Here is a 138,740-nt window from a genome sequence, read left to right as displayed (position 1 = left end):
TCTGGACAGCTAGCTGTTATACTTGGCTCAGGCTCGCCTTAAAAAAAGGAATTTATAGACTGTACTGCAGAATGTCCCAACTCTTCCAGGCCAAGGTAAATGTGACTTGGGTGGTGGTGAGGTGTAAAGTGCCCTAAGAGAAAGGGTTAACGAGATATTGCAAACACTTGGGTTTGATGAGGCCGCGAGTCGCCCTGATTCGTGGCCGGCAGGGTACCTGAGCTGAAACGTGTTGCGGGGAGCGGACTTCCATGAACCCCGACTCCTGGGAGCTGTGCGGCCATCTCTCGCCGTGGGGGTGCTGTGGGGTGGTTGGGGGGAAGAGCTTTGATGAAGCCACTCACTTTCGTCAGCCACAAGCATTCATTCATTCAGATTTCTCTTTCATTTGCGAATTGGAGAGAAAATGAATTGGAGGCTGATTTTTTTTTTCTGGCCTGTTTCCCCAGAGCTCCAGGAAATTAAGAAACATGCCATTGCTTTTAGCAAACAAGTTAAACAAACTACTACCAGATACCACACCAAAGGCCTAGGATCTCGGGGAGACCCTGCTCTCAGTGACCCGGCCCCCCGTCGCAGACGCCACGGGAGGTGGAGGACAGAGAGCCAGAGAATGCAGAGAAGCCTCAGGTGACGCGGACGGGGTGAGTGACCCCTTCTTCCTGCGCCTCTTCTCCCACCAAGCTTCTCACAGCTCGGACGTTTGTGGCCCACTGGCCACTGCGAGTGGGGAACCGAATGGGTTTCTGACGACATGGCTCGAGGCCTCAGGCCCGGTCGCGGAGGAGGGAGGGGAAGCGGGTGGGTGCCTGGGTGCTGTGGCTGGCCCCCACAGTCCCCTAAGCCCAGCGGGCCTTTCCTTGGAAGCTGGTCCCCAAGGTGGCACTGGGCAGGCTGCTCCGGCCCCCCACCTAAATCCACAGGTTCCGGCGGGCTGCGGGCCTTCGTGGTTTATTGAGAAGGGTGTGAAATGGAGCTCAACTGTCCTCCTCGACACAAGTGTCATGGGGGCGGGAGGAGGGAGCATGGCGGACAGTCCTTCTGCAGTGAGTTCTCCTTAGAGTGGACAAGGTGGGCTGGCAGCTACCATGGGCCGCGGCTGGCGGCTGGCGGGGCTGGGCACCTTCAGAGGGCGATGCTGGCGTTTAAGATGCGCGTGTGCTGGGCCACGCTAACCAGTCTCCGATGGCCGTTCTGGGCCAAAGGGAGGACGCGCCGAAAGCCGCGAGCCTGGGGCTTGGCACCCAAGGGGAGGATGCGCCGAAAGCCGCGAGCCTGGGGCTTGGCGCCAAGCGAGCGTGGGACGATGTGGGCCTTCAATGACCAGGTGACCATGCCGGCGATGCCGCTGCTGCTGAGGCAGGATGGTAGGACTCCGGGGTCCCGGCTGCGGCCCAGCCAAACCGTTGACCACCAGTGTGACCGCGGGGAGTCCCTGCCTCCCTCAGGACTCAGACGGTTGGCCCGTAAACCATCCCATCGGCGGGTGCATTGGAGGGCGACAAGAAGTGCAGAGCATGGTCCTCGGTCCTGGGCAACCGACACCCTACCCTCTGCGGTCCCCCGGGTGCAGCCTTCTTCCCTCTCTTTCTCTAATTCTTATACCAAATACATTCCCGTTATGGAGAACTACGAAGCGGAAAAGCAGGCCAGGGAGCCCAGGGTGCGGGCTCCCATCCAGTCACCGAGCCTCGCTGGCTTTCAGCACATAGAGTTTGCACGTGTTTTGTAAGATTCGTGTCTAAGTATGCATGGTTTGGGGGCTATTATAAACGGCGCCTTAACATATTTCAATTTCCGATTGTTCATTGCTAGTACATAGAAGTACAATTAAGTTTTATATACAAACCTTGTATTCCGTGAGCTTATTAAACTCGCTCTTTAGTTCTAGTAGCTTCTTAATCGATTCTGTGGCGTTTTCTACGTAGATGATCACGTGACCTGTGACTAGGGACAGACTAGTTTCTTCCTTTCCGGTGTGCATGTCAGCCTCCGCCCCCTGACTTTACAGTACGGAACAGGACTGACAGTGTTATGGCTTTGCTCTCAAGTTCAGGGGTAAAGCAGTTGGGCTTTTACCATGTGTGTGACGTCGGTCGTCGGGTTTTCGTAGATACACCCTTTATCAGGTTCGCTGCCTGTATATTCTTTCTTTCCTCAGTTTTTACCATGGATATATATCGATAAAATGTTTTTCCTGCATCTCTCGTGATGGTCATTTGGTTTTTCTTTAGTCAGCTGATATTGTGAAGCACGTTGATTGAGTTTTGAATGTTGAACCAACCTTGAATTCCTGGGACAGGCCCTATTTGTCTGTGATGAGTTATGCTTTCCCTGTATCGTTGGACTTGAGTCTGCTGTGTTCAGAATTTGATCTCGATACATAAGGTTATTGGTCTGTACTTTTTTTTGCCATGTCTTTGCCTGATTTTGGTATCAGGGTGGTGGTGGTCTCATCACATGGGTTGGGAAGTGTTCCTTCCTCTTTCGTATTCCAGGAGAATATGTATAAAATGGTATTATTTCTTTTGTAAGTATTTGGTAGAATTCACCACTAAAGTTATTTGAGCCTGGAAGCTTTTTTTTTTTTTTTTTTTTTAAGTTTTTAACTATACATTTAATTTCTTCAATAAATAAAGGATTATTCGGGTTATTTTTTTTCTTGAGTGACCTTTGGTAGTTTGTGTCTTTCAAGGAATTTCTCTCGTTCATCTAAATCATCAGATTTGGGGGCATAGAGTTGATTGTCATGTGACCTCAGTATCTTTTTATCTTCATAATATAAAGTCCAGTCTTTCATTCCCGATATTGATAATTCGTGTCATTCTCTTTTTCTACTGGTTAGCCTGCTTAGAGGGTTATTGGCTTTTTTTTTTTCCCCTCAAAGAAGCATCTTTGGGTTTCATTTATTTTCTCTATTATTTTTCTGTCCTCAATTTCAGCAATCTCTGCTCTTATTTTAATATCTCTAACTTTCTGTTTATGATTCTATTTTATCTTTGCTATTGGCTTACTATTTATATCTCTCTTGAAATTTTTAGTGGTTGCCCTAGATTTCACAATATTAATATTTAATTTAAAATTTTAACTTCAAGTAATATGATACTGCTTTATGTCTTGTCTAAGAAACTTATACCAATACGCTAATGCTTCTTCCCTCCAATGCTTCATGCCCTTGGAGTCGTCTATTTTATTTTTGCATAAGCTCTGTAAGCATACAATAGCTTGCTACCACTTTTTGAAAGTCAATTATCTTTTAAGCAGGAGTTAGCAAACTTTTTTTTTTTTTTTGGTAGAATCAGATAGAAAACACACGAGGTTCTGCAGGCCATGTGGTTATTTGTCTCAGCTTCTCGTCCCTGTCATCCTAGTGTGAAAGCAGCCGCAGACAATATCTAAACGAGTTTCGTACATTCAATACAACTTTATTTACAAAATGAGGACTTTATTTACAATACGGCCCACAGGCCGGAAGTAAATTTGGGTTGGAAGGTTTTTTGCATTCGGCACTCGATAAATGTCACGGCCGCTGTCCTCGGCTTGCCCAGCATCTGACGAGAAGTCTGACGTGATTCTCATCCTCGATCCTCTGTACGTTACGTGTCTATCTCCCTTCGGCCCGCCTTCGATTTCCTTTCTGCCTTTGGTTTCCAGCAATTGGGATGCATATTTATTTTTGTTTAACTTATCCTGGTTGGTGTTCTCTGAGTTTCTTAGATCTGAGGTTTGATCTCTGTCATTGGTTTTGAAAAATGTTCTGTGTATAATTTCGATTATTTGATCATTTATTTTAAGTGTTGCCGTTGGTTTCGGGACCCAGGATGTGGTTTGTCCTGGTGAATATTTCTTGCCTGTGTGGGTGGAGTTTATTATAAATGTCAACTAAATAATTATTTCTTTATTTTTTCTGCTTCATTCATTCTTTTCCTTCTGAGATTTTGATTACACCTCTGATACATTTGTCATCATCCCACAAATGTTGGATGCTCTGCTTTTTTCTAAAGCTCCTTTTCCTCTTTGAGTTTCAGTTTGAGTAATTTCTATTGACCTGTCTTCAAGTTTGTACTCACCTGTGTTAAGTTCACTAACGAGTCTGTCCAAATCATTCTTACTCTTTGTTACTGTGGTTTTTATTTCCAGCATTTTAATTTGACTTTTTCTTATAGTTTCTATTCCTCTGCTGAAACTACCCATGCGACAATTCGTGGTATCATTTCCACTAGACTCAAACGTTTTAATCACCGTTGTTTTAAATTCCTGCCCGATGATGCCAGCATCTGCACCATAGCCGAGTCTGATTCTGCTGATTCTTTTGTCTCTTGACGGTGCGTTGCCTTTTCTCATTTTTTCGAACGACGCATTTTTTTCTTGAAAGCCAGACATCTTGGGTGGGGCAGTAGAGACGGAGGCAGACAGGTTTCGTTTCCGCTAGACCTTTCGTGGGGGCCGGGGCGTTGCGTCACTCTGCTCAGGAGTCCAGCCGGGGCGGGGTGTCGTTGCTGCAGTTAACCGCAGTGCGCCCCGGGTTTCGAAGTCCCCTCGTGTCGGTTTGTGCTCGGGTTGGGATTCGGTTTGCTAGAGGGCTTTCCTCAGTGCCCGTTCCGCTTGGGCTTTAAGTCTTCCTCTGCGCTTTGCCGAGGGGAGGGTCTCTCTCCATGCCCCTGCCTCTGCCAGCCGTCGAGGCCGTCGCCTGTCACTCCCTGCTGTTTCGCCTGGTGGCAGGGGGCGGCGAGTGGCACATGCTGTTCCGAACGTGCCTCGGTCTCCGCCAGGCTCTGCGTGACCCTGTGCAGCCTCCAGATGCAGCTCTGGGCTCAGGACGTCGTCCCGCCCGGCCCGCCCCGCTCCAAGAGCAGAGCTGGGTTTCGTCGTCTTTCGCTCTTGTTGCTTCAATGCTTTTCGCCAGTGTCCTTAGGGCCCTTCTCCTGGAAGTTTTAGGGACACAGGGGAGGAGGACCTAGGTAGGGCTGCGTGTTTTTTCTGGGGCGGCTGCTGTCCCCCCCTCCAAGTCCGCGTTGGGAGGGAGCGTTCTTGGAATTCTCGCCCTGCCCTGCCCTGTTTTACGGGGAGCGCCAGCTCGGCGCGGAAACAGACCCGTGTGTGGGACCCCCAGGAGTCCTCGGTTGTCCCCCCGCCCACACTCAGTCTTCAGCGATTCGTCAAGTATTTTAGCTTATTTTTTCCCTGCCAGTGTACAGTGGCGCCTTCCCGGAGAGAGGAAGGTCTCCGGTCCCATCCCTCCTCAGAGGCACCTGTCTTTTCTTAGATGTCAGGCTAGTTGGTTGCCTAGCAACCTCCTCTCTCCACTGGATTAAGGAAAAGTTGCAAAATTTCGAATCATCTGGCTCGTTTGTTTTTTGTCGTCGCCGTCGTAGCCAGGGGGGTGACGATGCATTTTCCAGCTTTCGACATCCGGCGCTGTCTGGCTTCTTTTAAAAATAAGAATTTCCAGTAAAAATGGTTCCTTTAAATAATAAGTTAATACGAAGCAAAGGAGAGTGCCGGTGGTCGGTGACGGTGACAGTGGGGACAGGCGGGGGTGGGGCCCGGAGAGACGCCGGACTCGGGGCGAGAGCTCCGGAGCCGCGTTCCGCCTCGCGCTCTCTGTGTGACCTTGGGACAAGGACTTGGCTGTGCCGAGTCTCAGCGTCCGTTTTGTCTTTCGTGCCGTGGAGATCAAGGGTGATCTACTGCCGAGGATTAAAAGCTGATGTACGAAAAGCACTTGGCATGGGGCTCGGCCCGTGGCGAGTGCTCGGTGAATGGCGGTTATTAATTTTCGTAGCTCTGAGGCCGTCTCTGCGGCGTGGAGGCAGCGCCAGCTGTACGCAGGAGAGAAACGAGGCTTTTTTTTTTCTGGATGATTCCCTAGGTGCCTGGACTCCGGCCGTGTGTGTGCGTGTGTGCGCGCGTGCACACTCCGATGCGCTTCTCTGAAGCGGCTTCTGCCATGGCTCCCTCCGCGGAAGCGAATCCGAGGGCAAAAGAAAATGCAGGTTGGGACATTTTCTTAAGGAGCGCAAGTGAGGGTGGAAGGCTTCAGCCCAGCACTGGGCATAGGGAAGCAGTCAGTCAACAAACGCTGGTGAAAACAGAAGCAGCGAGTCTGCAGGTGGCGAGAGGCCGGGGCGCAAGCCCCACCTGGTCTCCCCTTTGTCAGCCGTGTGTCCGGTTGGCCTTGGCCAAGACCCTTGTCTTCCCTGAACCCAAATTCCTCATCAGCAGGATGGCGGAGATCTTCGCCGCCCTCACTCACCTCCTGTGATGGCTGCGAAGTTGAAACGAGACAATGTCTGTGACCATCCGAAAGCTCTACACACACATGAGGCATTCATGTTAAAAACAATCGCTCGAATCCGTTCTGAAAGGTTGAAGGATGTGTGGAAAGTGGACCTTGGGGCCTTCTCAATTATGGCCTCAGCAGTCGTTAAGGGAAAGTCAGGCAGCCAGCGATCAATTCTTTGGGAAATTGTTTTCCCAAGGAGGCACTTGGGTTTTGCGGCTGCCCGACATGCCTCTTAACAAGTTCCCTCTGAGTGGAGAAACATCGGCAGCTGTCGAGGCCCCGGTTTGTCTGGCTGATTTACACGACTCGGTGAAGCGGCGTCTCCAGCCCGCCCTTTGCTCCGGCGTTGAGGCGAGTCGCCTGGAACCCTCGTGGGAGTCGGGAGGAGATCCTGCATGGGAACGTGCTCGCGAATCTCTCCCGGATGCTCCGGATGCTCCGTGCATCACAGCAGAGGGGAGAAGGCTCCGTGATGCTCTGTGACTCTCGGCGGTGGCCGCCCCCGCCCGGCTCAACCCAGGTCCCGCCGCGCGGGCTTTCTAACTGGACCCTTGCCCCAGTGAACCTTCAGCCCCCTGACCCCCACCGCGATCCCCTCCTCGCCCCGTGCCCCCGCAGCCATCCTTCTCTTTCCTGAGAAGGAGAATGGGCGGGAAAGAAGGTTTCATGGTTAAGGTGCTGGCTCTGGAGCCCCTCTGCCTGGGTTCGAATCCCAGCTGCAGCGCAGACTAGCTGTGTGACCCTGGGCACCCTATAAAACCTGACCTGCCTCAGTGTCTCCATTTATAAATTTAGGTGGTTTATCAGTCAAGGTTATACCAGAGAAACAGAACCAGTAGAAGATACACATACACATATATGCGTGTAAGTGTGCATGCATGCACGTATGTATACACACGCACACATGCACATGGGGAATGGGCCGACAGGGCTGGGGGTCTGGCAGGCCAGGCCAACAGGCTGAGGCCGCTGCCCACAGGCAGGGTTTCTTCTTCTTTGGGGAGACTTAGGTTTTGCCTTTCAACTGATTGGGTGAGGTCCCCCATATTATCGAGGGGCAGCTCCTTTACCTAGCCACCTGTCGTAGCCGGCCCATCTACAGAGTACCCCCACAGCAGCACCTCGGTGAGCGTGCTTGACGGGGTTCCTGGGTGCGAGAGCCCAGCCAGGGGACGCCGGGCTGTCACGGACGGGGAAGAACTGGCGGGGCATGTCGGCGCAGTTTTACGTGGGGCGTGTCCGGGGCGAGGCCCGGCACCGAGCACACGCTCCGCTGTGCACGGTCACTCCCTTGCCTGACATCGTGAGTGCTCAGTAAACGTCAGCTCCTACGGCGTCTTAAAAACGTCCTCCGAGGCGCGTGTACCGAGCTTCTGCCGTGCGGCGGGCATCGGCAGGCTGGGATGCGATGGCGTGTGTGCTGGTCGGGGTCTGCGGTGACAAGTAATCACTCCTCCATTCTTATTTTCATTCGCATGAGCGATTGTGTCGGGTCTCACGCCTGAACATTGACGCAAGGACTTCTCAAACTGTAATTTATCACAGGTGAAGGCTTTATCTCTGTCTTGGTGCTCACAAAATTGGGGTTCTAATTTCCACCCCGGACCAGTTCCCTGAGGAGCAGGGCCAGCCTTGCCTAACCTTTCTCTAGGAGTTTCATCTCCTGGAAAACAGAGTTAATATCTATCCTGCTCACAGTGACGCAGGGATTAGTCACTGTTTTTCAGAGTGCTAATCGCATACCTTCGCCCGCAGAAGACAATTCCACCAGCGGCCCCCAAATTATATCTGATAGAATAGTTCCTGATGGGCAGTATTTATCATCATCGCTTACATCGTGAGGCCCCAAACCAATACTTCTGAGGTCGCCCTTAATTCATAAATCCAAGGAGCTGTCATAGTCACTGTGTCCAGCGGGGTTCAGAGCAGAGGGCCACTTTGAAGAACAATCCCCACCCACTCCGAGCCGGCCTTCCTCGGAGGCTGGGCAGGCAGTCACGATGGAAATTATAAGGTCACAATGGGATGCGGCTTTATCCCTTTCAATTTCAGGCCGTGATTAATCTCTTCTGATATTTGTTATTTGAAAGAATAATCTAAACCTGGGCCCAGACAGAATCAACTCTCTCGAAAGAGGAAATCTATGCTCACAGGGGAGAAATGGCATCGACGCTTGGGGGTGGCGGGGGGCTCCGAGGTGACCGAAGATATGGAGAGGCCCGGTCCCTAATTTACGGGTCAGAAACGGAAAACTCTGTCTTCTCGAGGGTTAGTGATTCACGGCCCCATTGGGTTCTGATTCCATCGGAAACATGTCCAGCGCAAGAGCTGCCGAAACAGTGGGTTTTTGCAGCCCGGGAGACCCCACGCGGCTCCCACGCTGGCTAAGACCAGGTGTGCCGCCGGCGGTGAGCTCGTGCGGTTTCTCGACCTGGGCTTTTCTGCCCTTCTGAGCTGTGACTAGTCCATGAGAAAGGCCCTGCCAAAGGCAGGCTGCTTCGTCTGGACGGTGCTCAGGGGCTGGGCTGCTCGGCCACGTGCTGCTGACGTGCGGGGCTGGGTCGCCCGGCGCTGCGGGGCCGTCCCATATGTCATCGCTGGCCTCGACCCGTTAGGTGCCCCTGGCGGCCCCTCCCGCCCCAGTCGTGACAACGGGAACGTCTCCAGACACGGCCACAGGGCTTCGAGTGAGGCCGAAGTCGCCCCGATGCCAATGCGTGGCGCCGTGCCGGCCCGCGAGCTCTTTCGGTGCGGCCCCTTGGTGTCCCGTCGAGGTGGCGGGAGGTTCGAAGCCGCAGCACCGCTTAGCAAGACCGCGTGGTGGGGGAGGGGGAGGTGTCGACTCGGGGAGCATCTTTCTGCCTTGGGCACATGCCCACCTGGGTAGCTTTGCTGCCAGTCATTGCGGCCTGCCTCCCAGGTGCCCCTCTGAATTTGTACCATGCAGACCAGGGCAGGTGCCTGCGATCGGTCTCCTGGGCCGTCCGCGGCTTGGAAGTGTCACTGCCTACGCGGGCTATAATTGCCGGCTCGCGCCCTCAGCCGTGGGCATGCAGGGGAAGGCCGGCTGAGGTGGTGCTCATTTTAAGAGGAGGGGGACAGGACACTCGTAGTTGGCCTTTATTAATACACAGCCTCTGGGTCCTTGTCGGTGGCCGTTGGCCGGGCTACCCGAGCTTTCCAGGAGGGAGGGAGTGGGGCCCCCATGCCCCGGGGAGCATTCGAAGGGTGTGAACTTGAACTTGTTATAAGCCCTTTGTAAGCTCAGGGAAGTCTCATCTGGAGGCTTTGCTCCCCATCATCTCAAACAAATTAAAACACACCTACACTTCACTTCGACTATAATTTATTTGCAGTAAAAATATTTGAAAGGTGTTTAATGGTTTTGCTTCTTAAATCATCTGGCGGGGGTTAATTCGTCAAAGCCGCAATTACCCGTGATTTCCCCGCCGCCGATGGCCTCCTCCTCGCTAAGGCTTCCTCGAACGTGGCGCAGTTCTCACGACGGCGCCCTGAACACTGCGTCCCGCAAGCGGCGAGAAGGCCCCAGTGCCGCAGGCGCCTAACGAAGCATTTATCAATTTTAATTGTGCTGCTTTCGTGTTCAGTCGCGAAGCTGATCCTTCTCCCGTGCGTTGCAGGCCCTTGCTCGGCCCCAGGAAGGGCCGACTTAAGACTTCGAGGAGCGGCCTGGTCCCCACCCGAAGGTGCCACAGGCCCCCGAGCCACCACGTTGCCGCAGAGGGTTCTCCTGGCTGCCGGGCTCACGCCCAGTCTTTACCTTCTGAGTTTTCATGGCGGTGAAAATTAAGCCGAAACATCTGGAGACCCACGTGTGCGATTCGCGGGCGTCCGGCACGGGCGTTCGCTCCTTATTTCTTGATTAATTTATTGGACGTCAGCTTTCTGATCCGCCCGACGCTTTAATCACAGGGCAGCTGCCCACCAGCTGGGCGGCTGACTTTGCTCTATTGCAGCAAATGAAGCATAATTGCGGGGATGCGAACCAGTCGGATAAACAGCGAGAAATTAGGAGTAATTGGGCGGCATTTCCTGTCGAGAGGGTCACACGGAGCCCAACGTGGGATTAGCTGGTGTTTTATTTTCTTTCTTACAAAAAAAAAAAAAAAAAGGACCTCCCATTTATTAAGAGGCGAGAGCTATGCTTGGGTCCCTCTCAGGGCAGACTGGGCGGGGACAATGGGGTCCCCCCTCCCAGCGACGGGGGGCGTGTCTCCTCCAAGCTCGGGTCACATTGAAACATGCCGGAAGCGACGTGAACATGAAGGGTGTGCCTGCGCAGCCTCAGGGCTGACGCGAGTGAAACCTGGTGATCAACAGCGCGGTTCGCGCGTGGATTGCTGGGCGAGAAGGAGGCTTGGGGTGCTCAGCCGGCCGTGGCGTGGGGGGAGGACAGCGCGGGCTCAGGGCTGATCTGGAGCTTTGGGCGACGGAGCGAGGCCGGGTTTCCATCAGCGCCTGCCGGGGGCTGGGATTACACCTGCCCACTCCAGACCCCAGGTGGGGGGCAGCCGTTTATAACGGAATTTGGCCGCCGTTGAATTTTAAGCTGGGGATCCGCCGGTTGCTTCCAGGGCAGGCTCCAGAGGCCAGCGTCTGTCGTCAATGGCTTTGACCCAGGGACTAAAGAAATCCACGCCCCAGTCGCTCTGTCCGAGCTTGTGTTTGTGCGAGGGATTCGGAAGGGAAATTTTCATTCGTCGAAGCCACGGCGCGTAGCTCCTCTCCCTGGACGAACTTTCTGGACGTTGGTTTTCTGATACTGACCACTGTTCATGTTTACTGGGTGCTCACGACACCCAGGGGCACCCTAAGTGCTGCTCGCGCCTCGTTTACGTGAAAACGCGGAATGGGAAGTTGGGCTCCGTTCTCAGGCCCCCGAGGTCACCCTCACCGCGTGTAGCTCTCAAGCTGGTTCACACTGAGAGAAGCCGCGAATGTGGAACGCACCAGGTTTCAGACGTAGGGCCAAAAAAAGAGAAGAAAAAGAAACAAAGGATGTGAATTATTTAGCTAATAACTTTCTATGCCGATTACGTGCTGGAATGACCCCATTTTCGACATACTAGACTCCATAGAATATATCATTAAATCGTATCTTTTTTTTTTTACCTCGCACTTTAGTTTTTACTGTGAAATCTGCCTGCTAGCAAGCTAAACGTCACAGACGTGGCTGGCGTCACGTCTCCGTGGCACGGCGCTGGTCTAGAGGAAGAGAAGAGTCACAGAGAGGTTCGGGCACGTGCCCAAAGTCACACAGCACGCCAGCGTCAGGGCCTTCCAGATGCTGCCGGCGCGACCCCTCAGTGGGCACTCGTCCGTGAGTCTGTCCTGCTGGGTCAGCTCATCGTCGTGGGCCCTGCAGCCCGCAGGCGCCGGCTGAGCTCAGAACCCCTGTCCTCAGGCGTCCTGGCTGGGTCACCAGCGGGCTCGGGCTGGATGATCGTTGTGTTTTTTTTTCCCCAGGGAATGACATCCTCGGCCTCGTACTCTGGCATGTAGTGGTGCAATGTGGGGAGGGGGGTCGGTCTCTCGTAACGCTTATTTAACGACGTTTAATTAGGAATCCCGCCACATTTTAGCCTCCAGTCAGTCTCGGGGGCCGTCTGCTGCAAAGATTTTTGGAAACGCCAGACTTTATTCTTTGCAGTCGATGCACCTGGGTGGGTCGACGCCCTGGGTGGGGGTGATGTCGTCGGTCCCCCTCGCTCGAGCAAGAGGCGGAGGGGACGGGGCGAGGACGGCCGGGCGTCTGGACGCCCCCTCCTGGGCACGAGTGTGGCCAGGTTCTTCATTCGGGTGTTCGTCTTACAGGCCCTACCGAGCGTCCCCCTTGCTGTGCCCCACGATGGGGCCCTGGGGACACCTGGCTTCACCTGCGCCCCTGTCGACCTGGCTCCCTAAACCGATGCGTGCCCCGAAGGTGAAGTGGCCGGTGGCAAGTTTCAGTGTCCAGTGCTCGTGGACCCGCCCCCACCTGTCCCCCGGGCCACCTCAGGCAGGCCTGTGCTTTCTCGTTGTCTGGTCCGTTCCCGCTCGGCGGGCAGGATCCCTCCAGGAATGGGGCGTTTCTGAGAACGGGGCTCCCTTCCAATGCTACTGTCGGGGTCCTCGGTGAAAAAGGAAGGAAGACCCACCCTGCCCTGCCCTCCCGGAAGGAGCGGGGAACTCCTCGCCGGCACAGGGCGGCAGAGGGGTGCTGGCGCTGCACCCCCCGCCTCTGCACCCCCTCTTCGGGCATTTAATCAGTGTAGTCGATTAGTTGAACCACACCGCCGAATAGTCGAGGACCCTGGCTGGCGGCCCGCCACTGTCATTTCCGGCGGGGGGGCGTGAGGCCAGCCTGCCCATCCTGCTGAGTCTCAGAGCCCTCGTTTGCAAAATGAGACTCACCGTCTGTGCCCCGGCTCCGTCCCCGAGTGCGGAGAGGTCCCAGCAGTGTGTGAGAAGGCGGTGCACGGGACGGCGGCGTGTAAACGCGGCCGTCACCGCAGTTGCCCTGCGCGGTGTGTGCACCGCGTCTCCCCAGCTAGATGCGCCCGTCTCACCCGCACAGCCAGGGTGGTGTTGGACATGTGGCTGCTGCTCCGTAAATGTTTACTGAATGGAATCAAATTTCAGATCGGTTCCAGATCACCCGAAAAAGCGTGGCCGGCTGCAGCACAGAGGTTTTTGGGCAGGTGGGGGCAGAGCGAGGGCGGCTCCACCGCGGGGGGTGGGGGGGGTGTCTTCGGAAGGAACGAATCTGTGAATGAACGAAACCTGGCGGTGTCCGCTTTTGACAGACAGGCGCCGTGAAGTCAGCCGCCTCCGCACAGAAGCGACTCCTCCTCTGTCCGCGCCAGGCCTGGCCGCCGCTCGGATTTCTATTAAGTAGTCAAGCACGGTATAGAATTGCCCCCACAAAGAAAAAAGATTGTTCCTGGATTAATTGATCTCCCTTTTACACAGGGAAAGACATAAAAGGGAGCACAAGATAAGAAAAGAAAACGAAATTAATCTTACACTCTCTACGGCTGCTTGTTAATTTCAAGGTTTGCTGCATCCGGGTGTCTGTCCTCCAGCTCGGCATCTCGATTGCTCGGTACTTAAATGAAACATCTTATTAATCATTTCCTGGGAATGCGGTGCGGCCCAAAAGGAAAAAAAAAAAAAGGAAAAAAGAAAAAGAAAGAAAAAGGCGTCGAGGAGCCACGATGCGTTTGTTTGTAAAGTGATGCATACCTTATCATCAGCTATAGCCAATACATCAAAACGATAAGCCAAATTTGTATACTATCTCGCACCGTGATCGATAAATCACAGGAACACTAAGCTGCCAGATCAATTCTGTCCTGACGCCAGCCTCCCCTCGGAGGAGCAATTCGAGAATAAACGTGGAGGTAATTGGGGAATAAAACTGAGAAGTTTCACGGGAGAAGCTGAACTCTGCTCATCGGAAAGCTGATGTGTATTTAATTAATCTCAAAGTGGGCGGGGCTGCAACTCGGCGGCTTTGACAGCAGGCAGAGCGGCTGGGCCCCGGGCCAGAACGGACGGCCGATGGGCCTCGACCTGCCAAGCCCGCATCCTCACCTTTTCCAAAACGTCCATTAACCCCACAGGACAATCCATCCAGCCCCTCATCCCTCCGAGACAACGTAAATACCATGCTTAACCCATCTGCACCGGCGTCGAGCTTTCTGGACAGTCCTCGCCACTGAAAAACACATCAGCCCCTGGAGGTACCGTCCAGAAATCAATCCACAGACCAGCGAGCATCAACACCTGTGTCTGCCCGGGCCGACTGGTCTCTCTTAATAAATTTGGGCTGGAAATGAGCTGTTTCTATCCACTCTGTCATCCGGAGACCTTAGTACGTAGTGTGTCTCTGGCGAGTGCTGTTACTACAACCTGTTTCTAGAATCGCTATTACGATAATGTTGCAGAAACAGGCCCCTCCCCAAAGCCATCAGCCAGGGCCTGAGTCTGGGGCTCAGCCTTTAATCTCCATCTGAAGTTGTTGGCAGAGGCGAGGAGTTTTTTTATTTCAGCCCGGAGACGGGGCGCTTACATTTTTTCAAGTAGTAAGCTATTTCCCCCAAAAGCTGAAGTCCTGCGGCCACTCGTCGAGAAGCCCGGCCTGGGAGGCCATCGCAGGTGGCTGTAGGTGCTGGTGCCGCTAACCGTGTGCTGACGAGGGGGGCGGTCCCCGAGAACCACAGGGGCCCCCTAAGGACCCCGCAGGGGCCAGTGCAAAGTGAAGGAGTGTCGAGTCGGGGAGAGCAGCCGCCTACGGGGAGAATTGACCGCCTCGTCCTCCGGAAGGAAACCAGCTCGCTGCCCGCCCACGAAGCCCCCTGCCCCGTGTCCCCTAACACGCCTGCCCGCCTGGCTCTCCCCCCACGCCCCGCTCCTGTGCGGGGACCGCGGCGGCCCTCGCGCTCACCTCTCTTCCGAGGTCCAGATCCGCTCACCGGGCTTCCTGTTGGACAGTCCCCCCTGCCCTCGTCCGAGGGACATCGCCTGTCTGTATTTTAAAACCTTGCTCTGGGCGTCGCTTCTGCGGACCCCTCCCCTCCCCCTCCCCCCAGGCACAGAGGCGGCCCACCTTCCCGCAGACGTGTCTGGCGCCGAACTTACTACGCAGATTTGGTTCCGATTCCAGGAGGAGACACATGCGCCCCACGGCCTGCTCCTGCTCATTTGAATTTCCCCGCAAGGGCTCGACACACAGTAGGTCTGCACGAATACCTACTAAATGGATACACATGTATTCAAATCCAGGAGATGAGGAGAAGGAACAGCAGGAGGAAAAGGTAAACTGAGGGCCAAGAAACCGCTTCCAGCCCAGTCAGCCCCGATCTACTGCGCGGCAGACAGTGAAACCTAATGACGACCGACCCCCAAAAGGGGGCTCGCGGAGACGCTCAGCACACAGAGATCCCCTTGGGAACGCGTTAATAGTCACCGTCGTCATCATGGCGCCTATGGACGGAGCGTCTTAGTTTCCGCGGAACTCCGCATCAAGGGCTTTACACGCCTTAGCTCGTTTTGACCCCCTGGGACCTCCTGGAGCAGGTTGCACCTGATTCTCCCCGGAGGCGAAGCGGAGGACGGTCAGAGGGCCTCTGCTGGCTCCGGCTCCGCACAGCCGAGGTGCCCGAGCGGGGTGCTCGGATCCTGCCTCCGTGCACGGCACGTCCCAAAGCGGCCGTGTGACGCGCGGGCCTGCCCAGTGCCCATGGCGCAAAGGGCACGTTCTGTGTTTTCGCCCAAATGCAGAACATTTTCCACCCACCAGCGTCTTCCATTCAGGCTCTGGGACGGTCAATAACACAAGTCGGCCAGAGAGAGGTCGGCTCGGGGGCGGACGGAGAAACTTCGCCTCCGAGGGAAGCTAATGGGCCAGGTCTGGGGGTAGGGGCCGCCTTGACCTTGTCCGGCTGAGCCCCGAGCGTTCATCAGCATTGCCGGGCAGGTCTGCGTGTGCCCACGAAGCATAGATATTCGCTCTCTATTGAAGGCCTCCGGGGCCATGGCAAACGGCAGCCGGGGACGTGCCGAGTCCACCTGCCCGCGAAGCAGCAGAAAGCACACAGAAAAGCGGCCCCTTGAACCCGCTCTTCCCCACGGGGTCAGACGCGATGTCGCGGTCGTTGTGTCTAAAAAAGCAGTAGATGTGAAAATTGGATTTGGTCGGGACTGGGTTTTCGCTGCAAATGGGTGGTTTTTTAATAAAATGCCTCATAGCAACCGATCTGTGAAAAGCTGCTACTTAAAAGGAAGTTTATGTGATCTGGGAGGATGGCTCGCGCAGACAGGGCAGTCTGTGGCCGCTCATCTGTCGCCGTCTGCAGATAAGCCGGGACTCGTGGGGGCGGGGGCTTCCAGAAGGTGCTGTCCTCGGACCGCGTACGTGATCGGGAAATGCATCATCGGCTTGCGCTGTGAACTCAGGGTGGTGGGATGGGAGACACGGGGCAGACGTCCTCCAAGGGCTGGGGCCTGGGAGTTGTCCATGTAGACGGGGGCTGCAGAGCTTGCGCTGGGGGCTCGTGGGGCAGTCTTCCAGGCAACCCACCTGGCCTAGCCGTGCAGGTGAGCACGCCCGGCTATGGCCTTCGGCGAACGCCTTCTCTTCTCTTTCTTTTAAAACAGCTTTATTGAGCTATAATCCACATACCATGCAACCCACCCATTTAAAGTGTAGACTTTGGTGGTTTCTAATACCTTCACAGGTGAGCGCAACTGTCACCGCAGTCCATCGCGGAGCATTTTTGTCACCTGGAAAAGAAACCTGGTACCCCAGCTATCACCCACCTCTCTCCTCGCCCCTCCACAGCCCTGGGCGGCGTCTGATCTGCTTGCGGCCTCCAACCCTGGAGCGCCCGGCTTCTTTCGCTCGGCTTCGCGCCCCTGAAATCCGTCCAGGCTGTGTATCAGTTCTTCGTTCCCTTTCGTGCCTGGCCCTTTCTGATCTTCGGATTCTTCATGAGCCAAACGGGTGAGACGCTCTCGCCACACGGCGATGCGGGGGGGCGGGGGGGGGTGCTGTTTGCGCTCCCTGCCGGCATCTCGCCAGAGGGAAGCGCGTCATAAGCCTCTGAGCATCGGCGAGGGGCCCAGCGGGGGCTTCGTAAGGCATTCATCCCTGTGCTTTCCCAACCCCCCACCCCAACCCCCCCACCCCCGCCTCGCTGCCGAACGTCATGGTGATGGTCGAAGCTGGTGCGTTTCATCCATCAAAATAAAATGACTCTTTTCCTTCCCCCTGCGGACTCCTGGTTCCCCATGAGATGTATCAATTTGCATTTGTCTCGATAAGAAGTAACACAATTTGCTCTGTTTATCGGGCCAGACCTCATGCTCGAGTTTTATTTTCAACACTCACATCCGCCCCGTGAGGCGAGGGGGTCACGACTCTCCTTTGATAGCTGAGGATGCCTAGGCTCAGGGAGGGTGAATGAAGTGTCCCCGGCCTCCTGTAGAGACTTTAATTCTTACGTAAATTTTTTGGGGTTCACGAAATGGGGTTTGCCTGAACTTGATTTTTTCCAACACATACGTTGTCCCTCATTTATTGGCAAATTCTGGGGTGGGCTTAAGGGGACCTGGGGAAGCTTCGCGGCTGGTCTCCAAGCCCTACACCTACCCTGCACCCAGCCACTCGGGTCCCTGGGAGGCGGAGAATCAACAGACGGGCCAGCAAGATGGCATGACACTGGGCGTGTGGCCGGGGCGCACGCTTGGGGGCTCAATGGGAAGGAGGGGGGCTCGAACATGGGCCCCCAAAGTAACGCCTGAGTGGTGCCTCAAAGCACAAAGCGAAGTTGCGGGGGCAGCTGGGGGCCCTCGGTACCGCCTTTGATGAACTGTGCTTAGGGGAGGTGGGTATGGGGGGCATGGGGGCGGGGGATTAACCCTCCTACGATCTGCCGGCTGCAATTCTGCCGTGGCAGGAGGTTTCGCTGGGAAGATCTATCCGGCCTCAGCAGAGCAGTGACATGTTGGGCACGTCCACAGTCGCCTCTCAAAGCCATGCAGCTTTGGGGGTTTCGAGCTGAGGTTTTGCTTAGCGGGCTGGGAGAAATGCCCCCCGGGACCCCACTTGTATGATGCGGGAAGCAGGCAGGGCCCGGGGAGAGGAAGGAGCAAAGGGGGGGGGGGCGGCCATCACCGTCATGCCTGCTGCGAGGGCAAAGGGCTCCTTTGTCGTGGCTCCATCTTTCCTCTCACCCGTCACCACGACCCTGTGACATGCATCATGGTCCCTGTTTGCCTAGAAAGGAATTTGGGGGCCCAAGAAGTGGAGGGACTTTCCCGAGGTCAATGGGTAATCAGGGGCGAATCCAGGACTTGAACTCGGCACTTGGAACTCCAAGGGCTTGGTCAGGACTAAAGTAGGAGCTAGTGGTGCCCCCTAGGTACCCGGTCCCCCGGGAGCCCCGAGGTGGGAGGGAGCAGGAACTGCACAGTCTCGCCGCACAGCTGGGCTGGAGGATGCTTTGTGCCAGGCTATGGAATCGCAGAGAAGGCACCCAAACCTGCTGGGCAGCAGGGGAGGCTCTTTGGAAGGGGGATATTGCGGCTGGGTTTTGATGGATGCGCAGGAGTCCCTGAGGTCGGGAAAGGGGGAAGCTCATTCTGGGAAAGGCGGCTCGGAGCTGGGACCAGGGCTTGTGCGCCCAGGGGCAGCAGGACCTGCAGAGGGGCTGGCGTGCAGGACGTGGGCTAGCGGAGGGGGCAGCGGACGTTTGCCTGCGTCATGCCACCTGGCTCTCTTCCAGCCCCGCCATGTCGGGGCGGGTGCAGGTAGCCTTCCTGGGGTGAGACTCTGCGAGGGTTCAGGGAACTGAAAATTACTTGGAAGATTTTTCGTGCTTACTGCCCACACCCCATTTTGGAATCTAAAAATGGGTCCTCCAAGGAGCGAGGGCCAAGCCACAGCAGAGAAGGATTCTGCGGGTGAAACTGCGTAACTGCCCCCGTCCATCATTATCTAATTAGGGGAGGGGTGGGGAGAGCCCCGAGGCTTTGAAGTAGCGGCAGAGAACACTGCACCCGCCCCGCCGGGCCCTGCCGGCGGTCTGATTACAGGGCAGCGTGCTCCCTCTGAGCGCGAGGTTTCTCAGTGGGCAGTGGGCGGGACGGGGGGGCGCGTGGACTGGCTTCAGCATCCGAACCCCCGGGACCGACATATCCACCACACAGGCCCGAGGCCCCGACGTGGCGAGCACGTCCTCCCGGTGGCGACGGCGGAGTCCGGAGTTTCGCCGCCAACGGGGGTGCGCGCGCTGCACCTCTCAGAAGGAGCCCGTCGTCCTGCTCTGCCCTGGCCTCTCGGCTTGGGTTGGGAAGGGGCGTTTTCCCTTTCCGGATAAAAGTGAAGTTTCTTCTGGAATAGATATTCAGACCAGCTCGCTCTGCGGTTGGTCAGAAGGGAGGAAAGAGGAGTGAGTGGCGGGTCATCGCTCTAGCACCGTCGTCCGGCCCCACGAGGCACCTGACGGCAGAGGCGGAGCTCCGTGCGGGCAGATTTTTGAGAAGCGACGGGTAGCAGCACCCCCCAAATACGGCCCCGACGTGGTCCCCGGAAACGCCACTTTGGGGAGCTACTACTTATGCAAATCCTCACCGGCCACCCGTCCCGTGCCAAGCACCCTGCCAGGACCAGTGGCGCATGAGGCAAGGCGCTGCGGGTCCCGATCTGGCCGTCACGGGAGCGTCGTCTGCGGGCAAAGCTGCAGACCGGTAACGGCAAACCGGAACAAACTCCACGGAACGAAGAAGGAAGCAGGCGAGGGAGACGACGCTCGGAGGGGGGCGGGGGGACAGCCGAGCTGACCACGGGTGCTCGGAGGGGGGCGGGGGGACAGCCGAGCTGACCATGGGTGCTCGGAGGCCGCCCTGCCGGGCGGCGGGAAGGCGGTCCAGACAGCAGGGCGCACGTGCTGAGGCTACAGCGGCGTTTACGAAACCGACTTCAGGTCCATCTGGCCGGAGGGATCGGCACGGGGCAGGGGACGTGGGAAGAACTTCGCCTTTCACCACGGACCCCGTGAGCACCTGGCCTCCGGGCCCCTGCGGCCGGCATCTGCACTGACCTCCTCTCTCCCCTCCCGGGGCGTGGGGCGGGGGAGGCGGGTCGATTTCTCCTGCAGTTTCTAAGCCTTTGCGGCTTAAGTTTGTGTGTGCTGCAGTCACCGAAGAGGCTGGAGAGTCTTTAGTTTGAAATGTAGGATGATTTCTTCAGGAAAAATGATCAGATTCTTCAAGACCTCTTGTTCCGGGAGGAGAGGCGGTGTTTTGTCATTGTGGCATTGTATCATAGCGACGGCTAAAACCATCTGAGTGCTTGCCAGCGTAACAACGGGAAGACAAAGTGCCATGACTCAGTTTTGGGTCGTGAAAGATCAGGAAAGCGAGACAACACTCACCCTCCCCCCCACCCCCTGAATAATCCTGGGTACGGGGGGTAGAAAGACCGGCAGGGCCGCGTGAGACCCCCCTGGTCCCGACCACGTCCGCCCAGCCCTTGAGCCTGGGGTCTTCGCCATCTCATTCTCCTGCTCGGCACATTGACCAGTCTAACAGACGGGGGATGCTCCGTGAGCGAGTTTACCCCCGAGGCTCCGAGCCAGCCCCTCGCCAAGCTCGCTCTCTCCGCAGGAATCCTCAGGGCTGTCGCCCGCTACGGGGCACTACGATCACGCCGCAGAGGGCTCCGGTGGGTCGTGCTTCTCACACTCGTCTAAGTACGAATCCTTAGTTTCGAGGTCCACTTTCAGAGCTGGGGATTTCGTGGCAATCAGTCTGAGGTACACTGCTTCGATCTGACATTATCCCGTTATCGCTGTTGTCGTCAAGAACAACTTTAGAAAGTGACAGTGAACAACCTTCTATTCATCTACTCAATCACTTTGTCAACCAGCGATCTGTCCATTCATCAATCCATTCATCCATCCAACCGTCCGTTCATTTAACCATTTGCTTATCCATCTGTCCATCGACGAGCTACCCACCCATCCAGTCAGCCATCCGCCCACCACGCATCCGTCTGCCCACCTACCCGTTATCCACCCATTCGCTCACCCACGCAGTCATTCACTAATCTCTCCGCCCGTCACCCATCCAGCCACCCACCCACCCATCATCATCCGTCCACCCACCCGTCCTTCATTCGCACATCCAAGCAAGCAGCATCTGGCTGACTGACGTCTACCACGTGGGGCTTTCCAGACTCCGAGCATAATGCTAGACGTCGGCAGGTCTAAGACATCTTGAGGGAGCTCCTAATGCAAGACCAACTCCTGTGTCCAAATCGCCAGACTTCCGGGTCGACGGCGATGCTCGTCCTCGGGGGAGCGAGGTGCTAGGAGCTCAGGATGCAGACTGCGTCCCTCCTCGGGCGAATCCTCGAGGGCTCCGTGGGGGAGGCAGCATTTTTTTCTGGGTACGGGGTTCGGACATGGAGAGACAGAAGCTGGGAACAGGGCTCCTGGCGGGTGAGACCAGTGTGAACAGAGGGCTGGAGCCGGGACGCAGGTGGGCGGTGACTGAGGGGCCGCCGCCCCCGCGCCCCCTTCCTCAGGTCTCGGCTCGGCTGCCGCGGGCGCCTTGTGACCGGCGAGGGCGTTTCTGGGGGGGCCTGGTTCTTCGGTCGCGCGCCCTTCCTGTGGCGGTGGCTTCAGGACGAGCAGTTCCGTTTAGAATCAGAGGCTGACACAGATCTGTGGTCACGGCGCCCACCTTTAGCTGCCCTGGGGGTGGGAAGGGACCCCTGCCCCGCTAATGCACCTCTCGCCTGGGCCCCAGGTGCTGACTTTCCAGGACATTCTGCCACAAGTGGCAAGATCCCCGTGTGCGTGGCCAGGAGGAGATGAGCTCCTCGGCGCCCTGCGGAGAAGTCGCACGCCTGCCCGATGGTGCGACCGGCTCAGCACTCGGCAGGCGGGCAGCGGGCACGCGGCAGGAGCTGGGCCTGAGCCTCGGGTGCAGCGGTTGACCAGACAGACGGCCAGGCACGGTTTCCCGGAGGACACATCGTCACGTGGGAGGACAGAAAATGAGCCACCAAACGACTCCGTGAGATGGCCGCACATGGTGGCAAATCCTCGAGGGACATAGCGAAGGGTAATTTCAGATGGAGTGGTCAGGGAAGGCGTCCCGAGGAGGTGACATTTGAGCCAAGACGTGAATGACGGGAAGGAGCCCGCCAAAGGAGGCGCTAGCAGAAGGAGAAACCGGGGCGAAGCCCCGAGGTGGATGGGAGCCGAGGCGCTTGGAGGAAGGAAATGTCGGGGACGCTAGCCGCCCGTGGGCCAGGCGGGGAGCGGCACAGAGGCCCCAGGTAGCTGGGCCGTGGCCAAGCCGCACGGAGCCTGCCGGCGGTGGGCGGGCATTTCGATCGTTTCAAGTGCAGAGAGACAGACGCTCTGGGAGGGTTTGAGTGGGTCACTCTGTTCCGGTGCGAAGCCCTTTGAGAGTGGGTGTGGGATGAGGGTGGACGCCCGGGGCGGTGAGGGGCGGGCGCCGTCTTGCAGGGACCAGGTAGCTCCGCGGCGCGTGGCGGGGGTGGGGCTGTCAGGGGGCCGGAGGGAGCCGGACGGCGTGGCTCTGCCGTGGAGGTGGAGGCAGCCGTGGGAGAAAGGAGAATGAGGGCCACTCCGCACCGGGCCGGCGGAGGGCGGGGGGAGCTAGGTCAGGGGGCAGGGGAGGCCGGGGGTTCTGTGGTGGCCATGTCGAAGGAGCGATCCGTTTCAGATGTCAGGGAGGGAGCTGCACGTGTGAGTCTGGATTGAGCGGGGGCGTTTGGGACAGGAGAAAACAGGAACCAGGGCGAAGAGAAGCAGAACCAACTGAGTCAGGGGACGGCAGGCTGGAGGGGAGCGTGTTCAGCGTTGATCTCCTGGGTCAAGCCACGCCTGAAGCTGGACCTCCCGGGACTCTGGTTATGGGAGCCAGTCAGCCCCTGTTCCCTTTGTTGTTCCTGCATCGCTTTGAATCGGGCTGCTGCTGTTTGCGATGGAAGGAGCGTGGACCCCACACAGGAGATAGTCTCAGCCTTTCGGCCTGGCTAAGCTGCCTCGGGGGTAGTGGGCGAAGAGGGAGGTAGAAAGAATGGCCCTTTGGATGTCAGGCAGACCCAGGAAGCATCCCCGCGCCTCCGGCTGCCCGTGAGCCTTGGACGAGAGGACCGGCCTCTCTGGCCCTCCGCGTCCTCGCATGGGAGGGTTGCCGAGGACGGGGCGAAAGGCGCCGTGTCTGGCCGGCGGCTGGTGCTTAATGCGTGCCAGCGTTCCAGCCCTTCCCCCGCTCCCCACGCGCACGCACACTGCTCAGGAGCTCAGGTTGGCAGTTATTCATGCCTCTGATTAATTAAACGATCGGGAAACAAATTAATTATCACTTAACGAGAGCCGTTGGGGCGACGCAGTCTTTGAGAACACGAGGCCTGGCGGGAAATGAACAGAAGGGACTCCGGGCAGCGAGGCGGGTGGAGGCACCAAAGGAGAAAGTCGTCCGGGTCCTTCTCGTCTGGAAAATGCGCCTTTTCTGCACGTGCAGCATGTGGCTCTCTGCAGATACATGCTGGCTTACGGTTTGGGCGGCGCATCGTATGTCACAGTGCCTTCAAATGGCAGCCGGGCAACCACTCCGGCCTCACCTACGTGGAGTTTATCCAAGGTGCGAGGGAAAGAGGGAGAAACCGGACTTGGGTCACGGCCGTCACTCCGGTTAGATCGCTTCTGTCACTGTCCTCTGTGGAACCGCCCCCCCACCCCAGCGGTCGGCTCTGGACGGCAACGTCCCCGGCACCCCCCAGCTGTCAGCTCTGGACAGCAGGCTGAATTCAGCACCACTGGCTGCAGCATAACCCATGACCTTGGCTCTAGCAAGGGGGGCAGGGCAGGGGGAGTTGTGCTTGAAATGTAAAACTGACCAAGTTTTTCACCCCATTAAGTGTCCTCTGCTGCTTCGAGGAAACGTCCCCCGCCTCAGGCCAGGAGGCTGTGATTTCAGCCCCCGCCCCCGCCTCGCAACCTCCTTGGCCTCTGCATCACCTTTGGCCACAGGACAGGCAGCTCCGGTTCCTTCTGGGGGAGGAGAACTCCGCCCACTCCGCAGTTCGCCTCCTGCTGGGTCAGCTTGTTTTCAGAAGACACCACCATGTTTAAGGCTTTTTCACCTCCAGACCTGCCCATACCGCGTGCAGGAGAAATGCTGATTTGTCAGGGACTTGTCTGGTCAACCGGAACCTTCCTCAAGGCGGGGAAAGGCAACTCCCACCATGGCTCATACTGGACGGCTTTTTCCAAAGCGGTCGAACAGCACGGGGGCCGGTGGGGAGGGGGCTTCCAGGTCCGCCTGCGCGTTCCCTGCCTCACTGCTGTGTTATAAATGGCCCCCTCCCCCCCCTTAGCATCGAATCCCCCCGATCAGGCCTCCCGCACTATCAGAGGGCGGCTGAGCCAACCTCGGTTCCCTAAGTCGCTGTGACAGCCCAGGCCACGTGTCTCCACGAAGCGGGGCAGCTCCATTCCCCCCACGGAATGTTTTAAGCGTGTGTACGGCGATGGCTGCCACCTGCCACCCCACCGCCGTAGCCATGAGGTAACATCAAGTGTGTGGAATTGGGGGAACAAGAGAAGTAGGGGGGGCAGAAAAAATTGGAAGAAATGATGAATAAATATTTCACCAATTTGGTGAATGCTATAAATCCCCAGATCCAAGAAGCTCAATTTGCCACAAACAGTGTAAACACATGCACAAAACCCCACACCAACATATGCCAAATCAAATTACTGAGAAATGGTACAGAGAAAAATGTAAATATCCAGGGAAATATGACACATTATGTCCAGAGGAACAAGAAATCCACAAAAACATGTATTTAAGCCAGAGAATGATGCTGGAATGATACCTTTACAGATTTGAAAGAAAAAAATCTGTCAAATATAGGAGAACAACATTGTCCAGTGGAATTCCGTACCCAGCAAAATTATCACTAAAATGATGGAAAAATATTTTTTGGCCCAAAAAAAAAAAAAGCTAGTAAACTTCATCAGTAACATATCTGCACTAAAGAAGTCTTAAAGGAAGTTCTTAGAGCCAGTTAGAAACTTAGATCTACAAAAAGCAACGAATGGCAAATATGTGAGCCAATATAAAAGATATTTATTTCTCATTTAAAAATTATTTTAAAAGATAATCGACTGTTTAAAACATAAACAATAACAATGTGTAGTGGGCTTTAGAATACGTAAAAGTAAAATTCCATGACCACACAGGCACAAAGGATGAGATGGGGAAGGGAAAGCCTGTTGCCATAAGTTTATTGCGTTATATGTGAGCGATGTAATAGTATTTGAAGGAAGACTGAGATAAGTTAAAGATGCAAATTTACAAAAGTGAAATAAAAAGGCCTAGCTTATGATCCAGCAGTGCAAATAAAATGGAATCATTAAACTATGTACATTGGCAACTGTATCAATAATACCATTAAATTAACAGTAAATGCAAGTGGTCAAAGTATACCAATTGAAAGGTGATGAGATTAGATGAAAAAGCATGACTCGACCGCTGTCTTCGAGAAAGCTGCTTTAAGTATGCAGACAGACAGGTTAAGTAAAGAAGATACACTAGCCACAGAAGAGAGAAGAAGGTAAGCCGCGTTAAGCGGCTGTATTAAGTAGAGTTCGGGGCAGGAACTATTGTCAGAGCCAAAATGAAACATTCTATAATGATAAAGGACTCAACTCTCAAGAAGTCACGACAGTCCTACATTGAGACACGTCAGTGACAGCGATCCAAAACACTTGAAAAAAATACTCCAACTGGAAGGAGAATAGACAAATTCAAAATTACAGTCGGGAGCGCCAACATCCCTGCATTGGCAGCAGTGGAAAGGAAGTCGGTGAGGGTGTAGGAGCCTGAACGGAGACCCCAGACCAGCGTGGTCCGGCCGACGCTTTTAGCTGGGCGCTGGTGGGAACATCCCACCCAACAGCCGAATCCCCCCTTTTAAAAATCCCTGTGCAGTCGTCACCAAGGCGGGTCACAGCTCAGGAACGGAAGCTAAAACCGTGGACGTGGTCAGGCGTTGGCGAGTGTGCCCAACGAGTGTTCCACTCATCCGGCCATTTCTTACGACATTAAACGTCCGCGTACGCTGAGACCCAGCCATCCCAGCGTGCGGCAGACTCGGTGCCGGCCCAGGTGGCCCCTGTGAGTCCCCTGCGCACGTAAACGGCCAATGCAAATGAAGGACATGCCACCTAGTGGCTGAGCCCCTCCCCTTGCGGGAGGCCTTGAGGGGGTCTCGGGGGTCAGGCACGGGACGGAGGAGGGTCCCCTGAAGCTTTCCTGTCGTTGTTGGCGGGGCTACTTTTCTTTCTCAGACGAGGAGGGCTTCTTGAAGCCTCTTGCTCTCTTCCTCAGCGGGAAGAAGTGACCACAGTTGGTATTAACCTTAGGTAGGCGTCGAAAGTCGGGGGAGATGGGCTGCATCGCTTTGCGAGCACGTCCGGCAGCGGCGAGGGGTCACACACAGCTGACGAGGCCCCGCTGCCCGCAGCTGCGCCAGCAAGGCACCCAGCAGATGGCCGGCTCCAAGGCGCCGGAACACATAGTCGGCGTCCGCCTCTGCAGGTGGACTGGCCCCTGCCGCCCGAGCGGGGCCGGCCACGGAGTGTCCAGGGCCTAATCCAAAACGAAATTGTGGAGCTGCTTGTTTACAACAATACAAAGGATTCAAGGCAGTGACTGCAGAAACTGAGCACAGACCCCGCTGGTGAGGGGCTCTGCATGGCTGCCCGGGCCCCACACCCTGACCCTGAGCCCCCCACCCGACACCAGAAGGAAGCCGCCAGCCCTCAGGGGTCTCTGCCTCTTGTGACATGCCTCCATTTCTGGGTGGAATTTGCACGAGGGGTCACCTGGGCACGGGCCCTCGCGGGGCCCCGCTCATCTCGCCAAACCCAGCCGGGTCCGGCTCCGCTGGCTCTTGGGGACGGGGTGGGTGGGGACATGTTCCGGATTGTCCTGCAACTTCTCTTCCTATTTGTCTGTTCCCCACCTTCACGCGGAATTTGCAGTCTTGACACACCGTCTTCCCTGTGACCAAACCCTCCCCCAAAACAAGAGGCTTCCTTCAGATCGATTCCGGCCCGCAGCCCTGGCTGCTGGGTTTCAGCGCGGCCTTTCATGTCCCCAAGAGCCAGTCCACACTCCCTTTTCAAAGCGCATGGGGTGGCCGCACGACTTCTCAGCTGGGCAGGCAATTAGTCGAGACAGACTTTTCTTCTCCGGCCTCCTGGCCTCCGAGGGCTTTGAGCTTCCCTTCCTCCAGGGAGGCCGTCTCTGTCTCTCGGCCTGGGGACGGCGCCAGGGCCCGCGAACAAAGGCCCAGCCGGCCTCCGCTGTGCGTTCATCCAGCCTTGCTCAGCCTCTGTGGCGTCCACTGTGAGCTCCTCTGTGCGCCGGGTCCTGGGGCGGGAAGGCGGGAACGGAGGGGGCGGGAAGCTGCCTCTGGAGTCCCAGAGTCTCGGGTTCAAATCCCCGCTCTGCCGCTTGCCAGCTTTGTGACTGGGCGAGCTCCTGGGCGTCTCCCATCCTCAGTTTCCCCAGCGCCTACCTCGTGGGGCTGTGGAGGGGATGCAGGGGGACAGGGCAGGGGTGGAGCAGGCGTCTCCCCACAAAGGACTTGGTAACTGTGAGCCGGGCCGGCAAGTTATGACTGATCCTTCCAGACCTGATGCCTCCTGCGTGGAGGTCCATTCACAGCGGGCCCCACACTCCGTGTTCAGACCAGACCCCCGGAGGCTCGGCCCAGCTCGCTCTCCTCGGCCGCTCACATGAGGGCTGCCCCCGCCTCGATGAGGGACACGCCATTCCTCCTGACTCTGGGTTTGGTCACCTTCGGTCCTCAAAGTTCCCTTTCTTGGGGAAGTCTCCCCCAGCCCCTGCGCCCGCTGGCCCCCCGTACTTCTCTGTGCTGGCACTGTAAGTGATGTACACACACACACACATGCACACACACACACGCACACACATGCGCACACACACGTACGCACATGCACAGACACATACACACGTACACACACGTACGCACAGCACACACACGTACACACATGCACACACACGTACACACATGCACACACACGCACACACACGCGCACACACGCACACGTACACACACGTACGCACATGCACACACGTACACACATGCGCACACACGCACACATATGCGCACACGCACACGTACACACACGTACACACATGCACACACATACACACATGCGCACACACGTACACACACACATACGCACATGCACACACACGTACACACATGCGCACACACGCACGCACATGCACACACACATACGCACATGCACACACACGTACACACATGCACACACGCACACGTACGCACACGTATGCACATGCACACACACGTACACACATGCACACGCACGCACGCACATGCACACACAGACACACACACAGCATTTCACAAAGCGTTTGTGTGGCTATTTGGTTACCGTTCGTCCCGCCCCCGCCCCCCCGCCTTGCAGGCGTCTCTGAGAGGACAGGTGCGTGCCCATCTGTTCACCGTGGGGTCCTTGGTGCATGTGGCCGGGCATAAAGGCGGTGCTTAGAGATCTTCGTTACATGAATAAATGAGTTTTGGGATGAGAGAGAGAGAGACAGAGGCAGAGAGGACTTGAGGGCAGGTGTGCTTTGGGTGTAGGTAGTGGGTGTGGGGGGCAGGGGGTTGGCAGTGGGCTCCAGGTGTTGCTGGCCTCAGGCTACCTGGCCCTGCAGCCAGGTGAGGAGCCTGGTCTTTCTCTTCACCCCTCTGAGGCAGGAGGCGTGGATTTGCATTGTGGGCGGATCAGCCAGCAGCCGTGTGCGGAGTGGATTTATAGCCTGGCTTCTTCCTTCACATCCCAGACTCTTTTTCTTCTTCTTCTTCTTTTTTTTTTTAAATAGGATTCTGCTTGTTAGGGACACAGCCAGGGGCTGATCGTTTCTTCTTAACTCACTCTGTGACCTTGGGCAAGTCCCGCTTGCTCTGCCGGGAGGAGGGACAGAGCTCGGGCTGCTCCTGTCCCTAGCCGCGGTCTCGGTCCCGTCCGCTCCTCCCTCAGCCGCCCGCCTGCCACCCTCCCCTGCCTCTGATGGCCTCCGGGCGTGGTCCTCACTCCGTGGTTCTTCGTTCCATCCCTACGACTTCTCCAGGAGGGGCGAGTGGTCAGGACGCACATGCCTCGCAACCAAGCTTCTGTCTCCGGTGACCCCTCTTACCCGGCTGGCGAAAAATGACCCGGGTCTCCTCATGGGCCCCGGATGAGGGCGCCACGTGACAGCCTCTCGGTTGCCATCGACCCCCTTTTCCCACCCACCCCTATTTTCTCTCGCTCTCCGCCCTTCTCGGTGGGCGCCCTGGAGGAGGTGGTGGTCGCCCAGGAATCCGCAGAGCCAGCCCTTACGCCCGACAGGTGCCCACCCTCCCCACCCCCGGTGAAATAACACGGGCAGAAAAGCTCCCGGCCACTGCCAAAAACAGCGTTCCCTCCAGATTCATAAAGTTCGCCTCTCTCTCATTCTGCCACCCAGGAGGGGCCTTTGCTGCACTTGAAGAAACCACCTACGCGGCTTTTTTTTTTTTTTTTTTTTTTTTTGATTTGTTTCTCTGAAACACAGATGAAGGTTTTGGCTAGAAGTCCTGGAGGACTGGGCTGTGTGGGAGAGGAGAGTAAATTTAGCCGCGGTTTATTGCCTTAAGGAAAACATACTTGGGTCATGAAGTATGCCCCCTCGAAGTCTCCCTCGACATCCTGTAAAGAAAGGGGAACGTTTCAGAGAAGTTGGCCGAGCCCCCAAATACCTAGCCTCCAGAGCAGAGCTGTTTTGAAAGATTAATATAGAGCCGGAGACAGTCGGTCACTGTAATTGTACTTACCCCGCTTGTCCCTCTGCCCACGGGCCGCATGAAAGCTGCATCCGGTGTGCGCCCAGGGCCCGTGAGACCGCAGGCTGCCAGCGCTGGGCTTCGGGGAGCCCTCTGCGCAGCCCCCGGGGCCGGCGAGCCTCAGCCGAGCCCTCCCTTACCGCCCCCTGAGCAGGGAGGAAGGGCCAGGCGCCGCGTTGGGTGTTTCCGGTCATTTTTCAAATGAGATTAAGGACGGTTTCCAAAACCCACCTACCTGTCGCGCCGCCTCCCCACCCCATGACCCCACGCAGGCTGATCGCGGTCACCCCGCCTGCCCGGTTGTATCCCTTTAACCAGAGAAAAGTTACAGGGAAGAGACGTCTGGGGGCCTGGGGGCCGCCGCCCCCCTCAGACGCGGAACTCCCCCACAGACGCTCTCTGCCTTGCTGTCCGCCCGTTAAAATGGTCTAAATTGTGGGTCGTGGCCCCAGGCAGTGTAGACGAGACTCTTGCTCTACGGCCACATAGTAACCTCCCAGAAAGGGCGGGGTGGCCACGGCTGAAGCACAGAAGTGTCACCCTGAGGCGGCCCTGTGGGTTTCATAGTGGCATCAGGACGCTCTGCTGCTAACTGTTGCCGCGGGGGTCCCGTGGAGGTGCCGCTTCTGCGCACTTGGCTGGCCTCCTGAAACAGGCCCCGAACTCCAACCGGGGCTCCTTCGGGACCGCGGCTTGGGTGTCGTGCCGGCCGCCTGGACGGCTGACGTCTCTGCCACTCTGCCGCCCATAGGGGGAAGACAGAGGCCCAGCTAAACGGCATTCGAAAAGGCGCCGCTCCACAGAGGATGACGCGCCAGGATTTCGTGTGGGAGTGGAGCCGGGATCAGAACTGTAAATGTTATGAAAACACAGAGTTCTTCGTCTGGGGGTGGGCGGCGGAGCAGAAAACCTGCTCGCGGGGAAGCCGGCTCTGCACGGGGCCCGGCCGCTCCCCGACTCCGGCGCCGGCTCACCAACCCGCCCGGGCGGGACGTTGATTAACTTCACCTGCAGCTGCCCCTCGGCGTCCAAGGGCAGCTTCTGAGCCGGACCCGGGGTGCGCTCACCGCACGACCTGTGCAGAGGGACAGTGCCGTGTCCCCTCTGGGGCGCCCTAGAGATGAATCACCCGAAGGCAGCTGGAGGAGGCAGACAAAGGACAAAGAAGAGACAATAGCTCTAACTTCCAGGGAGCAGTCTTTTTTTTTTTTTTTTTTTTGAAATGTAATTATGATCTAATCATACAAATACCAACATCTGGAATTCTGCGGCGTGAGACTCCGTCTGCTACGCTGGGAAATGGCATGCTAATTGGGCAAAATTTCTTTCCCGTTCACAGGCAGATCGCTCGGCGTTTTGGGGGGAGCCGGTGCAGGCAGAGAGCAGATCTGTCAGTTGAATTGTCATCCGAGAAGCCCCAAGGGTTCAGGCCACCTGTCAGGCCCCTGCCCTCACCTGCAGAAAACACTCCCAGAACACACTTGTCTTGAAAAGCACCACGACAAAAGCCGGGCACGACCAAACGTTTGTATCTGTCGTTTGCATTTCTCTCCCGGCCTAAAAAAATACGACTCTAGACCAGGAGTTGGAAGATTTGACTTTATATTCCCTTCTGAGATTAAGGTCCAGGGAGGAGGACGCTCTGCCCACCGGGAGGCCGAAAGGGCTGTGGTGGCCTGGCCTCGCTGTCACTAGCGCCGGCTCCTTCCGGAAAGTCTCTGTGTGTTTGAGGCCTTTGTTTTTGTTTGTTTTTTTAAACATTTTTCAGGTCTTCACATAGGTGGGGGAAATGCATTTCCTCCTTTCGTCCTCCCAGATCTGAGCTTTGGAAAAACCAAAGTCTGTTTGTTTTCCAGAGCCGATGAGCCAAGAAGAGCCAAACTCAAAAAAGAGTCTGACGATACCTTGCGGCCTCCTCGACATTTCGGGGGCAACGTCTGGGTTGCTTGTTTTCCACAAGTGTCAGAAAGCAGAGACCCTCTCCTGGGGGAAGGAAAAAGAGGCTTCCACGTCCTCCAAGGAGTGATCATCCCTCGAGGTTATTAGTTTTTAACTTTCGATAGTTCTTGTTACCTAAGCTTGTATATTTATTCTACCTCAAAGGCCCTAAGACAGAGAAGGCGGCTCAAAAGGGTTTTGCAAACACTTAAAAAAAAAAAAAAAAAAAAGTGCAGTTTCAGGACTCGTGACTCGACCGTGCTGTGCCCTGCCCAGGAGAGCAGTGGAACCAAGCGGCTCACAGATTTAATGACCCGATGTTCACGGAGGCAGAATTCAGTTAGATGTTCGGTTTAAAGCCGCTGGTCAAAACGTGAGAGTCGTTTAAGCCCTAAAAATAATCAATCACTACGGTCGGAGATCAGGGCGTCTGTAAATCCGCAGACTCTTATGCTTTGGGGAGAGCAAGTCTTAATTTTCTTGTATATAATGTAAGCACGATGGAAGTCACAAACAGAGGCTGTGACTTCCCGCCCCCCCCCCCCCCGCCGCCCCCGAGGCCGGCAACCGTGGATTGCAGACCTAGAGCAGTTTGCTGCCAAGCAGGGGTGCTGGGGACAGCGTGGAGGGGCCAGGTGGCGGGACCGGGCTGTCCCTGGGGTCGGGCATGCGCTCTTCCCTTTCTTCTCGCTTGACCGCCGTCCTCATCGAGAGCGAGGAGGGGCCCGCCGCCTGGCTCCCGGCGAGCTCACATGCACACGGTGCGGGAGCCGCTCCGTTTTCCGTTTTCCAGCGGGGAGGGGAATGTTGACACTGTGTGATCGTTCTATTTATTTAATACGTTTCCCTTGGAATGTCTACGTGTGGCCACGGTCCTGCCTGGTGGCCCTTGATTTACGGTAGTTATAAACATTCCAAAGTAGACATGTCAGTTAAACGATACAATAACATTATACAGTTGCAGTTCTGTTATAAGTGTGCCGACGGTTCCAAAAGACCCGTTTTCTGTGCCCCTGCCCCCACCTCGCTCCTTCCTGCTGCCCACGCAGTGATGACTTTGGAGGCCGCCGGCTCCGTGGAAAGTGGGCGGAAGATCTGAGGGGTAGTCACGGTGTCCCCCCTCCACCCCGCCCTCCGGAAAGGATTTCTAAGAAGCCTCAGTCGCGGCGTCCAGGAGGAACAGGCGCCTCTGGAGAACGCACTCGAACTTCCCCTTCGCCAAAAATCACGTTTATTCCCATAACCAGTGCGTTCCCAGGGGAGACGCTCGTCAGAGGGGGCAGCCGGCCGAGTCTCCGAGGTGACCTGTCTCAGCCCATCGCGGCCTCTCCTCCTCTTCTGCCCAACAGGCAGGAGGGTTTGTTTTCCCCGAAAGACACTGGAAGGGGCGGGAGGAAGACAGCGCTCTCCATGGATGCTGCAACTGGGAGCCTTAACGTTTGCTCGGAAAGCCCACCTGCTATCTTCCCCAGAGAAACTGCAGAGAGAGGGAGAGAGAGATTCCTTGCACGTCCGTTCACAGAGCACCAGAGTCACCACACGCTGCTAGATCCGCCTCATTTCTCACTCGCCAATGTGTGTAAATCTGACACCTGGTAGTCGAGGTAGAACGTGCTCCTAAAGCGTTTTCATTCTCTCTCCTCGAGCAGAGCTCAGCAAACCGGAGCCCAGAAGAACCCTCCGGAGCACTCGCTCTCCTCTCTCATCGTCTGCCCCCCGGCCGCCAACCTCTCTCACTTGGACGAAGGCAGTGGGTTCCTAACCGGTTTCCCCCAAACCCACTCATTCGTCTCCCCTTTCCCCAGTCTTTCTGCCATCCTGTCATCCATCCCGCCACCCCATTATCCGGCCTACCACCCGCCCATCCATCATCCATCTAGTCATCGTGCATTTATCCATCCACCATTCGTCAATCTGTCCATCCGTCATCCATCCATCCATCGATTTTCCAGAAGAATGGAGACTTCTTCCTCAGAGACGTGGGCTTCTCGGGTCAGGCCGGGGACCAGGCACAGTGTCCCTACGCAGTCGTGGCACCCACGGGGAGGAGGGGAGGGTGGTGCCTGCAGGTCCCAGGGGGCGGAGTCGCTGTGCTGCAGACCGCTGGAGAGGAGTAGAAACGTTTGGGGAGAGAAGGCCTGAGGAGGCCGAGAAGGAAGGGCGGGCAGCCGGACGCCAGAGCCACACACCCTGCTGCCGCCCGTGCTGGCCCGGTGACTGCTGGTCACCGCCGAGGCACCCGTGGGTGTCCCGGAGTCACGCAGGCACATTCCGTACCCGTGGCAATGATTTCCCTTTTTGCCTCTGCTGCCAGGAAGCAGGGAAATGAACTGGGACATCTGGTCTCCCACCATTTCCCGAAGCCTGGGTGTCTGGGAGACTTTCTGAGCCCTCCCCCTGCACGCTGGTCTTGACTTTTCTCTTCCTAGGTGACAGCCTTTCCATTTTATGTATCGTTTACTGTAAACCACCGCAAATCCTTTTTGGAAGCAGGCAGGGTATAAATCATAAATAGACAATTTAAAAAAACTCAATAGGGCAGTTTCTCTGTAGGGCTCCTAGCAATTGCTTCTGCTGACATTTCCCTCGTCACCCTGGTGGAGGGGACAGGTGAGAGCCGCTGGGGAGGGGCTTAACCCTCGGGGTGCTGTGTCTGGGGGCTCAGCCGTGGGTGGGGGGACCAGAATGAGCCCGGGTCGGGCGACGGTCACAGTTCAGAGGCTGAGCTGCACAGAGAGTGGGGTGACGCGTGTGTTGGAACCGCCTCCCCCTCCGGGGGTTCCACTCTGTGCCCCCACATCGCTGTTCGACACGCACACCCGGGCCGGCTCTCCCTCGTTTTTGCCAGGCCGTGAACTCCAGGAGAAAGAATCCCGACGCCATGGCCGACGTGTCGGGGAGCTCCCAGGGCCTGGTCGCCTCTCGTGGGGCCCCCGAGCCGAGTGACGCATTTCAGTCCCGGCCACAGAGCTGCACGAGCAGGCTGTGCGGGCAGGCGGGGCCCGCGCCGGGGTTAGCACGCACCAGGCCATGTGACTCCGGGTGAACTTCCAGCCTCTCCGAGCCTCGGCGTCCTCGTCTGTAAAGTGGGTCTGACAACAGGACCCATTTCAGAGGGTCGCAGGATGATGAATTAAGTTATTGAACTATATCTGAAGTGCTCAGAATGGAGCCTGGCGCGTTGCGAAAACCCAGCCTTTGTGGTGGTTCTGTGCGTTTGTGGAAGACACGCACACGTGCACACACGCGCGCGCACGCACACACGCACACGCACACGCACACCTTGTTCTAGATCATTTTTACAGTTTTTCTCTCTTGTCCCTGTCCTCACCCAAGAAACTCATTGTCCCGTGGGGCCCCCTTACGAATGCCTGGAGCACGCGGGGGTGGGCGTGAGTGTGCAAATGCCCCACTCCCCGACTCCGGAGGGAAAAACCCCCTGAGGTGGGGCCCCCCGTTCCCAGAGCCTGCTGCAGGAGGGGGTTCTGCCCACCTCCACAGGATAGGCGCCTCGCTTGACCTGCCCGCCCTCCCAACCCCCAGGCTTGCTTCTTCGGTCCCCTTCGGGCCTCTCCTGTAAGTGCCCCCTAACGAGTCATTCTGCTGTGGTCCTCCTCTCAGGGCGTGTGCCTGGGGCCCGGCCCTTCTGAATACAGCGTTCTGTGACCTCCCGCCTTCCCCTGACCAGCTGCGATAACCCTGGCCCCGCCCCGTTCCTGCGGCACTGCGCTGTGTCGAGGTGTCTCCGTTGGTTTAACCGGCCTTCTCCGGGACAGTCCCGCACTGCTGTGGATGACGCCGCAGCGGACACCCCTGTTTGTGGGCTTTGGGGAGCATCCGCGACAATTCCTTCAGAACTGATTCTTGGAATTGGAAGGGCTGGGTCAAAGAGTGTGTGCCTTAAAAAGATGGTTTTTGCATTTTAAGAGGTATTTGAGATGACTCTTAACGGTGCACGGTAACCTTCATCAGTAGAGAGCGACCCCGCTAGATTATTTTTACCTGGAATCCTGTTTGAGGAAATGGATATGAGAATGGGAGGCCCTGGGCGGCGCACGGCGCGCTCGGCACCTGCCGGCCGTCTCGGGTGGCCGTGCGTGGTCTTTGCTCCCTGCTCGCGCTGCAGCCCCCGCTGGTTCCCGCCTGGTGGGGGCAGGGGGTCGGGTCCTCACCACCTTTTACTCTGAACGTTTCGGAGTTTCTCCATCGGCACATACATGACCCCTCTGTCCCGAGTCCGTAGGCTTGCTTGGCCGCGCTCTGTGGGCGGACGTGAGTCCCTCCGCTCGGGTCTGCTGGGGTTTGGAGCCGTATGTCCTAGCGGCTGAGACCATGAGCTTCTGGAATCAGGCAACCTGGGTTGGGGTCCGGACTTTACCATTTACCGGCTGTGGGGCCTTGAACAAGTTACGTGACCTCTCCGAACCTCAGGCGTAATGCCCACGTGTCCCAGAGTTGCTTGGGGTGGGCAGGGATGAGGTCTGGGTGCTGGCGGCTCTCACCGCCTCGCAGAATGTACACGGAGCCATGAGCTGGGCGGCGCCCTGAGCGCTTTGGGCCTTAGGTGCTCGTCCTAAGGCCAAGGGAAGGCATTGGGGTGCCGGGGGGCTGGCGCCCGTGTCTTTTCCCCTCTGGCATTGTAAACTCTGCAGAGAAGAGCTTGGTTTGCATTGAACCCCCCATGCCTGGCAGGTGTGCGAGAAGCGTCTAGTGGACAAACGGCAGATGGCAAGTGGCCGGAGACCCTGGGGACAAACGCCCCGTGTGACAGCATCTTTCTGGAGAGAGCGGCGAGGAGGCTCGGACTCACCTCAGTAACACTGGGGGAGGGGTAAAGCGGAGGCCCCCGCGGGACAGGGAAGGGCGACTCCGTTTTGCAGAAAGGTGGCGGGTGAGACCGTTAGGACAGAGAGAGGGCAGGTGCCCGGGCCGCCGGCGGGTCGGTGCAGCAGTGCGAGGGGACCGTCGCTGGGAAGGGGGTGGACCGAGACGGAATTGGCTGGCCCTGGGCTGAGAGGCGGGAGGTAAACGCTGCTGTCACGGGAAGGCCCCACGTCGCCGAGTCCGCCCTGCGCCCCGGCCGCACCCTCATGCGCCGTCGCAGCCGTCCCGAGCGTTCGGCTGGCCCTCCGCCGGCGTCGCTCTCCCCTGGGCACGGTGCCCGTTCTCGAAGGGGCCTGGTTGTGCTTTAAACGCGTCCCTCTGGTTCGGCACAGAGACCCCGGCTGTGGCGGTGAGGGGGTCCCGCACCGGGCTCTCGGCTTCGTCTCGTCCCAGCCGTGTGGACTCGAGCGAGCCTCAGGGCCTCGCCCTCCGCAGCCGTGGCCCCTGCCTGCGCGTGCTGGGGGGGTTCTGTCTCCCCGGCCCAGAAGCCGGTCGTGCTCCCCACGGCGTCCCCAGCACCTGGCTCAGGAGCGGCCCCTGCTGGAGGTTTGCCGCGCGAACGAGGCGCGGTGCTGGGCGTGCGGCAGACTCTTGGCCAGAGCCCGGCGGTGACGATGTCCGGACAGCCAACCTGATGGTTCCATCCCAGCTCTGCCCAGTCTCCCTTCTCCCCTCCCTCCCGCCTTCTGTCTCAAGTTGCCTCTCGAGTGCCTCAATGTGGACCTTTAAAATTGTTTTCCGAAAAGCGTCTTTGGAAGCGGGTCCTTCGACGCCGGGGAACGTGGTGCGGGCGGCTTTCTCTTACGGTCTGTGACCCACACGCGTGGCTTATCTCCCCCGCCATCCACCAAGTCCGGCAAAGCAGAGACACTCGGCTTTGCCTCCGTTCCTCAGCGGTGCCCGGACTCAGAAACCCGTGCCGATGAATGGATGATGGGCGGACGGAGAAGCGGCGGACGGGTGAAGAGACGGAAGCGTGCGCGGTCAACGGACGGGCAAGCCGGAGAGTGGAGGGCGAGCGCCGGCCTTTTCCGCGGCTCAGAGGATCTGGGAGAAGGCGTGCCGTGCGGCCCGCATTTTCTAAAGCACACTCAATGGATAAGGGCTTCTGCCCCGCGTTCATAGATGTTACCAAATACAAAAAGGCTGAGGGGTGCTTCCTGCAGCGGGAATCGTTTGGAAAATACTGATGTTGAGCAGGTTAAACACGTTTCTTTCTGGAGGGACTTCTCAGAGCCTTTGCTGTGCAGTGCGCTTTGCAGACGCCCCGAAGGAGTGAGGAGTAGGTCGTTGTCTCCGCCCTGTGGACTGTAGTCTCTGCTTCCAGGACCATGCGAGAGAGAAAGAGAGAGAGAGAGAGAGAGAGAGAGAGAGAGAGACACGGAGGGAGGGAGGGAGGAGCCCCACGCTGGCCAGGCGCCGGCTGCTCACTGAGCCCGGGTCTGGCGCTGACCCAGGAAAGACAGCCTTGCTCTTGTCCCGAGACCCAGTGTCCCCCAGGAGCGGGGGATGTTGTCACTGTTGCTGTCAGTCGACAGTTACCTGCCTCTGTCCCGGGCCAGCAAAGCACAGGCCATGGTTCCCCCCAGAAGGTGCCCCTCGAGGGTTAATCCATAAGGTCACTTGAAAATGAAGCCATTATTCCCTTCTTGAAAGTTAATGCATTTTTTCCAGGAGTGTGTGAGTGGAAATTTCAAGTATTGCACATTCTTCATTTAGCTGGGTCATGTCCTGAGCAGCTGCAGAAAAACGAGCGTTTGAACAGCAAGAGGGGCCCCCGATGGGGGAGAGGGGGCGACGGGGTGACCGGCTCTCCCGGGAGGTGTCGCCACCTGCAGTCAGAGGCGGGGGCCGCCTTCTCCCCTAAGCTTGTGGTGGGAAACGATGAGAGCCCATGGGACACACTGAGGGGACTGGGGGCATTCGGTGAAGGACACAGGCCACGTCATGGTTCCCAGGGGCAGGGGCACCCTGGAGCAGGTCTGGGGGTCACAGAGCCCCCCACTCAGCTCCTCCCCGCTCGCTGGCTGCCCCGGCTCACTCTGCAGCCGACCTCTGGCTTCCCCAGGGCCCAAGTCTGCATGTCCTCAGTTTGAGATGGACCAGAGGGGCCGCGCCTTAATTCCAAATGTCCCCTCGGGCTGCTCATTTACTCCTGGTGCAATCGACTGAGCTCTGCCAGGCCCTCTCCTGTGGATGGGATGTGGACTGGTTCTCAGAGACTGGAGGACTGAGCCAGGCGGCATCCCCCAAAATAGGTCTACCTCGGCCCTGACATCGGGTCTTCCAACATCTTTACGTCTCTGCCTACAACCTAGGACATTCTTTTTCATTTCGAAGAGGAGGTTAGCAAACGATGGCCTACTGGCCAAGTGTGGCCTGCATTTACTTGTATAAACTGTTATAAATAAAGTTTTATTGGCACACCATCACACCCGTTCGCCGACATATTGTCCAATGATAGAGATGAGTAGTTGCAACAGAGACCTTCTGGCCTGCAAAGCTGAAAATATTTACCGCCTGGCTCTCTGCAGAGGGAGTTTGCCCACTCCTGTTTTAGACAACTATTGCGTGAAGTCCGCTTAGCTCACAGGAGTCCTCGGTGACCGTCGGGCATGACGATGATGATGGTGACTGTGCTTACCCCAGAAGACCTTCGTTCATTTAGCGAACCCTGACTGAGTGCCTCAGCCTACGGGGCGCAGGGGTCAAACAGTGAGCCGGACAAGGTCCCTGCTCTCACAGAGCTCTCCATGTTGAGATGGTAGAAAGTCTCTTCTTCCAAAAAGTGACCAGAGCACTCAGCCCTGGGCGTTTCCTGCCCGGTGGTATGGGGTTCAGATTCGGGGCTGCGGGTGGTGGACTGGGGGTACACGCTAAAGGAGAAACAGGATCCCCGGCTCAGGACGCCAGGACAGACTCGACGGAAATGCCCAGGTTCCAAAACAGCCAAGGACAACTGGCACAGGGAAGGGTGGGCAAGGGATGAGGTTGACCAGGTGGAGTAATTACTCCGGCTGCTGGAATAATTAATCCCAGAAGTCTGCCTGGAGGAGGTGGATTTTGCAGGGAGAAGGGAGGGGAGTCATCCCTACAGCATATCCAAGGGCATAGCCAAGAGAGACTGGCTTCGATTCTCAGCCTACCTCCATCACAGCCCTCTGCAGAAGGACGGCTGATTCCCCTTCTACACTGACCAGATGCCGCTGGGCATGCGACCGCCCAGAATAAAGAGCCCTCGTCCTGACCTTCTTTACAGCTGGATGTCACCGCGTGGCAGGTGTGGCCGTTGTAACGCGAGTGGGAGAGGCACACCCCGTTTCCACGTCACGCTCCCTCTCTTCCTCCCCACTTTCTGGGATGCAGAAGTAATGGCAGGAGCAGGAGCAGCCCTTCTGCACCTCGGAATGGCACGCGCGGGAGACGCGGAGAAGCGGGGTGCGATGGACCTCGGTCTCTGATGGCCCTGCAGCGGCCCCGCGCGCTGGACTGCGACCCTGGACCTTCGCGGGAGAGAGAAGTGAGTCTCTGTGTTGTTTAGGCCACTCTCATTCTGGGTCTTATTCTGAGTTACGGCAGCCAAACCTACAATGTAAGACACCCCCAAGGCCCTCCAAATGAACACACGGTCGAAATAAACACTACAGCGGTGCCGTGTGCACGGAGCTCCGAAGTGCCGGGGCCCCGTCGCCACTCTGCCCGGCTCCGTCCTCCGCGAGTCCAGACGGCTCCCCGCCTCCTCGCACGAGCCCCGTTCCCACACACGGCCGCCAGCTCCCTGTCCATCACCGGGTCCCAGCATGCGCCCGGGACAAAGGAAGGACCGAAGGGCGAAACGGGGGTGCTCAGCCAGCGAAGGCCGGTGGGGACTCCTAGTCCTCAGCAGCCCCCTGACCTTTGTCCCGGCCTCCGCCCACCCCCGCCCCGTGGGTGGGGGCGGCCGCCAAGAATCCAGGGTCAGCTGTGCAGAGGGGCCTCTGGGAACAGAAAGCTGTCAGGGACTGCAGACGGGCCTGCCACGATGTCGGAATAGAGATTCGAGTGCCCGGTTCATCTGGCCTCCGCCGGGTGGGGCTGCTGCTCTCGGTGACCTCAGCCTTCCCCTGCTCAGCCCCGTTCCCATAAAATCACAGGAGCGCCCGCCAAGGCCCCTCGGAATGCAATCAGCCGTAATGACTTAATAGCCTGAAGTTTGGGAGGCTTCTCTCGAAGCCCAGAATCTTCGCCCCCAGAAGCCCCATGAATCTGGACGAGCCTGTGCTGTGTGACCGTACCGACCGCTGCGCAGTCCCGCCCGGGGGGACTTCTCTCCGGGGGCCTCGCGGTCTCACGGATGGTGTCGTGTGTGCCCCAGGCACAGGTCACTGAGACACGGCCCAGTGCAAAGTGCACAGGGCCCGGCCGCGGCCACGCATGCCACACACACCGAGAGGCGTCAGAGACGGCGCCCGCTGGGTGCCAGAGATGGTCGGAGACGAAGGCCTGTGATCGGGGAGAAAATTTAATATGCAATACTTCACGTTGGATTAAGTGTACCGCACAGCTGGAAAGCAAGGCCCTGGACAGAAAACAAATGTTCCAGCATCTTCGTGGGTGACCTCCAAGTTTCCACCGGCTCCTAATCCCTCTGTCATAACTCAAGCTCGTTGGCCGGGGGGATGATGGCTTGGCCGGGGGAACCTCATGATCTATCAGCGGTTCTTCCAAGGCAGCCAGTGGTCCCCCTGCAGGACCCCAGCACGCTGGCTGACATGTTTCCCTAGCAGGCTGGGAGCCCACGTTTCCATGTGGCTGGGCAGAAAACCACGTCTGAGCTCATCTTCCCGAGAGCCCGTCCAGGGCACGCGGCGGGGGCGAGGGCAGGCCGGGGCCGCGGCGGGGCCGGCGTGCTGAGGCCGCTGCTTCCAGCGGAGCTGTCCTCGGCCGGAGGGGTCCGCTAAGGGACTCTGACATCCACCCCGCTGTCCGTCGGTCCCCTACTCGTCCGTCCGTCCTTCCTTCCTTCCCACCTTCCTTCCTTCCCACCTTCCTTCCTTCCCTCCTTCCTTCCCTCCTTCCTTCCTTCCTTCCCTCCTTCCTTCCTTCCCACCTTCCTTCCTTCCCTCCTTCCTTCCTTCCCTCCTTCCTTCCTTCCCTCCTTCCTTCCTTCCTTCTCACCTTCCTTCCTTCCTTCCCTCCTTCCTTCCTTCCTTCTCACCTTCCTTCCTTCCTTCCCTCCTTCCTTCCTTCCGTCCTTCCTTCCTTCCCTCCTTCCTTCCTTCCCTCCTTCCTTCCTTCCTTCCCTCCTTCTCACCTTCCTTCCTTCCTTCCTTCTCACCTTCCTTCCTTCCTTCCCTCCTTCCTTCCTTCCCTCCTTCCTTCCTTCCTTCCCTCCTTCCTTCCTTCCCTCCTTCCTTCCTTCCTTCCTTCCTTCCCTCCTTCCTTCCTTCCCTCCTTCCTTCCCTCCTTCCTTCCTTCCCTCCTTCCTATCCTTCCTGTCCCTCCTTCCCTTCCCTCCTTCCTTCCTTCCCTCCTTCCTTCCTTCCTTCCTTCCTTCCCTCCTTCCTTCCTTCCTTCTCACCTTCCTTCCTTCCTTCCCTCCTTCCTTCCTTCCCTCCTTCCTTCCTTCCTTCCTTCCTTCCTTCCTTCCCTCCTTCCTTCCTTCCCTCCTTCCTTCCTTCCTTCCCTCCTTCCTTCCTTCCCTCCTTCCTTCCTTCCCACCTTCCTTCCTTCCTTCCCTCCTTCCTTCCTTCCTTCTCACCTTCCTTCCTTCCTTCCTTCCTTCCTTCCTTCCTTCCCTCCTTCCTTCCTTCCTTCCCTCCTTCCTTCCTTCCTTCCTTCCCACCTTCCTTCCTTCCCACCTTCCTTCCCTCCTTCCTTCCTTCCCACCTTCCTTCCTTCCTTCCTTCCCACCTTCCTTCCTTCCCACCTTCCTTCCTTCCCACCTTCCTTCCTTCCTTCCCACCTTCCTTCCTTCGTTCCCTCCTTCCTTCCCACCTTCCTTCCTTCCTTCCTTCCTTCCCACCTTCCTTCCTTCTTACCCTTCCTCCTTCCTTCCCTCCTTTCTTCCTATTTCTCTCTTACCTGTTATCTCTCTTCCTCTTATCTATCTCTCTTCCTGGAATAACAGCCCTATGAGGTCGTGACCCTTATTTCTCTTGCATATTCGTTTCCTGGGACTGCCATAACAAATCACCGCAAACCGGGTGGCTTAAAATAACAGTTCTGGAGGACAGAGTTCAGAATCGAGGTGCCAGTAGGTCCCAGCCCCCTCCGAAGGCTCCGGGGAAGGCTCTCGCCTTCCGCCTTCCGGCTCCTGGTGGCCCTGGATGGTCCCCGGCCGTGGCCGCCCCCCAGTCTCTGCTCCATCTCCACTACATGGCCTTCTCGGTCCCCTTTCTTCGTAGGGACACTTATCACTGGGTTTGGGGATCACCTGGGTAATTCAGAACAATCCCAAGGTTCTTAGTTATGTCTGTAAAGACCCCGTTTTCAAATAAGGTCATGATCACAGGTTTGGGGGGACACGTCTTTTGGGGACCATCATTCTACTCACCGCTTCCTGTTCGCTGATGTCGTTAACCCTTGGGCCTCCAGCAATTCCAGGTATATCTGGGAGCACTCAGTGAGTGTTCGTTGAATGAATGAATGAACAAACGAACGAACTCTCCCATTCGTTTAGTGAGCTCAGGTCAGAATCGCCTGGGGGGCTGCTGGGCCCCACCCGCAGCAGGGTCTGGAGTGAGACCCGAGAGTTCGCGTCGCTGGTGAGTTTCCTGGCGACGAGGCTGTCGCCACCGCCTCTGCGGGGGGCCGCGCCTGGGCACCCCCACTTCCCGTCACCTGTTCTTCCGTTCCCCCATCAGCGGGACCTCGGTTGTAAGCGAGGTTTCATTTTTCCCTCAGGGAGCTCAGAAGCCTCCAGCATGTCCCAGCTGCCCCTAGCTCTTCCTTGTCGAGGAGGAGGAATGATCTGATTTCCTAATTCTTCCCCAAAGAGCCTGGTACCTTCTGTCCTCCCTCGGATAACTGCAGTGAAAACAGCTCTCTGGGGGAGGCAGGACAAGACCGAAAGCAGAGCCTCGGCCAGCGGGCAGGGTGCAGACAGGCGAGCGAGGTCGGGCTGTCCTGGTCCTCTCAGATCACAGTTCTGGGGTCCACACTTGGGGACGTTAGAGCCCAAGGCTGGTCCAAGGCAGAATTTCTGGGTTCTGAAGCATGTGCTCCACAGGGGAAAATGTACGGGACGGGACTATTTAAGAAGTGTCACCGCTAAGACGGTGTTGTAGCCTGGTGCCCTGGGGTCTCCCCCTGAGCACGGGGTCCTCACCAGGCGTGTGGACGCGGGTGTCTTCCCTTTTTCTCCTCCTCTCCCTCCTTCCCTCCTCCCTCCCTCCTTCCTCCCTCCCTCCTCCCTCCCTTCCTCCCTCCCTCCCTCCCTCCTTCCCTTCCTTCTCCCTCCCTTCCTTCCTTCCTTCCTTCCTTCCTTCCTTCCTTCCTTCTCCCTCCCTCCCTCCCTCCCTTCCTTCCTTCTCCCTCCCTCCCTCCCTTCCTTCCTTCCTTCTCCCTCCCTCCCTTCCTTCCTCCCTCCTTCCCCCCCTCCCTCCGTCCCTCCCCCCCTCCCTTGCTGCCACGCAGCTCTCCCACTCTAAGCGTGTGACCTGCGGTTTTTAGTGCACTCACACATCTGTGCAACCACAGCTGCAGTCAATCTTAGAACGTTTTTATGACCTTAGAGGGAAGCCCCCGTCCCGCGACTCCCCCCTCCCAGCCCTAGAGGAGCACGAACCTCCTTTTCGGGTCTGGGCCCCCCCCCCCCGCCCCATGCTGGACTTCCCCGCAGAGCGAAGCGGTCACTCTTTGGGTTTTGCGATCAGCTTGTTGCACTTGGCATAACGTTTCCGAGGTTCATTCGTGCCGTACCGCGGCTTTGTTCCTTTTTCTACGGCTGGATAATTCACATTCCATTTTCCGGATAAGCCGCATTTTGTTCATCCCTTCGTCAGCTGGTGGAAACCGTCACGAACGATGCCACTGTAGACATCCGCACACACGTGTCCGTGTGGACGTGCGCGCTCACGTCACCGGGGACGGGGCTCGCCAGGGCATGCGGAGCTCTGCGTTCGATCAGCTGAGCAGCTGCTGGAACCATTTTTCCAAAGCGGCTGAACCATTTTGCGTTCCCGGCAGCAGTGTGCGAAGGTCCCTATTTCCCCGCGGTCTTGCCAACGCTAATTACTGGACGCTTTGATCCCGGCCGTCCCGTTGGGCGTGAAGTGCTCTCTCTTGGCGGTTTTATTTGCATCTCCCTGATGCCCATGGATGTCGAACAGCTTTGCATGTGCTTATGGGCCGTTTGCACGTATTTCCCGTGGAGAAATATCTGTTCTGATCCCTGCTCATTTTTAAATGGGGCTGTTTTCTATGACGGGGCTGTACGCATTCTTCGTTTATTATGGAAACTGCACTCTTATCAGATTTATGATTTTGAATATCTTCTCCCGTTCTGTGCTCCGTCTCTTCCCTTTCCCGATGGTGCCCTTTGAGGCGCAAGTTTTTAATCATGCAGAAGTCCAATTTACCCTTAATTTTCGTTGCCATGCAGACTTTTGGTATCGGACCTAAGGGCATTCGCCAAGCCACGGCCATGAAAACGCCCTGCGTGTCCTTCGAAGAGCTCCGTGCGTGTGACGTTCATCCATTCCGTGCGTGGAGCCGGCGTTCGTTCCTCGTTGGTGACAGGCGGCGTTCCGTCGTGGGGATGTACCCTAATTCGTTGGCAGGCATTCAGGGTTGTTCCTAGATGTGGCAGTTACGAGGAAGGCTGCAGGAGCACCCCCACTCATGAGCAAGTTTTTTTTTTTGGCGAATGTGAGTTTTCATGTCTCGGATAAGCGTCTGCGAGTGGGCGGGAGTTTTGCCAGCCAGAGAGCGCGCCAAAGGAGGACCATGCCGTTTCAGGCAGAGGCATGAAGCTCTCTCAGGTACTCTGACTGTTGTCAATCTTTGGGGATAAACTCACATCAACCGAAGTCGCAGGAGACTGATGTACAGCCTGCACCCTGTCCCACACCTGTGTATCCATTTGAAGGGACAGTTGTGACTCTTGACCAGATTGGGATCCTGGGGTCTGATCCCGCCCCTTGTGACTTTAGGGAACAAGCTCTGGGCTTTATTTCGGACAATTACACATCTATCTGCAAATAACGTTGGTGTCGTGTTGCAAGTTTGCTTGGCACTTCCGCCTGTGATCCTGCAGAGTCCTCTCGGGTACCCTGGGGGTGTGTTTGTATTAACGCTCATCTTGCTTTAAACTATAGCTACTTTCTCCAAGAGTCAATACTGTCAGGTCGAACCGCAGGAAACTGTCAATATTTGCCTTTTTCGATCCATGTAAATGGCAGTTTCCCGTGGTTCAGGCGGTGGTGGCCACCACTTCCAGCCAGAGCTCCGAGCCCAGAGTCGGGACTGCCGGCGAATTGGCGTCATCCTCCTCGTGAGCGTAAGAGAGGCTAAGTGTCTCACTCGAGGTCACACGGCAGCCGCTCCAGGACCCAGCACTGGAGCCCCACGGGCTCTTAGGGGGCCTGGGTAGCACTGGACGGACATCATCTGTCCATCTCTGCGGCCTGCTGCCCCCCTGGCCAGGCTCCCCCCCCCCCCTTCCTGCCCTGTGGTCTCAGCAGCTCCTTGGCTGGTCTCGGCCTCTCTGGCTGCATCTGCATCTCGCAGGCTCGCGAGGTCCCCACTCCTCCTTGGACACCCCCGGCACTCGAGCCACATTGGTTTTTCTCTACGATGACATGCGGTTTCTCGTCTTTAAAATGGGATGGAGGTGATAACCATACAGATTGTACCCGTATGCCAATCCCCTCCATTCGGCAAACGCCAGCCAAGCGCCTCTTACGGGCAGACACCGGGGTGCAGCGAGGGGCGAGCCAGGGACGCCCCCGCCCTCCTGGAGCGGACGAGTGCGTGCCGCGGGCGGGCAGCAGACGCCACCGTCCACGTCGGCGCTGGGGCGTGTGCAGGAGCGCGGGGCGAGGGGCAGGGAGGGAGACGCCGGCTGGGGAAGCCTCTCTGGGGTGGGAGCAGAACGTAAAGCCGGGAGACGAGCGTCCTGGGGGACGTGGCAGCAAGAGCAAAGGCCCCGGGGTGCGCGCGCGCGACATGTTCGCGGACGGCTGGAGGGAGGGGGGCACGGGGGGCACGAGGCCTGAGGGGTGACGTGCGCACGGCCCACGCGAGGGGGCCCTCGGCCCCGCGGAGGCACCTGTGCTCTGCTGGCCTTCGGGGCTGGACGTCACCCCCATGGCGACAGGGAGGCTCCCTGGGTGGACGTCCCGCCAGGGTCCCCCGTCGGTCTGACTGTTCGCTCCTTCGCTCGCTGGGCCGCCCTCCGCGCTTCGGCCCCAGACCCTGCCCTGCGGGGGTTCCATGTCCCCCTGGCACTTCCTGCCCCCCGTCTTCTCTCCCTGCTCAGCTGAAGGAAGCCAGACCACACCTGGCATTTGGGTCGCACGTGTGGGCCCAGGGCAGCGGGGTCACGACAGATGGCTCTGTAGGACCCGGCTTCCTGTCTGGGAGGCCCCGGGCCACACAATGCCCCATTGTTCCCCAGCCACTTCCAGAAGCTTCCTCAGGACGTGGAGGCCCAGGCCGGAGGTGCCAGCTATTTTGGGTGACGGGTGAAGACCTGGATTTGCTCGCCGCGAGCTTTTTTCTCAGGAGGAAGGTCAATGGGCCCAGCCTGGGAAGTACATCAGTCCCATTGGCTCGAATTCCCGAGACTTCCCGACTTCCTCTCTGGAGAAGGGAGAGGCCAGTGTCTCTGCGCCAGGCCGGGGCCCCCCGGGCCGCTGCGTTTTCCGCCCCGGGCCGCTGGGCCCACCACTGTTCCCACGAGCGCCTGCCGCCTCTGGGGAGCCTCTGCAATTTTGGGGGCCCCAACTGCAGACCCCTGAGAATCCAGAACCCCAGACTGACAGCTCCTGGGCTAGGTGTAGCACCCCAGCACCCGGAGCCTGGTAATGGGGCTCATGGCACCCCACATTCAGCCCTGGGAGTAGAGTGCGTGTGCTGAGGCCTGGGCCTTGCCACCACGGCGGCTCCGGCCGCTCCCAGGGTCGGGGTCAGGGTCGGCAGAGGTTCACGTGCCAACACGCGTGGGCGCGGGACCAGACGGCGCTGCCGTCTGTCTGAAACCTCGCAGACATCACTGTAGGATGGACGTCAGCATCATCCTGGGGACCGGCCACGTGGTGAGCCCTGGCTGTGCCCACGCGACCCCTGCCCCGGCCTTGGGGCCCGCCCAGCCTCGGGCTCCTCGCCAGGTGGGCCTGGTGGTCACGCCAGCAGAGGGGCAGCCATGAGGGCTGCGTGAGCTCCTCCAGGTGGCACACGCATTCTCTGCGGGGCGCCGTCTCCGGGTGAGCGCGGGGGACAAAATTCTACTCTCTGTGCTAGGCACAGAAGCAGAGACACACAGCTTGTCCGTGGGGGCTGCAGCTTCATGGGAGGGAGTGATTAGGAAACATCGTCTAAAAATGCTCCTGAGGGGGACGGTAACGGCAAAAGCCGACGGGGAGCGAGGGGCGGGGCCCGCCGTGTGCTCGGGAGACGTGGGCTGCCTCTCGATCACTACCACGCATGGCAGGTGGCGCAGGGGATCGCTGAGAGCAGGGCTCGGAGCCACCGGCTGGGGGCCCGTCCGCTCTGCCACTCGCCAGCCGTGTGACCTTGGGCAAGTGGCTCGGCGCCTCTGTTTCCAGGCTCTCGGACGCTCTCGCGTGAGCCGATCCGTGTAGCGCACGAAGTTCAGGGCCTGGTGCAGCGCGGACGGCCGATCGGCGTGAGCTGTGCCTGCTCGTTGTTGAAATTATTCTTGTTCTCACGTGCGCAGGGATTTGGGGCCAACGGATCTGAGTGGGGGAAAAGTGAAGGGCGGTGGGGTTCAAGGCGAGCCCCCAGAAGGCGTGTCACTCCTCTTGGGCGTGAGGTCTCATTCCATTGTCACCCGCCTGGGCCTGCCTGGCCTGGGCGCCGGGGGCCGGGCTGGCAGGCGCCTCGGGCAGGGGAGCAGGAGCCCGGTGCCCCCGTCTGATCTGAAATACGGCGAAGCCCTTTGCACACTCATGCACACTCCTGTGCCCACAGGTGCCCAGGGACCAGCTCTGTCTGGAGGCCGGCTTCAGAGCGAGGTGCCCTCGGCGCGGCCGTCACGTGCAGGGGCCGGCGTCCCAGTCTCCTGGCCGCCGCGTCCACCTGGCCGCCCTCTCCCCGCCCGGCGGTGGGGGAGGGTGTCTACCCTTCACGCGACTTCCCAGGCAGATGCCGAGCCCCTCGCTCTCCTGATCTGGACCCGAGAGCTTGGCGAAGATGCACTGTCTCGGGGCCCGGGAAGGTCTCACGAGGCCCCGCGGGGCCCGGCCGGGCCCGGCCCTGCCCTCCCCTCCCCTCCCCTCCCACCCCGTCCTCCCTCCTGCTCCTCCGGCGGGGGCTTCAGCCCCCCGGCCACCGGCTGCTCCCGGACATGTCAGCCTGTCCCTCTCAGGGCCTTTGCTCCTGCCATTCAGCTGCCTGGAACCCTCTTCTGATGTCTCTGTCCTTCTCGGCTTCCAAGTCACAGCTCACCTGTCCCTTCCCCCAGAAGCGCCTTTCCAGGTCACCAGGTCTGAAGTGGACGCCCCATGCTGCCCCTCCCCGTCCTTCTCGACTTCATTTTTCATTGCTTTACTCGAGCACAACGATTCTGCTCATCTCTATTTATGCACCTGTTTCTTGTCCTTCGTCCCGTGGGAGATGACGAGCTCCTCAGGGCGGGGGCTTCATCGTCCCCCAGCTCTAGTCCGGGCTGGGCCCGGGAGACCCTTGGGACCTGCTCGTTGTGGGCGGGAGGCCAGCTGAGGCCTTTCACTGCTGCGGTCATTTCTCTAGTGTCGCCCCATTTTATAGACGTGGACGCTGATGGTAGGGACTCGCTGCAGATGTGACGTCTCGGCGAAGCTTCTAGAGTCCCAGGGAAGAGTGGGCTGGAAGGGGGGCCTCGCAGGCTTTTCCATTTCTCTTACGAGAGCCTTCTCCCGAAATTTCCCTGCTGCCTCTGGACGCGTGAGCGTGGCCGTGGAGGGACCCAGAATTCGATTAGGCAGAAAGATCCGGACAGACAGGACTGGTGGCCCCAGTCGAAGCTGACATTCCAACAAGGCCTGTGAGGGCCCCCGGGTGTGTGAGCTCACAGCACCTCCGTGCGGGCCGAGGGAGAGGCTTGCTTCTTCCTGGCCCCAGACAGACAGGCCCCTGGGAAGGGTGGCTGCCAGCCAGCACCCTGTCCTGCTCGGGAGCCATGGGGGACACCTGAGTCACAAAGACCACCCCTGGGTTCTCTTGACAATGGTACTGTAGGTGGGGGTGCCGAGAAGGAGGGTGGGGCCGAGCCCATGTTTCTGGGGTGGCTCTGTCCACGTGCACATGATGACCCTGACATGGCCCATTCTCCAGCCCCACCTGGTCTCAGCCCCGAGTGCAGGGTGGGGCCGAGGCAAGTCCTGGGGGCGGGGGGGGGTTGCTACCCAGGACGGTGGGAGATGTACAGATCTGGAGCCTGGGGCGGGCCTCCCGCCAGCACTCCCAAAGCTTGGGTCCTGCCCCGGATCCCACCCGGAGCCGCCTGCCTGCCATGCACCCCTGAGAACGTCCTACGGCCTTCCCCGGCCCGCCACGCCGGACTCCCTCCGGCCTCCCTGCCCGCGTGGCCCACGGGCCTGGCGCCGAGTCGCATGCATGTCCCCCAGCACCGGCTCTCTCAGGCTCCCGGCAGCCCCGTAAGCTGGGCCCGGCAAAGGCTCTCATCAGACGCAGCTGGGAACTGGGGCCCGGGGCCCAGCCAGGCGAGGCCCAAGCCCTCGAGGTTAGAAGCAGCGTGGCAGGGAGTCGGACCCTCCCTGGACCCCAGAGTTCTGATCTTTTCGCCCGGATGTTGTAATTCTCTGCTTGGAACCCCCAGGCAGCTGCCGAGAACAGTCCCCCCGCTTCCTTCCTCCACCCACCCGTCCCCCTCCTGCCATGGCCCCTGCGTGCTTCGGGGGTCCCCCCCCCGTCCCCCCTCCTCCTCTCTCTCCCCTCTGACCACGAGACGACGTGGCCAACTCTCACGCCCACGCTGTCCCCCGCCCCCCGGGCTGTGAGCCCCCAGCTCGGGCCCGTGGGTGCTGGCAGGGGCGTGCCTCGCACGGTCTCTGCACCTGCAAAGCAGACCGCGGCCCAGCGGGCAGATGGGCACGGGGGGCGGGGGCCGGGGCGCGCCCGAGCCCCGGCTTGTTTGCTCTGGCACCCGGCGAACAGGCCTGCGATGCCGCCACGTTCTCCCCTGCCTCGGGGGGCAGCTCGTCTTTTTAAAGCCGTTCCGTTGTGTGGGTGATTCCTGCTCTTTCCAGGGGCGTCTGCCAAGGCAAATGTTTGTCTTCTTTTAAAAACTTACATTCTATCACTGTGGGAACCTGAGTGGACAGAGACCTTTTTCTTTTCTCTTTTTTCTCTCTCTCTCTCTCTCTAAGGAGGGGGCCGGGTGGGAGGCGGGGGCGGAAAGCATTGTTTTTTTTCACTTTTCCTCCATCGCTTTAACACGAGACACCGTTCGGATGGCGCTGGCTTCCCACAGCTCCAAATACATGAATTCGTATCAATTATGTTCAGGGCTTTCTTCCCCCTTCCTGTCCTTAGAGAATAACACAGTCTCTGGTCATTTCCTAGAAAAAGTAATAAAAAAAAAAAAAAAGGAAGAAGGACAAAGGGAAGGGGAGGCGGGAGCTTCCTGCGACCCCGGCGTTCGGGAGGAGAGGTCTGAACGACGCGGTCAGGAAAGAGAAGGCAGAAACGTCTTGGAACACAGTCTGCCTCACGCGCGTCCCAGCCGTGTGCCCTGCAGAGGGGCGGCAGGCGTGATCTCGGAGGACGAGGACGCAGTTGAGTGAGGCCCGAGCTTCGGGCCGTGGGAGCCTGGCGGGCCCGTCCGCAGGCAGGTGGGCCGGTTGCGTGGCCAGCCACCAGCCCAGGTGCGGCGCCGTGCCCTGGGGCCCGCTTCAGTCCTGGGCGAGCCGGGACGCACGGCTGCCTGCAGCCCCCAGCCCGGGGCACTGGGAATCTGTCCCTCCATGAGCCGCGGCTCGCCTGGGACGTGGCAGCCAGAAGCTGCAACACCCCAGCCACAAGGTGTGTTTAGGTTTGCTGGGAAGCGGCGGCTGGGCCCCCGATGTGTTTACCCACCGCTTTCATCGTACTGACGCCCCCTCTGCCGGAGGAACAAGGCGGTCACCCCCCCCCCCGCACGCACGCGCGCACACACACACACACACGTGCACTGCTCCTTCAAGTCCCCTTTCCCGGTGTCGGCTTCACGAGACCCCCCACCGAGGAGTGGGGCTTGTGATATTCGAATGGAACATTCGAGAGGCCGTGCCGCCTCTTCCCTTCTTAACGGTCGATCGCAGCCGCGGACTCCGCGCCCACGGTGCACCTGCCGCTGGCGGGTCGCAGCGAGAGCCCGTGGTTTGTCATTGTTTTTTTTCCTATGATGAGGCGGGGCTTGTGCTCGGAGAGGTGCAGACATGCCCTGGAGTCGTCACTCGGGTAGGGCTCTGAAAGGCAAGAAAAACTGTGTGGGGAGGGAAGGGTAAGAGACTCAACGTGCTTCCCTTCCTTCGTTTAGCAGCTACCTGTGGATCGCCGATTGCGTGCTGGGCATCGAGACTAGAAACCGAAGGCACGGGCCGGGGCCGTGCGCGCGCCGCCCCTCCGGCCGGGCAGGCGGGACCTGGGGAAGCTCACCGTCACGTTCACTACGATCCTTCCAGCCGCGTGAGCGGCCTCTAAACTGCAGGTCAGCCTGTGTCGACAGCGATTTCATGCACATCTCGGAGAAGAGACTAGCCGGCATTCGTGACCGAGTGCACACCCGTAAGCAGCCGCCCGCACCTCCGTAATTATCAGACGCAACGGCCCGTGCGGTGGGCTTCTCATCGCTCCCACACGTGGACGGAAAGTCTCATCTCAGGACCAGCCGGGTCTGTCCAAGCGGTACCAAGCTCTGCAGTGCGTTGAGCTCTTGACGCTTTGCATCAAGAACTTCTTGGCTGCCGAGAGAGCAGTTCCACGTAGAAAGCCCCTTAAAGTGGGTTAACGTGTTTATCCGCTGGGGTTTCCAGACTCCTTACGACAACACACTTGTACGTGGCCATTATTCTGCTCAAGGTCTCAATCCTGCTCTGCAATCTAGGGCCAGAGCACGGAGTTTTAGAGAACAGCTCCCACCCCTCGGAGGCTCAGGGGTTTGGGCGAAGCACATCCTCCACTCGAGGTCGCCCTTAGACCCCCGCCGAGCGCCCAGGCTTTATGTAAAGTCTTAGCCATAATGACTGCAGACATATCTCCAGTCACCTGCTTACTGTCTTTTAGGCTTTTGCTCATGATTAATGTTTTCTCGGTATCCATCACGCCCTGTTTCTGTTAGGAGTTTTCAGCAGAAAGTGAGCTCGTTTGTTTCGTGTTGGGGATATGAGAAGCCCTTTCTTTCTTTCTTTCCTTCCTTCCTTCCTTCCTCCCTCCCTCCCTCCCTCCCTCCCTCCCTCCCTCCCTCCCTCCCTCCCTCCCTCCCTTCCTTCCTTCCTTCCTTCCTTCCTTCCTTCCTCCTAAACTACAACAGTTCTATTTTAGAAAATGGCGCCTTGGACCAATCAGCACTGAGCAGCCCTGGCCGTTGGGATGTGTGGAAGGTGGAGGCCGTTGCCAGGGGCTTTAACGCCCCCGCCGGCCCAGGAGAACCAGGGAGAGAAGCGTGGTGGACTCGGTGCACGAGTCGCCTTTCCGGGTCCGTCCCCGTGTCAACGTGATCACCATGTCACTTGCGACAACGCACGGTGTTCCGAAGTGAGGCCCGGTTCTCCTTGCCCCTGGTCACCAGGATGCTGCCCGAGCAGTTTGTGCACCATGGACTCTACCTGGGGCGTCCCATCTGGACTTCACATGAGCTTCCCGAAGTTTGGACCCCTACGAGGGCGGGAGGTTCAGGCCAGAGCAGCCACCGGGCCCATCCACCCAGGCTCAATAAAAAGTGAGGCTGTCAGTGGGGGGAGAAGCAGGAGCACAGGAGACCAGGGAGAGACGCCTGGAAGGCATAAGGTCCCAGGACAAAAACAGGTGCGTCCCAGAGCCCAGCCCTGTCCCGAAGGCCTGAGGGAGCCTCAGAGCCTCTGAGCCGCTCAGCCTCAGTGAGGGGCCCTCCTGGGGGCTCTGGCGCCCCCGCCCCCCAGCCGAGGGGGTGGCTGGGTAACCGGTGCTCCCTGCTCCCCGCCTGGGTCCCCCCCGAGGGTCGGACACGCGGCAGGGGGCTGGGGGCCGTCGCTGAGCGGCCTGGCTTGGCGTCCGGTCCTGTCCCCTCAGTCTCCCGGTGGCACTAGGCATCCTGTCTGGCAGTGACTGTTTTCATTCAGTATTTATTGACTCCTGCCGCTCACTGGGGAGGCATGGGACCCCAGACGAGCAGCGGGGAGCCAAACCAGCCCACCCCCTCAAGGCTCCCAGCCTGGTGGAGGAAATACACGAAATAGAAGAGCCACACAGGTAAACATGTAATTACGGATGTGCAATGCGCCATGAAGGAGAAGGAGAGGACCTGGGGAGCGAGAACGCTCCGCCTCCGCGTTCCAGACGTCTGCGCCAAGCCCCGGCGGGCGAGAGGAGGGGGTCGGCGGCGTCGAGAGGCCACGAAGGAGAGTGCGGTGGGGCGGGGGGGGAGACGGAAGAGGAAAACGGCGGGTTTTAGCGGGCGGGGACGGAGGAGAGAGCAAGGCGGGCGAGCGCGGAGGGTCGGAGGGGTGCGAGGCCGGCGGACAGGAGGGCGAGCGGCGGGGTCGGCGGCCGTGCGAGGCCCCGACGGGCGAGTGGCGGTGGTCGGCGGCTGTGCGAGGGCCCGACGGGCGCCGCCGTCGCAGCGGCTTATTGGGCGCCGCCGTGACGTCCACTCTGCAGATGGGAAGAGCGAGGACTCGCCCAGGGTCTCGTGGCTTAGGGGGTGCAGTTACCATTTTCTCAAATGGGGCCACGGCCTGAGCCAGCGATGCTGGGGAGTGAAGGCACAGAGATGCTAACTCTTCCCCAGGGCGGAGAACAAGCCTTGCCCCCCAGACCCCTCCTGCGGGACCCTCGGCCCCGATCCTGCTCCTGCCCACGCTGCTGGCCAGGACGAGGCCGGGGCGGAGGAGCCTGCTTTCTGGGCCAGTGCCTGGTGCGGCCCGTGCAGTCCTGACCTGGCGCGGAAGGCGGGGTTCTTGGGCCTGGCCTCTCTGCCGGGCTCCCCCGTGCCAGGCCAGCCGAAGGCACAGGACCTGTTCTGGCTGGTGGGGGGCAAACGGAGCGGCCACCCCGAGCACCCCTCAGGCGCCACGTTGAAGCTGAGCCGTCTGCAGGGGACATTAGGACAGCCATGTTCCCAGAGGGCCTCGGGTGCCCACTTCCCTCGGTTAGAGACAAGGACCCATGTCAGCAGCTTCTCGCAAGCAGATGAGCCGCCTCACATCCTGGAATTCCGCCAGAGGCCACTTCCCTGGCTCCCTGAGGCCCCCGACGGCCCCCTGCTCTGTCTGCAGGAGCAACTAAGGGAACGTCAAAGCCGTGGCCGACCCGCCGCCTGGGTCCCAGCTGTGCGAGTCCCTCGCCGCCTTGTGTGTCATTCCGTCGTGTCCCTGCCATCTCCGCTCCCAGACCACCCCGGGCCTGTGGGGACAAGGGTCGTGCGGCACCCGGCTGGCTGGGTGCAGGTCGGAGGCACGGAGCAGGGCGTGACCCCGCCGAAGGGGCCCGAAGCAGCCACAGCCGCGGCAGTCCTAGCCTGGCTGCGGCCACCTCCCTGTCCTGTCGATGGGGGCGCGAGGGACGGAGCTGGGGGGCGACTCGCCCGGGGTCGCACACGGCCGGTGTGGGGTGGGCTGGGGCTCGACGCCCTGGTTTCAAGGCCCACGTTCTTAGCAGGTAGAGAGGAGGAGGGGGGAGCACGAGGAGGGGGGAAGGAAGGGTGGGGCCGTGCGTGTGTGTGCGTCACACGGGAGCGTCGCGCACGTGAGTGTGAGTGAGTGTGCACGTGCATGTGAGTGTGTGGAGGTGTGTGTGTCAGTGCGGGGCGGATACGTTGGTGTGTGTGTCTAGGCGGATGTGAGTGTGTGCGCTGGGGGGCGTGTGTGTGTGCGTGCGTGTGTGTGCGTGTGTGTGTGCGCGCGCGCGTGTGTGTGCGCGTGTGCATGCGCGCGTGCGTGTGTGTGTGCGTGTGTGTGTTTGTGTGCACGTGCGTGTGTGTGCATGCGTGCGTGTGTGCGTGTGTGTGTGTGCGCGTGCGTGTGTGTGTGTGTGCGCGCGTGTGTGTGTGCGCCGGCCTCCGGTGCTGTCTGCCAGCTCACCCATTATCAATGCACATTTTTAATGCGGCTCTCGCCGCTGCGATGTGCCGAGCTGACTCACACCACTTTCCGGGTGAGTCACTCACCGCCGGGCCGCAGAAGTGGGGGCCGCGGTCTCGCTGAGCCCCCGCCCGCCCCCGCGCTCAGCGTGAGCCCCTGCCGGGCCGCCCACACGGGCTCCCGCGCCCGTCGTGCTCTTGAAATGCCACCTCTCGAGGTGGGAAGGGAGAGTGACAGGCTCGGAGACCGCGGGTGCTCTCCCCGGCCGGGCGACGAGGGCAGGGGGCAAGCAGACGAGCGGTCGCCGCCGGCCCACGCAGAAGCCCCGAGGGCCCCCCTGGTGCGGGCAGCGGGGCTCGGCCGGGGCCCCGGGAGGGTCGGACGACAGACAGACAGACAGACGAATGACAAGGAACAGACCCGATGGCGAGGGGCAGGGCTCACTGTTCCTTCACGGACGTTTAGGACCCCCCGAATCGTCATCCACGACCGCTCGTTGCCCACACGCCACCCCCTCCGGTCAAGGCCGCCCGCGCCTGCCTGGGCCTGACATTTCCTGCTCGGCCGGCCTCGCCCTGGCCCCGTCCCGATGCGCAGGAGGCAGGGGGCACGGGGAGAGTGGGGCGGAGGGCCCCCACCCAGCTCTCGCCTCACCCCACCCCTGGGGTGCTCGTACCCCCACACTGGGTACCCCTGGGGGTAGCTCAGTCTAGCAGCCACTTCCACACACCCAAATTCGCGGGAGCCATACAACTGAGCTCGACTTTGGGGGACCGAGGAGCTGTGTGCGGCACTTTTAAAGCCTTTTCTAGAGCAGTTTGTTACCACCGATGACGGAGAAAACCTGCTGTTAGCAGCAGAAGCTTCCAGCGGTTTGGGTGTTGGACGAAGCTTCTGTGGGGACGGACGTCAGGCTGGGAGTAAAAGCCCATGCTGGTCCCCGGGGGCCGTGTGCTCGAGCCACACGCACCTCGGACCTTCCCGCCGCTCGCCCCTGGGTCGAGTGCCGACTACCCGCCAAGGGCTCGCTTTCTCAGGGGGGAGCCGGGCACGGTCCCAGCTGGCCTGGGGGCGAGGCAGAGGGCGGCAAGGCTGGTGGGAGAGCCGGGGGCTGGTGCGGGGCGGGGAGGGGGGGTCCCAGACGCAGGCGAGGGTCGGGCACGGCGCTGGGTGGCAGTGGCGCTGCAGTGGACCCGGACCGGGTGTGGGCGAGGCGCCCGCGGGCCCCGGAGGTGTGGGGGAGAGACAGGCGTTTTAGGAGGAGACAGAGAACTGAGGAGGAGGAGACTCAGATCCGCTCCACGCCGCGCTCTCTACCAGCTTGGATCTTCCTCGCCGAGAGCCCGATTTCCCAGGGGTGGAAGCTAAGACCCAGAGTGGCTGCGTGGCCTGTGGCCTGCCCTCAGTGGGGCGTGCAGCACGGACTTGACCCCCATTCTGACCCCGAAGCCTGCCTTCCGAAGCCTCTGTGGGCCTGCTTCCCCCCCCCCACCCCCGCACCTCCGCCATGGCCGCCTTTTCAGGCACAGCTGAGGGAAGGGGTGCTCTGGCGACTTAACATTTGTGACAAAGACGCACTTTCGCAGATACTAGATATTTCATGAGGGATTCAAGTCAGTTAGGTTTGCGGGAGAAGAGATAGATAGATAGATAGATAGATAGATAGATAGATAGATAGATAGATAGAGGGTAGATAGATAGATGATGGATAGATAGATAGATAGGAAATAGGTGATGGGTAGATAGATATAGATAGAGAGAGAGATGGAGAGAGGGAAGGACGTGGTGTAATGGCTAATTCGGTGCCAGGCATGTCTCCCTGGGCCTCTCCTGGCTCCAGAAGCCCCCTCCCCAGCCGTGACGCCACCAGCCAGCCCCTGCAGGTGACAGCCTGTGATTCATCATCGGCCATCTGCCTCCTCACTGCTGGGGGCAGCCGGAGCCCAGCGTGGGCCCATAGGCTGAGAGGCAGCTGTACCCTGACCTGGCCGGGCCCCTGGGAGAGAGCAGGCCTTTCGGGGTTCTGTGCATTTTGGGAGCTGCTGGTCATCGTCACCCAAGTCTGAGAGAGCAGCATCTTCTCATCCCAGCTCGGGGTTTCTAAGCAGTCAGCTAGCCCTGCCCAAGCTCCATTTATAGAGAGCAACACGACTTAATAAGATAAAGCCTTGGGCACCCGTGAATCAATTTACGGCACTAGCTGCGATGAAATGCCTGTTTTCTTAATAGATAACCGAACTGAACACAACCCAGAGCTCTGAGAGTGTCAGAGAAACTTCTCAGGTCCATGCTCCTAAAATTTGGGGCACAATCCAAACACTTGTCAGCCTCATCACTGCCATGAAAAGGGTGTGTTTTCGTAACATCACGTGGGACCCATTTGCCGAGGGAGAGATGCCCCAGCTGCTTTCAGGGCTCCAAGCCAGCGTCTTCACCCTTTTTACACACAGTGCAAACCCTGAATTCCAAACCACCTTCCAGAGGGGGATTTCAGACAAATGGCTTGTCCAGAAGAAGTTTAAACAGCTGCATGGGGAATAAATATCCAGCCTCCCCCTGGTTCCACATTCCCTTGAAGCAACTGGTTTGCTAAAGACTCCGGCGTGGATAGACCATGGCAGGTGGGCCACTGAATGTCAGGAGAGATTCTCCCCCCAACTCCCGCCATCGCGGGTCCCCCAGACAGTGGCCCCCTCGCACTGCAGCCCCCCAGGGCCCCTCTGACAGGGCAGCTGCCCCCATGGTTCTGCCTGGCTTGGAGAAACAACTTCCTCCTCTGAGTTCCTAGAACATATATCATCCGTACAATAGGCCGGGCGATGAATCACGTGTGGCCTCGAATCTCTCTTCTACCGCTGTACAGAACAGCCGTTTAACCAGGCTCAGCGGTGTAGTTTTCAGTATCTTGTCTTTCTAACCAGACGTGAGCTTCCAGAGGGCTGGGCAGATGTGCGCCTGTCCCTTTCCCCTGCCCGGAGCCCGAATGCACCTGGGCCGGTCACCGTCGGGGCCAGGGCTGTGTCGATCTGTTGAGAATAAAGTGCTTGCTTAGCACAGAGACCGATTTCCCGTAGGAGCCCAATTAAGGGCCACTGGGATCAGCATTATTCTTAATATTACTGTGGTTTGCTTTGCACAAGTATTTATCGAGCACCTTTGCTGTGACAGGGACTTCAAACGCCACCTGACAATGGCGCCCATGGGTCTCCTGGAAGGTCCTGGAATCCAGCGGGGAGCTCTGGGTGCCGTTCTTTACTGAAGGACTGAGTTATCCCTTGCTGAGACATCAGGCCGCTTCGAAGGCCCTCGGCCTGTGTCAAGGACCCTTCGAATCTGGGCGAAGCCGGTTGTTTTGGTCTCAGGAGCTATGTGTGACTCTGGAAGAATGGCAGGTTTGTAGGCAGAGACCCACGTCCACTTCTGTCCCAGAGGAGTCGGGAGATGGCCGGGCTCCAGCGGGGGGGGGCTTGTGGGGGGGCGGGTCGCAGTGCAGCACACCCCCTCAGCTCTCCCTGGCTTGGGGACATGGTGAAAATGCACGGGAGGGTGGGGGCCGTGGGTCAAGATAGATTCGAAGGGACGCCCACCCTCTCGCAAAGCAGGAAACAGGATCAATACGGAATGGAAAGTGTGTAACACGTAATACAACTTGTAACATATAGTCGGTGTGTTATAGGCGATACATAATATATTGAAGAGTGTGTGTATGTGTAAAGTGTCCTTGTCATTTTCAATGGGATAGTTATCATTGGACCATGGGACAGAGCTCGGCCTGCACGCTCTCTTTCCCCTGACTTTTAAACGCTCGGCACTCGGCCGTGCCCTAAAAGGACCGGGACGAGGGGGATGCGGGATGCCCCCCGGGACAGCGAGCACGGGGAGACGCCCCCAGGACAGCAAGCATGGGGGGATGGCCCCCAGGACAGCGAGCATGGGGAGACCCGGCTGCCTTCTGCCCCGGGGCATCCGGAGGGCACGTCTGCCCACAGTCGGCCACTGCCCTGATGACCCCTGCGGTGGAGTGAACAGTGTCCCCCCCAACACACACACAAATGTCACATCCGCCTGGACGCTCAGTGACTTTATTTGGACATAGGTTCTTTGCAGTTGTCCACGATGCGGAATCTTGAGATGAAGTTGTCCCGGACTCAGGGTGGGCCCTCGGGCCCATGACTTGGTGTCCTCATGAGAAGAGGAGAGGACACAGAGATACGCTTGAGCGGAGACAGGCAGATGCCGTAGGAAAGGTGAGACAGCTAACGCGCCGGCACGTCGCCTCCTCCAGGAAGCCTTCCGGGGTGGCCGTGGTGCGGATGAGCAGCAGCAGCAGAGAAAGCCGAGGCCCCTCGCCTTGGCCCGGCCGCACCCGGCCGTCCTCTCCCGTGACTCTGCCTCTGAAGGTTCTTTACATGCTGGGGGTGGGCGTCTCACCCTCCCCAGACCCGGAGGCTGAGGCAGCACATCTCCGCTCCTCCGCTGGTCGCCCGGATGCACGTGGCTGGTCAGGTGGGTGACCCTCGACCTCCCAGAGCGGTGTCCCGAGAGGCCTTCCCACGGAGAACAGCCCGGACCTCTGTCAAACAGGATCCTGAAGCCGAGGCGCGCGGATCTGTTAGCAGCGGAGCGGGGCGTGGGGCGGGCGGGCCGTGGGACCGCCCCCCTTCATCGGCGAGGTCCTCGTCCGCCCTCCCAAAGCCCCGTACATTTTCTAGGTCTTCAGCCAGTGGCGTACACATGATGTTTAAAATATGTGTTGTTTGATCGACAGTTGAGCCAGCAGCCATCGTACAGCCCAGCGACTGTGGGCTGGGTGGCGAGAGGGAGGGCGAGGGTGCGAGGGGGAGAAGCGTCCGGGGGGGGCCGGGACGGTCCGAGGTCAGCGGCCGGCCGGCTCACCAACCCGCGCTCCGGAAGGCGCTCACTCTGTGCTGCCGGGTGCCCACGACGTGCCTGCTGCCGGCCTCGGTGCTGAGGGTACACGGCCTCTGTCTTCGGTTTCATGAACTCCGTGCAAGGGAGCCCTGCTGTGTCCCCAAGGGCCGGGTCTCAGTCGAGCCCTGTGCTGGGGCACGAGCCTCCGCCCTCCCGCGGGACGGGAAAGGGGACTCGGGCTTCCTCGACAAACATGCCTGTGAAAGCGGCCCTCGGCGAGTTGGAGAAAGGCCCTATTTAATGGGACCTTGCCAGACAGTCTACAGCTCAAACTCTCTTCTTGAGAAAGGAAAAATCCCATAGAGGCCCACACCCAAGAATGCACACATGTGGGCGTGATTTATTAGCCCGCACGTCAACCTGTGTTTTCTCTCAGTGACTGTGAAATCGTTCCTCCTCTCTGACCAAGACGTCAACAGTATGGTCACTGTATATGTTTTTCCACTTTTTCCAGAGCCAAGAACCAGGAAAAAAGTTAAAAATGAAGATGTAAGAAGAGCGGAGTTCAGGCCATACCCACCGCAGGCTGGGGAACCGAGCAAGGGCGCCTTCTCCGAGCCGGCCAGGCCCCGACGCAGCCCCCGGGGCCTCCCGCCCAGGACCCTGACTGCTGGGGCGGCCGGCTCCTCTCTCCTGCGCCTCGGGCACTCCCCCAGACACTGCAAGGGACGAGGGCTCCTGTAGGGCTCGGGGCAGCAGGACTGGGGGGCTTCGAAAGTTTTTCCACATTCCGGGTGTTCAGAGGAGGTGACATCCCCTCCCAAACACGAAGAGAGAGGCCTCCTGGGTGAGGATACACTCAGGCCCAGGCGAGGGGCCACCTCACACCAGCTTTGGGCCAGAGTCCGTCCCTGGGTCCCTGCAGTGTTCCAGCCCTCGAGTCACCAAGAGCCTCTCTGAAGGGCGCGAGGCCCAGGCAGCTGCCAGCCCTGGGGACACCACCCAGGGCCTCGGAGGGGGAGAGCATCGGCCGGGTCCCAGCCTGGGTGATTTTGCTCCCGGGGGCGTCGGCCGTATCTGGAGCCGTTTGTGGTCGTTACAGTTCTGGGCGTGGTGGTGCCCCCGGCATCGCACGGGTACAGCCCAGGGGTGCCGCTGAACGGCCGAGGACGGCCCACAGCCGGGAGCTCCCCAGCCGGCAGCTGTGCTGGGCCTGGGGGCCCGGTCTGGGGAGAGCGGCCCCTGCCCCCGCGTCTGACGAAGCCCGCTGCCCGTCACTCAGTGCTGTCCTGTGGGTCGGGAAGCGCCGTGCCCACTGGAGGCAGCGATGGACCAAGGGCCCGAGCGGGGCAGCGACTTCCTCGAGCGCAGAGACAGCCGCCTGCCCCCCCTCCTCGCTCGCTCTCTCCCCTACTCCCACCTGCCGTAGGTGGCCTGTCGCACCTTTAAAAACAAAAGCGAGTGCGGGACAGGGCCGGCACCCCTCCTGCAGCCTTTCCCCCCAGAGGAAAGAGAGCAGAGCCAAGCCGGATCAGCAGCTGTCGAGAGACCGAAAAACGAAGGGGAAAAAATCGGAAAGAAAAAACTCTTCTCCACGGCGAATGTCCCTGGAGCCGAGGGAAGAAAGCGCTGGCCTCTGTGCGTGTGTCACATGGAGACACTGTAGAAGTTCCGGGAGAAGGGCCTCTCGGCCTGCCCGTGCCAGGAGACCACAGGGACAGGGGTCGAGACCACCCAGCTGGTGGGAGCCCGCCAGGCCCACAGTCAAAGGGAAGGCCGGCTCAGAACCTTCTCACGGCCGCAGCCTGGTGGCCTGGAGGAAGGCCGTCAGCCCGGGAAGCTGGGCCTCTGACCGCAGCGCTGCAGGGCGGGCGTTCGGAACCAGAGCGAGCCGCGAGGCGGCCCACGTGCCAGGGCTCCAGGAACCGGCGGTAGATTAGATTAGACTCAGCCAAGTTCAAGCCCCTGGGCAGCCTCATCGCCTCTCCATGCCCTGGCCTCTGCCTCACCCCGCCCCGGCTCTTCTGCGGACACACCATCGCACGCCCCCCCCTCCGCCCCGTCTCGCCCTGCTCTGCCCTCTCTCCGCAACATTTTCCCCAGACGGTTTCTCTGCTCGAATGCCGCCTCCTCCTGGAAGCCTTCCCTGCTCCCCCTCGTGAGTCTACCATCTACCCAGAGGCAGGGACCTTGCGTTTGGCTGGCCGCGCCCGGCATGGAGTCGTTGCTCCGTCGCTGTGCCCATGGCCCGTCACGCGCCTGTTCCGGGGGCTCCGCTGGGTTTGTCCTCCGAGGACCTGCTTGCGAGGTGCTCTCCCCCCAGTGGCTTCACTAAGGCCGCTGTGGGCGACACCAGCAGATTCCCCAAATGAACACGACTGTGGGGCTGGGCGCGGGCTCTGGGCCCGGCCGGACCTGGCTCCGTCTTGGCTCTGCCTCTCCGTGACCTCGGGTCAGTCACATGTCTGTGAGGCAGGAGGGTGGGAGGTTTGGTGCCTCGGGCAGGCTGGAGAGGTCCATGAGGCCGTCTGTTTGGGGTGCCGAGCACAGTGGTGGCCATAGCACCCCTCCCCACAGGGAGAAGCATGGCTGGGCTGCTTCTGGAAAAACGGGGTGGTTTTCCTCCATGAGCTGAGAGCTTGGGGATGTCTCCGTCCCAGCAGGTCCTTTGGGGACCCCAAATTGTTCCACCCTCCATGCGCCTCTCATTTTAAAAGACCGAAGACCTATGGAAAAGCCGCTCCCTGCATACGAGTAAGTCGGTCGTGGGATTTACGTGAGAAGCATCTCAAATCCGCCTTGTTTAGCCTTCGGACATGCACGGCCCCTTCCCTCCACCCTTCCCAAACGTTAAAGATTGCCCGTCGGAGCTCCCTGCGCGCCAAACAAAAGAACTTCAGATTTGGCCACTGTTGACATGCCCAGCAGTGCCGTCAGGGGCCAGAGACCCCCACGCCAGCCAGGCCAGCCTCCGGGGAACAGGCTGCCCCCTCTCCCGGATGCTGTGCGGGCCTCCGGCCACCCACCCCCCAACTCAAGAGAGATGCCTATCGACAAGTCCCCATCCTGGGCTGATGATGGCTCAGCTTCCAAGTGGCGAGGACATCATCACGCCCCAGGCTCCGCCCATCACTCCAGATCCATCCGTTGCCTTCACGGCTCCTCCAGGACCAGGGCCCCTGGCCAAGGCCAACGCGTTTGAGAAAAGCAGCCCCTCATCTCACACCGAGCTGCACCCCAAGCCCACAGGCCCGGCGCCCGGGCGCCAGCTGCACTTCAGGCCCCAGGGCCTTCGGCAGGGGGCTGCACCCCGCACGGCCGGGCCGCCCCAGGGCGTCTCGCGGGCCGGGCTCTGCGGAGCGCGGGGCTGTGGGCCATCCCCGGCCACTCGGGTTGGCGCCCCTGCTTTCTTCCCGCTGTGAGGACTGCGTCTCGCTCCCATGAGGTTTGTTCCCTCATTGGCTATTCATTTATTCAGCAAATATTTATGAGGCCCTCACTCTGCGTGAGCATCACGCGGAAATGAATTCGGTGGACGTGGTCCCGCAACTCCGGGTCTGAAAGGGAGTTGGGAACACTCGTGTCTCGGGCCCTGGGGCTCGCTGCTCTGCGGGGGTGTCCGGCATCGGTTGTCCTCCTTCTGCTAGCGACACCCTGGTTTGCCTCGGGAAAGTGGAGGCCACGAGGTTGGGGGGCCTGGCCCTGCTCTGGCTCTGTCGCGAGCAGGCGACCCCGGCTGGGCAGACAGAGCCTCACTCTCCCCCAGGATGGGGGTTGATTGGGTCAGGAATGAGGGTCACAGGACCCACGCCAGGCCAATGAGACTCCGTTCTGAGGCCTTTACTGGAATGGCCAACGAGCCCAGAAACACTGGTCAAGGCCAAAGAATCCATTCGTTCTTCCGTCAATCCGGGAAGGCTCCCTGCAGGAAGGCTCCTGTCAGGTCTTTAAATGATGGGAGGGAAGCGAGCGCAGGCAGCAGCCCCATGTGCTGATCGCTGTTCACCGACCCGTCCGCCCAGCATCAGGCGAAGACATACTACGCGCCAGGCGGTCCCAAGCAAAGCTTCTAAACTTGCATGTGGCTTGGCGTAAGGGTGACAGTCCCATCAGCAGCGCACAGTGGCTCCCAAAGACCCCGCTCTACCCGCTGCCTGTGAGCTAGACCATGACCTGAGTGAGTTCATCTCCAAAGGGAGAAGTGACCCCGATTGTCCCTGGGAACCACACGCGGGAGACACGGGCTTCGCAGTGGACGTGGCGGGGATGCGAAGTCCTCCCTGAGGGACCGTGCAGTGAGGCGTCAAAGCCCCGGGCAGCTGTGTGAGCTTGGACGAACGGCTCCCCTTCTCTGGCCTGCCCGGTCTCAAGGCGTCTATCTGATAAATTTGTTACTTCTAAATCGATTAAATAGAAACGCCGAGGCCGGGAGGCTGGGAACAGGACTCAGAGCACGCGGGGCTGCCCGACGACCCCTCGGGGAGGTGGCTGCCCTCTGCCGCGTTTTGAGATGTTCTCCCCCTGCGGGGCTCCCAAAGCCTCTGCTTGTCAGCCCTGCTCCTCCTCTCCCGGCCCGCACCGCCTCTCCCCTTCGTCTTTCCTCTGTTCCAGGCAGAACAGGGTAGGAAATTCTGTCAAATGAAGACAGGAGTGCTCGACGTTGCTAATGGAATCCCAGAGAGATGAAGCATGAAACCGCGAGAGTTATTCAGCATCGCATAGTGCTGCCATCGGGGGCCCTGGGAGGAACCCCTCAGCGGGAGGGAATCTGACTCCTTGGAAAGATGGGATTCTGGTGAGACCAGCAGGGAGCCATACCTGGCAGAGACGCGGGACGGAAAGTCGACAAGTCTACCCGAGGCGAAGGCCGAGATGTGAAGTTTCTCTCTCTCTCTCTCTCTCTCTCTCTCTCTCTCTCTCTCTCTCTCTCTCTCTCTCCCTCTCTCTCTCACACACACACACACGCACGCACACTACCAAGACCCCATTTCGTCCCCATTTTTCAAAGGAAAAGCTGTGTGTGGGCTTTCACTTGGCCGAGTTCGAAAGATGCCTACATTCCAAGATGCTCTTAGAATAAAATGCAAACTCCTCACTTCCAAGGCCAACAAGGCCTTGGCTCTGACCTCGCCCTGCATACTCTCTTCCCTTTCATGACCAGCCAGCTTGCCTGGCTCCTGCCTCTTCCTTGAAGACTCAGGTTTGCCCACCTGGGAGCCTCTGACCTGCACGGTCCTTCGATCTGAACGCTCTTTGGTTGGCCATTCCTGCTGCCCTTCAGGGCTTGTTCCCTGAAATACCCCCGGTCTAAAGCAAGTCTCCTTTTAAGTTTTCTCCTGGCACTTCTCACTCTTTGAGAGCATGTTATTATTATTTTTTTTTCCCTTACTTTCCGATTCCTCCTGATCGGAGGTGAGCTGCGGGAGGGCGAACATCACGCTGGTCGTCCATCATTGTATCCTGAGCCAGGAACAGTGCCTCCCGAATCTTGTCAGATGGCCCGTCCAACCTGCAAACATGAGAAAGGTGCTTCTGGGAAATGTCAGTCAGCCCGGCCAAGTGCTCTGTTCTGAGTGTGTATGTCCCTCACAAGTGCCCCTGTCGAAATCATAACCCCCAAGGCGATGGTTCTAGGAGGTGGGGCCTTTGGGAGGTACTGAAGTCATGAGGGTGGAGACTGTGAGAACGGGATTAAGGTTCCCACCAGAGACACCCCGCAGAGCTGCCTCGCTCCCCTGACCCTGCGTGGACACGCGGAGCAGGTGTAGCGAGAACGCAGAGAACGCAGCCCAGGAGGAGGGCCCCCGCCACCCCGTGGCCATACGGGTGTGGACGCCTGAGACTGGTGCATGCTCGTTGGCTTCGCGGCCCAGCCTCTGCCTGCCTGCCAGCTGCCCGACCCAAGTCCCTCCTCCTCCCGGCCCTCCTCGCGGGTCTGCGAACACCCCAGGCTCATCAGAGGTGAGTACGGATGCTCGCCCGTCCACCCACGTCTCCCTCGGTGCCTTCCACTGTTCACGCCTCAACACGCAGCCTTCGGGAGCCACTGCCTCCCTCTGTGTCTCTCCTACTGCCCCCCCTGCAAACCCTATTATTCCACATCACTTCCGTCTGTTTGCAGAGAAACCCCAGTCATCTACTCATGAAATGCATATATTTTTCTCACGTGAAAGATAGCATGCAACAATTCTTTTCCTGGATCTCGCATTTTTGCTCTTAACGCTATATCTTAGAGACCTTTCCAGATCAATAGATACCAAACTTCCTTGTTCTTCCTAACTAACTGCTGCCTGGGATTCATGGGGAAGCACCGTAGTTTATTCAACTGATGACTTTTTGTTGGAAATTCAGATTGTGCTTTTTCACTCGGGTAAACAACATTGCAGGGAACATCTTTGCATGTGCCCGGGTCATGCTCCGCCCTTCTGACACCCGGCCAGCTTCCAGCACTCCGTTAGGTTCCCCCCAAGACCCCTCCCTCCCACTCCCTACGCAGTTAGGCCGGCTGCTCTCCGCGGCCGCGGGCACCGGGCGCGCACCCCCACCGTCACGCTCACCCGGGGGTGTTCGCGCCTCGACTCTCCCGCGCCTTGTCTGTCTCTGACTCTCCAGCACCGTTCACAGTGACCCGCACCCAGTAGGCATGCAATAAATGTTTGTGAGCGGAGTGAACATCAAGACTAAACCCGCGACTTTCAAGGAACTGCCAATCTCGCTCCGCCCTAATTTGCTCGGGCGGCAGCGCCCACCCCGCTCAGCGCTCAGCGGGGCCGCATCCCTGGCCTCGGCCGCCTCGCTCCGCGTCCTGATGCTTCAGTTTCGCTCACGCTGGCCCCGGCTTCCTGAAGCCCCTTCCCGTCTCTCAGGGCACGAGGCTTCCTCCGCCTTCTGCGCGAGGGGCGCGTTCTCTGAAATAGCAATCTCTCCCTTTCCTGAACTGCCACTGCCTGTAGAGTCGCTTCGGCATATTTTTCAAGCTCCATTGCTCAGTAATTGTTTCCCGTCTGTTGGTTCTGTGTCCCCAGCTAGACTGCGAGTTCTTTGAGAGCAGAGCGTCTCACGCACCTCCAGCGTCGCTCGCAGCGCTGAACACGGTAGCTGTTCAATCCTTCCGTATTGGTAAAGCCACTGGTTCCTTCATCAGTTGAGTCGGATCCGACCGATTGCTGGAAATTGTCCTCAGGGCCCAAGGCGGCACTGAGCATCATGGTCCTGACAATCTTTCTAGTGGGCGTCGACGCACGTCCAGACGTCTGCACGCCCCGGCTCTTTGCTAGGCCTGTACCACACTGAGCTCCAAGCGGGCCTTCTGCAAGATTGGCTCCAGGTAACACGAAGTTTCTTCACTCTGCAGGCTCCAGGAACCTGAGAAAGTCTCTCCCGTGGAAGTCCCACAGAGCACACAGCCTGCTTCCCTGGCTCTTTGGGAGAAATGGAGCCCCCAGAGAGAAGCAAATGAGCTTCACCCAGACCCCACGTCCAGCCATATTTCCAGAGATAATTTGACACAAGTCCGACTCAATCAACCTTTATTTCCATCAAAAAGACAGGAAACAGGCTGTCGATCCCATCGGGGTAGAGTAGTTACGTCACATCTAATGGAGCTAAAGGAAACATTTAACTAGGTGTGCAACAGAACTTTGGAAGGGGGGAAAAAGAGAGAAAGACGGTATTGGAGACATGCGTTTATCACTGACAATCCAACCTTGAGGCTCGAATTGATTCAGACCGCCAGCTAAGGATGAGCTGGCCTTTCAAAGAGAGCAGGACCGGCGCCAACCGGAGATGCGGCATTCGGCTGGATGTTTCTTTCTCTGTCCTTGGTTTATGCAACCTTCTCATTAGCCCAGATCCCCCTCAAGGCACCTGGGCTTATGGATGACTCCTGCTTACAGGGGGTGGGCCCTAAGGACATCTACCTGGGCTTCGCTTGGCTCAGCTCAGCCTCACGAATCTCACACCTCAAACCGTGGGCTTGGGTTGCAAAACAACGATCCATCTCCCCACTGTAATGAGCTGTAAGATGCCTCCCCGGCCCTTGCTGATTCTGGTGGGCTCACCCCACTTACTGCTCACAACAGGGATGCTCAGAGGTCTTCATCTGGTCATGTCTAATTGAGGGAACGATTCCTCGGGCAGACGCTGGAGACTCAGCGATGAGGGGGCCAGCGCCTGCCCTCCCCGTCCTCCTCGTCCGGTGGAGGAGACGGGAAAACAGATCAATACAAGACAGGGTGGCATGTCCCGTAGGCCACGAATGAACAGGGTGCTTTGCGCTCCCAGATGCAAAAGTGACCGACGTCTCCTGGGGAGATGGGGAGGGGCTTGCCGGTGACATCTGAGCGTGATCTTGAAAGGTGAGTGAGGGCTTTCTAGGAGGAAGGGGTGAGAGTGGAGGAAAGTACTCAAAGTAGAAGATATCAAATGCCCAAAGGGATAGAAACAGTAAGTGTGGGGTGCGCCAATGACCCACGAGGTCACAGGCCTAGGATCCTTTGGGGATGGGGCTGGCTCCAGAGGCCATGGGCACCTCAGGCTTTCTGAGGCAAAGCTAAGGAGGGGAGTATTTTTTCCCAGCAGGCAGCAGAATAACAAAGCAGGCGTCTAATCTAGATTGATCTTTCTAGAAAAGCGATGGTTTTGAGGACGTCCCGCACTGGGCACCGGCCCTGGCGTTGTTGAGAGCAGGTGGGCGGGGCCAGTGGACCGGCGGAGGGGGTGTGAGCGGCAAGGGCTGCATTCGGGAGGCAGCATTTTCTGCACGCTGGTCGCGAATGGCGTATTGGCTCAGGCACAGCAGGGCTAGGATGGCAGATGACGCCAAGGGCTCTGTCTAGGGGGACTCGACGAGTGGCGATGCCACCAATAAAGATCAGGAACAGAGGAGGCGGTGCACGCCACGGTGGGAGGCCGGTGGTTCGCCGTGGGACGTGCTGTGCCGTCGGAGGTCAGAAACCCACGTGGGGTGCGCGGAGCGAGAGGCGAGGCCGAGGGGGGCCTTCGTGGAGACAGCCTAGGGGCAGGCGGCGCCTGAAACCGCGGGCCGGTGCAGAGTGAGACAAGAGAAGCAACGGAAAAACACCGGGGGCAAATCAGCATTTGGGGGCCGGGCCACACGGAGGTGGCAAGTGAGGCGACCCAGTCACGACCAAAGTCCCAGAGGCTGGAGGAGGGGGTTTCAAGGACAGGCAGATGGCGCCATGTACGGGGCACAGAGCAAGGATTGAAAACCAGCCTAAGGCAGAGGTCTGCTGCATCCGAACACCCAGCATCCCTTTTCTTGGGTCCCACGAAATAACTCGCAGTGCACTTCGTTTGGGTGTCTGGGACGCTGCCACCCTCCCCCTCCTCAGCCCACAAGTGGTTATGTGACTCAGGCCTGACCACGCGGGTGATCACAACTCTCCGGCCACAGCTTAGGGTTTAAGGATGAAAATCAATGCGAGACAGGCCAGTGAGTGTCAGTTCTAGGACTTGCGTTGAAGCCACTAGCAAAGAAGAGCCTTCGCCCCCTGGGGGCTGTGATGGGTGAGAGGCCCAGGCAGAGCTTCCGAACGTCGATCTGACACCTGCCGGGAGAGCCAGCCCGAGCACGGCCCCCACGCGGGGGAAGAGCCGAGAGACCAAGACGCCGGTCAGTATCGTTCGCCCTCTGCGTCCAGCTATGCCTAGATTTCTTTCCGTTATTTGGGCAACACATTTGCTTTTACGCTTATGCTGATCCGACTGGGTTTTGTCACTTGTGATCGAAGGTGTCCTGGTCCACACGAGGCCACACGGCTATCGAGAAGCCGAGGGTTACAAGACGGGCATCTGGGAAAGACTCAAGTCCGGCTCTGCCCTTGCACCGCACGCAGAACACCAGGTCCGCAGTTACGGCCATAGGGGGAAAAAAAAAAGCCTAGAAGCGGATGAGCTGGCTGTGTCAGCAAGAAAACACAAAGCCGGCCTTTGTGTTTCCCAAGGGTTGAGTCATACGGGCCAGCCCTGGCTTGGCACAGCAACCTATTGTCCCCGCCAAGGGAGTCAGGCGAGAAGGGAAGGCTGATTTATTTGAGTGCACATGTGTCAACGACATCCTTAAACAAACAACAACAGCAACAACAACAACAAAAGTCGGGGTGCAGGAGACGTGCTTCGCTGGCATGAGCTGTCGTCGAAGAGGTCTCTCGATCTCGGACCCGAAAACCCGAAGCCACGAGGCGAGGTTTTGTTTGAGTCTTGACATTGACCGGGCATGGGCGCGTGGTATTATGGGCCAGGGCCATGGACGAGGCGGGGGGACTACTTTGTACGGGGTGGTCTGAGACCTGGGTCGCGAGAAGGGGCCAATTGCATGAAGGTCCTAGGGAACCGTTAGCACTAAGGTTCGAGGAACAGCGAGGGGGCCAGGGAGTCTGAGACGCGGCGAGCAGCGGGGGACAGGGGACCGCCGTCCTCTCTGTCTGCGCTGCCCACTTAGGGCCTCGGCCATCTGGCGTGCTCTGGTGCCGCCTAGATTTAATCTCATCTTTCCATCTATCGATCCAGCCATTCCTCGGTTCCACAAACACATATTGCACCAGGTGGCAGGCGGCACTGAGGAATTGATCACCGAGCAGAAGGGGGAAGACCCATGATCTAGGAAGAGAAAACCACACGAGCCAAGGCCTGGGAAGGAAAAACTCACCGCTCGTGTGCATGGGACCTGCTGGGAAGGGCTTTGAGTGCCTGGCCGCCGTCCCTGGGGATGCTCCGCTGTGTCGGGAGAACGGAATATTACCTGCAAAACACCAGGAAATGCTGATACACGAAAAAACAGTTAATGACATTCATGATTTTGGGGTGAATCTGATGGTCTTATACTGTGTTCTAATACAGCCAAGTGGTAGCAGGGACCAAAAGCTTCAGAAAAAGGCTTAAGGAAAAGGGAGGGGAGAAACACTCAAAATGGAGACTATTCCATCAATTAGCTTAATTTTTTTTCTGCCAACCAAGGAAAGACCATCATTAGTTACTGTTAGTCGCGGCCCAGCGTGGAGAGCCCCTGCTTTCTGAGGGGGGCTGCAGGCGTAGGCCAGAGGGAGCTGTTTCGGGGCCTCGGTCCGGCAGTGACATGATGAGATTTGCACTTGGGAAAGGTCCCTGTGGCTGCAGGGCAGAGGGTGCTTGCAGGGGGAGAGAGGGTGGCTAGCAGGGGGGCCGCTGGGGAAACACACGAGATGAGAGCCAGTGCTCAGGCGGAGGGCGCGGAGGCTAGCGGGGCTGGGCGCAGCCACCGCCAGATCTTCAGAAATGCCCGCTGAATTGAATTATCTGGTAAAAAAAAAAAAAAAAAAAACCCTAATGGAGCCTGGATGACACAAAGCGGCTGCCTCCCGCTGCAGCCTCCTGCTTGGGAGAGGCATCAGGCCGAAGACGGAGCTGGGGAGGTGCCTGGGGTTGGAAGTACTCGAGGTTTTGAGGGAGATATTTGGGGAGATAGAACACGAAGCTCCTGTTTCCTAAACCTGGCCAGAATCTGCCCATTATGTCAGATTTGTGCAAATGAGACATTTCTTAAGCTCGGGGGGCTTCTGCTGCTCATCTCGGTAAATGAACGACTGTCTGTCTTTCGATAGGCGCTGGAAAGGCCAAAGTTCAAAGGGGTCCGGTGGCGGCTGTTTAAGTCCCTTGTCTGCAGGAGAGCACACCGTAGACACGTCTGGATTCCCAGGCCACAGAACAAGAATCTCGAAAATGTGCTTGGAGAGGCCCGGTTCCCATCACCGTGCTCTACCCTTTGGAGGACGTGAGCTCTGTGTCAGCAAAGACGGCCGTGGAATAAATCACGTTGCCCATTCCTGGAGCACTTACTACGTGCCGGGCCCCAGGGAGGGCTTCCGCAGCCCGATCTCATCTAAACTTCCTCACCCAAGGGGGCGAGTCTCACACCGCTGACCCATCCTGTCGGACCGCTGACCCCGTCAGCACTCGAAATATTCTTCCGTGCCTGCCATCGGCCTCCTTCGTCAGGGAAGTCCGTGTTTATGGTTCCTTTCTGCACTGATTAAGATGACAAGAAGACAATGAAACACTTGTCTCCAAAAGTGACTCCTTTTGGAACCGCTGGCAAAATGTTAGAAAGTGGGTACGAAGCCCAAGAAACAGGACACCCAGGCTCTGAGCTTGGGGAGTATTACAGAATCCTATCCCAGGCCAAGAATGAGTCACAATGAAAGCTTTTAAAATATAAAACCATCAACCTAGATTTCAATTCCAAGGAAACACATACTTGGCCATGAGGGAATGCTTAAAAAAAAAAAAAAATCAGGCTTAAGCCACTTGACAGGAAAATAAAACAGCCAAGGAACATTCAAATGTAATGATTTACATCCTCCCCCCTCCCGTCGCCTCCCTTCCAATATGGGTCAGGGCGGACGCGGCCGGATCTCGGCCAGGGTGCACGTCCTGCCGGGCCGCCCCGCTTTTCACTCAACACCGTTTCACGCGCACGATCCTGAGCCGGGTTTGAGCGGCACGGCGCTACGCCCATCTATCTCATGGCTCGCTTGTCTTTTCCCTGTGCTTGAGCTCTTGGTTTGCTTGGGGTGGCTGTGTCGGGAATATGAGGATTTTTCTTCCATTATTTATGTGTGCAGGCACTGTCCGTTTCTCTCGAAGAAATGGAAGCTTGATTGATTTCCTACACGTAGGAAGGAGATTGCCCCACAATGAATATTTAAGACTGACCAGGAAGGGCGACCACCATCTGCTAAAACACCAGCCGAAGCATTGCTTTCCCAGGGAAGGGAAAGAATGAGGAACCATCCTATATAATATTTGCTCAGCACCCGATAGTTTATTAAAGGTTTTTCACTTATATCATTTGATCTTCACAATAGCGCCAGAGAGGGAGACAGGGCACGGATTACAAGGATTATTAAAAACCCGCATTTTTTCTTTCTTAACAGATAAGAGCTATAAAAGCTTAAAGTCACTTGAGGGAGGTGGCAGAGCTTGGGGACTAAATCGCCCATCTCTAATTCATTCATACACATATTTTAAAACCATTTATCCGGAGCCTATTCCTAGCCAGAGGAAATGGCAGTGGGTACACAGATGAATAAAACACGGTCTCGGCGTAGGAGGACGATCACGTTCCGGCCCCCGGGAGAGAGCCGGCAGAAGTAAACAAGTCCCTGCTTTCCAAGGTGATGAACGCTCACGAGAAAGAACAGAGTGCGACCACATTTCTAATCTGATGTTCTTACGAAGACCAGCTCTGTTGTTATTTACAATATCTGTCCTCCGAAGGAAGGGGGGAGTAGGGAGCCTTCCTGTGTCACTGTGGGGATCAGACACGGTGTGGGGCAGATTGCTCTCCCTCGTTGGGCTCGCTGTGCCTGTTTCTCAGGGCGCTGAGCTGAGCCGGGGCGGGGGGAGGGGTCCACACACAGGCTCCCCGAATTTCCCGCCACGAGCTAACTCGGGGTGTCTGCCTTCAGAGCAGCACCTTCATCCCGCCGCAGCCTCCACGCGGGGAGGCGGGCTGCTCACTGTCTGCAGCTACACGCGGCGACGAGACGCGCTGCGAGGTTTTGTGTCGCTGGGGCCGGGTCCAGGCCCGGGAACGCGCGAGCGAGCGCCCTCCCTCGCCCGCCGCCCCGGCCCTGGAAGCCACAGCCCCCTCCTCGAAATGTTCGCGGCCCCCACCGCCTCCGCCGCCCGGCTCCCTGGCGCTCCCATTTCTAGTTTTCATTTTATACATTTTGATGAATTCCCCAACGGTATCTTTTAACATTTGTTGCACGACTGACGCAGAGAAACATTCTCCTTTGGAAAAGATTGTGTGTGTGTGTGCGCGCGCCTCTGTGTGTGTGTGTGTGTGTGTGTGTGTGTGTGTGTGTGCGCGCGCGCGCGCGCGCGCCATTCGGCCGAGCCGGTTCCCGACCCCCGCGCCCGGGGCCCCTCCGTGGGCGCCGACCCGGCTTCGTGCCGCTCGCCCCGCTTTGCAAGCCCAGCGCTCAGCGCGCGGGAAACGCTCGGAAAGGCACGCGTGTGTGTGAAGTTTGTGCCCGGCAGGAGCACGGGCAGGGCCGGGGGCCCGCTCCCGGCTTTGGGGGCGACATTCCTTTGTTAGGATCTCAGTCCCGAGCCCGGCCAGGCGGCCCCGCGGTGGTCTCCGCTCGCCCGGGTCGGGGAGTCCGGCCCTGCCCGAGCCCGTGGCCCTGGAGAGGCGCGGCCGCCTGGCCCCGCGACCCCAGGTCGCTCCCAGCTGGGGCCCCGGGTCGGACGTCCGGCGGGGCTCGGGCCTCGCTCGCGGGGCGGCCGCCCGGGCCCTGCTCGCCGCGCTCGGGCTCGGGCGGCTGGAGCCTAGCGCGGCCCTGCGGAGCCGCTGCCCGCAGGCCGCCGTCCGCGGCCCCAGGCGGCGTGTCGGGGTCGCCGGCCGCCACCCTCCACCCCCCAGCCCGGCCCGATCGCGGGAAAGCGGGGGGCACGGGCCAGGCCTAGCACGCTGGCGCGCGGGCCCTCTCAGTAGGAAAAAGTTGGGGTGGGGGGCTGTCAGAAGTTTTGGGGAACTTCTCCACTTGAGATTCCGCAACCCTGCAGTGCCCCCTACAGAAAGCGGCGGCCGGGGAGGGCGGGCGCCCCCCACGACCCTCGACTGTGGGCGGCGGCGGGGCCCAGGCGGCTTGGAGCGCTAGCTAAGCTCTAGCTGTTGCTTTTGCCTTTTTTTTTTTTTTTTTCCCCTCCTTGTTGTTTTTCAGATACATCTTTTTTTAGAATTGGAAAAAAAAAAAAAAAAAAAAAGCGAGCGCGAGCCGCTGCCTGCAGTGGAGCGTGCTCGGCCTCCAGAGGCAGTCGTCTCCAACTTTTCCTCTCCCGCCCCGAGCCCGCGCGCGCCTCCAACTTCGGCCCTGCGGGAGCCCACGTTTGCCTGCCGCTCGCCTCCACTCTAATGTGCGCGCCCAGGCCGCTGGCAGCCGCTTGCAGCTTGGGGGCCGCGCTCGCGAGGCGCAGGCCTGAGCGCTCGCCGTTCCCAGGGCCGGGGCCCAGTTGTGGAAGGGGAACCCAGGCGCCCAGGCAGCACCCCGGGAGAGGGCGGAGCGCGCTGCTGTGCCCCGGGGCAGGGCGGCAGGGAGCTCCCGCGCCCGGAACGTTGCGAGCAAGGCTTGCTAACGTCGCAGGGGGGCACCCGCGAGAGACGGACAGGAAGAGGGCCAGGGGGGACGCCAGAACCCGGGACCACAGTACGGAAACGGCCCGGGCTGAGCTGCAGGCAGATCCGGGGATGGAGGGAGCCGGAGAAGAGGCGTGAGGAGGCCGGGAAGGCAGGCCCCGCTGCCCTCCTGGAGGCCGGCAGCCTGCCGTGGCAGTGGACGAGCAGGCTGCCCAGAAAGGGACAGGCAGGGGTCAGGAGGTCGGGCCTGGGCCTTAGCAGGCTCAGACGAGGCCCAAGAAGGGAGCACAGGCACCCTGGAGATCAGGGCCCAAGCCTGGCTCTGGCTGTCCAAGGGGGCCCCAGGCCAGGCCCCTAGTGGGGAAACTGAGTCAGGGCCCAGCCTCACGGTTCTGCCCAGACGCGTGTGAGCCAAGTTAGGGGTAGGGGGCCAAGACCCTTGAAGGTCTCCGAGACTAAGGCGGGTAGGGGGCTTCAGGGCCTCCCAGTCCAGAGCTGGATTGGAGAGTTAGACGCTTGTAGATCCACGGTGGGATTGGGGTGGGGTCTCTGGAACGTTCGCTAGCTAGCCAAGGATTGGGGGGATTTAAGTGCTTAGAGATCGAAGGCAGGTCTTGGGTAGGGGGAGTCAGACAATTGGAAAGCCTAGGTGGTTATTTGAGGAGGGGTCTTTGCGCTTGGCAAAGCGCAGAGCTGCGCCTGTCCTGCTCGAGGTCCGAGGCCTCGTCAAGAGAAGCTTCTGTGAAGGGTGGGCCGTCTAGGCCAGGCCAAGAGAAAGAAAGTGAACAAATCTGGAATATAAGTGGGCGGGGGGCCCCTGAGAGGGGGGTCACAAAGGGTGAGACATGGCCACCAGGCGTTTAACCGACGCTTTCTTGTTGTTGCGGAATAATTCCATCCAAAACCGGCAGCTGTTAGCCGAGCAAGTGAGTAGTCACATCACCTCCAGCCCTCTGCATTCACGTAGCATTGCTGCGGTGAGTCTCCCGGCGGCCTCTCCGACACACGCACCGTGTGCACTGCGGCTCTGCCTGTCTGTCTGTCTCTGTCTGTCTCTCTGTTTAAAAAAAAAAAAAAAAAAAGAGGTTCATAATAGGGAAACGCGAGGGCTCTTGGCCAGGGTCCTGAGGCATCTATAACCCTAGATGGGGGAAAGACGAGGCCCCTACTCCACCTCTGTCTTGCTCTCTCTCCTCACTTCCGCAACCCTCCCAGTCTCCCCCCTCGCTCCCCCCCTTCCCCCCCCAGTCGTCACTGCACGACAATCCGCCTCCAACTTACATACGTTTTAGCACTAAGATTTGGAAGCGTGGAGGCTTTCCGAAGCCTTTTTGTTTTGTTTCGTTTAACCCCCCCCCCTCCACTCCCCCTTCTGGGCCTCACTTTGGTTCTAAGGGCTGCGCTGCAAGATTGCAGACCCAAATCCTGTTAAACGAGCGGCACCCTCCCCCAAACGAGGGAAGAGTTTTGTGTGTTTGTGTGTTTTCCCCCCTCTCTCCGCGGCCCTCTGTGCGGCCGTGTCCCCTAGGAATCGTTGCTTCACTGTTTTTCCTGGGGGCTCATGTTTGTGAGACTGTAAGGTGCTGGGTTCTTCGTTTTCCATTTCCCAGACAGGAAATTAAGCTTTTCCCTCCATTCGAACTTAAAAAAAAAAAAAAGCCCTCCCCCAAAATGTGCGTTTATGAAAATGAACTCCTAAATAGCATTTTTTTTTCTTTTTTCATTTAGCCCAGAGGTGGAATCTTTTATAGGGAGGGCTGGAAAGATGACTGATGTTTTCCTGTTTGTTTTTGATGAGGGCCACTTTCCCTTTCTGAGCCTCAGTTTTCTGCTTTGTTGAATAAAGGGGGACAAAGGGGGGGGTCTGGATGATCTGTATGAGACAACGATGGTTAGCTTTGTAATCTCTTAAATGGAAAAGTGAACTAATGAAACTAGTTTGTAGTGGGGGCTCCTGGCTATAGACAGGGCAGGCTTGGATAGAAGCAGCCCTAAAGGAAGGGGAAATAGGGAATAAAGTCATCCCAGATTCTTGGGGATTTTACTGGAAACACACAGCTTTGGGACTCTCACACTTCGCCTCTTAGGGGGTTGTCTTGCCTTTTAATTTTTGTTCTTACTGACTTTAAATGCTTCAGAAAAAAAATGATGCCATGTGTCTTAATTATTGACAGACTGTCTACTGAGACAGCGTTTCCTTTTTGTAAATCTCCAGTGGAAACTGTCTTTGGCCATATTGCTCCTATAGGAGAGCTGTTCTATGCCGTGTGAGCAGTTTTAGGAATAAAATCACGTATGCTCAGATAAAAAAAAAATCATAGAAAATAGGGATGGTGTGTTTAGGTTTTTATTTACTAAAGATTTTGAAGGATTTTTTTTGCATTTGTAAACCGAAAGAAATGGTATTATACTGAAATAAGTGTAAAATGGAAATGGGCTGATACCAGTGCTAATTGTGAAAAGAATATTCTGAAATAAGACAAGAATTAGAGAGTGGAAATTGAATGAATAAAATTCCACATTGGAACTTGAGTTTTGTTAAAGAAGGTGTAAACATTGCATGTTCCTTAAATGGCTTGATTTTGCACTACCTATGCTACCTCGTGAGTTAAAAAAAAAAACAAAAAACTAAAATTCACATTAATGTTTCTAAGGTATCAGTTTTAATAAACTGAAAAACATTGTTTGCTTTTAAATTTTTGTAAGGTTCAAAGCAGCCTGAAACGATGGGTAACATGAGAAGTTCTTTTTATTAATCATTAGGTCAGACAGTTTTAAAACCTAGTGTCTGAGACGGGCAGCATTTAAAAAGTGCAACTTTAACTCAAAGCGATTTTTAAATGGTTTTCTAGGTCAATTAAAAATATATAAGCTAAGTCAAATAATTAAGAAATAGCTAAAGTACACAATTTGGAAAAATAGGTTATGTTAAAATGTATAGATATATTTAGGTAACAGGCAATTTCTTGAAAATAGATTTCTAAAACTGAACTACATGTCTAAGTCAGAACATTAAAAAGTATTTACTGTACGTTATGCCGTTTAAAATGTTGGTACCTACATCAGTCTGACCAATTAATGCCTTTCAGATGATTAGGAGCCATCAGATTATTTTAAATACTTTTGTATTCAATTCAGACTATCTAAAAAATAGATTTTGCAATTAAACAAAAATGGTTTGCCTCTGTTAGAATTAAAAAGAAAACACATTTATATATTTGTGTGCATTAAAAAACACGTGGCATGTCATAAATTTCTGAAGTGTGTAAGGGTGAACTAGACCTTCAGTTTGCTTACAGTCAATCCTTCAGAAATGATTTCTACACACACACACCATCCAACGTTGCACGATGTTACACAACTAAGTGGAGGTACAGTTTTTTCAACTTTTCTGGAAGTTGGAAAAATGATACAGACGTTTGGGGGAAAAAACCCTTGTCTAACACAGTTTTTGAAAACTTGATTGAATAACTCATGCAATGTTTTTCACTGCATATCTAGCTCATAAAAATTTTAAAACCTCATTTTTGACTTATAAATTTCAAAACCATTTAGCAAATCAAATAAAACTGTAGCTGTCAAATTTGAATATGGGCTGGGTTTTAGGTGATACTAAGAAATGATTAGTTAATTAAACTAGTTAATTAATTTAATTAGTTAATTTTGTTAGAGAGGTGTGAAATGTCAGAATATCACTTCATATTCTTACTCCCTCTCCGATAAAAAATAAGGCAAAGTGTTACTAATTGTTAAGTGTAGTGATGAATTTGTAGGGAGATTCTGTACTTTTGTGCATACTTTTCTGTACGTTTAAAAAGTTGTAAATAAAAACAAAATATATACATGTCATGTTAAAAACATAAGCAGAACAATTAAAAGGAGACAATTGGTAAATAATTGTCTAACATTCAGGTAATAAAAAGGAGGTAACTGAACATTAGAGTTTAACTTCATTTAAAAAATTACAACTTGCAGTTTTTAGTTCCTAGTTAGAAGAAAAAGCTGTGGGAGTTTATTTTGTTGTGTGTATTTGTTATCTCACACACAACTGAGAATAAATGATATCTAAAATAGAAGTTGTTTTTGGTTTTTGTTTTTTAGCTTTAAACCTAAATTGTCACATCTTTATTTAAGGAAGAAGCTGTGGAAATTGGTTGTAAAGTGGTGTGTGTGTGTGTGTGTGTATTCGCACAACTTGAAATTAAGCACACCTAAAGTCATTCAAAAAATTTAAATGTGCATTTTCTGCATCCTAGTTTGCGGGGAAAACTGGAAGTTGGTGATGAGGGGGTCGGTCAGGGTGCCTGTACAGCGCGCTAAAAACAGGTTTGTGCAGCACTCAGGGAAACAGGTCACAGCTAAATAGGAATTTCAGGACGATCTGCAGTGACAGAACATTCCAAAAGTCCTAAGGGCCAGAAGGGACCTAAAGGTCATTCGACCCAACACCCCCGGCTGTGACAAACCCCTGTGTCCGCCTGCCTTGAGCACGTTCTGGGGTGGCGGGAGGAAATGCCAGCAGCACATGCCAGCAGCCGTCCCCGCCACCTTCTGCGCTACCCAAACCGTCTCTGCCTGTGCTAACCCCAGCCGCGTCTGGGTCTTGCGTCCTGTGGCCCTAGCTCCGGCTCTGACCCTTAGGGTCTCCGACACAGGAAGCCTCTTCTGCACGGTGACCCTGTGCCTTCTTGTCCCTGGAGCTTTCTTCAGCTCAGCTGCCGGCTCACACCGGCTCAGACAGTGAAGTTCAGTTTCTTGCCTCTGAATGAAATCCAGTTTTTGTGTCCCTTTTTGAAATTAAGCACCGAGAACTGAACAGAATTCTATTTGTGTTCTAGTTTTGTTAATATTAGTGAAACTAATTGTTAAAAACCCTGGGGTTTGATTTTTAGCCTGTCAGCAGAGTGCAGTTGTTGGGATTTCTCCTTCGTTCGGTTCTGGCCTCAGTTTTGGATGCACAGTCAGGGTCGTGCCTCAGGGCAGCAGGAGATAAAGGAGAGCATCAGACTCTTGAGTCTGGGGGCTGAGGGCACAGTCTCACCCCGAGGCTGCCTCGGAATGTGCATTTAGGCCAGCTTTGACTCTTTCTGGACATCTCGTGCCTTTTTTTTTTTCTTTTTCTTTTTTGGTAAATTGAGGGGTTTGAGTTGGGTGTTTCCTAGGGGCCCTAAGAATTCCACAATACTTTCTAAATTCTGTTTTGATACCTAGTTTCTCCTGACCAAGGCACACAGCCTCAGCTTTGCATTTGCAAAGGAGAAATGCAGTCAACAGCCCTGCCGTGCCCGGTAGCCCAGTGGTACCGGCAGAAACCCTTCGAAGCACCCGATGCCGTGTAAATGTGGTTTTGACATCGTATCAGCCAGCAGCAGGTGTGAGGGCAGCACGTCATTCAGGCAGTTACAGGCAGCTTAGCTTTGAGAATCCGAAGTGAATTTACAAAGTTAAATAATCAATAAAAATGTGTAGTCTCGAATGAATGGAAGGCCGGTGCTGAGTTGCTGTCCCCATCCGATGAGGTGCTGTGTGACTTCCGTGATCTCCTGCAACGATCCGATAGAGGGCTTGGAGCTACCTTGTTAGTGTTTATTTCCTGATCTAGTTTCTGCTCTAAAATAATGTATAATTTATAAATGGAAGCTAGAGTTAATTGGTCTTAGATTAGTTCGAAACTAACACATTATTTTTAATAAAACGTGGTGTGCTTGGGGGGGGGGGGGGAAGAAACTAGGGATTAGTTATGTTTAAAAGAAACCTGAGGTCCTTTTTCAGTCGTGACTGTAATATCAGCTAAGATTTATTGAGCGTTTACTACGTGCTTGGCACTGGGCTAAGCCCTTTCCACACACGGCCTCATTCTGTCCTCTCGGAGCCCTGTCAAACAGGCTTTGTTTTTCTCATGATACGGATCAAGGAAACTGAGGTTTAGAGGAGTTTGGAAACATGCCCAGCGACACCCACCTCGGTGGGGTGGGAACGCGGGCCCTCGCGGACCTGGGGGCGCCACAGCACTCAGCAGGCCGGGTGCCTTTCCGGGGCTTGTGCCGCAGGTCTAGAAAGGTCAAGGACCTGTTGTTCCTTACCGACAGGATGGCATCTCTCTCTGTCTCACTTCACAGCCATACATTGTTCATTTTAACTTGCATTTGAAGGGTTATAAGTTTTAGTCCAGGCTGAGTCTGTTGGAAAATTAGTTCTCTGCCTTTAGAATCCAAGTATGAAATCATTGTATATTTCTCTTTAGATCTATTTGCTTTTCTGCTTCTAAAGATTCCATTTGAGCAGTGAGGCTTACTCGAGAATAAGGGTACTTTGTTGGATAAAAGTGAAGCAAACTTTTATTTTGGCAGTAACGGAAATAAAGTAAATATCACTATAGCATAGACCTGTATTTCCAACTCATTTTACTCAACTTTTCCAGACATCCTGAGTAAACACAGATGGGTTTCCACTTATTTTTTCAGTTTTATGTAGAAAGTTCTTTAGACTATAAATTCCACATGCCACTTGGAGTTTTCAGTATTTGCTTGATTGCATGCCATTGGCAGGTCAGAAACCTAGATTTAGACGTTATAAAGATTTAGAAGGTGATGATGTGGAGCAACATATTTTCATTTGGCTGTAGTTTGGGTTTTCCTGATGGAAATTCTAAATGTTTTAATTCAGGTCTTGACAGAATTTTCTGGAATTTGGTGGCAGGGGGGATTTTGAAAGCCTTCTGTTTTTAAATAGCAAAATCGGGTGGGGAGGGGGTTCTTAAAACAGATGACCTGAGTTTAATTCCCGACGTGGAGCGGTGCTAGCTGCCTGGTAATTCCCTGGTAATTCCCTGCATTGTTAATAAAATCGCAGAGGCTGGGGAGAGGCCTGAACACCTGGGCCTGTCCCTGTCCCAGCCATTAACAGGCTCTGTGACCCCAGGGAAGTGGATTTACACATTCTGAAGCTTGTTTTTCTTATTTGTAAAAATAACGTCTAGCTTGTGATTCCGATTCCACCCCTTATCAACTAGTCATTGTAGAAACCAGAAGATCGGGGGGATGTGCTTGGTTACCGGCCCGAGAGGCCAGGCCAGGCCGGTGTGCGGGGAGAAGCAAGCGTGGTTTGCAGTGATACTCTGTTCAAAGCTCAGATGCCAAGGAGCCACCGCAGGCGGCAATGTGCACCTGAGATACCAGAGCCAGGGGTCCGCCTGGTGTCTTGCTTTACTAATAAAAACACCCCAGTGATTTCTTGCTGAAAATGTTAAGCTCTTAGAAAATAAAAACATTTTCTCTCCTTTTTAAAGTAAAAGGTAATTACATCAGACTTCCATTTGATACCGTCTTCTCTGTTAATATCTTTCAGCACTATAGTCACAATGGTGCATATATAAATCCAGCTCTCCTTTGCTCTCCTAGCAGATTGTAGAGAGGATGAAGAGGACTTTCAGCTTTCTCTAATGTCAGCTAATTGAATTTTTACATGGAGGAATGTTTGTTTGATTACATTTTTATTGCTGTCATTGTTTAATAATGTTTTGGCCCTAATAGACCGGTTTAATTTACACTATTAATTTTTAAATAAGGAAGTTATGTTTTTTTTTATTTTCTAAATTTACTGCTCAGCATAAAACAATCAACACAGTGAACTATTGAAACTCACCACTAATTATTTCAGTGATCAATACTGTAAAAAAAAAAAAACAAAACACCTTGTTGTGTAGATTATCTATCATTAGTAAGTGTCTGTTCAGAAGAGAGTTCCCCGTGGATCTAAAAAAGAACCTTCAGTTTTAAATTGAAACTTAATCCTCTGGCTGCCGTGGCTTTTTCCTGCTACTCCTTAAAAAAATCCCTCTCCTTGTCTGTCTGTCTGATTTTGTTGACTTGCTTTTGTAATAAATAGCTTTAGGAATAACCGTGTGCTTTCTAGACTGACAGTAACGTATGCCAAGCAAAGGGGAAGTGTTTCCTTCGCCACCTGTGTCTGACTCCCGGGGAGAGAGCTGTCTCGGCTCGCTCACGGCCACGGAGAAGGCCGTGGCTGCGGTAGTGAACTTGTAGAGCCCGCGCACGTGTGGGCAATGCAGTGTTACCCGGACACATTCACAGACACTTTCTGTGGGTCCTTCATTTTCTAAGTTTGCTGCATTTGCCAGACCGATTTACATGTTAAAATATACATTTATTTGACATGGTAAAATTACATTTCAGCTTTGCTCTCCTTTTATCTTCCTAAAGGAAACTTAGAATATTATATGTGTAGTTGATATTTATGAAACAGATTAGCATTCCATTTTAGTGCAGCTAAAGCAAGTGTGTTTTATTTGTTTCTATTGTTTTAATTTTTATAACTATTGTTTGTTTTCTATCATTTCCAAAACAATCACAGTAAATAAAAATAAAAAACATGTTGTAGCTTTTTTTTTTTTTAAAAAAAGGAAGAAGCATGAGGGGGAGGGATTTTAAATGCCTTGGTTAAGGGGTCTTTATTTTTAGTCAACTTTAGAGTTACTTAAAATCTCGATGTCCTCTCAACTGACCATACCTTATCTGTCTGTCCCCATCATGCTTTCTTGTCGCCGTCCCTAACTGGATGGGACTCATGGACACAACATATCTCTTCAGGAGCTGGATGAGGTATAGTGTTTTGAATATTTTTGTCCGATCATAAAATGATGCGTGTTTTTCTGAAGTCTTTGGTCATACATAAAATGCCTCCAGGGCTCACCCGCAGTTTAGCGTTTGCTTGGATTGCTTATAATCGCTGTGTCTAACAGTTCAATGCTTAGGTTCATTGACCATTTCCACACAGGTGAGTGGGTGACTTAGGGACGGGTTTGGGAACGTCCCTTACTGCCCTTGGGGGAGCAGCTCACCCTGGAAGCAGCGCCGGGCGAACGTTGCCTTGAGTGTGACTGTCGCCAGGCTGTCCCTAGGCTGCGTGTGTGTAAGTGCCTTGACTTCCCAGAAGGGTGCAGCGAGGTGGCTCAGGTGGAGTGTGAAGGTCGCGCTGTCTGCCACAGCCCCCAAGGGCGTGGGCGGAAGGCCACCCCGCCTGCGAGGGGGCTTTAGGGGCCCTGCTAGGGACGAGACAGTGACCCTCCGTGCCCGCCGAGCGGATCAGGCTTGGCGCCCTCTCTGCCCCCTGCCCAGCGGCGCCTTCGCGCGTTCTCACCGCCGATGGGCGACTGATTCGTCCGGAAGATGGAGCAAGCCCATGTCCCCAGCACTTCATTCCCGCGGCACCAGTGCAGGAGTTGAGGAGGAAGGAGCTCGAACCGTGATTGTTGACTGTGTATGTTTCTCTTTCCATTTCCGCGGCGAGGGGGTGAAAATATTTTTCCTGAGTAATTTTAAAGAGTAGTTGTTGGGGGGGGGGGCGTTGTTTGTTTTCATTTGTTTTGATTTAGAAGTATGGCAGTGGGGAGCCTGGGGGACTGTCTTCACAGCTAGTACCTGTAAGTCGTAGAAACCTCAGCCAGCTGATAACCGCAGAGGAGGGACGGGGACAAGCGGCCGGCACACGGAGGGCGCGGTGGCCCCCGACGGCGCCCGTGGGTGCCACGCTTCTCTTCCTTTTTTCTTCCTTTTCTTTCTTTTTCTTTTTAAAAAACAGCTCATTCGGGCTCGCGTGTACCCAGACGTTTTCCGAAGCGGGACGCGGGCCGTTGCCAGCGGCGCCTCCCGGGAGCGCGCGTCCTCGCGCTTGCGCACTCTCTCCTTGGAGCGGGTACATAGTTGCAAGCCATGTGCGTGTATTGCTTTTGTCATGAAAAAACAATTAGTATTTCCAAACGAGCCCTGAGCCAGTAGCTCAGCGGGCCAGGTGCCGTGGCCGTGGCCGGGCGAGGGGCCCGGGGCCGGCGACAAGCCATCCCGCCCCCGCACAGCAGCGCCGAGCGGCTCCGGGTGCAGCGGAAGCGGTGGCATTGCTCGCAACGCAGAAGGCGCGAGGGCTGGGGGCTCCGAGGGCCTCGTGGGGTAGGTGCGACCCCCCCCCCAGCAGTTTGGAAATGTGGCCCCAAAAAGGGAGTGTTTGGTGGGGGAGGAGAGAGGACAACAGCGCCCTGAGGCTGGAGAACCATTTGGGTACCTTGTGCATGACGGCGCGTCGCGGCCGCGGGGTCCGCAGTGTGACCGCGCCCTCCTGGGCAGCAGGTGCTCTCAGCTGGCCAGCCCTGGAGGGCCCAGCAGACCTTGAGCTCTCCCTGTTCCTCGCCGCTGGGTGTTTAAGGGGGTCTCCCCGTGCTGTTAGCTGAGACCCCGCGTGGGGATCCACTCCGTCCGCCCGCGGCACAGTCCACGTGCCGTTGGAATCTCCGGGTTCCTGGTCCGGCTTCCATCCGGGTCTGCGCAGCCACCTCGCCCCTGAGGAGGTCACTGGCCCGTCCTGTCCCTTGCCCCAAACCATTCTCTGTTTTATGAATTAGCTTCCAGGTTTGTACATGAGGCTTCATTTACTCCGCTCATTCATTCGTCCTGTTTATTTTGACCCGTTCGGCTCCCAGCAGCCGTGTGTTTGTTACCGGGTGCCTGTCCTGAGCCACGAGCTGGGTGCTGTGGGCGCTGGTGGCGGGACCTCACTTGGCCAGGGCTGCAGGAAGGCTTCCCCCCACCCGGTGCCCTCTGGGAATAGGGAAAGTGACCGCCCGCTCCCGGCGAGGCCCGGGCCAACCCTGCGGTTGGTCCCTGGGAGTGAGTCGTTCTCCCTAGACCAACCCGAGGGTCCGCGTCCTGGGGACCAGCCTGCATTCTCCCAGAGGTGCTGCACCACTCGCCACCAGTCACCCGCCAGAGAAGGGACCGGCCCTCTCGTTCTCTGCTCCGATCTAGTCCCCTCCTGGGGCAGTCCTCCCCCAGGTCGTTGGTCTTTTAAAATCCAAAATAGGAAGGGTTAAAAAATCACGAAGAGTGAATGTCGAGCTCCCAAACCACATGGCTTGGAGAGGGCAGGGGGAAACGGTGGGGACACGGTGGGCCATGGGCCGGGCTCACAGCCACCGAGGGAGGGTAGCTCCGGGAGGGTCTCGGCGCCCGGCCGGGCCTCGGCATCCGTGATCTTAAAGCGGGGAGCATCCCCTCTGCAGGCCCGATGTTGCCCCGGAAAGGTGAGGTCGGGGAGGGCAGCTGTCGCTCCCCACCTGCTTTTTCTGAGGGTGTCCAATCCCAGTCGAGGAGACAGGAGAATCCATCAAACTAGCAGCCTTTGCCCCCGGGTGGTGCGGTCTCGGATTTTTTTATTTCTATATTTTTTGCACATTCCAAAGGTGTCTCTTTTGGACAGTGTTTCGTAATCAGAAAAAGCCAACACCTTTGAAGCTATCCCGGACTGACAGGGCTGGGCGCCGACACCCCACGGCTTCTCACCCACGCGTCACGCGCGCAGGAAACGAATGAGGAGCATGAAACGTCGGGGACGTTTGTCCACTCCCTCCCGCAAGGATCTGAGATTTCTTAAGCCTCGCTGTCACGAGCGGGGTCATCGCGCCTTCGGAGCCCAGGGAGTCACGCTCTGTGGTCTGACGTCGTTCATGCTCCCGGATCGTCCCAGGTGGAGGCGCGAGTCACCAGGCTGCCATCCCCTGCGTCCCTTCTGGACTTTCACAATGATCATTGCCGCGGACGGTCCCGAGTGGCCAGCGCTGTTTCTGATTGGCAGTGCGTTATGGCTGAACATCGTTTATATTTTTTTTAGATGGGGGATGTGTCCGATTTTTCTAATCTCTACAGAAGCTTTGTCACTTTCTTAGTCATACAGTTCACCAAATCAACCTTCTCATAAAGGCAGGGTTTTATGAGAAGGCTGTATGTTTGGAACAGCAAAATTTATGAGAGAAAGAGGTGGGGGGAGGCACCGAGGGAGGGAGGAGGGAGGGAGAGAGAGACAGAGACAGACAGAGACAGACAGTGAGAGAGCGAGAGTCTCTTCTTTGTAGTCTCTTCGTTCCCTCTCTGGAGTGTGCAGTCCCAAAGGATCAGCTGTTCTGTCTTATCAGCCAGACAGTATGTGGGGAAACCAGATGGGCTGGTCCCTGTCCCCTCCCGCAGGGGCAGGTGCTTACCGGAGGGTGTTCTCCCTGATTTTGGTTCATGTGCGCTTTTTCTTGGGGGAGGGGAGGCACATCTATTGTGTAAAATCAACACAGCTTAGAAGAGTCGAATTCATTTCAACTGGCTTTTCAAAATACGCAATTTAAAATTTCTCATTGGTTTCAGATAAATTGATGCTAATTACTATGCAGATGAATTTAGATAAATACCATCTCCATCTTTTTTAGTTTACTGTATGTTTGTAAAAAGTAAAAACAGTGCAAAATAAGATTATGAGTTTAAAAACTATACATCAAACCAATTATCACTCTTACTCTGTTGAAACGCAGCGTGGTGATCACACACAGTGGGTCAGGTGAGGACCGGGCAGCGCGGAGAAGGCGCTTAGCGGCTTTCGGTTTCGCTTTGCATAAACGGCTGGAGGTTCAGGTTCAAGTCCTGCCCCAGGCAGCAGCTCTGCCCAGCACCTGCCGCGTAGCTGGCAGCTGCCGGGAGCTGGACGTGTGCCGTGTTCCCTGTGCCTTGGTCAGTGTGCCCTCCACGGAGTCACAGCTCTTGGCGTCTCGGGAGCAGGGCCCTGAGGGACGAGCAGCTCTGCCTCTCCACGTCGGTGCCCGCCGTGTGCGGATGAGGTGGGTGCCTTGTCCCTGCAGCCGCACGCGGCCGGCGAGGGGGGCCGCGTCTTGCTGACGCTACGTGGTGAGGAGCGGGTATGGACCGCGGACCGTGGTGTGCGTCGTCGTTCCAATCCGAGGGCCCGTCGTCCTGATTGGTCTTAGCAAGTTGAGTGGTGTTTCCTGGGCCTGCCAGAGTGATTGGCAGCTTGTGGAGCGGACCTGGACTCGGCCATCCTAGGTTTTATTTAATCTGTCACTAATAACTTTGTGACCTTGGGCAAGGGACTTAATCTTTCTGAGTTTTACTTTCTTCATGTATAGATTGGAATAATAGTTCCTAGTTCACCTAGTTTTCGTGAGGATTAAATCATGAAAAGAACGTACAGTTGTCAGTGAACTCCTCAGGTGGCAGTGGGTGAGGACGAGCACGTTGGGCTCGGAGCCCCAGACAGTGCAGGTCGGCCGGCACCCCGCTCTGTTCGAACCGCCGGGGGGCCTGTCGAGCCCACGTGGCAGCGGACTTGATCACCACCCGCAGGTGCTTGTGGAGCGGTGACGGGGCTCCGGCCCCTTCGGGGTGGTCTTGCAAGATGTGCTCCCCGAATGCACGGACTGCCCCGAGGAGCGGGGGCAGGACCACAGCAGGGGCAGCGGGGGGAGCAGCGCGGGACCCTGGTTGCCTCTAAGACTTAGCTGTAGCCTCCGTGTTCAGAATTTAGGGCATGTTACTCAAAGATTTCCTTTAATTTAGGTTTCTTCTTAAGTGATATTTTCTCCCCTTCATTTGTGGATTTAAAATTTTTGCCTTGTTCCTTTATTGTTAGGAAAGCAGGCGTGTGCTGGATGAATGAAAAGTAAACTTAGGTAAATGCAAGGAAGCGGAGGAAGCAATGTAAACTCCTGGTTTTGCAGGATGATTTAGCAAATTTGCCAAGTATCACCTATAAAGGACTTTTATGTGCTGTTTTCCATTGTTATTTTGATCATCATTTGGATCTTTTGAAACTAGTGGTTGGACATTCAGAGCTGTGGCGGGCCCCTCCGCACTCCGGCCCCCTGCTCACTGCCTCCGGGCAGGAGAACAGCACGATCGAGCCCCAGACCACAGCCCGCACCCCCATCCGAGGCGGTGTGTTATGCAGGTAAAATAAACAAGAACCACGGTGTCACTTCGGAATAAGCGAAACTGTCGCCTGTGGGTATTTAACCGAAGAAAGGAAATGACAGTGTGAGATGACAGTGAGATTTTAAGGCTCGCCTTTGCCAAGTGGTGGGTAATTTACTCACCGTTTAAGCAGTTCTTTCCCACATTTTAACACATGGTTAATGATCTTGTGACTCAGTTAACTGGATCATTTCAAAATAAGCCAAACGTGTGTAAGTGAACCTTGCTGCTATTGAGAATTGTGGATTCCATTTGTCACCTGGTATTTTTTTCTTAACGTTTGTCTGACCACGGTAATGCCATTCGGTCACAGTGCTCAGAGGTCTTTCTCGTAAGGGTCTTTTACTGGCTTTTTCATTACATTTATGCAGCCAGGTCAAGTCAAATTCATGTTCGCTGCTTTGTCCGAGGAAGTTACGAGCTGGCGGGTGAGAGGCCCGGAAGCCAGGCCGAGTCGCAGCGTCGGAGCGAGTTCGTGCCGCGGGCATCTCCGCCTCCGCCTGCCTCGGGGGGCGGCGCTCCGGGGGCGCTGAGCGTGTGCTTCTCTACCGCGAGTTCGAGTGACTTTTGTGACGTCCCTTTCTTTCCCCGTAGCTCGCGGATGACCGCATGGCTCTGGTGTCGGGCATTAGCTTAGACCCAGAAGCCGCGATCGGCGTGGCGAAACGGGCCCCTCCGAAGTGGGTGGACGGCGTGGAGGAGGTACGTGGAGCGCCGGCTTCTCGCCCTCCGGTCTGTGTCAGTCATGACGGCACCGACGCGTTCTAGGGGATTCCCCATGGGAACTGGTTCGGCTGCCCCCGAATGCACGTCCCAGGAAAAGCTTAGCTTTCGATTTACTCAGTTTGCACACGAGGGGAGCGTGTGTGTGCACGTGCGTGAGCGCTTCGGCTTAGTGGTAGCTAAGAAATTGAACCGGAGAAAGAAAACAAGCTGTGTAAGAGGGAAGGGGGTGTCTGCATTGGGGGCTGCGCGCGCGCCTGCCCGCCCGCCGCCCGGCCGAGGCCGGAGCCCGCACCGCACGTGCCGCGGGTCCTCCCGGAGGCGGGCCGGTGCCGGGCCGGCGCCAGCACAGCGGGCCGGTGTCCTGCCTTCAGATCCGGTACGACGTGGGCCGCATTAGACAGAAGATGAAGGAGTTGGCCGTCCTTCACGACCAGCACCTGAACAGGCCCACGCTGGATGACAGCAGCGAGCAAGAGCACGCCATCGAGATCACCACCCAGGAGGTCACCCAGGTGAGGCGGGCTCCGGGCGGCCTGCCCACAAGCAGCTCAGAGGCCACACTGTGCCACAGCCCCAAACCAGATGGCAGGGCAGCCTAGAGCCCCCCTGCCCAGCCCGAGGCTCGCAGGGGGGCGGCAGGGGGTGGCAGCCACGCTTCCCGGGGCGTGGGGACAGTATTCAGTTGGTCGATACTACTGTGGATTGGTTTTAAAAATTAAACCTGGAGCTTTACTGAGTTCAGCCGTTTGATTTTAAAGTGTACGACTCTATCGTACACCTGCTTTTAAACATTGTGTTGAAAGTGGCCCTCGTAACCGAGAAGGCTGGGAGCTGTCTCCCTAGACAGCATATTAGTGTCCCGAGGCATTTCCCGTAAAAGCCGCATGGCTAGTGTTTAAGCGTCAGGGTTTCCACATTGTGCTTGTTTCTGTCCCCTGGGCGCTGGAGCGAAGGGGCGAGGTGTGGACGGTGCCCCGGGGCCTCGGCGCGTTAGGCGCCTGGTCCTCAGCGCTGTGACAACCGCGTGACTCTCAGTTAATCCCTGGGACTCCAGCGTTCCTGCCTGCAGAGTGGGGGCAGTGATCAGACGTGAGAGGGTGCAGGCGGCCGGTCACGGCACGTCTCACGCCGGGGCAGACCTGGCTCAGGCTGCCACGTGCCCGCTGAGCCGCAGCTTGCGGTGCCCCGTGCCCGTCGTGTGAACAGGCTTGGTGCGTCCGCCTGGGCTCGCTGGGGCTCCTCGCGGCCCCGGCTGAGCCCGGCCTGTCGTCAGCTCTTCCACAGGTGCCAGCGGGCGGTGCAGGCGCTGCCCAGCCGGGCCCGCAGGGCCTGCTCGGCGCAGGAGGAGCGGCTGCTGCGCAACGTGGTGGCCTCGCTCGCCCAGGCCCTGCAGGAGCTGTCCGCCGGCTTCCGGCACGCGCAGTCTGGCTACCTGCGACGTGAGTGACCGCCCCAGCCTCCCGGCCCCGCACGCTGCTCTCTGGCCGCTCAGGCTCCAGTTCGTCTTGTCCCTGTCCTCGTTGGTTTTCGAGCTCCCCTACCCCCTGTGAAATCGTGCACAGTGGAGACAGAGGCTGAGGACGGGACCCAACGGTTCACGCCTGAGACCAGGAGGCCGCTCTTCAGGCTCCGAGAAATTGGCGCGCAGGCCAGCGTTTCAAAGCCTGTAGCTTTCTAGATGTTGGGGGGCCGGGCGGCTAGTAAGTAGGTAAAAGCAGTCGTAATCCCATTAAAGCTTGTATTTTCATCACAACCAAGTATCTGAGAGTCGGGGGACCCTCCCTGGGGTGCAGCCCCGCCCCCACACAGTAGTGCAGAGTCGGGCACAGCTGCGCCCTGACCGCCCTGCGGGCTGGTTTTCCCTTTGTCGCCATTGCTGTCGGCAGCGTTCCCACGCGCCCCAGGAAAACCAGTGCTCCCTCCAGCAACGGGCACGTTTGCGTTTTAATGTTACGACGTCTAAAATTTGATTTACGGCCATTTGGAATTCTTACTAGAGATGCTTCTAGAGCAAAATATTGATTTTTAAAAAATGTTTTTTAACAGCAGTTAGAGGCAATGTTTCTGCTTCACTTAGAGATTCTCAGATGGTTTTAAGCGTCATTTTGTCATTCACTTGGTATCAAATGAATTGTACACATTTACACTGTCATTTTGTCTTGAATACCCCGAAATGTTTGCACATTGTTGTGCGTTTATAATCTTTTACTCCTCTACCTCCGTTGGAGATAGGCTTCTTGTAAAGCTGCTAAGAATATCTCTGTTTTGACTGTTGAGTTTTAACCCAGATTTCCCCGTTTTAATGGTGGAAGAGTGCCCAGGAGGGCTTACGTATTTGAGTAAAGTGAATTCCCATCTATGATAGGCGTGAAGAATCGAGAGGAAAGAGCCCAGCATTTTTTCGATACGTCGGTGCCCCTGATGGACGATGGAGACGACCGTGCGCTCTACGACCGGGTACGTGGAGGCGCCACACGGGCGTCTGCCGCTCCGTCCCGCCCCGCTCTGCCCGCTGCTCGTCCAGTGCTGGCAGCCGGACCGGCGCGGCCCGACCCGCGAGTCACCACACCGCCTGTGCAGCGGGCGGAAGGCCCCGCCTGGGGGCCATGCCCCGTCTTCCCTTCCAAAGGCTGCAGGGAGGCCTTGTGATCTGCCTTCCAGAACCTTCGGGAAGGCAGCCTCGGGAAAGACGCTCAGGGTTGTCCCTGCTGGTGCTGCCAGCCAGCCCCGTGTGGCGGCACATCTCAGGCTTTCTCTGTGCCCCCCGCTTTGGCCATCAGTACGCCAGACCCTGCCTGTTTGGGGGACTCGGATCTTTCCTGTTAGAGAAAAATAAGTGTTTGTGTGTTGTTCATGTGTTTAGAGAAGCGCGTTCAGAATTCACTTTTTAAAGTGTGTCCGAAGGGGCACAGCAGCTTCCTCGAGGGGAGGCACCGCCCCCACGGACCGTGCGCTCTCTCGTCTTGCCAGGGTTTCACGGACGACCAGCTGGTGCTCGTGGAGCAGAACACGCTGCTGGTGGAGGAGCGGGAGCGGGAGATCCGCCAGATCGTGCAGTCCATCTCCGACCTCAGCGAAATATTTAGGGACCTCGGGGCCATGATCGTAGAGCAGGTACGTGAGGCCGCCTTCCTCATCGGCGGGGTTCCCCGCCCCAATCCGATTCCGTGCCCCTGTCAGGAAAGAAAACGTGCGTGTCTGCGCATGTGTGAGCACACACAGACACGTGTGCACGTGCGTACAGACGGAACGTCGTTCTGTACAAACATGCACTAAACCCCTTTTTAGATAAATCAACGTCAGCAGAAGTTCTCACGCTCCCTGCCCCCAGGCGCCCATGGGAGCGCCTGACTTGGGGGCCTGGCGGACTCCGCCCACGCTCAGCAGGGACTCTGGCAGGAGGCGAGGGTTCCCTTCTGATTCTGGCAGGTAACTGTGTGGTGGTGACTAGAACTGCTGGCTTCCACGTCGAACTAAATTGTTTATTCACCGTCACCATCCGACGAGGGCATTTTATTATCTCCACAGTAGGGATTTGGGTCCCGATCCCCCTGAACGCAGCCGAGAACGGAGTGCGAAGGCTCTGGAAGATCTCGTTGCAGCGACGGCCCCTGCGGCTCCCAGGGAGCTGTCCTCTATCTCTCGGCGTCTCCGTTAACAGCCCTGTTCTTCCACGTGGCCCGGTGTTTCCTTTTTCCTGTCGGAACCAAGAGATTAGACAATTAAAACCAAAATTCTCCTTGAGGCAACTATATGATTTTACGTGGCAGACAGGAGCTCACGCTCGTGGCCGTGACCCGGGAGGCCTGTGTCAATGTTTCTAGACACGGCGGTCAGTGTCCAGGCCCCGTCGTGACCGGCCCAGCCTAGCTGGCCGGCTCTGTTTGCTCGAGTCCAAGTCTGCAGCAGACGGGCGCAGAAGCCGGGCCTCTGCCGCTGACCGTTCGCACTGAGCTGTATGTTTTTTAAGCACCAGTGTGAATGCGGCACACCCTGCGTGGCCAGACCCGATAGAGGAGCCCTGGTCCGTCGGGATTTTTCGCTCATGAGCTGGACCGGATTGCGGCTAACACAGCACTCTGCCCCCGAGTGTCTGATGCCACTGCACGGCGGGTCCCCGGGCTTTCCGCGGCCCCCTGTCCAGCCTGGCACGCGTGCTGGTGCCTGCGCCCCGGGGCCCCGGCTGGTGGCTGACTGTCTGGCACTCTCATCCGTTCCTCAGGGCTCCGTCCTCGATAGAATCGATTATAACGTCGAGCAGTCCTGTATCAAAACTGAAGACGGCTTGAAACAGCTGCACAAGGTAACGCCCTGTCTTTTGGTAGTTGAGCCTCTGAGGACCTGTTACCAAGTACCGTGAACTCGGGCGAGGGTCCTCCTCCGCCATAGCTGTCCTCGGCGCCCTGCCCGTGGTCGGCTCTGCTGTGGCCGCGGGAAAACGGCGGGCATCGCGTCAGGCAGGGCCGGGCTCGCAGGTGGCGTTTCCAGGTGTGCCCCTCCCTTGGCTTTGGAATTGCTGAGAACCCCCTCTGTGACAATACACTCTAAAGAAATTGGGGTTTTCACCCTTCTAGGAACTGTTCCGCTCTTTGAGTCTCCTGGTTTTGGGGAAGAGGTGAGTGGGCCTTTGCCGAAAGGCGTGTTGAGCGCCGTCCGCTGCCGCTGCTGACGTGGGCCTCTCGGGCCGCGGCGCGTCCCGATGCGCTGCTGCTAGCCAGGCGGCTGGAGAAGGTGAAGATCCCGTCTTGCCGTTTTATCGCCGCAGTGCGTCTGCGAGCTCCCTTTGAGAAGAGGGCGGTCTGTCGGAGCGAGAGCATCATCAGCTCTCTTATTCTTTGCTGATGAGGTGGCTATTTCAGGAATATTTTTCGTGGCACTTTTTAGGAGTAAACGGAGAGCATCTTAGAGATCTCGTGGTCGGTCAGGAGAGACACCGTGTGCTGCCGAGTGCCTCCCTCAGTGGCGGCTGCATGTTCTCTTTGACAGGGACATAGCACTTCACAGATGGAATCACTTCTGTCCATTTCCACGTATCTTCCAGCTCCAGTGGTATTTCTGGCCACATCCTGAGCATTGTTCTAACTCGCTCACTCACGACTCTGCCACTTTTCTGAAACCAGGCACTTCCTGGAGCACAGAGGCCCACCTCGTGGTAGTGTCAGCTTTGCAAAAAGTGAGGCCCCGCCCAGGGCCCCCGGAAACCCTCCGCGCTCTCTTCCACGTGCTGGTCGCCCCGTGCAGGGCGGGCGTGAGGCTCCCACGTCCCACGAGAAAGAGGAGGTGGCTCGTGTCTGCTTGTCTCCAGCACTTAGACGCATTTGGTCCCCAAGCCTTGTGTATTGAAAGAGCGAAACTAACTTTAGTTTCTCACTGTCGTACGCAGGTCATGACCTGCTGTTGAATTATGCATTGGTTTTGAAGTTTCTTAAAAACTAGGGAAACATGTTTTGTGATAAAACGGTGGGAAATGCTTTTCGGTTCTCTTTTATAAATCATTTTGAGGGTTTTAAAGTACATTGTTTAGTCGTGGCTTCCCTGGTGTTCAGGTTACTTATGAGAAAGTGAGGTGCTCCGTCTTATCCCTCAAGTGACGCTGCTGTCGGTGGCATGGCTGGCCGTGTCCTTGGCAGGTCAGCTCACCTAAGGATGGCCGAGCGTCGGGAGTCGTCCCGCACAGGCCGGACCTAAGACAGGGGAGCCTGTCTGTCCTTACGTCCCCTCCTGGTTGATGGCGGTCCTGGCAGGAGGGCCGGGTCGCTTAGCAAACAGACCCACCGGTCAGGTTGGTGGCGGACCTGGCGGGGGCACAGAGGCAGTTAGATGGTCGTAGTGGGCACGTCCATCTGCGGCCTGCTCGTCCTCACCCTGACGCAGCGCCGGGTGGAGGCGGCGGGGCCCGTTGTGGCTGGAGGCCCCTCCGCTCTCCCCCCCGAAGGTCTCCCTTTTGCGTCACCTGAAGCACAGGGACTTGCCTCTTTCTGCACTCGACCTCCGTGGATGGGGAGCACTCTCCGTCTTTATTTCAAAGGATGACTTTTCCTTGTTGTCAGATTCAGGGAGGCGGCCATCCTGCTGCTCTGAGGCCAGCGGCCCCGCACGGCGTGAGTCGGTCATGTGACTGACTGCACAGCCCAGGCGTGCGCTCCCCTGGCGACCTGCGTCCTGCACAGGCTCCGGGCGTACCCCTGCCCACGCGCGGACGGCTCGGGAGAGGCGGCTCGTCTGCCCTGGCAGCAGAGCCTCGCCGTTGACAGCTTCGTTTCGGTGGCGGGTCCCAGACGCGCGCTCGAGCGAGTCCTGGGGAAATAGGCAGCTCCGGGGTCACGGAGTCCCCCACGCATGCAGCTCGCACCACGTGAGCTGCTGGAGGGGACTGTAATCGCGCAGCTGTGCGCATGTCAGCTGTGAGATGCAGCCGGGAGCCCGGGATGGGAAGCAAGCGCGACGTGAGCCGGCGGAAGTGACTTGCTTTTTTCCCTCCTCTCTACCTGTAGGCAGAGCAGTATCAAAAGAAGAATCGGAAGATGCTCGTGATTCTAATATTATTTGTCATCATTATTGTCCTCCTTGTTGTCCTCGTCGGCGTGAAGTCTCGCTGAGCGGCGTCGGGTCTGTGTGCGCGGCACGCCGGCAGCCCGGGCGTGCGGGGCCGGGCGCCCCGCGGGCCGTCGCAGAGGTGCGGGCCGGGCCACGCTCCCGCTCCCGCCGGGGCAGTGGGCCTCTGCTCCTCCTCCCTCGTCGCGGCTTCCGGACCCCGATGCTGCTGCAGGACAGAGGCGGAGTTCTGCCACCAGCTACCACGTACTGTTTTTAGGAAGAGAGGATGAGTTGAGCGTTTACAGGCACTCCACAAGCTCTTCGATGTTACATGTGTGTATGCGATTTTTTTTTTTTTCCAGCAGTCAAGTCTGAGCATGTTAAAACAATTTTTGGAAAAAAAATTTTTGAGCACCGTCTGGTCTTGAAGAAATTTTGTACCAAAAATTCATGAGTAGAGGCAAAAACGCCCCTTCATCTCTCTTTACCTGTGTGTTTTCCAGTTGAAGACAGACTGAGAAGCCTTTCGAGAACGTACAACCCGGTCCCCACCCATCTAACTTAGCGTTTCCAGCGCTGTTCACGATCAGGGTGACCAGGTGTGGAGAGCGAGGCACCGCCGTGGGTGTGTGCCGGCGGGGCCCCCCGCCTCGGGCTCCAACGCGTCGTGGGCCGGTGGTCCTCATCCAGCGTTTCGGTGCTGCGATTCCTGCCGCAGCCAAAAGGGGTTCCTAACAAAACCATCGAAACTGAGAAGTTGGTGACGCGAACTAACCTCCCACTAAAAGGAAGCTTGACCGCGGCATGAAGAGTCACCAGGATCGGCCAGTGTGTCCCTGCGCACGGCCCAGCCACCCTCGCTCAGTCCGTCACTCAACGCCAACGACGTCACGACCTGTTCGAACCAGATACCACTTAATGAACTGTGAACTTACACAGAGGCCATTCCAAATGGGTCGCCCCATTGGGCTCTCGAATTATTAACCAAACGTCACTCCCTTTCAAGGCAGAACATTCCACCAGAGGTTTGATTTTTTCGGCCCTCCCACTGCTCCCCGAGGTGAGCCCCGGAGGTGGCTCCTGCAGGCGGTGGTGACCTTGACCCGGCAACCCCCGCCGGCGTGAATGGGGCTCGGGTCGCCGGGGTCGGGCTCTGTCGCTGGCCTGTTGTCGCCATGGTGCCCAAGTGTGTTCCTGGGATCGTGGAATAACGTGGGACGTGATGATAACTTTGAAAACCGAAGTCATACGTGTCTTAATCGGTCGAGGCATGAGTAGAGTTTCATGGTCTTTGTATAATTTCTGATGGCTTTTCTGTTGTTTTTACCTTTATGTGCTACATTGTATTTGGAACAGGCACGTGAAATGCCTCTCTAGAATTGGCTTTGAAGTTGTTTCTCGAAATGTGAACTCAAGTTCAGAGGTTCAGGTTGCCCCTGCAGACGGTCGTGGGCCGAATGCCCAGCCGCCCGCCCCAGGTCGGTGTCGTGCCCGGTGGCCCTGCCGCTCTTACTGCTGCCGTGGCCGTAGAACGATCTCCAGGTGGCCCTGGCATTCTGGGACACACTGCGGTGTCCCCTGACGGACACTCCTTTACTAGCGAAGAAGCTCGTCCCTGAAACGCGGGGCTGCTGCCGACCGGGGGTGGCAGGCGTCCCCTCGGCGCGGCGCGGCGGCGGCGTCCGGACCCGCCAGGGCCTCCCTCCCCGACGCTGCGCCGGGCATGCTGGCCTGTCCCTGTCACGTCCAAAGTGCTGCATCTTGAAGGAAAGTGATTGTAAAAAGAATCGCCTTTTATTTATACTTATTCTCAACGAGTAGGGTAATTAGGGTTGGTTTTTGTCCCCGCACCCCATTTGGGTAAAATAATGGGTCTGATTGGAAATGGTTCAAGGGTCTCGCGGGGTGGGGGAGATGTCCCATTGTGAATGACGCCAGGGCAGTGCCCGCTGAAGCCGCAGCCGCGCCCCATGGCGGGGGTGGCCGGCTCCCCGAACCCGGGGCTGCTCCGCTGAGCCTGCACTCGGTGAGCAGGAGGAAGCCAGTGCGGCGTCCTGGTGTGTCCGGGCCCTCTGCCCGCGGCCAGCCGTCGCGGGGCGGCCCCCTTCCCGTGTCCGGGGGGGGGGCGGCGCCCGCTGACTGGCGGGAGAGGAGAAACGCCAGGGCCCCAGGGCTCCTGAAATCTGCTGTCTCGTGTTAACCCGGGGCCGGGGGGTCTGGCTTCCCGTGGGCGCGAGGCCGTGTACGTCTCTAACGGGTTTGCCGCTGTCTTTGCCGATCGGGAACGCGTTAGTTATTTATTCGCTTTGACACCAGTGCTTTCAGTGTTTCATCCTAGCTGATGGCTTCTTAAAGGTGATAAAACCCTTCCAGCCTAACTGGTCAGATAAGACTTTTTTTTCCTTGTGTGCTTAAATAAAGCAATTAATGACGTGCTTCTAGCCAATGTGACTTTTTTTTTGTCCTTTTTAAAAACTAATTTACTGTTACTGGAAACTTTTGTACAATAAAGCAGTCATGCAGATTAATGAGCATCCTGCCGTCGTAGCATTAGTTTTAAGGACAGGGCTTGTATTTCCCTCCCCAGTGTCTGTGTTTGGGGAGGGCCGGAGGCCCCTGCCTCGCATCTGTGTGTCGTGGCTCTCGGAGGTCCCCGCCCCTGCGCTGGCCAGTGTGCGCAGAGGGCCTGCCAGACACGCAGCTCATCTCCTTATGCAACTGTAAGCCTTATGCACATACCAAGAAACATCTGGAGATGTTCAAATAAAATTGTAGTTCATTTACTTCATCGAGAGGTGATTCTTACACAAGGCTCTGGCAGGTTTGAATGTCTAACTGACTTTGAAAGGGTCCCATCGTATCCCACTGAAAACTTCAGGGACAGACAGCATTTGCTGCTGGACCCAAAGCCAGGACTGCATCCCCCTCGAGCGGGTCTTAGCGGTTCCTTCTCAGCCGCGTGGCTGGTTCTGTGTCTCGGGGGCCGTTACCAAGGCGCCACGGTCGCCTTCCGCAGTCAAGCCCCAGGGTCTCCACGTGCAGAAGTCGGCGCTGTCCCTCCAGGCAGTCGCCGTGGCGAGCTGGGCATTCGGCCACGAGGCTCATGGCCCTTCCTTGTCCCAGTGCCCAAGGAGAAGCCACATGGAGGCAGCCTCCTGTCTCCCAGCCCGCACCTCGATTTCCCCCCGGACGCTGATGCCCCCACTGCGCGTCAGCCTTCGGCTCCGTTGCAGAATCAGCCCCACTGTGAAAGGAAAGACACTTCGCACAGGCCTCAGGAACGTTCTGGACCAGCAGTGGCATCCGAGGCCTCCCCCATGCTGGCGAGGGCTGCTGTGACCGAGCCGGCGCATGCGGGCGCACGGTGCTCCTTGTGCGGGGACCTCGTGGGCTTTTCCCTCCTGGGTTTCCGACGCGTGTGCGCTGATGGGCTCCGAAGCTCCCTGTCCAGCAAGAGCTGGCAGGCTCGGGGCCCGGGCCCAGGCGTGGCCGACCTGGACGTGTGGCAGCGAGGACCGCCGGGCAGGTCCTCCTGGACGCCCAGGGGACAGGACCGTGGGGATAACTGTAGGAATGAAGCCTAAAGCTGAGCAGCCGCGAAGGCCCCTGGCTGGCCGTCACCGCCGCGTGGCCACAGCGGGCGTCAGCCCCGCGGAGTCCGCGTCCGGGTTCAGGAGCGCAGCGCGCTCCTCTGCGTGCTGGCTCGGTTTTGGTCATCGGGGCCCCTGACCGTGGCCAGGACGGGAGTCCTGGGGAGACGGGGCTGACCCGCCCCCACAGCGGGGTGTAGGGAGGACAGGCCAGCGGGCGGAGGCCGGCCGCCTGGCGGTTCCCGCGATGCGGGCGGGCGGACTCGCGCGCGCTCACGAGGCTGCGTTGCGGAGCCGGGCCCTGCGTGCACGCGGGCTTCCACTGTCAGCCTGTAAACACGCCTGCTTTTCTCTCTCGGTGCTCCCTTGACCGCCCAGAGCCCTCCCCCCACACCTTGTCGCCTGATGTTTTTATGCGGTTTTGTTTTGAAAGCGGAGGAAAAGGCCCTGCCCTCAGAACGGTGGGTTCTAGAGGGGAGCAGTGAGGGCTCGGGGCGGCACGCGGACAGACTCCCGCTGCTCCTCGAGCGGCGCAGCGTCCGGACTGGGACGGCGGGCGTCGCCGTGTGCTGTGCGTGTCCTGTCCCCGAGCCCACGCCGCCCTCAATGTCCTGCCAGCCTACGGACACACAGGGCCGTTCCACAGAGCCAAATGGCAGAGACTTGTGTACAAATTACCTGGTCCATTGAGGCAGGAAAAAAAAAGTAATCGCTTGTCCAGTCGCCCACATTAGCTCCCTGGACCGTCCTGAATGCTCAGGACCACTGTGTGGACCTCCACTTCAGCTCCGGAGCCCGGGTACAATGGACCATTTTGTCGAGGCTCCATTCAGCACAGTGCACACTGAAACCAGCCTCAGAGAGGACCACTGGGTCTAGCGTTTCCTGTCTGTCAACTATTATTATAAAATTGCTTTTAGCTAATCATCCAGATTCTGCCTTTGGTAAACACACAGTCTCTCTCATTTCACACACGTCGCAGTGGAGGATAAGGGGCTCGGGTTTGCGTCCTTTGTCCTCTTAGAGGAAGTGCTCAGGGAATCTGGTGTTGTTTTTTTTTTTTTTTAACCCAGTGTTGTGGCTTGGGACGCCCTAAAAGGCTTCCATTTTCATCGACCTTTGGGCAAGGAGAGCACCCCTCCAAACCTCCCCCTCTCCCAGGCAGAGGAATGGGGACCCATGAGTGGGCTTGCCGAGGCCCCACGACTCAGGTCCCGCGGCGACCCAGGGCTGGGACGAGAATCATCGTCTTTCTCATTTCCAGACCACGTACCATTTCTGCTTATGCCGTTTCGATTGTTCATTTCTGTGCATAAAATTAAATGACCTTCTTCGAGAAAGATTTAATGGTCAAGATGTGATTTGGGAAAAGCTTCCTCAAGGACTTTTTTCTTATTACGAAGATTAGACCCGAGCGAAGCTAAAGCAAGATTTGCAAACAGTCGGTGTGTCATTACCCCGGCTCAGGTTGTCATGTAATTGGTGTGAAGAGATTGGGGCTGATGACTGAGCCTGCCGAGCAGAGAGCAATGGTTCTTTTGTGACGTGACTCGGTGTGCGTGTGTGTGTCTTGGTGGTTGTTTAGAAAAGGTACATATACGTGTACGTATACCTACACCTATTAAGATGGATAATGTCATTTTAAAGTTGTAAAAAAAAAAATAGTCCTGAGCAAAACGGATTTTTACAATGGCCCGAGAACGTAGCACTTCATTTCCTCACCAGGCCACGGCTGGAAATTGATTTTTTTTTTTTAAAAAAAAAATCCAATTAAGCCTCAAGGTTGGTCATCCATTCGAAAGATTGGCCGAGTTAAGCAATGACAGCACCTTCGGTTCCTGCTGACAGTTGAATTTACCCAGAACTTGAGCAGTAGCATCGGGCCTCACGGGCGCAAACGCCCCGCACCGCGGCTGTCCCCAGCAGGGGTGCGGCCACACCGGCGGGTCGTGACCCTCGGCTTGGTAAGTCCCCGAGCCGGCCGCCACCCCCGCCACCTTGTCCCCTCCGATTTCCACAGCCCCCCCCGGGCGAGCCCTGGTCTTGACAGCCGCCCCTGCGCTCCCCCCGCCCGCCCTCTCTGCGGCCCCGAGAGCGTCAGGAAAGGGAAGGTAGCCTCTCGTTTAAAGGAAAAGAAAGACGGGAACCCGCGGTGTACACAGCGGGTTTCCTGAGCTGCTGAGTTGCTCGCGGAACAAACCACGCTTTAAAAATAGCAGCCGGGCCGCGCACGTTCACCGCGCATTCCCAGCACGTCGAGAGGAAGCCGTCGGGGCGTTCCATGGTTCTCGTTCAAAACATGGTTTTATGGTTCTCACAGGTGACGTTCCAGTGTCACTGAATTTATGGAGATCTTAGGAGGACCATGACCCCGACTGGAATGTTTTTTGTTTCTTTTTTTTTTTTTTTTCCCCACTCTGTTTGGATTTTAAGGTCACTCAAGTTTTATAGGTCCTTGAGAAGGGATAAGTGATCTTATTTCAAATCTGACCTTTAACCTGCCTTGTAACATCAGTAATGTGGCTCCATTTTAGTACTTTTCACCTATACCTATGAACCAGCCTGAAATATGGAACCTTCCAGATTTAGTGAGAAAAAAAAAAATCTTAAAAAATACTAAATTTCCTTCTCATGGCCCTTAAAGAAATGAACAATTTCTGGTTAATTTCTCCTTCCCCTCCCCCCCACCCTTTCCTCTCCAGCTGCCAACACCCTCAGCAGCAGGTTTAGAACCCTTTTTTACTTTTTAAAAGTATCCACTTTTAGATACTACAGGGAGACGTGTTGCTTCACGCAGGGGTGTTTCTGGGGAAAAAAATGTGACTCAGGTTTTCGAAGACTGAATCATTTTCAATGCACTAGAGAAACAAACTACTTACAAGGAGCCTGCAAAGGTTTTCTAAAGAAAGATTTCGCCATCAAAATAAACATTTACCCTTCGTCTTGCTTCTCTATACATCTCCATTTGCACACGCTGTTTGTTTCGAGGTACGCGGAACCACGGCTGGCCTGCTCGCTATTCCTCTTCTCCTTCCTGCAGCTGCCCCATCCCTGGGCCCTGGGTCTTCAACATGCCCTTGAAAACGTTTGCAGCCACAGAAATGATTTTGCTGGTGTTCAGAAGTAAATAGGACTCTCGTTCCTGAGACACGAGGGTCGACCCCACCCGACCCTGCGCCCTTCCTGGGGGACTAGTTTAGGCTGCTGGGAATTGGGGGGGGGGGGGGGAACCTCCAGTAGCAAGCAGTTCCGTCCCCTGGTACATTTTTATTAGCGCATTCTCTCAGCCCACTGATCTCCGAAGGTAAAAACATAGTGCTTTAGATGAGATTACAAAAAAATATGCTTTTCAAGCAAATTGCCAAAGATTACGTGCAATGTTCTATATCTGGTGTCAGATCCATGAATATATATGATCTTGTGTTTCTTTTCAAAAAAAGAAACAGGAAAGATAAGACAAAAACTAATAAAAAATGTTTACCTTTTGGGAGGATGAGTGGGAGAGGGGCCGAGGGGCCGGCAGAGTCCTGAGAATTCCTTTTTACAGTTTCGACCTTTGAACCATATAAAAGTTTTACATATTGGGAAAACGGAAATGTGAAACAAATGAGAGCAGCAAACGCCGTGGACAGACGCACGTCACCTAGATTTTTCAAGGAACAACAAAAAGCAGTGGAGGAATCGTGCACGGCCCGGAGTAGGCGTCGTGAGGAGCGGAGGCTTTGTGGAGAGGGACATTTATCGGCGGGAACTGGGGTTCTCGCCGTGGGACGTGGGGACACGGGTGGGCGCGGGCGAGGAAGCACTCGGGAAGGTGGGAGCCGAACTCGAGGAATCGTTAAGAAAACAGACGCTGCCCCCGTCCTCTGGAAGGGCCAGCAAGGACACCTGGGGGCAGCGGCACCCCCCCCCGCGGGGAGAGTTGGGTTTCTGAACAGGAAGCTCCTGCTCTGTGAACACCTGTCCCCCCAACTCACAGGACAGGCTCCGTGGGGAAACGGCTGACTCTGAGGCAGGGAGGGGACCCACAGTGAGCCCGCAGGTCATCTTACCGTTCCAGAAGGAACAGAAGGCCTGGAAAACTGATAGGAACATGTGAAAAAGACATAGGAGCTGGCCGGGGGGGCCGTCCCCGGCCTACGTGAGGACACGGGGCCAGCGAGACTGAAAGTCACGCACACGTACGTGGTGGGGTGCAGGGCGGCTTCGTAGGTCATGATAACGTTCCTCCAATGATGAATTCCCGCGGGTACGACCGGGGTACGGTGACGGCGGGGCCGGTGTCCTTGCTCCTAAGGGGCGGGGTGCACACGGAGGTGTTCGGGGTTAGGCGTTTGAAGCAGCTAAGTGGTGCGGGAGAGGTCGTGCACACGCGTGTGAGCATAGGGAAAGGGCGTGCACGTGTTCATTGTCCTGGGGTTTCGCCGTTTCCACAAGTCGATGCATTTTTTTTTAAGTTTCCAGAGAAATGTGATTTTTATAGCAGGTCATTCGTTCTCTGTCCTTCGGGGACACCGAGTGCGAATCCGGCTGGCACGTCTGACACGATGTTTAGACGGTGAGGCCGAGGCGCCCGCGACGCCCAGGCACGGCGAGGGGAGGCGCGAGGGTCGCCGTGGCGGGGCTCACGGCCGGGCGCCCGCATCCTGCACGCGCGCGGCCGCGGTCGCTCTCAGCAGGAGTGAGCCCTGCCTTTGCTGCACGTCAGTCCTGGTGGACGGAGCCACTTCCCCGGCCCTTTGGTCAGGCACCAGGTCGAGTCCGAACTCCATGGCTCAGCAGACGTCTCACGCCCGCTCAGCACACCGCCACACGAGCTTTCTGTGGGTCCGGAATGGACCACGCCCTTGAGTTCCCTGGGTCCCTGCTGAGTGACGCCCTTGTCAGGGACCGGCTGCCTGGCACACGGCCCGTCCTTGACACCCAGCAACAACGTCACCTCCAAACCCAGTCAGCTCCCCGGGGCCGGAGTTCCGGTTTTCACCACCCCAACACACCCACACTCCACCCCCCCCCAACACACACACACACACACACACGTGCGCGCGCGCACACACCCCCCGCTGTGTTCCCAAAGCATGACCCAGCCTGGAGCTCTTCAAAACCGATCATAAATACATGTTGAATGAGCGACCGAAAACACCAGGAAGATGAAACAAGTGTTCCCAGGGCACCGGTGTTTCCATCTGCTAGCAGACATGCTGGCATCCGGGGCTGTCCTGGTGGTGGGTCGCATCCACGCAGGCACTGGGGGTTTGCACACAGCCGAACACCAGCATGTCACAAACACCTCGGCACACGGCTCCCACTCCGAGAGCCGGCCTGCATGATGCGATCTCAGAAACGTGTCTAGAATGTGAACTGTGCCCCCAAACTGCCTAAACAGTCCTGGGAATTGTATTCTGATTTCTTCCAGAAGTTTTAAGTCTTTGCCTCAACTCCTAAATTAGGTCTGAACGCCCAGTTGAGTTTGGAAAGAGTCAAGCCACCAAAAACATTTCTCGGATTGCATTAAAGATCTGGTGAGTCGTTTTTTAAGTTTTCATTTTTTAAAGAAAACTTAATGGAGGTGAATTTTTTATTGACAGTGAAATATATACGAACCTGTGGGTTAGTACCTTCGTAAAATGTTGTCTAAACAAAGTGCTGCCTGTCTTACTGACCCCGAAGCCCGTGAAGCCTGCAGTGAGGAGGGGGGAGCGTTCCTGGAAGGCGTTTGTGTCTGTGACAGGCTGCATCTTGAGGAAACGGGCAGGGTTCTAAAGTGGAAAAATTCCTTAACGTTCTGTTTGGTTTGGACTTCTTCGATCTGGGGGTGGCTTAAAACCAGACTCAGTAATATCTGTTTTTAACAAGCATCTACCATTTTCTCATGCTTTGTGTGGAATTAAGTGTCTAATAAATGTGATTGAACTGACTCTCTCGTTCCTCCTTTCTTGGGGCCGTCTAAAAGGAAAGACGTCCAGCATCCTCTCGCTACCGACAGTCTCCTCCCTGCCCCCATACACAGAAGTGCCAGGACCCTGCTGTCTGAAGTGCTTCCTGGACTCTTCTGTGTGCAGAGGTCGATGGAGAGAATCCGGCTCCCCGGTCCGCCATCGCCCATTTCTCTCGTCCCCTGTTCTCACACCAGCTTCAGAGTGCCGTGGACGCTCTGGGTCTGCACTTGCTCCCCGAGCCTCCCCCCACCTGGGTGCCTCCCCGTGTCCCGTTTCAGCCCTCAGGCCTCCAGGATGATCCCCCACCGGCTCCTGCTAGAATGCCCTGCGTTTGTCTGCAGTGTGTTTGCAAACAGAAAAAAGAGTGATAGATCTTCGTACCCTTTACAAATGTGTGAAAGCATTCAGCCGCTGTAAAATCTGTAAAATCTTTCGAGGAAAATAAGACCCAATTAGCGTCGACTTTTATGTCAGCAGAGCTGAGGGTTTTGAAGGAATTCGTTTCACTCATTCGACAGCGAGTTTCTGGCAGCCTGTGCCAGAGGCAGACGCAGATGAAAGGACCTGCCTTCAGAACGCCGAAGCTCTTCGCCCGGTGGGCTGTTCCCGAGGGGCCGCAGAGAGGCGGACGGGGAAGACGGAGGTGCGGCTTCAGGGGAGGCTGCAAGGTGGAGTGGGGGACCAGATTTTTACTTTTAAATACCTCCGGTGGAGCTTCCGCTCCTGGGTCGTCACTCCCTGACCCTTGTGTCTGAGCCAGCGCCCGCACCAATGGCACACTCGCCATCCCCCACGCACCCCAACACCCTCCAGGGACCCCTCTCTTCAGGGAGAGGTGGCTCAGGTGCTGTCTTGTAAGCCCCCTGCTTTCCCCGTCTGTCTCCCCGTAAGCCGGGGGGGAGGCTGTAAGGGGCCGCTTGCTCCGACGTTGACCCTCCTCCCTGCAGAGGGGTGAGCTGGGGAAGGGTCCCCAGCTTAACAAGGCGACGCCTCGATTTGTAAGTGGCCATCCCAGAAGAAGCAACTTGGATGGAAGCCCATGTCCCCGACACCCTACTTGCTACTAGGACAGTGCCTGGCACAGAGTCGAGCAACCTGTGACGTGAGGAGGAAGAGACTTGACACCACCCAGCCCGCCGGGCAGTGGGGCCTTCCACCACTTAGGGCTGGCACAGGTCCCCAACCCACCCTGCCAACCGCCACGCCACGGACAGGGTGGTGTGGTTAGGGCGGCGCTGCCAGTGTGGGCTCCCCCAGAACCACCGCTAGCTGCTCGGAGGCCACTGGGGGGTGGGGGTGGGGGGGGGTCCGCTCAGGGCTCAGGAGACTCTGGCCTGGTGGGAAGTGCTGGGGCGGACTTGGGTTGGAGGCCGAGTGTGCTCAGGCCCCGCTGGAGGTCAGGCCACCAGGGGTGGGCGGGCGGCCTGCGGGGCCCGGGGCCGGGGGACCCCTTGCCGGAAGCGCTGTCCGCCCTTGGACGGCAGGGCGCGCTTGGGCGCCCGCCGGGGTGCGGGGCCTGCCCGGGGCGAGGCCTGCGCGCCGCCCGGGGCCTGCGGGTCGGGCCGCCCGGCCCTGCCCTCCGCCCCTCGCGCCCCCTCGCGCCCCGGGCGGGCCCTGCACGTCTCGCGAGCGGCCCGGCGCGGCGGGGGAGGCGGGGCCGGCGGCCGGGCAGGGCCGGGGCGGCGCCGAGGCCCGGCCGGAGCGGGAGCCCGAGCGGGCGGAGCGGGCGCGGCGGCCGGGGCGGGGGGCGCGGGCCGCGCGAAGATGGCGCACGCGGGGCTGCAGTTCGTGGCGAGCGCGGGCGATGCGGACCCGCAGAGCCGGCCGCTGCTGCTGCTCGGGCAGCTGCACCACCTGCACCGCGTGCCCTGGAGCCACGTCCGCGGGAAGCTGCAGCCCCGGGTCACCGAGGAGGTGAGCGGGCCGCGCCGGCGCGGAGGCCGCGCGGGGCTGGGCCGGCCGGGCCGGGCCGCCGAGGCCCCGCCCGCGCCCCCCGCCGCCGCCGCGGCGCCGCCGGGCCCGGCCGGCCGCCCAGGCCCGCGCCGCCGCCTCCCGCGAGCGAGCGGCCGGGCAGGCCCCGCCCGCCCCGCGCCGGCCGGCAGATGGGCCCGCCTCGAAGGAAGTGCCTCGAGGGGCCGCCTGCCGCCAGGCCCGGTGGCAGGGGCTCCCGGCGGCGGCCCCCGTGTCGGGTTCCACCCTTTGAAGCAAAGCAGCCCCCAGACTGGCCTTTAAGCCCCCAGGGCTTCGCCCCGGTGCCAGGGCGGCGTTGTGCCAGAGACACACACACGTAGCTCTAGTGAGAGGCCACACACGTTGGTAACGGCCGGTGGGGGGCCCCCTGGGGAGCCCGGAAGTGTCCTCTGACCATACAAGTGCCCCCACGCGGCGGCCCGGCCCCCGGCACGAGGCCGCTGAAGCCAGGTGTCCGTCTTTGTGTCTCTCTCCTGGTCCAGCTCTGGCAGGCCGCCCTAAGCACACTCAACCCCAACCCCACGGACAGCTGCCCGCTGTACCTGAACTGCGCCACCGTGGCCGCCCTGCCCCCGCGCGTGAGCCGGCACAACAGCCCCTCGGCCGCACACTTCGTCACCCGACTGGCGCGGACCTGCCTGCCGCCGGGGACTCATCGGTGCATTGTGGTGAGTGCCGAGAGGCGGCGGCCCCCGACCCCCGGGCGACCGCAGGGTGACCGCAGAGCACTCTGCCTCAGATGCTGCCACAGCCCCGACACCGTAACCGTAACCGCTGCCTGGGACAGGGACGCCGAGGTCAGAGAGACGAAGCCATTCCTCCCAGGTCGGTCTGGGCGGCCGGCCGCTCTGCGCCTCACACGGGGGCTGCTGTTCGTCCCGCCACGTCCCGTCGTGGAAGGCAGTAGGCAGCAGCTGGTGGCCCGTGTCTTCCTTCTCACATGTGGAGGCAGTGGCTTGGGGGAAAGACCCCTCCTGGGGTGAGGGCTCGGCGGGGGCGCCGGTGTCCAGATTGTACGCACAGCGGCGTCCGACCCAGCCGTGAGCCCCAGCACTTCCCGCTGGCGGCTCCCGGGTCGGCCCTGCGTCCCGTGGCCCTGCGTCCCGTGGCCCTGCGTGCCCTGGCCCCCGCCCCTGCTCCTCACAGCTCTGCCTCTCTGTGCTGCAGATGGTGTGTGAGCGGCAGGACGCCTTCGCCTCTGCCTGCGCCCTGGCCCGCGCCTTCCCCCTGTTCACCCACCGCGCGGGTGCGTCCCGGCGCACGGACAAGACCGTCATGGTGGAGTTCTTCCTGGTGGGACAAGACAACGGGCCCGTGGAAGTGTCCACTCTGCAAGTGGGTGTCCGGACGCTCAGACCGTGTCCCCGGGCCCGCACGGGCCGGCCCGCCGCGAGGGCGGTCTGGGGAGCCCTCACCCCCTTCTCGGGGGAGCGGGGGGCCTGCCGCCGTTCCCGAGGAGGCCCACAGGCCTGTCCACACACGCGGGCCCTCGCTCCCTGCGCGTGCGCTCGGCTTCCGGCTTCGGTCCTGCTCAGCAGTGTTCGCTGAGCCTCTCCCTGACCTCTCGTGTTGTTTTTTTTACTGCTGAGAGTCCCGTCCACAGACGTATCAAATCCCCCATTACGCATGTCATCTCCTTTGATCTTTAGAGTTATGGTGGTGAGGCCAGGCAAGGCTGGGACTGATTTCCAACTGGACGTCCTTGAACGGGCTGGACGTCGGGTTCACGGCCCTGTGGTGACTGCCCCACATCCTGTCGCCGTGGTCTTGCCCTCCCCACCTCCAGCCCCCACTCCCAGCTGCCGGACTCAGGTCGTCCCGTCCCCCACCTCCCCCTCCAGGCGCCACCAGTGCCAGGCGAGCCCCCCGGTCAGCTGGCTCCTGCGAGGTCTGGGCCTCTCCCCTCCACCTGGGCCCTGTCCCGTGCGAGGGGCCCCGCGGGCACAGCTCAGATCGGAGCCGATTTCCGCCCCTTCCACCTCGAAACAGAGCCGCTTTTGTTCGTTCTGCCTCGGGACTTTTAGAAAACGTGGTCTGACTGCTTTGCCCTTTTTAACTCCCCTTCCCCGCTCAGCCCACCAAGATGGAGTTGGACGCCAGTGATCACGCCTCCCTCCCGCTCCAGGGCGTCCTTCTGAGTCTAGGCCCGCTGTCCAGCAGTCCCCAGAGCCGGAGGCCTGAGCGTCACCCTGCTCCCATTCTCCCGCTCCTCCAAGCCCCTTCCTCCCCTCCCTCCTTTCTTTCCAGCCGCAGTGGACTGACTTCCTGCCGTCCCTCAGCCTCACCCTGCTCAGTCCTGCTCGGGCTCCCTCTCCGGGGCCCTTCCTGCTCCAAGCCTGCCTCGCCTCGCTCTGGCTTCTGCCCACAGCCCTTCCCCAGGGAGCCCTGGCCCTCCTGGCGGACATGGCCCCTTGCACACTGTCAGGCTCTCTGCCAGCTGAGGACATTATACGTCGTTGTTCAGCTTTGCGCCCCATGTTGGAATGGCAGCCCCCAGAGGGCAGAGACCTGGTCTTGTGCATAACGACGCAGCGCTGGCCCGGCTGCCACTGCTCGACCCGCGGCCGGTGCCTCCGGCGCCCCCACCCCACGCTCTGGGCCATCGCCGCAGCCCCTTCACTGGTCCTACTGCCTCCAGGGGACCCCTTCCAGCTTCCCCTTCCCATGGGCTTACAGAGGCCAAGCTGGTCACTGGACACCAGCGTTTTCTGAGTGCTCGTCAGGTGTCAGGCCCCGCCCGGTCACTCGTGTGCCTTTGCCCATCGGTTTACTTAACTCTGCCAGCAGCCCTGGGAGCCGGGTCTGATTACTGTTCCCATTTGAGAGCTGAGCAAGCTGAGGCTCAGAGACACCAAGGAAGTTTCTGGAGCCAGCAAGGGGCAGAGGTTCTGGTTGCGTTGCCGTCTGTCTCAGGTCGTGGGCCGGTGGGGATCTGACAGCCGTGTGGCCTGTTCCTTGCCATGGGGACCTCCTCAGATCTGGGTCCCCTCCTCCTCCATAGCATTGAATGGAATAGCGTGTCTGATCTCTGCTGGGCTTGCTCTCATACGCACAGATAGAATGAATGAATGAGTGAACGAATAATCGTGCTTTAGTGATGAGGAAATTGAGGTGCGACGCGGTGCAAGCTCTTCCCCAAGGCCACGTGGCCCCGTGGTGGTGGCGGGGCCGCGGGAGCCTCCCCCCGCCGCCCTCGAACGCGCCCACCCGCCGGGAGCCGGCTCGCCAGAGGCGTGTGTGCACCGAGCGCCTGGCCTCCTTCACGGCAGGTCTCGGCATTGACGCACTGCCCAGACAGTGGCCCCCGGCTGCGTCAGAGAGGAGCGAGGGGTCTCTGCGCCGCCCACAGCGGGGGCGCTCGTGGCCCCCCCAGGGGAGAGCCCGCGGGCACGGCTCATATCTGAGCTGTCAAGTCCTGAGCCTCTGCGCTTGAGGCCTCGGGGTTTAATTGCTTCGGGACAGGCAGTTCTCTCGCAGCAATTGGACAGGGCCTGGAGGCGGCGGGGCCGCGCTCGACCCAGAGCCTGCCCTCCCTGACACCGCGGGGCCGGAGGAGGCGGCGAGGCGCTCGATGCTGCCCGCGCCCCAGCAGCACCTGCGCGTGTTTCTGCTGCAGCATCGCCTGGGTCCCGTGTGCCGGGAGCAGCGGCCGGGCCCGTCTGTCTGGAGCACGGGGGCGGGTGATGGGGACCGAGTGGGGCAGAGACAAACGAGGAGGCCGAGGACGCCCGGGTCAGGGCTGAAGCGAAAGCCGGATGGAAGTTCTTTGCAGAAAGCGGGGGGAGGGGTGCCCGCGCCCGTCTGCAGCGGCTGCGGGCGCCGGTGTCAGGCTCCTGCGCCCGTCTGGTGCAGGGTCGAGGTGTGAGCGGCGTGAGGCAGGGTCTGCCTGTGTCTGTCCTTGTGCCCAGAGCGGTGTCGGGTCAGATGACTGCGAAAGCAAGTGTGGGCCAGGGTCTCTGACGCGTTCACACGTGGCTCAAGTCAGAAAGATGCCCCCGCCCCCCGCAAGCCAGAGGGCAGCTGGGAGGGCCGGCAGGCGGGGGGCTCAGGGCGTGGTGCGTCTACTCCTTTGGAAGGACCTAGAGCCACTCCTGGAGGATGTGGCCTTCAAGAGGTGCCTCAGAAGATGGCAGGGATCTAGATGGTGGGTACGTCGGTCGGCTCAGGCAGCCACGAGAACACAGCCCAGACAGCCTCCTCTCGCCGTTGCAGAGGCAGGAAGTCCGGCCCACGGCGGGTTCCGGGGAGGACCCGCCTCCTGGCTCCTCCCCTCTGTGTGCTCTCGGGGCAGGGGGGGCAAGTGCCCGCGTCTTCCTCTTCCTGTCAGGACACGAGTCCCACTGTGCGCCCACCCTCGTGACCCCCAGAGGCCTCCAGATGCCAACACGTGGGTCTGGGGGGCTCAGACATTCGGTCCCTCATGGAGGGCAGCGGTCTCTGGAGAGAGGGGGTGGCGGGGACAGAGGTCGCAGTGCCCAAAGCACGTTCGGGTCGGGCACAAGGGCCACCTGCCGCGGGAAGAGGAGAGCAGCAGGGGGCGAGGCCTGGAAAGGCAGGCGGGCCCCGCGGGCAGAAGGGCCGCTGTGACTCTGGAGGCAGGTGGGACCGTCCCGTGGATTGCTGGGGGGCGCGGGGGGTTCTCGGACCCTGGGGAGTGAGGGCCAGCAGTGTGACCCTGCGTCCCCCTCCGCCTGCCCCTCGCTGCCTGTCAGCAGCCCCGAACGCCCGCTCTCCCAGGTGCGCTGCGCCTCTGACGCCCTCGGGCCCCGGGGGCGTGACGGGCAGGGGCGGCGCCCTCGTGCCCCAGCCACCGCCCCAGCCACAGCCTGCGTTTCCCCCCCAGTGCTTAGCGAGTGCCACTGAAGGCGTGCGGCTGGCAGCCCGGATCGTGGACACGCCCTGCAATGAGATGAACACGGACACCTTTCTCGAGGTGTGTGGCCCTGGGGGTCATGCCGGGGGGGCGGAGCCGGGACGGGCCGGGGGTCGGTGAAACCTGGGGCTGGAGGGGTCGGGGTTCGCGGTCTCTTCGCCTGCCTGGGGCCGCCTGGGCCTGCTGCCAGCGAATTCTGGTTCCCTCCCCTGCTGCAAGGGGCCCGCAGGCCTGGGCCAAGGGTGGAGGGAGGACGGGGCCTTCGTCCAAGGCCCCTCTGCAGGACTCCAGCCACGAGCTGCAGGAAATTGCAGAGCTTGGAGGGCGAGCGAGGCTTCTCTTCTGGGTTTAATCACGCTGAAAGCCGAGAGAGTTGGAGCCGCCGGCTGCCAAGCCTGGGCCCTCTCCCGCCACGCAGCCATCCGCTCGCCGCTGGCCCGGAGCCTCGGCCTCGCCTCGGGTCAGGCCGTCATCACGTGCCTCTGTGTTGTCTTTTCCACGAACGCATCCAGGAGATCAGGAGTGTTGGAAAGGAGCTGGGGATCGCCCCAACGGTCATCCGGGACGAGGAGCTGAAGACGAGGGGATTCGGAGGTGGGTGGGGGCCCGGTCCTCACGGGCCGGCCTCAGGGAGCGGCCCAGGGCACCGCGGGCAGCAGTAAGGCAGTGGGCCACGTGGCATATTGTCCCCAGCTTCATCCTAAAAGAGACCGGCCCAAGTCCAGCCCTGAGCTGGGACCTCGGGAGGCAGACCGCCTCTGGGGGCCCGAGCGGGCGGCGCCTCGAGCTCTGACTCAGGCTCTGGAGGCCGCGGGCCCCAGGCCCTTCCCCAGCCGCTCCCTCCCCGGCCTCCTCACGTGCCGCGGCCCTGGCTCTGTGGGCCAGCTCAGCGAGGCCTCGCTGTTCCTCGAATACACAAGTTCAAGTTCACGTCCTCATCCGGGCCTTGCGCTGCGCCTCCCTCCATCTGGAATACTTTCACCCGGGAGACTCTCACAGCAAAGCCATTGTACCCAGAGTGTCTTGGCTCAAAGCCACCGCCTCAGGGTGCCTTCTCTGATTACCAGGCCCACCCTTCTCACACCCCGGGCCCCGGAGGTGCAGTGACAACTACGACAAGGTGCTTTCAGACTGGTAGGGGGAGGGTCCCTGTCCATTTATCTGCGGGTGCAAAGCAAACTATCAGGGAAGGCAGCTGCCGAGGGCAGGCGTGCTCACGGCCCCACAGCCCCACGGTGGGTCTCGGGCCGGGCTCGGCAGGGTCCCAGCCCCAGGGTCTCGCCCGGGCTGCTGGCAAGGTGTCGACGGGGCAGCGACATCCGAAGGCTGGACTGAGGCCAGGGATGTGCCCCCGGCAAGGTCCACCCACGGCGCTGCCAGCAGGCCACAGGTGCTTGCCGGCTGCTGCTGGTCACGTGGGCCTCCCCTCGAGTGGCTCCTAGTGGTGGCAGCTCCGTCCACCAGGGCCAGGCCTCAGGGCGAGGAGCGAGGGAGCGCGGGCGAGCAGGCTCTCTTTCTGTCACTCGGTCTTGGAAATGGCGCCTGGGCGCTTCTGCCGTGCCCGGCAGTGAGGCGTGAGGCGTGAGGCGTGAGGCGTGAGGCCTCGCCCACGCTGGGGGGTGGGGGGCCACGCAGTTGTGAACGCCGCGAGGCAGGGGTCACCGGGGGCCTTGGGGTGCGTGTCACAGCACGTAAACACATCGCGGCGGACAGGAAGGCTGCGCCTGGCAGGGAGCTTCGCGGGGGAGCCGTCCTCTGCCGTGGGTCCTGCAGGGCGAGCAGTGGGTCTGCCACGCAGCCATTATTGGCTCTTGCCCTGGTCGCCGTGATTGTCCAGGTCAGTTGTTGGAGAGCCTGGAGCATGGACTCTGCCCTCAGTAGGCCACGATTTTCTTGAGAAGCTGGGGCGTCCACTGAACAGCAGGGCAGGGGTGGGAGCGGGCTTGGGAAGGGTGGTGAGTCCGAGTACGTGGAGCCTTTGGGAGGGGGGAGAGCGTGGGCCGGAGCGGCCTTGAAGCGTTATCCAAAAATCATTTCATTCTGCAATCCTGTGTTTCTTTCTGGGAATGATACAGTATTTTTTCCCTAGTGGGTTTTCTTGCCTAACAATGCTTCACATAGAATCGTTTGCAGCCCCAGAGCCTTGGAACTAATTTGCATTCCTGGTCCCTGCTGGCCAAGGGGCAGGAAAGGGGGCAGGGAGTGGGGGCTTGGACAGCACTCCGGGAGAAATAAGCCGAAGCCAGAGGATATTCCTGGGGGGAGAGCTCGTATCGCGGGGGCGGGGGCAGCTGAGGGTCCTCTGCTCGGCTCAGCTGGAGCCTAACTGGCCCCTCCCATGTTGCCCACAGGACTCTACGGTGTTGGCAAAGCCGCCGTCCACCCGCCAGCGCTGGCCGTCCTCAGCCACACCCCCGACGGGGCCACCCAGACCATCGCATGGGTGGGCAAGGGGATCGTCTATGACACCGGGGGTCTCAGCATCAAAGGGAAGGTGAGGTGCTGGGCGCTGCTCCGGTGGGCCGCAGGGCGCAGGGGCCCTCGGGGGCTTATCAGCCCTCAGGCGTTGGAGCGAGGTGACCAGGTTTCTGGGGGCTCGGAGCTGGGGCCCGCCTCTGGGAGCCGGGTTCAGGGGGAGCATCCACGAGGCCGGTTCCCTTTCCACGGGGTCGACTTCGTGCCCACACTTCACACAGGCGCCTGGAAACAAACAAACAAAAAAAAAACTGAGGAGGATCCAGAAAAAAAGCCGTGGAAATGATTAAAGGGCAGGCAAGCAGAGCCCACGGAGGGAGAGTTCAAGGAGTCAGGTGGCCCCCCGTCTCCACGGCCTCGGGTTTTCAGGGAGGGATCACTCAAGGCAGGTCGCACGGACTGCAAGTGCCCGGCAGGAAGGACGAGAGCCTGGAGCCAGAGTGAGCTGCCTGGGAGCGCAGCCGTGCAGCCGGAGTCCCAGAAGTCGCTCCTGAGGGTGGCCTTCGAGGTCCGGATGTCTCAGGACGATGCGTACTTAAGAAAAGCCAGTCTGTGCCCGCACCGGTCTGCCTCAGAGCGACCTGCCGCTCCCCACACCCAGCACGCCAGGGGCCTTCTGGGCACCGGGAGTGAGGTGTCTTCGTCTGCTCACTCCACCCTCGTGTGCGGCGCAGCTCCCGGGCCAGGCTCCAACGGGCAAAGGCTGGGGTGGGGCTCGGAAGCAGCAGACTTGTGAAACTTATGCCACAGGAAATCTAAAAGGAGAGAATCAGGCAGCCTGGAGAGAAAGCTTTGGGAGGGAGGGGGCCAGCCAAGCTCACACAGAGCACACGCGGAGACCTGGCGGCCTGCGCGCCTCACGCACGGGCCGTTCGCCCAGATGGGGCTTCACAGCCTGCACCAGTTACCCGCGTCCACACACTGGAAGCATTCTCGCAGAAGACTGCGTTTCTGACCTGTTGTAAACTCGGGAGATGAGACGGTTCTGGTCCTGCGTTCTCACCTGGCGGCATCCTGCTGGAGTTGGTGGTGGCCGCACCCATGGGTGTGGCCCGTGTCCTCCAATTTGCTGCAGGGCCCACCCTCCCTGTCACCTCTCACACTGGACCCTGGTGCCAGCTGCCGTGTAGGGCATGGATGACGCTGCTCGTTTTTGTCCTTTTAGCCTCTCTGGTATGTTTGATAGCCAGAGTGAATGATCTTATTTACTTATTTTTTTAAGCATTTCTCCTCTAAACAGTACAATTATTTTCAGGCTTAGGAAATCAAAGTAATGATAACAAAGGTTTAAAAACAACAAACACTAATCATGAATTAACCGATTGCGAATTTTTTATTGAATGCCATACATACTGTTGTGCCAGAAAAAAAATTTAAGATAAACATTACAGTGCAAATCAAGAAAACAGCAGAGGTCAGGAAATGGACGAACACTCCTGAAGAGCATCGACGCGGTTTTTTTTAATAGAAAACTCCTAGGCCTCCGCGTCAGTCTGGTGTCCTGGACGTCGGCGTCGTGGGTTCTGTTTTCGGACCTGCCTTCTGCGGCTCTGTCATTGGCTTTATCAAAATTGAACTCTGCATCTTTATATTGACCAGAGAGAGGCACCAGCTTCATCAGTCTGTGTTCATTCGCAGTCTGTCCCCACGCACTTCATTTTAACTTCGAAGAGTTTCGGTTACGCGAAGCAGCCGACACACACGCTCGGGAAAAGTCGGGGACGTGAGGCCCGCTCGGCAGGGGCCGCCGAAACCTCCACTCCGCGCGAAAGCCCAGCAGCTGCGACCCGAGCCCGGTGTCAGCGCCCTCAGAATCAGTGTCGTCAGAGGCTCTCGACCCTCCGCGGAGCAGGAATGTCGCCGGCACCGCGCCTGCGGGAAGCCAGGGGACCCAGGCTCGCCGCACCCTCGGGCGACTCCGAGCCCCGCCGTCGGTCGGTCTGGGGCACCCACGTGTGACGACATCGCAGGCTCCCCAGACGCCGCCGCCTTGGAGGCCTCGGAGGCCAGGCCGCGTACTCCGGCCGCTGGGAGCCGTCCTCGGAAGGAGGGAGGCGCGTCGCCGGGGGCCGGGGCCGTGCGCGTGGGGCCCGCTGTGTGACCGGCAGCTATTACCATCCATTAGAAGAGCGTTTCTAAAAGCATAAGTAATTAAAATAGGCAATTTGAAGCTTTTATTTATATGATTAGGACTCACTTCAACCAACAGCAGATTTTTTTTCGGGTGCAATAGTTTACCAGGGATGACAGAGGCAAACTGGCTTCCAGTCGAGTTATCACCGCTTTTCAATTCCCCACGGACAGGGAGTCGCCTCGGTCCCCTGGTGCTGGCCACTCATCCCTCCCACCCTCGATGGACAGCTGAGTTCTGGCCGGGAGAACCGCAGGCTTGTTTCTCCTTGGATCATATGCTTGTTTTGAATGTTAGTTTGTTGGAGGGTCAGAATGAGGACCTGGGCTTGCTAGGAATTCATTATTTTGCTGGTGGTACCAGCTTCCAATTTTGCAGGAAAGTCATAGCTCCATTTCCAAATATTTCACAGGCAAATCAGGATCAGCGTGAATTAGCGGGTCTCAACTACGTTGTCTCAGGACCCCTTTACGCTCTTAAAAAGTATGGATCCCAAAGACGTTTTGTTTATTAAGTTGACATCTGTTGACATTTTCACTGCTAGCATTTAAAATGCAGAAATTTTAAAGATATTTATTAATTCACTTAAAAATAACAATATAAAGCCATTGCATGTTAACATAAATGATGTAATGAGTTTATGAAAATAACTATACTTTCCAAAATGAAAAAAAGACTAGTAAGGAGAGAGGCATTACTTTACATTTTTGTAAATCTCTTTAGTGTTTGCCCTAGTAGGAGACAGCTGCAGTCAGGTCTCTGCCCTTACATTTAGTTTATTGTGACATGTCGTTTTAGCCGACTGTAAAAAGAAAATCTGGCCTCACTCGTTTCGCAGTTGGAAAAGGGAGAAGTATTTCAGTTTGCTTCTCAGGTAACTGAAGGCATTCTTCTTTGCTATTACACTTAAACTCCACAAGTGGAAGTTCCTGAAAGGTTAGTTAGAGCGTGGCATCTGAAACACTGTCACGTTACGGTTACATTAAAATCTACCGGTCTGTCTTGAACGCGAATGCATGATTTTGTAACATCATGCATGTGTCATTTGGAAAATATTGCTTGCAGAGTTATGCGGAGCCTCCCAATGTCAACACACTCCCTTATAAAATACTTTCTAAATCACATTCATTAACATCACTACTCATCTCATTTAAAGAGTCATCGAGTATTAGGAAGTTGTCATGGAGGCAGATACACGATTTCCAAAATCCTGAGTTTTTCTTGAGAGCTCAGATTTTACCACTGGCAACAAAGAATGTAGCTGTTTTCCTGGAAGTGAGAGCCTCGCTTTGTTCATTTTTGAGAAAATCCCGGCCAGACATGCAAGCCTGAACAGCCGTCGTGTGTCAGCCGCGATCCCGAGCGGGAGAGGCTGGGGAGAGCAGAAGCCGCCCCGCTCGTGCGTGCGGGGACCTTCCCTTCCAGCACACACGGCTTTGAAAGCGGCTGCACCGAACAGCCGAGGTTTTTAAAAGTTGACAACGTTACTGCGTCAGCGAGGAAACTGCAGTGACGTTGGCAACGCTTTGCTTTCCTGGAGGGCTGGAAGCGAGGCCGGACACTGCCGGGTCACTGGGTGCCACACCTGGTTCTGCGCCGTGCCCCCGGCGACGGTCACCCGCGCTCCATCTGTGGGCGCCCAACCCAGTGGAAAGGGCGGATAGCGCCTTCGTGTTACCATGGCAATCGTTTCTTTTGTTAAAGTTGGGATGGGGGCGGAGGGCCGGAGGACGGGGGTCTGTGACGCCTGCCCAAGGCCCACAAGCTGTGGAGCTGCCCCTGCAGCGTGGCAAGCCCAGAGGCCCTACCTCACGCTGTTCCCTGCGCGGGCCACTCTGCAAGTGCTTTGATTCCAGATCTGAGGCCCCGTTTTCCCATTTAAACAATCCTGTGCTTTCTCGCAGTTTAGGTCAAAACAGACAGCTTATTGTCAATAGTGCAGGCTGGGTCATTTTCACTCGACTTAATTGTAAAAGCAGCTCAGTTTATATCTAAAAATACTTTTCATTAAAACTCAAGACTCATGTAATCCGATGAAGTTTCAAAAAATCACGCAGTACATTTCAAACCGAAATGCTTACATGTGATGACCTGCTGCTAATTTAAAAGATGAACTTGTCAATTAGAAGTGGGAGCCTGTAAAGTATGGAAATGTGTGACTACTCTCAGCTGCTTTAGAGAAAGTCACGGCTGCCTCCGGCAGGGGGGCGCCTCCGTTTCCGGAGGCTTCCTGCTAGACCCGCCCACCCAGGAGGTGCCGGGGAGGATGGGCAGGGTGGTGGGCTTGCAGGTGTCCTCGCCAGCGCGGTGGGATTGGTGACATGACAGTGACATTTGGGAGGAGTTCACCTTAGCTCAAGTGGGTCCTTCAAGATAGTGCCGTGGAGGGGCAGAGAGAGCCGAGAACAAAAGCGTCAGTGAGGCCGGCGGGGGACAGGCGTGAATGCTAGTGTGAGGGACTGTGGCCTGGTCCTCGGGCGGCCTGCGACGGGGTCACGGCCCGGCCTCCAAGCCAGGGCAGCTGTGTCTGCGCGGCACCCCGGCCCAGCGAGGACAGCAGCCCTGGGCGTCGCACCCTCCTCCCCCCGCCCCCAACCTGGCACGGTCCCCTCAGGTCACCCCCGAAGCTCTGCTCAATTGGAAGGGTCCCCTGGACTTCAGTCATTACTTCCTGGTGCTTCTGGAAAGCGGCCCTGTGACAGTGGGAGTCTCCTGGGTTCTGGGGCACCAGGCCCTGCAGGTCTGGGGAACCTCTGGGGCCCGGGGGTGCCCAGGGGGGTGGGGCAGGCGGGGCACTGTGGCCGGCCGACCAGCACCCACTTACCCTGGCCTGTCCGTTTGTGCCACCCATAGACCACCATGCCTGGGATGAAGAGAGACTGCGGGGGCGCCGCAGCCATCCTGGGGGCCTTCAGAGCCGCTGTGAAGCAGGTGAGCGGGGTCCCATCGCTGCCGTCCTGGGGGCGGGGGGCTCCCCGCCTTCTCCCGAGGGCCCTCCTCCCTCTGTGTTCCCGTGGGGGCCCCTCCCGAGCCCCCAGAGCCTCCTGCCTTGTCAGGGCTGCTCTGCCTGAGCGCGTCACTACCTGAGCATCTCCTCTGCCCGTGTCACCTGAGATCAGAGTCCCCAGCACCTGCTGCTCAGGGCGCCCTGTGAGTGCTTTTAGTGAAGAGCCACGTGGCACGAGTAGGCCCCCTCTGAAGGCTCTTGGTTCAGGAGGTTGCCCAGGAAACACGGGGACTGCTGTGCGATCTTGGGGCATTGAGGCCTTGTCCCCAGGCAGCGCCACTTGGGCGAAGACCAGGTGTATCACCTCACCCTTGCGGGTCCACCCCCATCAGAGGCCAAAGGCTCTAAGGATGGAAGGAAGCCAGGACTCCAGGGTGGCCCCTCCCTGCCCACAGCCATGGTCCCCGGGGGAGGGGCATGGGGCCGGGTGCTGTCCTGTGGATTCCAAGGTCCCAGTGCCATAAAAAGTGTTTATGCAACAAGGCGGGACGTGCCCTGACGTGCTCAGGGGTGACTTACCTCCCTATGTGGCTCTTTCAGGCCACTTGTAAGAGGTCTAGCTTTTCCTGTCGCTACCTACGAGCCCTCCCTTTCCCATGGGGCTCCCCGTGCACGTGGTTCCCCGGTAAAGCTAGGTGAATACGAAAGGTCTTGGCAAGAAGTTTCCAATTCGTGCCAGTCAGGGGCCTGGCCTGTTCCCTGGAAGAGAAGCGGGCACCCCGGGAGGAAGGAGGGCCTGGGCCACACGGGGTGGTGGGGGGCTGCTCTCGGCTGCTCCGGGGGCCTCGGGGCCGGTACTTCTGGAGTCAGGCCCCAGCCAGGCCCCGGGGTTCTGTCTCAAGCACAGCCACCAGCCACAGGCCCTCTGCGAGCCCTGCGGGGGACGCTGCAGCAGGGGCACGACTCCGCCGCCCTGTCCCCTCGCTGGCTGGACACAGGCGTCCGATGAGGCACTGCCCGCCCAGCCTGGGTGGCAGCTCCCGGCTGCTGCCTCCTGGCCCCCGCCCCACCCCGGGCCCTGCTGGCTCAGTAGCTGAGCTTGTCAGAGGGACACGAGGGGGGACCGGCCCCGCCGTAGGAGCTGTCTGCCGGCTCCTCTGAGGGGAGCAGCCGCTGCTTGTTGGGGGCCCAGCCCATGGGGAGGTGGATTGGAGGGCCCGCACGGCTGGCCCCCCTCGTCTTTGCTGCTCGCCTTGGCTTCTGCTCCCGCAGAGCGTCTGTGAGTGGACTCCTCCAGTCACAGGTGGCGTGGGGCTCAGCAGGGCTGTGCGGTTGGGACGTTGACCGCTGGCCGGGAGTGGCCGGCTCGTGCCCCTGGTAAGCGGCAGAGCCAGGATTCGGGCCCGCAGCCCAGCCCAACTGCTGGGTTCGCCCCCACGTCACACAGGCTCCAGTGGGGGAGACCAGGGTTCCCCAGATAGGCGGAGCCTCGGCCTCGTAGCCCGATGCCAGGACTGCTCCCCGTAGCCCTGTCCGTCTGTTGGCTTCGGAGCACGGTGGGTCGGGGAGCTCCTGCCCGGCCTCCTCTGTGACCGGGGCCTCTGCGCATGTCCCTGCCAGGGTTTCAGAGACAACCTGCATGCGGTGTTCTGCCTGGCCGAGAACTCGGTGGGGCCCAATGCCACCAGGCCCGATGACATCCACCTGCTGTACTCAGGAAAGTAAGGCCGCCCCCCACCCACGACACTCCCTCTGGGGGCATCGTCTCCCTCTGTCTGGGCCAGGCCGGTAGCCTGAGCTACCACGGCTGGCCGGGGGCGGCTTCACCCGGCTTGCCCCGGCCAGGGGCGCGTCCTGCGACAGGCCGCCGGGTGTCCTTGGACCAGGTGTCGGGCTCCCTTGGGGCGCCAGGCTCAGGAGCTGGGGATTCACCCTCCTTCAGTGTGCTGAGTCGCCCTTCCCCACACACAGGTGCCTGTCTCTAGGTGACCCCGAGAGGCGCGTCCTCTGCATTTTCCCAGGGCCAGGCGCTGTGTGGGTGCTGCCCACACGGCCCCGGTCGACCATCTCACAGATGAGGAAACTGAGGCATGGGCGCCAGGCGGCTCGCTCCAGCCCCGGGGTCACCCGACGCCCTTGACTCCCGACCCCGGCATCTCATGGCTGTGGGGGGCGGAGGGCGCAGTTACAGAGACAGGGCCGTGGGCGGGCCACCCATGCCTGGGGGCCTGACCCCCGGCGCCCCAGGGAGCGCCGTCCTGACGGGGTCCCTGTCCCGAGCAGGACTGTGGAAATCAACAACACGGACGCCGAGGGCAGGCTGGTCCTGGCCGACGGCGTGTCCTACGCCTGCAAGGACCTGGGAGCCGACATCATCCTGGACATGGCCACGCTGACCGGAGCGCAGGTGGGCCCGTCAGCGGCGGCCCCTGGGGAGCTGGGGCCCACCTGGACGGCAGTGGGGCGGCTGCCATCGCTCCTTCACAAACTGGGGTGGGGAGGGGACGGCAGGGAGGGGACGGCGGCAGAGTGCGGCCCGAGGCTGGGTCGCGTGGGTGCGCGGACAGCACGGGCCGCCTCCGCCGCGGGCTCCGCGCCCCGCTAACCCCCCCCCCCCCACGGCTGCCTGTGCTCTCGCTGCCCTCCCCGGGCGGCCTCCTCCCCGCTCCGCCTCGCCCGGTGGGTCTCCCGCTCCCCGTGCGGCTCTGCCCGTCACCCTGGTCCCCTCCCACGGTGTCCCCTCCCAGGGCATCGCCACTGGCAAGTACCACGCCGCCGTGCTCACCAACAGCGCCGAGTGGGAGGCGGCCTGCGTGAAGGCCGGGAGGAAGTGTGGGGACCTGGTGCACCCCCTCGTCTACTGCCCCGAGCTGCACTTCAGCGAGTTCACCTCAGCCGTGGCCGACATGAAGAACTCGGTGGCGGTGGGTCTGGTGGAGGACAGGCGGAGCTTTGCCCCCCGGGGTTCAGTGTGACCCCAGAAACAGCAGCGGTGCAGAGCAAGGTCCCCCACGAGGCCCCAGATCCGTGCCGGGGCAAGTGTCCACGGGGGCGAGGGGCAGCGGTGCCAGCATGCCCACCGCTCCAGGCTCCGGGGTTCCTCCCCACCTGGGGGTCTGTCTGCTGCCCTCAGCCCCTTTGCCAGCTGCCCTCCTGGGTGAAGGCAGACCCGTTAGCCCACGTGCCAGGCCCTCGGGGTCCCAGGTCCCTCTCAGCTGTGTCCCCAGGGGGCACTGGCCCTCCCCCACGACCGCCTTCCTGCAGATGCCAAGAAAGGCGGTGGCCGAGGGTGCTGGGGCGGGGCGGGGGCCTGCGTGTTCACCAAGCGCCGAGCAGCAGCAGCCCTGAGGGCGCTCTGGGTGGAGACCCTCCCCCACACCATCTGACCTCCCGTCCCCCCAGGACCGAGACAACAGCCCCAGCTCCTGCGCCGGCCTTTTCATCGCCTCACACATCGGCTTCGACTGGCCCGGGGTCTGGGTCCACCTGGACATTGCCGCGCCCGTGCACGCTGTGAGTGCGGGGCCCCGGGGCCCCTGGGCATCCTCCTTCCCTGGGCATCCTCCTTCCCGTTAGGACACTTCCTCGGCCACCAGACAGTCTGCTCCCCCCGCCTCCTCTCCACCCCCTGCCCCCAGGCGTCCACAGCCCCTCTCTGGCTCAAGCTGTAGGCTGAGCTCATCGGGAACATTCCGTGTTGAGGGTCATACCGCCCAGGGCCCAGCCTCCTGGCCAGCTCTGGTCCCCCCTGACCTCCCGTCTCCTCATCCCTGGGAACAGAGTGGCTGCTGTGTGTGGTCCTTCCCCAGCCAGCCTATCCTCGGCAAGAGGCCCAGGGCCCTGGGTCCCACCCTTTCACGGCCTGAGGAGACCCAGGTTGGGATCCCGAGTGTGGCAGGGCAGCAGAAGGGGGGCTGCAGGGCAGGTGCGGGGAACCCCTTCGGAGGTGGGCTGGTGGAGGGTCTCCACGCCTCCCTGTGCCCGCAGGGCGAGCGAGCCACGGGCTTCGGCGTGGCCCTCCTGCTGGCGCTCTTCGGGCGAGCCTCTGAGGACCCTCTTCTGAACCTGGTGTCCCCGCTTGGCTGTGAGGAAGACGCTCAGGAGGCGGATGCGGAGAGGGACTCCAAAAGGCGCAGGCTTGTGTGAGGCGGGCCCCGCTCCTGGCCCGGCCACCACCGGCCCCCACGGAAGACTCTGCCTCACCCTGCACTGATTAATTTTAAGCAATTGAAGATTACAGCTTAAGATGATGGGCTTTGGCGTGTTCTTGTTTTTAGTTGTTGTGGTGATGGAAATGGCTCCTTCTGTCTTGGGAGCCGCTTAGGATTGGGAGGACCCTGGGGGCGGGGGGTCCTGGGGCCCTTTCTGTTTCAGTTGCTTGCCTGCTTCTGCAAACTGTGCTGCTTCCTGGGGCCTCGGGCTCCAGGGTGCAAGGACAGCCCCGCCGCCTTCGGCCTGGTGGCCCTCTGGCCTCCCACATCCACTTGGTGACCAACGTCAGTGGCCGGGGCCATTTCCAGCCCCAGGCCCCGTACACGGCACCCGCATTATAGAGCGCCCAGGCCTGTCCCCCAGCCAGGGCTGCCGCCATTTCCAGACAGCCTGCCCTTCTGAAAGGATGGAGGTGACTTTGGGGACCCAGTTTTATGGAGTGGAGAAAGGAGGCTCTACTCTGGCCCCTTAGAATTCACTGGCGATTGAATTAAATATGGCTGCACCACACCCCTTCTTTGCCTCGCCTCGCTCTTTCTCCCACCCCATTTTAGAAGCCCACCCTGAGGCCAGCCCATGGGCCTCGGGCTCCAGGCCACTACTTTTTTCCAACCCAGCACCAGGCTCTGAGAGGCCAGGTCTGCAGGGAAGGCCGGCCCCACACCTGGCACGCCGCGAGGGTCCGGGGTTTCCTCAACACCGAAGGCCCCCTGGGCACGACCCGGCCAGGATTCAGGGAGACCCACCTACCTGGGCCCAGGTGAGGCAGGCCCCAGAATGCCTAGGGGCCAGTGTCCTCCAAGCCCGGCTGAGGGTGCAGGCAGGGCCTCCATCCTGTCTTGGGCTCCATCCCAGCAGCTGCCCGGACCCAGAGGAAGAGGTCAGAGACTCAGGCCCTACCTGGCCAGAGGCAGCTGCCCACCCTTCCTCTGCTGGGGACAGAGGGTGAGAATAAGGCTGCAGGACACATGTCCCTAGGCTGTGCTCTGGGCCAGTGACTACCTCAGCCCCCCCCCCCCCAAGTGTCCCTAGACTCCCAGTCCCTGCCCCAGCCCTGGAAATCAAGGTGACTCTGAGCATGATTCCAAGTAAGTATTTATTAGTTGCCTGCTGTGTGCACAGCCTTGGCTCAGCTGGAGAAGGCAAGGAGCAGCCTGAGACCCAGGCGCTGGCCAGGAGAACCGTGGCCCTCCGCGACGAGTAACAATAATCGCCGTCCCCGGGTTGGTGGCCAGTGGGCTCTGTGAGCCCAGGGGGGGCACGACCAAGGTAGAGGCCAGGAGCCTTCACAGGTCATTAGCTTACTTAATGGCCATGCAATAAGCAGCTCTGGCCAGCTCCCAGACCAGGAAGATGTCCATGCAGCACGCGGTCCACGTCCGGCAGCTCGTCGTACGTGATGGAGCGGGTGATGCCCAGGAAGTGCTCCTGGATGAACCTGGCCACAACCGTCACCACTGACACATAGAGCCCTGCAATACTGGGGAGGCAGGTGGGTGTCAGCGACCCTGTCCCGGAAAAGGAGCCTGCAGCCCTGTGCTCAGCCAGGTGGGAGGGGGCAGCACACACTGGCCACTCACAGTCTGCACAACCTCCTGGGGTTAGAGGGCAGCCTGGAGCAGAGCACATTTCCCTGCAGACAGGGATAACAGACGATGAGCGCATGGAAATGTCTCTTTTGGGAAGCCGGTACCAGGGGTGTAGAGAATCCTCGGCTTCCTGCTGGGAGCTAGTAAGCCTCCGCAGGGCTTGGCGAGCAGGTGGGAGGGGTGGAGACCCTGCTCTCCCCTGTGTGCAGAGTGGAGCCTAGACTCAGGCTGCCGCTAGCGGCTCACGTGATGGCGCGAACCACCCGTTTCTGGGTGTCCCTGTCCCAGGGCGGTGCTGGGGAGCAGGGGTGAGAAGGAGTCTGAAGGTCCTGAAGAGCCCATCCGGGAGAGCCTTACCCATACGTAACCTGCCAGGAAGCCCAGGATCTGGGGGCTGACTTTGTCATTGTAGATGACCGGCTCCAGGGCCTGGCTACAGCCCTGGCTCTGGTCACAACCTGGCCGCCACTCCTAGACCACCCACCCATCGACCACTGGGCTGGCGGCAGGGGCATCTGCAGGGTTCAGCTACTGTAGCTGGACCTTGGCATTGCAGAAGGCCAGCTGGTCCACGTCCCGCAGCCTGTAGCGGTGGGCTGTGCGAAAGAGGGGGGCACTCAGCACCACCCCAGGCGAGGGACGTCAACTCCAGTCCCCAGTACTGAGAGAAGAACCCCATCCTCAAAGGTCAAGACTGTGTCAGCACAGGTGGCCACAGGGGAGAGCCTGTATCAGGGGACGTCTGCAAGCCCAGGAAGACTCAGGGTCAGTCTAGGTGACCACGTCAGGGGGGTTGCCTGGGACAGGCCCATGACGGACATTTAGGGAAATGGTTGATTGTCATCCGGCTCTCAGGAGAATGAGGTGGCTACCGGGCCCTGGGAGAGGAGCAGCCACCCTTGGTTGCTAAGATCCCGGGCTCCCACCCACCCACCTTGGGAAGGCCGGGGGCTGCTTAACCCCAGCCGTGGGCATGAGAGGGGGGACTTCTGCCCTCTCATGAGCACATCTGTGACCCCAGCAGCCCCCTCCCCCAATACGTTTGTTGAATTTGAATTTGCTGCGTGATTCTCTGCCCAGAGCCTCTGTTCAGACCATGTTCCCTGGTGACTTGATGTTCAGCATTTTTGTTTATTTGTTTGTTCTTTAACAAAAGGTTGTTTTGGTTTGAGATTCAGCAAAACATACGCTTGCATTCAGCTTCCTCCCCATTCAGGAGTCAGCAAATGAGTTGTTTTCCAGTGTGCTTCGAGGCCTTGTCGAATGAGCCTCCGACAAGATAATGCATTTAAAAGCCCTGGAAAAATACCAGGCCCCACGCACATGCGAGATGCTGTCGTCATGTGAGCTGTGGCTGAGCCCCGCACCCTGAGCCAGGCTCAGCTCCCGGAGAATGCTGGCCCAGGTGGGGGTCCTCGCAGGGGTACTAGGACTGTGGGGGTAGGGGCTGCCTCCATGCCCCCCTGCCACCAGCAGGGTCTCAAAACACCGAGGCCGGCCTCCCCGCTGATGGCCTGAGAACATCATGTCTCCCCTGGCAGCGCCATCTGGGGAGCAGGGGGACAGGGTTGTGAGGGCAGGAGTTCTCACGAGGCCGGCACTCCCTCAAGGGGTGGAAAGGTTCCTTACCGACTTCCGGCTGGCAGGTCACCTTTGCCTCAGTCCCTACGTGGTCCTGAGAGCTTTGGGAGTCAGTTCAGGGTACATTCTTCAGGTGGGGAAAAGAAATAAAAAACCCCACATTAAAAAGCGCAGAGGCCTGGTTTACATGCACCGCTAGCAGTTAGAACACGAGATACCCTCGAGCTGAAACTGGATTCCTGTTGGCTGCGTGAGAATCTCCACACTGCTTGGGCTCCTCCCGGCACCCCCGAAAGTTTAGGAAGTTTCCACTCACTGCATAACTGTAGACGTCTTTTTAGTGCCTGAGACTCATCCTTTGTTCACCCATGGGTTGGGTGGCTTTCTGCCTTCTGTCCCAAGCCCTCTGACTTTTGGAGCCCCTCCCCTACAGTGAAGGGCACCAGCAGGTGTTTGTGCTGGTGGATAGAGGAGGGAGGTGAGTCAAAAGATGCACAAGGCCATGGATGGCTAGACAGATGTGGCCGGCTCCGTGGGGGCTCATGTCAGGCTACAAAGCCCAAGGGTCTCTGTGTGTGGGCTCGGTTTCCTCATCCGTAAAACGGATGGGCCCTGAACCCCTGGCCTCCTGTGACCCGGCAGGCGGGACAGCTGAGTGTGCTGCTTCTCACAGATTTTGGTCAGCAGAACTGGGTTCAAATCCTGACTCTGCTGGCGTTGTAGCTGGTAGGGCTGGAGCCACTCCGGCGCCTTCCTTGGAAACACAATGCACCTATGAAATGACCACCTAAGAAAGGGAAACACTCCTGGGCCCGCGCACTAAAGCTCCGGCCTGCGTCAGCGACCACCGGCCGCCAAGCTAGGCGGGGTCACCTACGCGGGTCCTCTCCGCGCGAGGGTGAGCATTCGGGCCAGCTGGTGCCGCGTCTCCACGTCTGTGTAACGCGCCGCAGGCTTCCACATTCCTGAGGGGCCGCGCGGCGAGGCCAAGCGCAGAGCCTGAGAAATAAACGCGGCTGGGGAACCGCGCGAGGCCAGCGCCCTCCCGGTCCCAGGCTGTGCGCCCCAGGTGTCCCCATTCGGCCCAGCTGCCCAGGCTCGGCACCTAAGCCGAAAGGCCATTGTCTCTATCTCAGGCCCGAAGCCAGCGGGGAAGGACAGCAAAGGAGACCCTGCCGTCGCCGGTTTGGCGTCCTGGTGCCCACCTCGCCCCGGCTCTGAGCGCCCTTCCTCCCGCCAGCGCTCCCGGGCCAGCGCGCGCGCTCCGCGGGAGGGGCGGGGCCTGCGGCAGGGCAGGGGGTCTTTCCGGTTCCGGTTCCCCCCAGAGGCTGCTGGGAGGATGGCGGCCCCGGAAGCACGCGTTGGGCACAGGCCGGGGGCGGCCGGGGGCGGGGAGGTGGCGGACCTCGCTGGGACCCTGGCACTTTGCCCTGTCCTCGGCACGTGGGACGCGCACCGAGCCCCGAGCCGCGGCGCTCTCGGCTGACAGACTTGAGAAAAGGGGTCGGCGCGGATCGACGACAGCACGCGCTTCAAAATGAGGGCCGATTGCGGTTCGACAGCAGGAGCCGAGCTTGCGGCCGAGAGACCGGGTTAGGGTGGAACCTGCCATCCGCCCACCCGGCGCAGGCCGACGAGGACAGTCACACCCTGCCTTCTCTTCTCGCCCACCGTGCTGTGACCGTCTTGGAAAGGTGCTGAGGGCACTGCAGGGGCCCTGCCAGGCCACCCTCACCTGCGACGGGCGTCTTGTTGAGATTTTTAGAGACTAAGCAAATGCACCCTGCCTCGAGTCGGAAGGGCCTGGCGAGCCCAGCCCCGGCAGCCCGCTAGGGCCCCAGGAAGGCGTCGTTTCCTCCGGTGGATGGAAGACAACGCGTCCCATTTCCTCCCCAGCTCCGGTAAGAAATCAGGCTATAAATAAACCGCTCGTGGGTGGCATTTATATCAAAAGGGACGGCACAGCAGTAGAGCGGGCCAGTTGAGGTGATAGGTGAGCTGAAGTTGCAAGGATGAGTGAATCTTAAATGGAGAAGATGGAAGTCATAATTTCAGGCAGAGGGAACTGTTTGTGCAAAGGCCCTGAGGCGGGACAGGCCATGACAGGCCAGGGGAGCAGAAAGGAGGCCAGAGTGGCTGGAAAGGTGAGATGGGCGTGGGGATGGGGGGTGAGGCGGAGCGGGAGTGGTGGGCAAGGCCAGAGCAGGCGCAGCCTTGCAGGCCTTGCAGGGGGTGTTCAGTTCTCATTCTGAAAGTAGCAGGAGCCAATGAGGAGTTTTGAGCAGAGGAGAAACAGGTTGGATTTGCTCCTTTAAGAGAGCCCGCCGGCTGCAGTTCACCAGGCGCCCGCCCCCTCCCTCACGGCCACCAGGAACCCTCTTCCAGACTCAGTTGTGGCTGGGACAAATTCAGGTTTAGGGAAGGCCCAAGGTTTGAAGGACCAGTAAGAGCACACACGTTAAGGGCCCTGATACCCAGGCATCTTCCCTGAAAGCCGAGTTCCACCTCTAGGGTAGCAGACTCCACAGCAATCTCTCCCATGCTGCAAGGTAAGACATGGCTTTACAGTCCTGCCTCCACTAGCTCTGCCAATTCTTGGCCATGTGACCTTGACCTGGTGACCTAATCGTCTTGAGTTTCAGCCCCTTCATGGGTAAAATAGGGAACACAGTACAAATGTCCACCTTGCTGGAGGTTGTAAGGGTCAAAATGGAAAAACCCATGGATAGCAAGTATAAACTGTTAACAAACATAAACCATTTAAGGGACTGGAGAGTGACAAGTAGTATGAAATTGAAGGGGACTCAAGCCTAGAAACCTGGGAAGCACACGGGGGAGATCCATGTTTACATGACTTTTTCCTTGAGAATGTCAGATAGTCTTTAGTACAGGGTGACTAAGAAAGCCACCGACCTACTGGCTCGAGTGTGAGAGAACGAAGTGCAGGGGCCTGAGCAGATGAAAATCATGGTGATGGGGCGGCAGGGGACATCCTGCAGGAAAAGAAGCCAGATCTTTGTTTAACATCCCCTTGGAGCTTGGTCTGACCTTTATTTCCAGCCACAATGGTTTGGAGGCACTGGATTTACCCTCCTGGCTTAAATAAAATAAAATAAATAAAATAAAAAATAGATAAAATAAAATATAAAAAACAGACAAATATATAGAAAGCAATGATTTCCAGACACTAGAAAAGAGGCAGCACAAGAGAGTGATCCCTGAGGGAAAGGAACCATGTGGTGGGCCCTCCAGGTATTAGCTGACCACCTGGAGGAATCTCCAGGTGGCTCAAGGAGGAGGAAGCCACTCAGTGCCCAGTGGCCTTTCTGAGGTGGAAGGACAGAGTTAAGGATTCAGGAAGACCCAGGCAGGTGGAGTTTGCAGGACAGAGAACTGGAGCTAGGAGAGCTGCCTGGAGAGAGGGGAACTTAGAGATGGATGCACACAGCTGAGTCCTGTTGAGCACCTGCAAACGACCCACGCTGGGAGGAGCCACCACAGGAGCAGGGGGTACAGTGAGCACTCATGCGGGATTGGATAGCTCCTTTTCCCATCAGCAGGGGCACAGAAAGGCTTTGAGAGCTGGGTGGCCTTATGTGCCACCACTCAGCTCCACACTAACCTCTGAGTGGGAGGTGCATCCAGCATTTGGAAACAGCTCAGCCAGGGCTTGGAAGGCTGAACTGACAGAGGAACCACTGCCCATGGAAGGGGAGAAAGAACTTGTAGTGCGAGCCTAACACGGTTTACTGCCTGCTAAGTAGAAAAAGGGGGAGGAAAGGAGAGAGAGGAGGAAAGAGAAAGGGGAGAAGAAATCAGCACTCTCCAGAGCATTGTAGAGCAAGATCCAGTCTTCTCACATAACAGAGGCAGAGAAAATGTCCAGGATAAAAATCCAACATTACTTGGCAGAGCAAGAACCAGGAAAATTGACCAAATCTTAAGGGAAAAGGCAATCAAAAGTTGATAACCCTGGGACGACCCAAATGCTGGAATTGCCAAAAACCTAAAAGCAGCTGTTCTAATTATTCTTTATGAAATAAAGCTGAACAATCTTGAAAAGTTTTTGGCAAAGAAAAACTATAACAAAGAATCATTAAATGAGATGTGGTATCCTGGATTGAATCCTAAAACAACTACAACAAAAAGGACATTAGTGTATAAACTGGTGAAATCTGAGTAAAGCCTGGAGTTTAGTTAACGGTAATATACCAATGTTGGCATCTTAGCTTTGACAAACGTCATGGTACGTGATAATGTAAGATGTTAACATTAAAGAAAACTGAGTGAGGGGTATTTGAAAACACTGCATTATCTTTGCAACATTTCTATCAGTGTAAAATTTTATTTTTTAAAAAAGTTTATTTTCAAATCAAACCAAAATTTTAGAACTAAGAAGCAAAGTATCTGATACAGAAATTTCAGCGGGTAGGCTAATTGAATGAAGATGCTTTTTAAAATAAAGTGTCAGTGAACTTTAAAACAATAATTACCTAATCTGAAGAATTTAGGGAAAAGAATTTTAAAAAATGAGCCTGAGGGACTTGTTAGATATTATCAAAAAGTCTAACACTTATTGAAGTTTTTGAAAGAAGAGGAAGAGATTGGTGCAGAAAAAAAAATTAACTACTGTTTTTGAGGTATGATTGATATAAAAAAAACCCTATAGACATTTAATGTATTAAACTATAATCTACAAATTAAATTATAATAAATCATCATTTAACTTACTAATTATAGGTGATGGATGCGTTTGGAGCTAAGTGTACACACGTGCCAGTGACATCACTGTTAAGCCATTACCTTATCCATCACCTCCAAAAGTTTCCTCCTGTTCCTTTTTTGTTTTTTTTTTCTCCTTTTGCGGTAAGAGCACTTTACATAAGATCTACCCTCTTAGCAAGTTTTAAGAAAGTATCCAATACAATATTATTAATCATAGGCCCTATGTTTTATAGTAGATCTCCAGAACTTATTTTGAATGGCCCCAAATTTTCAGTTTCTACCATAATCTGAAACAATTTTTAAAAAGAATTATAACTAAGCCTTCCCAAATATGTCAAAAGACACAAATTTACAGGTTCAAGAGGGGTAGAGAACTCCAAACAGGATAAACTCAAAGAAAACCATACCCAGACACATTAAAATCAAATTACTAAAAAATGAAGATAAAAATATTAAAAGCAGCCAGACAAAAATTATACCTTACATGATGGGGAATCATGACTAAAGATTTTTCATCAAAAACAATGGTGGTCAAAAGACAGGGAAACAAAACATCTTTAAAAATATGCAAGGAACTGCCAACTCAGAATTCTAAATCTAGCAAAAATTTTTTTCAAGGATGAAGGCAAAGATATACTCAGAATAAGAAAAAAATTAATCATCAGCACAACTGCTCTAAAAAATATGCTAGAATGTTCTCCCGACAAAGGGGAAATGACACTAAGATAAAACTTGGACCATCAGGAATGAAGGAAGAATATCAGAAAAAGGAAATATCTGGGGAAAATAATGGAAAACTTTTTGTAAGTACTTTAAAATATGTATAATTTTAAAAAGCAAACATAACATTGTCAGAGATTTAATGTACATAGATGTAATGCATTTGACAACTATAACATGGAGAAGGAAACAAAGCTAAGATGGTTATGTGATTATAAGGCTTCTCTATTTTACATGCAGTTGTGAAATATTAACTCTAAATAGATTGAAAGGTTTGGTTTGTATATCCCTAAAGCAACAACAAAAAGTAAAAGATACGGTCAAAAAGCCAATAGACAAAATAAATAGGATACTATAAAAAGTTCAAATAATTCAAAAGAAGGCAGAAAAGGGCACAGAAAAAAATGAGAAAAATAGAAAAATAATAAAATGGTAGACCTAAATTCAACTATAGCAATAATTGCATTCAATTTGAATGGTCTAAACACAGCATTTAAAAACAAATATTACCATGTTGGATTGGGAGTTAAAAAAGACTCAACTAGATACTGCCTATAAGAAATGTACCTTAAATATAATTGCATAAGGACCAGCAAACTGACCCATAATCTGTTTTTAGGAGTGTTATTTACATTTTATCAGGGTTATGAAGAAGGGGAGGAGGAAAAGGAAGAGGAGACAAACCATATGTGGTCAGAAAATCTAAAATATTTACTGGCCCTTTATAGAAAGTTTGCTGGCTCCTCATATTAATGGATTAAATTTAAAAAGATGGACCAACACAAATCAAAGCAGAAATGGCTACATTAATGTCAGTCGAAGAAGACTTCAGAACAAAAGAAGCCAGCAGGTATAAATAGGGCCATTTATATACTAATAAAGAATCAGTTCACCAAGAAGACATACTCCTAAATATGGATGACAGAGTACCAAACAACATGAGACAGAAAGTGACAGAACTGAAAGAAATAGACAAATCCACAGTTACATTTGCAGTAACTTTCTCAGTAATCAACAGAATAGTAAGTAGACAGAAGATCTACGAGGGTGTGGAGGACCCAAGCAGCACTATCAATTTGACCCAATTGACATTTATAGACCATTCTAGCCAACAGTAACAAAGTACTTATTCAAGTGCAAGTGGAACATTCACCAAATTAAATCATATTCTGGACCATTAAAACCTTAAAAGAATTGAAGTTATACAATGTGCATTCTCTGGCTATAATGGACTTAAAATGAAAATTAACATCTGAAAAATCCACAAATATTTAGAAATCAACACACCTTTAACCTATGGAACAGAGAGGAAGTCTAAAATAATCTAAAATTCCACTTTAGAAACTAGAAAAAGAGCAAATTAAACCCAAAGAAAGCAGAAGGAAAGATAACAAAGAACAGATTATTATAATTGAAAACAATTAGAAAATAAGTGAAACCAAGTTAGTTATTTCAAAAGACCAGTAGACTCAGTAACTCTCTAGGCAGACTGACCAAAATAAAAAGAGACACAGATTATAAATGTCAGAAGTGAAAGATGGGTCTGTGGCCATGCCACCCCGAACAAGCCCAAGCCCGTCTGATCTTGAAGCTAAGCAGGGTCAGGCCTGGCTAGTACTTGGATGGGAGACCACTTAAGAAAACCAAGTGCTGTAGGCATAAAAATAAAAAAGTAAGGGATTGTAAGATAACAAGATTCTCTCAATTTATGAGGTCAACCAAGGGTTGCCTCACCTGAAAAAAAAAAAAATAAAAGATGGGATATCCCTTCAGATGCTAGAAATATTAAAAGGAAAATAAGGTGGTCTCTCTATGCCATAAATGCAACAATTTAGACAAAGTAAAAATTAATTAAAAGACACAAAACACCAAAACTCAAGAAGAAAGTGATAACCTAAATGTACTGTAGAAATCGAACTGTTCATTTAAAATCTTTCAACAAAGAAAACTCCAGGCCCAGGTTATTTCAAAGGCAAGGTTCGCCAAACATTTAATGAAGTAATAACAGCATTTTACCCAAGCTCTTTCAGAAAATAGAAAAGGTGAGAACACTTTACAACTCATTTTATGCCAGTATTACCCAGTCATTAAAACCAAAGACATTAGAAGGAAACAATCGATACACCTCCTGAATATATACACAAAAATCCTCAACAAACTATTAGTAAATCGAATCTAGCAACGTATAAAAAGATACAACATCTTTAGCAAATAGGGTTTATTCTGGGAATACAGGACTGTTTGAACATTACAAAATAAATCAATGTAATTCATCATATTGACAGACTAAAGGAGAAAAAGAGATGAGGGAAAAGTACTTGACAAAGTTCAGCATCTATTTATGATTAAAAGCGTCAGCAAACTACGAACAGACCGTGCTTCCTCAACTGGTAAAGGGCCTTTATAAATCTGCATCTAACCTCACATTAAATGATAAGACTGAAGGTTTTTCCCCTATGATCAGTGACAAGGTAAGGATATCTACTCACCACTTTCATATGGCATCATACTGGACTTTCTAACAAGTGTGATGAAGCAAGAAAAAGATATAGCATTGGCAAGGAGGAAATTAAACTATTCACAAAGGACATGACTGTCTTCATGGAAAATTCTAAGATTCACTAGAATCTACAAAAAAAATCTTTAGAATATGAAATTAGTAAGGGAACAGGATATGAGGCCAATGTGCAAAAATCAGCTGTATTTAGGCCAATGTGCAAAAATCAGCTGTATTTCTGTATATTAACAATGAATATTTGATATGTAAATTTTAAAAATGAGTGTCATTCCCATGTTCATAGATAACACTATTCACAGTAGCCAAAGGTGAAAGCAACTCAAGTGTCTTATGAACAGGTGAATATGGATAAATAACATATTCAATGGCAAGACTGCAGGTTTTCCTGTACGATTAGAAACAAGGCAAGGATGCCCAGTTTCATCATTTCTGTTGAACACAGTTGTAGCCAGAGCAGATAGGCAAGAAAAAGAACTAAAAGGCATCCAAATCGGAAGGGAAGAAGTAAAATCATCTGTGTTCACAGATGATACGATCTTATGTGTAAAAAATCCTGAAGGTTCCACAAAACAATTGTTAGAACTAATAAGTGAATTCAGCAACGTTGCAGGATACAAAGTCAACACACAAATTAGTTGCATTTTTATACACTAACAATAAACAGCCCAAAAATGAAATTAAGAAAATTTCTTTACAATATTTTCAAAAATAATATAACATTTAGAAATTAACCAAGGAGATGAAAGGCTATATGGCAAAAACTACAAAACAGTCAAAACGGGGTTTTTTTGCTGAAAAAAATTAAATACAACGTAAATAAATGAAAACACATCCCATGTGTTTTCTTAATATCCTAATAGTATTAGGATGTTAATACTACACAAAGAAATCTACATATTCAATGGAATCCCTATCAAAACCTCATTGACATTTTTGGCAGAAATCGAAAAACCCATTCTAAAATTTATGTGGAATCTCAAGTGACTCTGAATAGCCAAAACAATCTTGAAAAAAAGAGAACAAAGCCAGAAGACTCATAATTATGATCTCAAACTTACTATAAAACTACGATAAAACAGTTTAATACTGGCATAAAGAGAGACATATAGATCAGTAGACCAGTAAATAAACTCTTGCAGGTATGGTCAAATGATTTTTGACAAGAGTGTCAAGACCATTCAATGGGGGAAAGGACAGTGTTTTCAACAAATGATGCTGGTAAAACTGAATATCCATATGAAAAAGAATGGATGACCTTGGACCCTTACCAAACACCACATGCAAAAACTAACTCAAAATGTATCCATCACCTAAATGTAAGAACTGAAACTGTAAAATCTTAGAAGAAAACTTAGGGGAAAAACTTTATGACACTGGATTTGGCAATAATTTTCTGTTATGACGCCAAAGACATTCAACAAAAGGAAAATAGATAAAATGGATTTCAAGAAAATTTATAAAGTATGTGCAGCAAAAGGCACTATCCACAGAGTAAAAAGACAACCCATGGAATGGGAGAAAATATTTACAAATCATATATCTGATAAAGAATTAATATCTGAGATATATACAGAGAACTCCTAAAACTCAACAATAAAACAACCTGATTCAGAAATAGGCAAAGAAAATATACAAATGGCCAATAAGCACATGAAAAGATGCTTAACATCACTAGTCATTTGGGAAATGCAAATCAAAACTACAGGGAGATGCTACCTAACAACTCTTAGGCTAGCAACTGTCACACAGACACGCAAAGTAAAATGGTTGGTGCCAGTGTGAAAACATTGACACTCTCGTGCTAATCACAAAAAGACTACCATATGGTTGCACTTCCATGCAAGGTACTTAGAGCAGTCAGCATCACAGAGACAGACAGTAGATTGGTGGTTGCCAGGTGCTGGGGGGAAAGGAGAATAGAGTGTTTAAAGGGGACAGAGTGTCAGTTTTACAAGATAAAAAGAATTCTGGAGATGACGGTGACAGTAGCACGTTATGAATATATTTGATACCACCGAACTGTACACTTAAAAATGATTGTATGGTAAATTTTATGTTTGTATATTTTAACATGATAAAGTAGAGAAAAAAGAATGTATATTATAATCCTGGGAACCAACATTAAAAACAAAGTGTAAAGATGTATATTTGAAGAGGTAACAAGGAATTAAGATAGAATATTAAAAATACTAAAACATTCCTGTTAACAAAACGGAAGGCAAAAAAAAAAAGAAGCAAAGAAAAAAAGACCTGAAAAACAGATAGCTGTGGTCAGATTAAAGTTGACCTTATCACTCACTGTATTTTAATATAAAAATACAAATGGACAGAACACTCCAATTAAAAGGCAAATACTGTTCAGTT

The 138,740-nt window shown here is 57.0% G+C and overlaps 2 protein-coding genes and 1 long non-coding RNA gene across 12 annotated transcripts; all 3 read left to right on the top strand.

Moving 5' to 3' along the window:
- Positions 1 to 67,878: 67,878 nt before the first annotated feature.
- Positions 67,879 to 73,216, top strand: LOC118609958. Its single transcript, XR_004953526.1, has 2 exons — positions 67,879 to 71,683; positions 72,484 to 73,216. It is a non-coding gene; the product is annotated as an uncharacterized LOC118609958 (long non-coding RNA).
- A 2,758-nt stretch (positions 73,217 to 75,974) lies between these two features.
- STX16 (syntaxin 16) lies at positions 75,975 to 107,081 on the top strand. 9 transcript variants are annotated; one of them, XR_004953524.1, is made up of 10 exons: positions 75,992 to 77,002; positions 84,635 to 84,646; positions 90,437 to 90,544; positions 90,940 to 91,080; positions 91,842 to 92,007; positions 92,934 to 93,025; positions 93,539 to 93,682; positions 94,791 to 94,871; positions 106,146 to 106,217; positions 106,649 to 107,081. XR_004953524.1 is itself a non-coding variant. In XM_036229228.1 (9 exons), exons 1-9 carry the CDS (start codon positions 76,871 to 76,873, stop codon positions 106,149 to 106,151), a joined length of 882 nt encoding a protein of 293 aa, XP_036085121.1. In that variant the 5' UTR covers positions 75,992 to 76,870; the 3' UTR covers positions 106,152 to 106,612. The 9 variants fall into 9 exon arrangements, 6 of the variants coding, with proteins under 6 accessions (XP_036085122.1, XP_036085121.1, XP_015980384.2 ...); XR_001594423.2 differs by lacking the exons at positions 106,146 to 106,217; positions 106,649 to 107,081 and adding exons at positions 97,063 to 97,438; positions 97,609 to 99,637 and having other exon boundaries at positions 76,001 to 77,002; XR_004953525.1 differs by lacking the exons at positions 94,791 to 94,871; positions 106,146 to 106,217; positions 106,649 to 107,081 and adding exons at positions 93,857 to 93,997; positions 94,097 to 94,783 and having other exon boundaries at positions 75,975 to 77,002.
- A 1,229-nt stretch (positions 107,082 to 108,310) lies between these two features.
- NPEPL1 (aminopeptidase like 1) lies at positions 108,311 to 125,753 on the top strand. Of its 2 annotated transcripts, XM_036229227.1 has the most exons (13): positions 108,353 to 108,548; positions 109,088 to 109,273; positions 109,773 to 109,940; positions 113,449 to 113,538; positions 113,991 to 114,072; positions 115,830 to 115,972; positions 120,938 to 121,015; positions 122,652 to 122,752; positions 123,003 to 123,119; positions 123,315 to 123,438; positions 123,779 to 123,955; positions 124,434 to 124,544; positions 125,019 to 125,753. In XM_036229227.1, the coding sequence occupies exons 1-13, from the start codon at positions 108,399 to 108,401 to the stop codon at positions 125,175 to 125,177; spliced, it is 1,686 nt and encodes a 561-aa protein (XP_036085120.1). In that variant the 5' UTR covers positions 108,353 to 108,398; the 3' UTR covers positions 125,178 to 125,753. The 2 variants fall into 2 exon arrangements, with proteins under 2 accessions (XP_015980383.2, XP_036085120.1); XM_016124897.2 differs by lacking the exon at positions 123,003 to 123,119 and having other exon boundaries at positions 108,311 to 108,548.
- Positions 125,754 to 138,740: the final 12,987 nt, after the last annotated feature.

This window comes from Rousettus aegyptiacus, unplaced genomic scaffold (genome assembly GCF_014176215.1).
Source record: "Rousettus aegyptiacus isolate mRouAeg1 unplaced genomic scaffold, mRouAeg1.p scaffold_m13_p_12, whole genome shotgun sequence".
Classification (NCBI taxonomy): domain Eukaryota; kingdom Metazoa; phylum Chordata; class Mammalia; order Chiroptera; family Pteropodidae; genus Rousettus; species Rousettus aegyptiacus.
This window is presented reverse-complemented; position numbering and strand designations above follow the sequence as displayed.

Coding starts and splice junctions, on each gene's coding strand:
- NPEPL1 (XM_036229227.1), top strand. CDS start 108,399: ATGGCGCACGCGGGGCTGCAGTTCGTGGCGAGCGCGGGCGATGCGGAC. Junction 114,073..115,829: donor GAAGACGAGGGGATTCGGAG/GTGGGTGGGGGC, acceptor TGTTGCCCACAG/GACTCTACGGTGTTGGCAAA. Junction 124,545..125,018: donor TTGCCGCGCCCGTGCACGCT/GTGAGTGCGGGG, acceptor CTGTGCCCGCAG/GGCGAGCGAGCCACGGGCTT.
- STX16 (XM_016124898.2), top strand. CDS start 76,871: ATGGCCACCAGGCGTTTAACCGACGCTTTCTTGTTGTTGCGGAATAAT. Junction 90,545..90,939: donor GGGTGGACGGCGTGGAGGAG/GTACGTGGAGCG, acceptor TCCTGCCTTCAG/ATCCGGTACGACGTGGGCCG. Junction 94,872..97,062: donor GCTTGAAACAGCTGCACAAG/GTAACGCCCTGT, acceptor CTCTACCTGTAG/GCAGAGCAGTATCAAAAGAA.